At 43.6% G+C, this 128,695-nt stretch overlaps 4 protein-coding genes across 13 annotated transcripts; 2 read left to right on the top strand and 2 right to left on the bottom strand.

Annotated features, from left to right (window-relative positions):
• Positions 1-235: 235 nt before the first annotated feature.
• TAF8 (TATA-box binding protein associated factor 8) lies at positions 236-9,156 on the bottom strand (the record flags this gene model as incomplete). 5 transcript variants are annotated; one of them, XM_083744899.1, is made up of 10 exons in its annotated part: positions 236-585; positions 682-760; positions 1,065-3,272; positions 3,926-4,059; positions 4,545-4,692; positions 4,972-5,096; positions 6,199-6,261; positions 6,842-6,940; positions 7,905-8,061; positions 9,087-9,156. In XM_083744899.1, the coding sequence occupies 8 exons, from the start codon at positions 9,153-9,155 to the stop codon at positions 3,129-3,131; spliced, it is 939 nt and encodes a 312-aa protein (XP_083601025.1). In that variant the 3' UTR covers positions 236-585; positions 682-760; positions 1,065-3,128. The 5 variants fall into 5 exon arrangements, with proteins under 5 accessions (XP_083601025.1, XP_083601024.1, XP_083601022.1 ...); XM_083744898.1 differs by having other exon boundaries at positions 3,917-4,059; positions 9,087-9,155; XM_083744896.1 differs by having other exon boundaries at positions 3,917-4,059; positions 7,905-8,064; positions 9,087-9,155.
• Positions 9,157-9,189: 33 nt separating this feature from the next.
• Positions 9,190-91,895, top strand: CCND3 (cyclin D3). 3 transcript variants are annotated; one of them, XM_083745098.1, is made up of 6 exons: positions 9,190-9,223; positions 12,675-12,990; positions 74,448-74,663; positions 80,993-81,152; positions 81,994-82,136; positions 89,940-91,895. In XM_083745098.1, exons 2-6 carry the CDS (start codon positions 12,925-12,927, stop codon positions 90,108-90,110), a joined length of 756 nt encoding a protein of 251 aa, XP_083601224.1. In that variant the 5' UTR covers positions 9,190-9,223; positions 12,675-12,924; the 3' UTR covers positions 90,111-91,895. The 3 variants fall into 3 exon arrangements, with proteins under 3 accessions (XP_083601224.1, XP_083601223.1, XP_083601222.1); XM_083745097.1 differs by lacking the exon at positions 9,190-9,223 and adding an exon at positions 9,264-9,457; XM_083745096.1 differs by lacking the exons at positions 9,190-9,223; positions 12,675-12,990 and adding an exon at positions 71,088-71,930.
• A 2,516-nt stretch (positions 91,896-94,411) lies between these two features.
• BYSL (bystin like) lies at positions 94,412-106,042 on the bottom strand. The gene is made up of 7 exons (XM_083745009.1): positions 105,690-106,042; positions 103,966-104,128; positions 100,876-101,014; positions 100,306-100,439; positions 97,589-97,749; positions 96,704-96,806; positions 94,412-96,246 (listed from the first exon to the last, which is right to left on the bottom strand). The coding sequence occupies exons 1-7, from the start codon at positions 106,036-106,038 to the stop codon at positions 95,898-95,900; spliced, it is 1,398 nt and encodes a 465-aa protein (XP_083601135.1). The 5' UTR covers positions 106,039-106,042; the 3' UTR covers positions 94,412-95,897.
• A 633-nt stretch (positions 106,043-106,675) lies between these two features.
• On the top strand, positions 106,676-120,586 carry MED20 (mediator complex subunit 20). Of its 4 annotated transcripts, none has more exons than XM_083745106.1 (5): positions 106,676-107,123; positions 107,219-107,673; positions 110,994-111,148; positions 116,025-116,278; positions 119,454-120,586. In XM_083745106.1, the coding sequence occupies exons 2-5, from the start codon at positions 107,660-107,662 to the stop codon at positions 119,667-119,669; spliced, it is 639 nt and encodes a 212-aa protein (XP_083601232.1). In that variant the 5' UTR covers positions 106,676-107,123; positions 107,219-107,659; the 3' UTR covers positions 119,670-120,586. The 4 variants fall into 4 exon arrangements, 3 of the variants coding, with proteins under 3 accessions (XP_083601232.1, XP_083601233.1, XP_083601231.1); XR_014565782.1 differs by lacking the exon at positions 106,676-107,123 and adding an exon at positions 116,916-118,871 and having other exon boundaries at positions 107,270-107,673; positions 116,025-116,661; positions 118,921-120,586; XM_083745107.1 differs by lacking the exon at positions 106,676-107,123 and having other exon boundaries at positions 107,270-107,673; positions 116,030-116,278.
• Positions 120,587-128,695: the final 8,109 nt, after the last annotated feature.

Raw genomic sequence — 128,695 nt, forward strand, 5'->3', positions numbered from 1 at the left:
GAGATGCTACTTTGAAATGCTACACTGATGCTTTGGGGGGGGGGGAGCAGGACAGAATGTGAAAAAGTACTGACATCAGTTGAGGGCTCAAATTTAGATGCTGCTACACAGGAAAAGTTTAAAAGCTAGTCGTGCGTTCCTCAATGCTATGGAGAGGTAGCAGATGTCTATGAGATTCAAGGAGAATGGACAATCAGTTCCCATGCAAGACCAGTCATATAAAACAAAGACTCAGTTTGACTTATGCAGGCACCATTTTATTATGAACTGAAAAAATAAACTATTTTCACTATTTGTGTATATTTGGCTAACATTTTAAATCGCCCAAAAACCTAACCAGTGACCAAAAATATATAAATGTATAAATATACAACTGTCTTTATTTACATTTGTACATACAAGTATATCAGCAGAATTGACAGTGAAAGAGTTTTTTGGCAAATGAAAATGGATAACAACAGGTTTTCCCCAAGATCGCCATGGACAGAATAATTTGATATGTGAAAGACTTTCCTTTCCTTTCCTTTTTTTTTAATGGCAGGGGAAAGCAATGCAGCTTATCTTGTAGAACCTGTGGTCCTCAATGTTTTTGGACTACAACACTCATCATTCCTCACCATAAGGCTGATGGAAGTTGGGGGTCCAATATCTGGAGCACCAGAGTTTGTTCATCCCATCAATAGAAAGATTCACAGCACCAACAGACAGCAAATGTTACACTCGCCAAAATCTGTGAATCTATTTAGGCTCACAGGCTACACTGAAGGAAAGGAAATGAGATATCAATAAAAGCTGCTTGGATATTATGGAATGAAGGCTATAGCAAAAATGACTGTTTAATAAGTGCAAGCTCTTGGGATATTTTGAAAAGAAACTCTGCTAAGTTTATTTCCCTTCCACACCAACCAGTTCTTTAATGCTGGAGCCTTCCTTTCACTGACTCTGCACCTACAGAGTCGTGGGGAGCCTTCCACATACTGCTGGGATTCCAACTCCCATCAGCCCCAGCCATCATGGCCAGTGGTCAGAGATGGTGAACACTCTAGTCCAACAACTAAAAGGACCTAGAGGAAAATATCTGATCATTTGGGGCAACTCTACACATTTAAAGGGCACCATGACTTTCTAATGTCTCTTAATGAGCTAGAAGAGCATTGAATTATCTGGCAAATCAGCAGAGGAATTTTGTTACAAGCTTACTTAACTGGGTAGATGAAGAGATAGTGCTATTAAACTAGTATTTTCCACAGGTATGAGCAATGCAGAGCAGATGTATACAGAGATTTAGAGAGCAGCTGCTGTAATTTGCACTTGCACTAGAGAGGTGCTGCAAACAAAGCATAACAGGGTATTAACTGAGCTCCGAGTATTTCCAAATGGGCCCATTGTGAAGCTACAGCACAATTCTGTTTTTACATGGCATAATTTGCAGTTCGTGTTCAACTTCACATTTTGGAAGCCCTTCTTATTAGTGTTGCTGTGGTTAAAGTGGATTGATGCTAATTTGAATTGTTACTCACCAAACAGAATAGTAAAGTTATCACCAGAGACCAACTAGCACAAACCAATTAAGACTATCTTCCAAACAACTGCTATAGCTAACCAGGAGTGCATCCAAACAACTGTTTCAAATCATGTTTTGGAGGTTAGTGCTAACCACAGTCTACCTGACTGAGACGTCATGTAAAACTATGGTTAGAGGAAACAAAGAAATAGAGGCACCTGAGGGGTTAAGACAGAGAGTAAGAGCTGCAGCATATTCTCAACTCTCCAAACCATAGCCTGGACAATCAGGATGTGACATCTGAACCAGGTTTCTTTAGGCAATCTCACTGTTCTTTATTTCCTTCCAGAAGCGGATGATGTAAAACTAAATTCCCAAAAGGTAATCAGAAACTTTGAAGAAGAAAAAGCAAGGTGTGGTCTTTTTCTTTTTTCCTTTTAAATCAAGTATTTTAGGAAAGTGTACTGATAGGCATATAATACAAATAGCATGGACACTTGAAGATGGGGTCAGGGAGTGATGCAGGGAATCTACTGCTACATTCCAGGCCTTGCTGGCACATGCTGGCCAGGGTGGAAGGTGTTGGGGGAAGAGAGTAGTTTCTCGCTTCTCTCTGCTGATGGGAGACTGAAGTACAGGCAACCATGCACATTCCTAACACACACACCCACACACCCAGCCATCAACATCAAGCAGGGTGGACAGCTTATAATTGCATTCTGGGTGGCATCTTTTTACCTGTCTCCTATCACAGACAGAAATACAGCCTTTGTCAACGTTACTTGGAGACCAGAGGAAGGTAGAAAAACTGCTGCTGTATTGCCAAGGAGAATATAAACCTAAGACTCTGAGCCAATGCGCAGGCAATATGATTCAAAACAAAGAGCTCTCTCATCCAGGTGAAAACAAGATCTGCAATCAATATGCACTTATAAAAAGTGAGTTGTCTTGTGCTGTCAAGCATTGCAAATCTCTTCTTGCTCTGTCACCATCAAATTTCTCTGCTCAGCTCTCCCGACAATTCAAACCAGAGATAAGATCAGACCAAACCCTCAGCTCCAAGCACACAGACTTTAGAAATTGTGTGGTTCTGAACAGCCTTGTCTTTTGCAAAGGCACAACAGTGAATATCCAGCTGAGGCCCTTGGCTACCCCTCATCCAAACATGCCATATTTAGCAAGGTGATGTGGCATGAATCCCAGGATGAGTAGCACATATGAAAGGCAAGCAGAGATGAGAGATGATTCTCCTTCTGAAGTTCCAGGAGACCTGGCAAAATGTGAGGAAGTATTTTGCATTTCCTGCTAATCTGTCTGCAGTCCTCAAAAAAAGAAGGTACACTTGAGAATGGCAAGAGATGCTGTAGGTACTGCAAGCTGCAGCATGCTGTTCCCTGGAAGAGACAGATAGATTTCCATGTTTCTAGGTGAGCATTTCAGACTTCACCTTAAGTTATATAACAAACTGTTGGGGAGAAAAGGACCTGAACCAGAAAGACTGCTTTTCCATTTGGCCCTCAACCAGCAGCATCTTTCTGCCTTTCCTATGCCACATCTCAGCAGTTGCAACGACCACAGGAGGTCCAAAAGCTTCCTCCTATCCCACCCATCATCTTGCCACAGATCACTTCTTCCTGCGGATTTTGGGCTTCTTCACTGGGCGAAGATAGGGATTGTCTATCAAGTTCTCATCTCCATTCCGGCTGCCAGAAAGCGAGGTGTTGTGCTGTAATACCGATGCATTCTCTTTCTCAGCTCCTGGGTCATCCTGGCAGGTAAGACAAGATGTGAACAATGTCAGGGTCTCAGCTGGCAAATCAGCACACCCAAGAACAAGCAAGGCAGAAAGCAACAAGGACATGCAGGAGACAAACCAGCGAGCGATCAACGCTGGCACACAGAAGTTGGGTGCCCTCTGCTGGCAGGCAACAAAAATGTGTTATGGAATTCAAAATGAATTTTCCTAAACTTTGAAGATTCAGGCATTATCCTGAACAAGGGATCACAGCGAGGGTTCGGGGCAAGGGGATACATGCACCACCCCACTATATTTATCCCATCCATGTTCTGTTCCTACCACCGATGATGAGCAACTGAATTGGGGTGAGGCATTGGCCTAATTGCTCCAGCAACAAGGACATGGCTCCTCTTCTCCCCATACCACCCCATGCAAAGCTTCATAGCCTTCTATGGATGCGAACATTTGCTGAGAAGGGAGTGCATTTCACAGAAGCCCACACTTGCCTTCTGCCCCAAGCATATTCTGCAGCCAGAACTATGTACATAAAATGTATTTGCCCAACAAATGCCACTTGCAACATCTCATTTGCACTTAAGTGACCGTTTAATACAGTGTTTCCAGGAATCTGGAGCTAACGTCACGCTGAATCGAACCGAGTCTCTAGGCTCTACCGTGCTCACGTGCAAGGGGAGGTTCTCTGTGTCTGTCTGATCATCTTGTTCGGATGAGTCCGTCTCCTCCATCTGCTGCATCTCCAATTCAGAAGGAAGCAGAGCTGTCAAGTAGGGTATTGAAAAAGGCCTGGCGGCTATCACTAGGGATAAAGAAGGAAGAAGACATGATCTCAGATACTGAGATCCATCTCTCAGGTGTCCGGCCTTAAAGGGTGGAAGTGAGAGAAAACTCAAAGAAAGCCATGGACCATTGAGATTTATTTCCTACTATGCAAGCTTTCAAGGTCAAGGAAAAAGTTATACCGTAAACATGTCACCACTAGCAGCCTACAAGTAAAGATGTCACCATCTGTGGTAGCTATGTAGAAGTTTTTGGCAAAGTTACAACAATGTCATACTTCATATTTGTAATTTGCCTTATTGCAAATGCAGCTCATTTGAGGAGGGTTCATTTACAATATAGGACAGCCCAAAGGCCAACCTGGTGCCCGTGAGATGTTTTGGACCACAATGTCCCTGCTGGCCCTCCAAAACATCTGGAGGGGGCTAGGTGGGTGAAGGCTGTGCTAGACACAGAGCATCTTACTTGAAACAATGTGCCCTGCCACTGGATTGATTGTCTTACAAGGGAAGGTGCTGACATCATCCTTGAAAAGACTTTGTGTCTCTCCTGTCTTTGCCATGAAGCGTGTCAGAGCTCTTTCAACATCCCGTCTCTGAGAAGCAGCCTTTTCCCGCAGGATCTGATAATCCGACACAGGCTCCCGGTACGTCTGTAAGGCAAAGAGAGGGAGGCGACAATGACTATACACAGACTTCGAATCTGTATTGCTTAGAGTCACTGGTGGCAATCCAGCCACTCCTGTGCAGTTACGTTGACATCTATCCAGTAGACAACCAAATCCTCTTATTTAGGACCATTTTCAGAAATAACGGAAAAGGAATAGCTCAGTGCACTTAAAACACTGGTCATCCCCAAAGGCTGAAAGTGTCTCACAAAAACTTGTCTACCATCTCTGGTTAGTTTTTTTAAGCAAGGCAGACCTACTTACTGGTGTCTTGATGTAAGTGTGAGGATCCGGAAACTCTGGGAAGTGACCAGGGATATGGGATGGGTGAGGCTTGTTCTGTCCTGCCGTCAGAGCTTTTGGAGTCACGGGCTGATTTGTTACAGGTGCTGCAATTGGAAAGAGAATTTCAGTCATGGCAGCCTCTGCCTCAGAGTTTAAGAGGAAGGCGATCTCTGTTCAACTTAGCACAACCAATATAACAAAGCTATTTAGGCCAGAGCTAGGCAAACTTTTTTCTGCCTATGCCTGCACTCCTCAGGCAGGAATGGGGAACTTCAGGCCTGGAGCCCTCCAAGTTTGTACAGGAGGCTCTTGGGACTCAGTCCAGGCTATGCACACTCTCCTCAAACCACACCCCTCATTGGCTCAGCTCTGCACTCTCCTCAAGTGCTTTTGCCTGGCTGGATTGTGTCCTTGAGATTCAAGAATGCCTCTTGCTTGCCTGGATGGAATATGGAGAGATGTGTGAAGTGTTTGTGTATGTAGAAACCTCTGGCATCTGTGTGCATGGAATGCAGCCTACTGAACAAAGGTAAGAGTGACATCAATTGCTTCCCTCACTTTTGGTCTCTGGCCCTTAAATCCTTAAACATTTCCCTGAAACCAAATGTGTGTGCTTATAGCACTGCAGCCAAAATTTCACCTCAGTCCCTGGAACTCTGTTTCAGCATATATTTACCTACAGATATGGCGTAACTAAAAAATATTAAGACTCTGCAAAAGTATGAAGAAGCCTTAAGTTATTTTGTTCTCATTCAAGGCCCAAGTCACACGCAACACATTTATTTAGAATCAAGTTCCGCATAATTCAACAGAGCCTACTCCCCAGCTAAGTGTGCTTAAAACTGCAGCCTTAGATGTGCTTCTTAAGAAATATTTAATGAAATAATGATCATGCAATAGCTTCAGCAGCCAACATACAATTGGCAGAATACTAAATAAAGCTGAGTTTCAGTCTGTGATAAAAGCCAACAAGAACATCTTAAAGGGATCCACAGAGCCTAAATTGAAAAATAGTGAACTGCTTCTCCAACTGAATGAGTCTGCTGTAGAAACCACTCCTTTCCCTCCTGAGAATATGACTTAGGAAAAAGATACTGGCCCAACGTAATTCCAAAGCAACAGAGCACATGTCCCAATTACTGGGCTAAAGTTCCTTTTATAAAGTTAAGTATGAATAAAATAAAATGCATGCAAGAGCTCACATACGGGCAGTGATCACCATCCGCTGGGACCGTTTGGCGTATGCAGGGAGTGTTTCCACATTAAAGCCTGAAACAGAAGAAAGCAAAGAAGCCTAAAACAAAAGAAAGGAAAAGTCATTCTAGCAAGCCAATCCACAATGCGATCTTAACTCATCCACCACTGAAGCCCTGGCACTATGGCTACACTATGTGGGGAGGGAAGTATTAATTAATTCACCAGCATTTGCTCACCCTTCTCTGATTCCAGAGGAATCCAAACAGAATAGCAGATAGGTTTACTTGAATATATATTCAAATGAATGAATGAGTGCCTAAAACACCGAATGGGCCGAATGGAGGTACGCCATCCACAGTAAGGAGGAAGATGAGGTGGTGGATGGATTGAACTTTCCTCTGCACCAAGAGGTGACATGGAGCTTCAATAGCAGGAAAAGGGGTTGGGCAGTAGGACTCTGGTATCCTTCCCAAAGATTCCCAAAGGATGGCAACCCATCTTTCATGCTCAATGGATCAAGCATCCAATCAATGGTACATCCATTACTGTACTGTAGGAGTAATAGCTGTATCTGCTCAATGACTACACTTACACAATCCCTTCTGACCTCTCCGCAACTGCCATGACTGTACCATGTAATCCTGACACTCACCCATTTCAACTAAGGTGACGACAATATCTGAAAGGGTCGGCTGAGTCCTCGCAGTATGTTCACAGAAAGATTTGGCACTCCTCCCAATTTCTGAAATGTCTGGCAAAGCAAAATTCACCACAGAACTGAGAGTCAAGATATATCATCACACGCTCACTTTAGCACTATTCTGAATTTAGGGGAAGCTGAATTTCTAGAGACCATCATCCATCCATAGAATTTAGATTGCAGAGGAAGTGGGGGGAATAGAAGCCTAGTATTCTACTGTGGAGTGTTCAGCATTTTTTAGAAAATGAATCCTTTCCCCCCCAAAGAAAATAGTAAGGAATATATAAAACAAGAATTGGTAATGGTGTGTGTGTCATATTCTAGGTCAGGTTTCCTCAAACTCGGCCCTCCAAATGTTTTGAGACTACAATTCCCATCATCCCTGGCTACTGGTCCTGCTAGCTAGGGATCATGGGAGTTGTAGGCCAAAAACATCTGGAGGGCCGAGGTTGAGGAAGCCTGTTCTAGGTTTTAAGAACAGAAGTAAGGGAGAAGGTAAAGATATTTGATGCCATTTGCTACTTGCCACCACCAAACAAACAGCAATGTGAAAAAAATACCGTACATGAAACTTGGACACCTACATGAAAGCAAAGCAACACCATGCATTCCTATTCCAAACAGCTTATGTTTCCCAGTGGTCTGTCAGGCAAATCAAGATCACAGTTCTCCTAATTTGTTACATAATGTCAAGCAATCGCCAAAGGGCTTCAGTTGCTCAAAACAGAGTTTTGGCAGTGAAACTGATATGCAGGGTCATGCTGTCTACTTGACGGCAAGCATGTCAAATGGCAGCTCCAAAACTGTTGCAGCACCACACAGAAGGTGAAAGTGCTGCCAAACATCTCCCTTTCAAGCCACTCCTGAAGAAGCAGAGCCCCCATTTTGGTCAGCTCCTCCTGCAGAAATTGCAAATGCCTGTGTCTGTTATTGTCACTGGTGGGGAGGGTTAAGACTAATGTGCCTAATACTAGCAGTGGAGGTTTCTCAGTATTACACAGTTGGGGATACTCACAGCTCTGGAGCATCTCTGTCATGGTCTCCACAGCAGCCTTCTCAGAGCTCTCAAACCCAGCCTCTGTCAGCAACGAACTAACCACCACTTGAAGGGTCCTCCTTCGAGCCAAATAGTAGTTATCTGCCGGGGTTGAAGAGTGTTTGCCACCTGATCGCTGCTGGAACCAAACCCAACCAAGGAGGATGTGATTAGTAAAGGGAGCACATAAATAAGGAGCATGCAGAAGTTGTCAACAACGCCACTTAGGGTGGAATTCAACACTGTGCTATTATAAATGTTCCATTTGCACAAGTGTATCAGCTTGCAAATGGAATGATCCTCCCTTCACTGTTCTGGGGGTTCTCCTGACTGCTTCCCAAGCCAATTTCAGGAGCATGGGGGGGTAGGGTAGGTGGGGGGGAGAAGGCCCTTGCAGTTCCACTAACAGAGTTCGTTATGTGAGTCCCACCCTCAGTTACTGCTAAACATGTCTCAAATGGGTCCTTCTCCCAAAGTCCAACATGTGCTCTCAAGTCCCACTTCTGACAGTGCTCTCTCTACTTCCCAAGTTTGCAAAATTAGCAAGGAATTAGCCTCATGCTTACTCATGGGAACAGGTGTGCAAAAGCAACATCCCTGATTTCTCCAGTTAAAGAGGATCTCAAGCAGCAGCTTTCAGAATTGCCTTTCCCTTCCGCCAGCGACCCCCGCCTTGGGTAGATGTGTTGCGTCAGGGGGACATAGTACTGGGCAGGCAAGGTGAAGAAATGGCATGGTTCAGTATTAGGCAGCTTCCGGAAAGGGGGAAGAAGTTAGGGGGGACGCGTGTGTTCAGACGTGACCTCAAGATTCGTGCACAGTTCTCGTGATCTTAGAAAGCGGTGTTTTTGCGCGCATGTTTTGGGTGGCCACCTGCTTGCAACGTTATCTGGCTTTCTGCAAGCGCAGAATCGCAGAAGAGGGAATGGAAAGGCGCTGCCCCCGAAACCCAGAGCAGTCTGAAAGTGATCGGCAGCAAGCAATGGCGCCCCGCAAATCAAGAGGCGCCCGCCTCTCACGCAGAGCCTCCCCCTTCCTCGGTGTCCTAACGCCGCCCCGCGCTGTCCTGAGAGCCTGAGGCGGGCACCTGGTGACCACAGAGCGGGCCCGCAATTGGGTCGTGCCCCCCCCAAAAAAAGAGCTCCGGAGCCCTAGCCTTACCGTGCCCGAGCTGCCAGAGCCGCCGGTCCCCGTGTCCGCCATCTTGGATCCATGGGAGAATGCGCGCATGCGCCTCTACGAACAGCATAGTGGGAGTTGTAGTTCGCGGTGAGGCGGCACGGTGGCGCTCCCCTCAGGTACTATACTACTATTGATCGAGAGGGTTAAGGGCTGGTCCAGCGAAACGTTTCTGAGACGGTGAAGCAAAAGTGATCCTGAATAGGGATGACAACGAAGAGGGTTTTGGTTTTTTTGCCTCCATAAAAAAAATTTGGGCTTTGCCTCAGATGCCTGCAATGTTTTCCTCCTCACGTGGCCGAGTGCACGCGCTTCAGAGGTGTCGTAAACAAAGATTTACTTAGGAGACCACTGTAAGCAGATGAAAACATTAGCAGGATTTTAATTTCACTTGTAACGTGACAAATATTATGGATAATATGGATGGATATAAAATATAGAGTACGGAATGATACGCAGTTGAAAATGTTGACAATAGGACCCATGGAGGGGATGGGGGGAAGTCTCGAGATTCAGAGAATTCTCTATACACGGGTATGTATTTGGTATCGTTATCAATTTACATCTGTAAAATCAAATAAAAATGATTTTTTTTAAAAAAAAAAGGGGGGTTGTGAACGCAGGTGGAAGGGGGCAGAGAAATCTAAAATGTGCAGCCTGGTTTTTTTGTGCAACTCAGGATAACATTAGACAGTAGTGAAGTAAACCTAGTGCTGAAGGAGGTTCAGAACGTCACTGTATTATTTGCTACAACAAACTCATGCAGCTACTCCTGTCAAAGTTATCACTCTTAATATTGTAGGCATGGTTGGGTTTAGGAGCCATGCACACAGCACAGCAGAAGAGGTAAAGTGCACAAAAACAGTTGTCTAAATAAATATTTCTCATGTTAGAAGTTCACATTTTATCACATCTATATGCATTCTCTGGGGAAATTGCCTTCCTTTCTCCTAATACTAGAATGACCTTTGGGGTCCCTTCCAACTCTACAATTCTGTGAACCCCCTGCGATGCAGGAATCGCAACTAAAGTATCCATGACAGATGACCACGCACCCACCTCCAATGAAACCTCCATATGATGGTCTTCACTAGCTTAAATGGCTTCAAGAGAGGATTTGACAAAATGGCTCGAAACCTGAATAGGGGAACTCTACACTGTAACATGTGGTTAGAACTGTAGGGTCTAAAAGGACCCCAACAGTCATCTAGTCCAACCCCTGTTATGCAGGTCCATACACATAGCAAACTCAGTGCCAATCCTAATGTAGCCAAAATTGCCCCTTCATGCACAAAAATGAGGTAGCAGCAGACTTCAGGAGACCCCACAGTTTGCACAAGTACAAAAAAAAGTACAGAGTTATGAGTTGGGGGAGGAGAATGGAACGGAGTATCCCATGAGGGGTCATGCCTGGCTTGCTGGAACTCTGATCAGGGCTGATATAGATTGCAACATTTTGTTGCAGGTCCTGCCTGCTAATGGCTATTAGGCAATATAGCTAAATGGAATGCCCAGGTTCAAAGGGTGTATATGATGAAGTATCTGTTGCAAGATGTGCTGTGAGGAGGCAAATGTCAGGAGAGGGCTACTGCTTTCATAGCATAGTTTTCCCCATGCCATTGTGAGATACAAATGCACTGCGTTTGTTTGCGTTTTTATAATTTTTTATTTACTAAGAGCCTGAGGCAAAAATTTCAGGAGATAATAAACATGCAATTAATCTCTTCTGTAGTGTCTAGACTAATTTAGTTAATGAGTGATAATTTCATTGTTGGTGCCCTTTCTACACATGTTGAGGGAACTTCTATAGACAATGCTGAGCTAGATTTACCAATACAGTGGTACCTCGCAAGACGAATGCCTTGGAAGACGAAAAACTCGCAAGACGAAAGAGTTTTTCATTTCTTTAGTTGCTTCACAAGACGATTTTCTCTATGGGCTTGCTTTGCAAGACGGAACATCTTGCGAGTTTGTTTCCTTTTTCTTAAAACCTTAATACCAGGGTTCATCCGTGCTTCGCAAGACGAAAAATCCGCAAGACGAAGAAACTCGCAGAATGAATTAATTTCGTCTTGCGAGGTACCACTGTACAGTGGTACCTCTGGTTATGTACCTAATTCATTCCAGAGGTCCGTTCTTAACCTGAAACCATTCTTAACCTGAGGTACCACTTTAGCTATTGGGGCCTCCTGCTGCCGCCGCGCCACTGCCACGCGATTTCTGTTCTCATCCTGAGTTCTTAACCTGAGGTACTACTTCTGGGTTAGCGGAGTTTGTAACCTGAAGAGATTGTAACCCGAGGTACCACTGTAGTCTAAGGCAGCATAAGGAATCTTTCTATGTTTAGGAACACCGAAATGTAGGTTCCCAAATGCAGGAAGAAGAGCAAGGTTACTGAATGTGTGGAAGAAAGCCCTCCACATGTATAGTTGTCTGAGCAGGGGTCTTTTCAGCACTGCAGTGAATGTGTGTATATCAGCCTGCCACTATACTGCTGCCTACCTCTCATGACTATTAAAACGTCTGACTGGGGTTGAGCACCTTTATAGGGTGATCCAAGGCAAAGGTGGACATGGTTCCTGTACTTTTAATAGTTGCACAGAACAGAGAATTTTGGTATGTGCGGCTTTTAACATTGGGATTAAATAGTAGCTGCACTTCCAGAAGTTTTCTTTTCTTCAAATCTTTATGCATGAAAACATTAGTTTAAAGAACTGAGCAGAAGGACTCACAGGTGACAGCAGAAAGAGAAGAATCATAACTTGGTGGAGAGAACATGCTTTGCATGCAAAAGGTCCCAGGCTCAAAACCTGGCATCTGTAGAAGGGCTGGGAAAGATTCCTGCCTGAAACCCATAATAGCTACTGCCAGTCAGTGTCAGTGATACCAAGCTGGATGGATCAGTAGCCTGACTCAGTGTAAGAAATTTCCTGTGTCTCTTTTAGCGCTATTCCCCGACATGTGTATTGGTGCAACAGTTAAAATGCTGCTGCACCAGAGCCACCTCAGCTCCCAGCTTCCAGCATGCCAGGCAAAAGGCTCACTCACATAATTTTGACTGGCTACTTATATATAAATCTAAGAGCCAAGAACAGTCAGTCTCTCCCATAGTCCCTTAGGCTAGTACAGTTGGACGTCTCTAAACCACTTGCCAGTAAGAGGATGCATATTCAGGAGCAATGACGCAAACAACTGTTTGAATTCTTGAGCTGATCAACCAGACTTATTCAACAAAAACAATGTTGTGGTGTCCGTCCATCCATTTACCTCTTTTGCTGCATTGTCTCTAATATCCATTGCTTCTAAGCTGTCAGACTGCATGGGTGGCTCTCAAACCACCATTTGTGAGTTTCTGCAGTGGGTGTGTATAATATTTAAAACATTAGTATATAAATAGCCTCCACCTCTTGGCTAGGTCTCCCAAATACTGGGAATGTTGTGGTGGTGTTTAGTTTTTCAGCATTAATTTTTCTACTTGGTCCCCCCTCCCCTTCAGCTTCACTTTCTCTTCAAAGGTGATGATGTTTTGATCAAAACTCCACTGAGCATCAAAACTTGTGTGCTTTACAGACTGTGCAACAGGAAACCCACCTCCTACAACCCCCCTGCTCTCCCCACTTCCTGTTCAAGTACAATGCATGTGGCAGAGAAAAGGCGTCACCGAAATGCAGAAATGTAAACAACTGTCAGAACTCAGAAAAATTAAAGGTCTTATACTGTGTTGATTTAAAGCGCAACACCTATTCCAGCCAACACTGATTTCCTGGTAGTGATGGAAGCCAAGAGGATGACCATGAAAATATAAATTGGAACTCAGGAAATGCTGGATTACTTTTTAAATATATATACATCTGTATCGAAAGAGTTCTTGGTTGCCAGCTATGAGGTAGGAAGTGATTCCATTTCTTTAAATGTAAAAAGCAAAAAAATAATAATTCATGTTCTAAGGGCTTGCTAACGTGTTGCCTTCCAGATGCTATAAACAAGTTGGGGTGGTTAAAATAAGATGTTTTATGCTGAAATCCAAAGGGATATATACAGTAATGTGGGTAATACTCAGGACCTGAAAGAGTAAATACAGATCTGACTACTGGTTGGTCTGAGATGATATGTTTTATTTTTTAAATCAACTGGCTTTTAAACATACAGCAAAATGTGACTTTTAGAATAGGCATTTCTCATGCATTTATTGGCTTTACTGTTTGTGGTGTTTTGCTTTTCCTTCCACTGGTGTTGCTTTTTTGGCTTTCGTTATTCTATTATTCCTCCAATATTGGTGTTGTTTTATATTTTGCATCTTGGGTTCCTGGAGCCACATCCTGAGTTCAAAGTGTCTGATTGCATGGGTGCATCTGTGTCAGTCACGGTGTTTACCTGCAAACTTCATAAGCAACCATTTTAGAAAAGTATGGTGTCCACACCCACATATATTTTGCATGCCAACTTAGACTGTGATTTATATTTACAGGCACCATCTCAAATGCACGGTGCATATATGTTTAAAGGGTTCTGCAATCAGTTCCTGAATGTTGCTGATATCAAACCTGGCCAGTTGGTTGGTGCCACACCAGATCAAACATAATTATGTACACATCTAACATTGTTTTTAAAGAGGGGTTACTGTTGCATTGCTTAGAGATGGATTTTGCTAAAGATTTGTGAGAAATGTTGCAATGAGGGGCAATAGTTCCATCTCTCGTCTGATGTTGTCATTCAGATTATTATTTTTAAATTCGTTTGACACTGTACCTCTCCTGCCCCAGGGAGATAGGTGTAATTTTCCTTTTTAATATTTGGACAGGGGTCTGGGAGAATCTTGAATCTCTAGTTCATCTGCCTATTTGCATCTTTATTTCTCCTTCCTGTTGGAATCAATTGCCTTCTCAAATAAATTATGGTGCTACACTCTCTTTCTTTTAGAAGCTTCTAAAAATTTACCCCTTAATTTTGGCCAGGCCCTCCTGTCAGTGGCCTCTGCATTCAGTAATTGGCAACAACGTCCTTGTATGTTATCATATAAAAACTGTTTGAACTATTCCTTCTGCCTCCTGTCATAGTTTTGAATTTTGATTGTTAGACTGTAAACCTTAGATCAGGCATCCCCAACCTTCGGCCCTCCAGATGTTTTCCCATCATCCCTGAACCCTGGTCCTGTTAGCTAGGGATCATGGGAGTTGTAGGCCAAAACATCTGGAGGGCTGCAGGTTGGGGATGCCTGCCTTAGATGATGAATTATTTGTTTTCAGTAAAGCCAGTGTGGGGTAGTAGTTAGAGTGTTGGACCCTGGGCCGATTAGCATTCCATCTGGGGCAGGAAGTGAGGTTGAAATCCTATCTTCACTTGTTTGGGAGTATGCTCCATTCAACTTAATAGAATTTATTTCTGGGTAGACACATATAAGGGACGCGAGTGGCGCTGTGGGTTAAACCACAGAGCCTAGGGCTTGCCGATCAGAAGAGCTCCCGTTGCTCGGTCCCTGCTCCTGCCAACCTAGCAGTTCAAAAGCACGTCAAAGTGCAAGTAGATAAATAGGTACCGCTCTGGTGGGAAGGTAAACGGCGTTTCTGTGCGCTGCTCTGGTTCGCCAGAAGCGGCTTAGTCATGTTGGCCATATGACCCGGAAGCTGTACGCCGGCTCCCTCGGCCAATAAAGCGAGATGAGCGCCACAACCCCAGAGTCGGTCACGACTGGACCTAATGGTCAGGGGTCCCTTTACCTTTAGACACATATAGGATTGCACTGTGTGACTCGTTCATTAGTAATGCCACAGCCAAGCTGAGTACTGATTAATGGAAGAAGCCACCTAAAGGAAGCTTCTAATTAAAGAACAGGACCCACAAAAAGTTTTGATAGCATGTTGCTTGTCTGTATTAGACAGCCTGGCACTGCCACTATTTTAAATGGGCTGGGGCTCTCTTGGATAGATCTCCTCAGAGCAGGCCTGAAAAAAGTTGGGAGGGCAACAGAAGAGAATGCTGGAATGCAGCAGGCTGGCAACAGTGTCATCTGGATAAAAGGGAGTGAACAAAGGATGGCAGTTCCAGAATAACGGCAAGTGTGGTAGCCACCCTGTTCGCTTATCTTCTTCTTCAGCAATCACTAGTAGCCAAGTAAGATTGTCTTCCATAAACACAGTTTTAACAGTGAGTCCGTGAGTGACTGTGGAGGCCAATTCTGGATCCACACATCCTTCCACAGTGGGGACATTGGTTTCCAGGCAGGAGTTGATCACGGTGTGGAAGTTTCTCCCTTCCATCCTGAGTTTGAGTGTCTTCAAAGCCCATGACACCTTTGGAAAGGCTGTTCTCCAACTGGAGTGCTTGTAGGCCAGTGTTTCCCAACTGTCAGTGTGTATACTACATTTTTTTTAGATTTGTATACTACATTTTTTTTAGATTTGCCTTGAGCCAATCTTTAAACCTCTTTTGCTGACCACCAGCATTACGCTTTCCATTTTTAAGTTCGGATTACTTATCTGCTCTCTGGGTGCCCCAAGACAGGTGTTTATATTGGGATGGGTACTGCTCATGAAAGGGACGCAGGTGGCGCTGTGGGTTAAAGCCTCAGCGCCTAGGACTTGCCGATCGAAAGGTCGGCGGTTCGAATCCCTACGGCGGGGTGCGCTCCCGCTGCTCGGTCCCAGCGCCTGCCAACCTAGCAGTTCGAAAGCACCTCTGGGTGCAAGTAGATAAATAGGGACCGCTTACCAGCGGGAAGGTAAACGGCGTTTCCGTGTGCGGCTCTGGCTCGCCAGATGCAGCTTTGTCACACTGGCCACATGACCCGGAAGTGTCTCCGGACAGCGCTGGCCCCTGGCCTCTTGAGTGAGATGGGCGCACAACCCCAGAGTCTGTCAAGACTGGCCCGTACGGGCAGGGGTACCTTTACCTTTACCTTTACTGCTCATGCATATTATATTTTTGCAGCATCCATCAAAATGTCAGCCTGTATTTTTTCATTTAATCTGTATCTATCTTTTCTGTGCAAAATCCATTGAATTAAAAGGAATATTGTGCCAGTAACCCATTTGCAATATCCAGATGCCCCTGTCCGGAAGCACTGTCTTTCCCACTCTTTGAATATTTCTTTGCCACAAGGGGGCAGACTTCGACCAGTTAACAGTTCATCTGTTCTTATTTCAACTCAGAAGGAAAGCTTACTGCCACTTGCAAGTAAAAATCTGATTTAATTTTATTATATTTCTATGCCACTTTTCATTGAAATGAATTCCAAAACATCTTACAAACAATAAATAATAATAACATGATTGAACAGGTAGCCGTGTTGGTATCTAAAGTGTGCATGCACACGAAAGCTCATACCAATAACAAAACTAAGTTGATCTCTAAGGTTCTACTGGAAGGAATTTTTTTATGATTTAACATAGTAGAACATCACACATAGAGCATAAATCCTATAGAATAATTAACAAATCATTGCAACCATTAATCTGTACAATCTATAAAACACTGTAAACAAAGCATAGCTCAGTCGGTAGAGCATGAGACTCTTAATCTCAGAGTCCTGGGTTCGACCCCCATGTTGAGCAAACGATTCATGCACTGCATGCGGTTGGACTAGATCAGGGGGCTGCAACCTTTAAGACAAAAAGAGCCACTTGGACCCGTTTCCAAAGGAAAAAAAAACTGGGAGCCGCAAAACTCGTCATTATAAAAATAACTTTTTTGTCACTTTTTATTATTTCTTTGTTTGACCCCTCAGAATTACTCCTCCTCATAGAAATAAATGTTAAATTAACAAGTTACCTTTTTGTGTGTGTGTGTGTTCTTCACTCCCCTTCAAAACAGTGACCAGCGTCCATGCCCCCTTTCAATGCAGTGACCAGCGTACTTACAATGTAGCGGGCGGGCGGGCGGGAAGGTGACGTCGGAATGGTGCGTGACTAACGCACGCACCGCCCCCATGCGACCTCACAGCCAGTACAGCGCCCGCCACAGTGGGGAGTGTCGGGGCGCACAATGCGCCTCCTCCCTTCGCTAGTATCTGCCCCGGAGCCGCGGGTTGCCGACCCCTGGACTGGATGATCCTTGTGGTTCCTTCCAACACTATGATTCTATGGTCACAATTAATGCAAAAGTTACATTACATGATTAACAAATCAATGCATCATTTATAATGTATAAAACAACATTAACAAAATAGCAACCAAAAGATAAACGAAGCACTGTTAAGTTCATATACATACTCTCCTCACCCCCATGATTCCTAACCTTTCACTCTATTCATTAAAATACACATTCTCATATGATGCCCATGGCAGCAACTCCCTTTTGATGGTTTCCTGGGCTGAAGATAGGGCAGCACAGGTGTACCAACCACCCCCTGACGGCAAGCAGTCTCTCTCTCCCCTCACAGTTGTTGTTAGACTGTGAGCGGGCAACTTATCCAAGACCACCATGCAGTCAAGCTGCATGAGAGAGCTGGTATTTGAATCTGCACTTCCCATATCCAAGCCCAACAATCCAGCAGCCTCTGCAACCTACACAGTGGCTCCCCTTTGACTTGTGCCATTTTTAATAGCCACCTGGTGCTGATGTGTCACTTACCAGCAGAGCAAAGCAAATTTAGAGTAAATCTGCATCTGTTCTCTGAGCAGCAGAACAAAATAGGGAACCTGTACAGTTGGCACTGAAAGTCCGTGGGGAACCTGTGGGCAGACATTGCTGGACTCCCACTAGGCCCATGCAGAATGGTCAGTGATTTGAGATGATGGGAGTTGTAATCCAAGCACATTTGTAGAGCCACAGATTAGTTGTCACCAGGCAACAGCATTAACATTCTACCTTTTTATGGTATTCAAACCTCATAAAGCTTCCTAGGTTGACTAATTTATTTTTTCTCAGTGACCAGACAGCACCCCACATACTGCTGTTCACACCATTCTGCATTTCTGCCTTGGGGGCGGGGGGTGAGGGTAAAGATGATGCAACCTTTTCCCCAGCCATGCTCTCTAGTGAATATGCTAGAGTCTCAGCATCTGCACACACCTGGTGTGTCGTTTTCTCAGGACAGATGCTTTTTTTCTCCTTGGACCATTTTCCTTATTCCTTCTTGACTCAGCACTTCTGTGAACTTGGCTAGGACCCTTCAGCTTATAGTCAGAGACAGACATTTGATCCTGCTCACCTAATGGCTTCTGAAGTCTGAGACATTTTATGTGTTTCGCCACCAAACTCTCTGAGATGTGTTGGGAGTAAAAGTACACAGTCATATTCCTGGTAAATTAGAAAAACGCAGCTCAGTTTCTGAGTCACAACCCCATGTCTAATCAAAGAAGCATGTGGACCCACAGCTTAGACAGAAAGCCCCAAGCCTGGACTGCCGAGAACCACTAGAGATTTTTAGTAATTGTATCACGTCTGATGGGTGACTCAGAAGATTTGGTTGCCCTGTCTTTTCCCTCTCTCTTCTTCTGCCAAGAACTTTGGGATTTGGAGGTTACAATGAATGAAATCATCTGGTTGGGAAGAGGTTCTGGTTCTTTTATCTTCTTTTACTTGATGAGGTGGCAACATAATGGCTGCAGTAATGTGTGAACTAGTGTTGCAGAATATATTTGGAAGGCAAAAGAGCTGAATGGGTGACCTCCGTGTATCAAGGGGAAATAATATCGTTGATGATTAAACAGTGTACACTTGTGTGCAATCCACACTAATGCAGACTGGACCTTGATGTCTAATTAAGGCTGATACAGCAAAAACAGCTTTGGTGAATTTACTGAGTCCACACCGGGTATTCCAGAAGGGCAGGGGTGCAAAACCATTGCACAACTCCAGATGTTGTTTAATCACAGCTCCTATCATCCCTGGCCATTAGCCATCCTGGTTGGGCCTGAAGGGAGATGGAGTCCAACAAGATCAGGAGAGCCACAGGTTCCTCATCCCTTCAGGAAAGTATGCAGTCAACAACCATAAATGTGGCAAGTATTAAGGCTCTTTACATTATCAGATTAAAATGCATCTAGATTGTGGTGTGTTTTTTTAAATTTAGATCAAAGCTGGTTGGGGGAAATGCATCAAAAATAGTATTTAATTTAAAAAAAATAATAGGATGGATACAGGCTAGATGTGGATTATAGCTAACACCATGTACACCGCTTCCCAAACCAGCAGTAGGAATGGACTGGATGTGCAATAACTGGGTGTATGTACAGAGCTGTAGATACTTGAGTCCATATCATCTGGTCCTCCTCAGACTTACAATGCCTATGATCTGAAGTATAAATATGATACTGTGGTACCTCGGTTTACGAACTTAATCTGCTCCAGAAGTCCGTTCTTAAACCGAGGTGCGCTTTCCCTAATTAGGCCTCCTGCTGCCGATGCCCTTCCACCGTTCGGCTTCTGTTTGTAAATCGAGGTAAAGTTCGTTAACCGGAACACTACTTCTGGTTTTTGCCGAGTTCATATACCGAATAGTTCATAAAGAGGGCTGTTCTTAAACCAAGGTACCACTGTACTGGAAACCTCAGCGTCATTAAAATACATAGCATCTTTAGCTGGCTACTAAAAACATAGGAGTTGAGCACAGGAGATCTGATTTACTGGCAACTAAAAGACTCAAGCTTGGAAAGGAAAATTAGCAACCCAGATTGGATAGAATAAAAATCTAATAAACCTTCATTGAAACTGTACATGGATACCCCAGACCAGAGAAGCCCCATGTCTCCACTGTGCCACCCTGTGGATCCCATCCTGGGCCCACAAGTAATGGCGTATTTGCAACTGATGAGCACTTACAAAGACAAGCGAATACAATCCTTCTGTATGGTGTATCCCATTATAGCAAACTGTGCATGCACAAACTCAAAGAATACATTAGGCATTGTTTTCTAAATGCAAAGAAGCAGCTACATTAAGCTAGAGTTCTGAAAGGCGGGAAGGATGGTAACCTCTGCATAATCATGGTTTAGGTGAGAGCCTAGCTGGCTACACTGCAATCCTCTGTTGTATGCATTTCTGAAAGCTTTGCAAAGAGAAAGGTGTTGCAAGGTTACACCAATGACAGCTTTGCTCCCTGCGACCTGCATTGACATCTATCTCTTTTCCCCAAAAGGGGCCGCTTATCTTCGCACTTTACCACATTAGGGTTTCTCACAATAATCTTCGACAAAGCAACTACAAAGCCTTCAGGAAACCACAGGAAGGGTGGTGAATTGCAGGGTGTGTGTTCTGAGTTGTGTAGGGGGAGGGTGTTCTTCCCAGTTGGCACATCATGAGGTTCTTCTACTTATACACTAAAAGAGTGGAGATTTTGTGAAGTTTAATTCCTTCCACACTAGTTGTTTAGTCTGAAATGGGTGTCCTTTGTTCACTTGGTTTTTACACATAACCCAGATGATGTCATTGTTGAAAACAAGTTAAATTTCAGTACAGTTGAGGGTTTAGGGGACTAGTACCCCTTTAATTAGTAGCTTCTACTTTTTCCCTTTATTATAAAGTGGTTAATTAGTTGTTTCCTGTTCACTCACCTGTGGTCACTCCATTCATAAATTGCCTTTAATTAGTTCAGTTCTTGAAGGTTATATGTGTTTAGAAGAGGGGGGTCCTTGCAGCCAAACCATCCCTCCTTTTTTCAATTAGAGCAATTTTTGCAATGGCAATATAAAATATAACATAAGTTAATGAGTTAAGTATTTTGGTTCCAAAAAGGAAACCTGTAATCAACCCCCCCACTCCCACAGGGTACTTGGGGGACCCTCTAGATGTATGTCTCCTGAGGGAGACTGCTGGCCCAGTTTATAGCAGATCTGCTCATTGTTCATCTACAATATTTAGTTAGATTACAGATGAACAATGAGCAGATCTGCTATAAACTGGGCCAGACCAGAACCAGTGCAAAAGAGGTTGTTGTGGGACATCTGTCTGGTGATATTGGGCCAGAAAAATTATGTATAAGAGAAATTTTGCATCCTTGGCCAGGACCAGACTTCCTGGGGTCCTTGAAACAATGCTGCCAGTGCCACACTCCTCCCCTCTTTCCGGCCAACAGATTTATGAAATGCAGACTTGGATTCTCATTTCAAAGTGGCACCACAGCCCATGCACCGCTAAAACACCACCCCTTGGCCAGGTGAAAGAGTGCTGAGTGGCAGCACATCTGTAGCGGCCAGTGAGGGGCCCATCTGATCTCCTAGGGACCTTGGCCAATGCCTGACTTGGTCTCCCACTGGAACTGGACCTGTTGTTGGCTGTGCTGCTGTGCTGCTGCAACGTTTTGAGGGGTTCTGCAATATGTGCGCTGTTGGCTTCTTTGAAGTAAGGAGACAGAGGCAGAGCATCAAATGTGCTATTTTAAAACGTGGCTTTAGAAATGGGTTTGATGTTTAAACACCCACATCTTAAGGTGAATGGTTTAAAATGTACGTTTCTTGCTTCTCTTCATGTTTGCTGCATATGGGGCAAGGAGCCTTCTGCTGAGTCGGAACAATTGCCCGCCTACTCTGCTTGGCAACATGTCTTCTTTTCCAGCCTTGCTTCCTGTGACCCTTCCACAGGAGATGGTGGAGCTTTTGTCATGAAATGCATGTGTTTTTCTACTGATAAATACCCTCTTCTTGGTAACAAAGCCCTGAAGCAGGGTGAGAAAGTCTCAACAAGCAAGGGTTATTAGATGGCCCACAACAGGCTACAGGAGGCATCCCAGTCCAAAGGACAGAGCTTCTTGGGAGTTAAAAATTGTGGTTCTCTTGAGCCTTCTGTGACTTGGCTGCAAAACCCTCTGTGCCGAGGGCCTTCTGGTGGTTCTCTCATTGCGAGAAGTAAGGTTACAGGGAACCAGGCAGAGGGCCTTCTCGGTAGTGGCACCTGCCCTGTGGAACGCCCTCCCAGCAGATGTCAAGGCAATAAACAACTATTTTACTTTTAAAAGACAACTGAAGGCAGCCCCCTTTAGGGAAGTTTTTAATGTCTAATGCTGTATTGTTTTTAATATTCAGTTGGAAGCCGCCCAGAGTGGCTGGGGAAACCCAGCCAGATGGGCGGGGTATAGATAAATTATTATTATTATTATTATTATTATTATTATTATTATTATTATTATTATTATACCCTTAAAGCACATTTGAAGTGCATGACTCCCCCCTCAAAGAATCCTGGGGAATGTAGTTTGTTAGGGGGTTGAATTGTAGCTCTATAAGAGCTATATATAAGAGCTATAAACTACAGTTCCCAGCATTCTCTGGTGTAAGCTATGTCCTTTAAATGTATGGCATATACAGAGCCAGATGCTCTGAATAAACATGGGCAAGGGGCCTGGCAGTGCTTTGTCTCACTTCCCCAAAATGCAGAATGAGGTCAGAAGCATTTGCAAATGGAGGGAAAGTATTCAGTATAGTTAAGTACAACAAAGATACATGTGGAGGTGGACTGGAAGGGAGAGCCAAGAATAAATGCAACCCAAAGATATCTGCTTATTTGCTGGGTGGGAAAGGTTGTCATTCACAGACAGCAGGGAAAGGATGCAGGGAGACAACTAATGGGCAAAGATAGGGGACCATCAGCCACATCTGTTGGGGACACACCACTGGTTCTGTGCAGCTGATCTTCCACCCTTTTCGGAGCTGTACAGTTAGCTGAAAGAGACCGAAAAATAGTTGCCGATAAAGCCTCACAAAGCCTTGCTGTCAAGACAGCACCCTTCGGGACATCCCTGGGGATCTGCACCAGCTGGGAGACACTGATAGGCTTCACTGCCTGCCGTCTGTTCACCCTCACTACTCTGGGGACAGCCGACATATATAATCTCCCTTCCTTCCCCCTTCCCTCCTTCGCATTGCCTGCTCTTCCTCTCTGGGTCTATATTTGTCTCCTTAGACCCTTGTCAGCTGGTCCCTGTAGACTTGTCTGCAGACTTGTCTCTGCTCTGCTGAATTTGCCTGGCTACCCCCAGCTCCGCTGCCTATTGTTGTTTTTTAACTGACCCCTTTCGGTAGGTGCTCCAAAAAGCCAGTAGCTTGTGCAGAAAAATATTCTCAGAAGCGTCATACCGCTGTTTCTTAAATAAAAAGCAATGTTGCCATTAAAGCTAGGCAAAAACATTTCCTTATGACAACTGGAGGAGTAAGAAGGAAGCATGGGAGTAGGTGATTAAAACATATTCTCTCTGAGTGTCATAAACATTCTGGAGTAACTTCAAGCATGGAGGGTTTACTGCAGAATACCAAAAAGGGGGCCCTCCTTCTTGGTTTAAATTCTGTGTGTGAGTTCTCCAACAAGCCTGGCACTTCTGCATATATGTGAGCTCCTCAGTGCTATTTTTCTAGAAAAAGAGGTGCCGGAATTCACCATGTACGCCTCCCTCATTCTCTTAGAATGGCAATGGCGCCCACCTGAGAGGTGCCAGAACTGTGTTCCAGCGAGTTCTGGCTGGGGGAAAAAGCCCTGGGGGCTCCTCCGGATGGTTTGTTTATTTGGCATTCATTCTTATTTGCATGCCCAAAGTTTACAAGGTGGTTAGACCAACTCCCCTCTTTATTGAGCTGGCGTTCTGATTGGTTTACAGGGCAATTACACAGCAACAAGCATCCATCCTGATTTGCCTGCAGGGTGTCTTCCCGTTCATCATTCATTCAATCCATCACTTTTCAGTGCATTTCCCTGTCACTTGCCTAACTGCAAAAAGACCTGGTTTTTAAAAAGTGGATTTGTTGTGCTACAGTGACATCGTGTTTTAATATGCTCTAGGTAAAGGGACCCCTGACCATTAGGTCCAGTCGTGACCGACTCTGGGGTTGTGACGTTCATCTCGCTTTATTGGCCAAGGGAGCCAGTGTACAGCTTCCAGATCATGTGGCCAGCATGACTAAGCTGCTTTTGGCGAACCGGAGCAGCACACGGAAACGCCGTTTACCTTCCTGCAGGAGCGGTACCTATTTATCTACTTGCACTTTGATGTGCTTTCGAACTGCTAGGTTGGCAGGAGCAGAGACCAAGCAACAGGAGCTCACCCCGTCGCGGGGATTCGAACCACCAACCTTCTGATCGGCAAGCCCTAGGCTCTGTGGTTTAAGCCACAGTGCCACCCGCATCCCAGTGCCACCCACGTCCTAAAGTTCTGGCATGCACTTGAACCCTTCCTTCCAAAACTCACACCACAGAACAGAACTTCAAATCTCCTCATTTCACCAGGCTATTTAAAGGGCCACCTGCACCTATACGGATCTGTCCCTGAGCATAGGCATGCCATCGTGACCTGTCAGATTGGTGAGCATTAGATACAGGGGTTTTCAGTGGAGGCTACGTATTTGTGGAATTCCCTCTCCAAGTACACATGACCCCTATTTTACTGGCTTTTAAATGGACATGGAAGGTGTTTATATTTCAAATTTTTTAAATTAATATGTGTGGGGCTCTGAATTGTTTTTAACTGCTGCTTTTTTAACACTAGAAGGTGAAGGTGATGGTGGTAATTATTGTTAATAGTACTATTTTTATTATTAGTCTGACTTAATTAACCATATGGTACATTTTGTAGTATTTGTTTTATGTTTTATATTGGTGTGAACTTCTTTGGGTGGGTGGGGGCCTTGCCTGTATAAATCTTGAAATAAATAGCGAAATACTGCTTCATCATGGAGCCAGATACATCATCAAATTCAGAGAAAGCAAGTGAATGCGTGTGCGAACAAGCCCTCTGGTACTGCCCCTCTGTAAGCGTTTTTTCTCCAGTACTGCTGTTAGGATCACACAATTGCATGGGTATAGGTGGAAGTTGAGGTGTATGACATCAACAATGTCACAGGTGCTGTCCAATAAGAGCCTGCAGTGCTTATGCAATGCATTCCAGAGAGCACTTCAAATCCTAGTGACCAGTGCTAGATGGAGAAGGAATCACATTTTCCCACTAACAATATACTGTATTTGCAGCTTTCTCGGAAAATGTGATATCCCTCACATAGAACTCCTTCCTTGAGAGAAAACATCTTGACTATCTTGAGTAACTCATGAGCCACACATTTTTTAATCTATAAACCTATCCTCTGGAAAGGTTATAAAAATAAGAAATTATCAAGCTAAACAAGAGCTTCAAACAGTAAAATTACATTCAATGGGAACAAATATAAAACATTATCTGGGGAATGAGGTCTGGGGTGGATAAATAATGCATCCCTGCCAAAACAGATTAAGATTATAGTGGATAACATATTGAATGCTAATACACCTTGAGATGCTGTGGTTAGGGAGTCCTATGAGACTTTTATTTCTTTACGTACATTTATGTGGTACTCTTTAAAAGGGTTTGCAGAGCAGGTAACAACTAAACATCAGTTTAAAACAGCAAATTATCACATTATCACATTAAAACCTATAACATTAGCAGCAGTAGCAGTTGTTAAAACAGCTTGAAATCCACACTAGTAAGTTAAAAATGTACATCAGAACACCTTAAATGGCCAGAGCAATAAAAAGGTCTTTACCTGGCACTGAAAAGATGACAAACTTGAATCCAGGTGAGTCTTTGGGGGGGGAGGGCATTCCAAAGACAGGAAAGACTATGCAAAAGAGGTAATTGCAATCAAAAATGCCAGTTAAGAAGATTTATTACAGCTCAACATATTTTGGAACACAAAAGAAGCAATATGCAAATAATTAAAAATATAGAAGTATTCTAAATACAATTGTATATAATTTTGTTTGTATTACTATTATCATTCTTCATTAATTCATGAATTGTTTTTTACGTGTGTCTCAAGGTGATTTACAAACATGCCATAAAAACAGCTAAAAATAGTTTTTAAGTGAATACAAAAAACAACCAAAGATAGGTTGAAAAACAATTCAAATTACTGCCCAAGGCCGGCGTGAATAAGGGAATAGTTGACTTATATAGATTGCTTCTGAAGAAACAACTTGCATTCCAAAACATGTTGATCTGTAAGATAAATCTTCTTAGTTGGCACTTTCCAGAACAGTTGTCTTATATTTTGCATTCTGTCTGGTTTCTGTGCCGCCTTCCTAGCTTTTTGCATTCAGAAGACCAGGCAACACCATGTATCTTGGATCATGACTTGTCTTACTTCAGAAGGCTGGTGGATACAAAGAGCTCTTAGGGTCTTGGCTATTTAGATTGTAATAACATGGGCATTGTTTTGAGTTCCCCATTGTTTTGGCAGAACGGCCATAGCTCTATCACAGAGCACCTCTTTTCATGCAGAATGTCCCAGGCCCAATCACCAGTGGCTCATCTTGTCCAGCATTCTATTCTCACAGTGGCCGACCAGATGCTAATGGGAAGGTTGAAAGCAGGATCTGAGCACAACAGTGCTCTCCTCCCTTGAAGACCCTCCAAGTGTCTCTATTTTCGGTGGCCTGTACAGATTTATAGAAGCTGTCCCAGTTTCTGATTTGATACCAGAATGACCCGATTTTCCCTAGGACATCCCTATTTTAATCAGAGAAATGTTGGGGGGTATGCACTTGTAATTCCCAGTAACTAGCATTCAGAGGCATACTACCTCTGACATGGTCAGCAGAACACTGCCATTACGACTAGCAGCCATTGAAAGCCTTATCCTCCATGAATTTGTCTGATCCTCTCTTTGAAGCCATCCAAAACATTAGGAAGAACTTCCTGACAGTAAGAGCTGTTCGACAGTGGAATTTGCTGCCAAGGAGTGTGGTGGAGTCTCCTTCTTTGGAGGTCTTTAAGCAGAGGCTTGACAACCATATGTCAGGAGTGCTCTGATGGTGTTTCCTGCTTGGCAGGGGGTTGGACTCGATGGCCCTTGTGGTCTCTTCCAACTCTATGATTCTATGATTCTAAGTTGGTGACCATCACTACTACTTGTTAAAATGAATTGTTTGGCTATACAATATTAAATATTTGTCCAGATTTGGGGAAAGCACCTGTTCCACAGCCCATATTTAAATAGGATTGGCTATTTTGTCCACCCGCCATTTTCTCTGCTCTGGCAACACATATCCTCCAACATTTCTTCAATGAAAATAGGGACGTCCCATTCCAAAACGATAATTTTACTCTTTATTCAACACACAACTTGTCTGGGGCAACCCAGTAAGATATTCCAACATATATGAAAAACATAATAAAACATTAAACATTAAAAAACCTTCCTTATACAGGATTGCCGACGGACGGCTTTGGGGTTGGATAATTCCATACCCTACAACATTTCTCCAATGAAAATAGATACATCCTAAGGGAAAACGGGACATTCTGGGATCAAATCAGAAACCGGGATGGCTTCTCTAAATCAGGGATGTCCCTGGAAAATGGGGTCATCTGGCAACAGATGTCTAAGATAGATTCCACCTGCAAAAGACCAGGCAAGGGGCCATCTTTTTTGCAGGGGGTGAACAGGTTGCAAGAGGCTGCAGTTCATGCTTCACCTGTGAACAACTGTCACTGCTCACAGGCCTGCTTTCTTTTCCTCTTTGATAGGAGCAGGGTCTTCTCATCTGGCACTGACAGTTGATTGGGTTTGATGATATAATCATAAACAAAAATTCACATTGGGGGAAAGAACCAAACACCTGTTCCACTTGAGACAATGGGCTTACTTCTGATGAAGCGAATGCCGGTGAATACCCAAGAAAAACCACAGCTGACACAGGGGATGGAAATTAGCCACCCATAGTCTTTCAGAGGTGGGAAGTCAGAAGGCGGGAACCCCTGCAGATAAATTGGTGTTGCAGGTGGAGCCATGGCACAGGGGGTTTATACTAAGGACGGTAAAAGCACCTGCCAGAAGGAAGACAAAGGGCCAAACTACAGTTTCATGCAAAATGATTCCTAACAGTATTACTGGTCGGGTGGTACAGGTGGGCAGTTGTAACATGATGGCAGTTGTAACATGATGGCACATATCTCCAGTGATGCTGTCACAAACATGGGGAAGGGCAGTACTGTGGCAGAGCTGTCCCAGGTTCAGACTTCAGAAAGGACTGCGAAAAACTCCTACCCAAAACTCCCTATCAAATGCTGAACTAGGTGGGCCTATGGTCTGACTCAAAATTAAGGCCTATGTTCCCATCAGGCAAAGAAACTCGTAGCCAGGTTTCTTCATCATCCTAACTCTTCCAGGTTCATTGCCACCATTTTCTAGCATCTCTCTTTCACCTCTTTCAACTCCTAGCCTGACTGTGCATGAAACCAGACTGGAAATGCAGTTGGCTTAAAAGAGCCTTTCGTAACCTGATGCCCACCTGGACTACAATTTCCATCAGTTGTGTTCACTGGGGCTGAGACTGGATAGCAGTCCAAAAAGGGCATCAGATTTGGAAAAGCTGACCTCAGAGCGATGATACAAGACGACAGAAGCAGATGTCCTGAAAAGTCTTGTTTGGGAACATAGTGACTATGTTCAAAGTTTGGGATATAAATTTTAAAAATAAGTACGGTGATATGCTTGTTTGAAATGGCCTTGAAATATCCCAAACTTTCAGCACAGTCACAATGTTCCCAAGGTATCTAACAGTATGGATATAAGTCAAAATTTAATATAAAAAGACAAAATATACAAAACTAAAGTTACAGCTAAACAGTAACAGTCCATTCAGATTTTTTTTAAAAATCACAACTATCCCCAGTGTGTGTGTGTGTGTGTGTGTGTGTGTGTGTGTGTGTATAATTATTAGCAGTCTTTAAAACTTTGGGCTGACCTCTAAACTATAGTACTATAGGTACCAAATAGTGCTCCCTTACAAAGGTATCCAAATACAAGGGGTCACCACTGAAAAGGCTCTTCCTCTCTTTATTCTTTCTCCCTCTGTCTCTCTCTCTATGGTCACCACATGTCATACGTACTTCAGATGGCTGAGGTACCTGAAGAAAGGCCTCAGACCACAATTTCAGAGACAGGTGCAGTTGTATGGGAGAAGGCAGTCCAACAAGCATCTGGGCTCTAAAAGCAGCACTTTGAATTAAGCTCAGCAACATGCTGGGAGCCAATATACTTGTTTCAATACAGGCCACATATTATTTCACTACATCTTGCCTGTATCAAGCAACTGTGCTGATCCTGTTTCTCCTTCCGCTGCTGCTCCCATTGTAGCAATGAATACTATATGGACTGAGTCCGCAGGAGTTAGATGCCCATTGGCAGTTACATGACATCAGCGGTATCCTGGGACATCTATTGCTACACCTCATACTATTTTAAAAGCTTGCTATTTTTCAGCACCAATCCATCTAGAGAACTCAGCTTGTAAAACAGATATTGTTGGACTCCAACTCCCATCAGCTCTGGCCAGCTGTAGTCCAGTAACATCTGGAGGACCACAAGCTCCTCATTCTGGTTTTCATGTGAAGTAAACAAACAAACAAAGCATAAAGCAGCTAGATCTACCATCATCCATCTGGAGTAGCCTTTTCTGTTTTTATTTGAATTTCCTTTTGAACACTTTCCCCCCTAGGCTGTGTACTCTTTAAACCTTTTAAAGTGCCCTTCTCAAGGTTGCTAAGCAGAGCCACACCATACATTAAAATATATATTTTTAAAATGTCCAGTAGCACCTTAGAGACCAACTAAGTTTGTTCTTGGTATAAGCTTTCGTGTGCATGCACACTTCTTCAGATACACCGAAACAGAGGTCACCAGACCCTTATATATAGTGGGAGGGTGGGCTGGGTTTTTTTCCAGGAGGGTAGTGGGAGAAGAGTGATAGACTCAATGGGTATGGTAAACCTGTTGATGACTGTTAAGGACTGCAATTAGTCCTACAGGAAAAAGTCCTACAAGGGATAGCATGCAGATCATTAGCATTATGTAATGAGACCGGAATCCAATATCTCTATTAGACCAAGTCTCTCCATAGTTTTCAGTTTAGTGATAAGTTGTAATTCAGCAGTTAAAAGAACACCCAATGCAAAGAATCCTGGGAACTATAGTTTGTTAAAGATGCTCTGAATTATAACTCTTTGAGGGGGAACTACAGTTCCCAGGATTTGTTGGGAGGAATCCTATGCTTTAAATGTGAGTTGAACATGCTTTATATGCAAATAAAGCAGCTATCCCCACCCAAAAGCAAAGCCCTCTGTATCTACTTATGGGGACATTTAGTGCTATATTGTAGGAGTCTCAGATGCAGAGCGGAGCAGTCTCTTCTAAAGAGTTAACAGAGCTCGGAGAACATTTGCCAAGGTTTTGAAATCTGATTTTCTTTCTGCAATAGAAATTAATCAACTTCCTATCTGAGAGCAGAAGTAGAAGTTGTTGCAGGAGGGCAATGGGTAAGGTTCTTTGCATGCTGCATGTAACATAGATAAGCAAAATCAGCTTTCATCAAAACCACTACCTTTAAGCTAAATGGGGAAAGGATCAGGGCCATGCCCATTACTGTTCTGCACAGATGGAGCACAACATTTTCTGGATTTGCTTTCCCAGTCCTTTGTCCACCCAGTCAGGACAGAGCTGTGCATAGTCTATTCCTTAGTCATTGCAGTGTTGTCATTCATTAAAAGAGCAAGAGTTACTTCAGCCTTCCTGCTCCAAAGTAGATTTGCTTACATATCCACAGCTAATGTCATAACAATGTGGTGTTCAGTATACATTTGAGACATATTTCAAATCTTTTGTGCTGTGGTGGAGACTCCTATCTTGGTTTCACTTGCTCTTGCTTTTTAGTGTGGAACAGTGGGCATTTTCACATCAGCCTCTATCAGCCACATGGCTATGAAGATAATATTATAGTAAAGTGCTGCACAAACCGTAGCTTCATGCATCTTGTGGCACTAAGGTGGCATCAGGGTTTAGGACTGAAGCTGTGGTTTCATATGAATAAAGGCAAATGGAAAACTGAATGCCAAACCTTGCTTCTGCGCTGTTCTTTTGCTTTGCCACAGTACTTTCCCTGCTTATATCTTCAGTGAAGTGTCATCTTCCATGAAGAAATCCTATGCAGTGGTGATATATATATGTAAAACACTGAATGGGCAAAAGTTACCCTGACATCCACAGGGGTCCTTCGCCTGCTGAAAGTAGACTTGAAAGAAGCATTTTGTTGTAACCATTGTAATGGGTCGTGGTGTGTGCATGGCTGCAATGTGTGTGTGGCCCCCACAATAGCTAATCTGGTTTGCAAATTTGCCCACAGGCCCTAGAAAGTTGGCAACTCCTGCTTATCATCATATCAACCTTAAGAGTATCATAGTGATAATGCATGATGACCCCTCCCAACAGCTGTCTCCTAAAGAGGAAGTACCATATTCTCTGTGATAGGTAGAGGCATTTGGAAATGGGGCCTTTCTCTAGGAAACACTTGCATAAACAAATAGTTCAAGGTGGAGACAATCCCTTATCTTAAAAAAAGAGCCTGTGGAATCCTGTCTCAGTATGATTCCACAGGGGGAAAGCCACATTAAAGGGTCTCCCACTACCCTCCAGCATTAAAGAAACTATTTGTGTGCACATGGAATCACTGTTAATACTGATTAGCCTTTAAGAATAAAACTGATGAAGCCTTAAACAATCCTAACTATTTTCTTTTATTTAAGGCATTTATGTACAGTACGTACCACCCTTCAAAATAGTTATTCCAAGGCATCCCCTGACTTGGGGGAAATTCCTTCTGTCTTCAGGATTTGTAAACTCCTGTCATTAACACCCTGATGCAAAGGGTGCTCTGCAGTATGTCCATGAATTTTGGGCTTCATGCTGCACAGTTCCAGTAGTATATGGCCCAAAATGATGATTAGCAACACCCATAAAAATCACAATCAGGGGAAAAAATGAAAGTGATTTAAAGTATTTGTTTTTAGGTTGCTGAGTCTTTCAAGTGTGCTTTACATTTTTATTTCTCTAGTGTGAAGGCCAAAGAGAATTGCTGTCATGCCTAAAAAACTGTCATACCTAGAATTATAAGTGTCAGGCAGGGACACACTATTACCTACTACAGTAGATGCAGCAGCAGAAAATACCAGGTGCCCGTCTACATCTGCTGTAGTTTCTTTATGAAAGCCTACAGAATTTCCACTAGTCTGTTTGGGAACTGTTCTGGAGATTTTGATGGGGGCAGGAGGAAAGTTTCTTCAGAGTGTACATGCTGAACTCTCTCCTCTTCTTTTCATCAGAGATTTAACAGTGAAAGTCTGTGACAGCCTACTAAAAAGTAAGTCAAGAGTCAAAGCATGCCCTCCAACATTTCTCTGATGAAAATAGGGACGTCCCATTCCATAATGATATTTTTACTATTTATACCCCACACATTTTATTGGGTTGCCCCAGCACTCTGGGCACCTTCCAACATATATTAAACATTAAAAAACCTTCCCTATACAGGATTGCCTTCTGACGGCTCAGGGGTTGGATAACTCCATACCCTCCAACATTTTTCTAATGAAAATAGCAACATCCTAAGGAAAAGCGGGACATTCTGGATTCAATTCAGAAACCGGGATGGCTTCTCTAAATCAGGGTTGTCCCTTGAAAATTGGGACACTTGGAGGGTCTGTTAGGGACACCCTTGCAGGTAAATAAGTATAGGATTACAGCCTTAATGTAACTAAAACTAAGTAAGCCTAATCCTAAGAATATTTAATTTTAAGCAAGGGAGTTTTTAACCCTTTATCCCATGCTATTTTCTGAATCCATAACACACCCCAGCTGCAGTTGGGGGGGGGGGGTAGAGTCTCAGTAGGTGTACCTCTGTCTGCCCTGGGCTAATAGTAGTGTCATGAGAGGATTCAGATCAAGGAAAGGACAACCCCATTCTTTGCCGCTTCGTCCCTGTCAAATAGCAGCTCCCACAGCTGCTTTGAAGTGAAGAAATATTGCACAAGATTCAATCACCTATTTGGCTCTTAGATTAAGGGAACGACATGGAATGTTGAACACATGAATATTTATCTGAATATAATTTATACATTAAATGAAAAACCTTTAAAAAGACTGACTGCATGCCCTGGAAATTCCTGAGCATGCTTTACTTTTAATCACTTCTGATCTTAGAATTATCAGGTAGACTATCAAAGTGTTGTGCTGATGCAGGATGCTTTGAAAGAATGATTTATTTATAAGACATGTGTTGTTTTATGATAAGTATTTTACCATACACAGATGAATAATGTTTTCACTCAAAATACATTGGGCACATGGAACAGTTATTATTAAAGGATCCTATTTTTATTATATTTCATAATAAATTAGACTTCTGCATATTTGGGTGCACCAAATATTAGAAAGGTGGCCTGTATGATTATTAGCAGCCTGCTAGTACTAATAATCATGGAAGCCTAAGTGGCAGAGCAAAATGTGCTATTCGAGGGAGTGAGAGCTCTTCCCTGAGGAGATGAACCATCAACACCAATTTTATACAAAGGAGCAAAAGACTAAGCCAAAACTGACCATCATACAAACACTTTAACATGATAGTTGAGGCAATGAAAAGCAGAACTATGTTCAGTTCACTGGGCTTGCCATTACTGTCAGCTTACTTCCTCCAGGGGTGCAAATGAAGAGGCAGAAAATAGATGTTCAACCTGCTTGGAAGCAATGGTGTGTTTCAAAAAAAACCAGCACAACTATATACAAATAGTTTTTTGTCTATTTAGATTTTACCTGCTAGTTTCTGCACAAGTTATTCCTCAAGTAAACAGGTGCTTGAGGGTGATATTTTTGGCTGCAAAAGAAATTTGTAAACCACTGATTTGGAGGCACAGAAAAATGTCTGCATTTTTACGATTCAACTTGCACTGGACTTTAAGCTGTGTTTATTAAAGATCTGTTGTTGCTTAACAATGACAGAATTTCCTTTACGTAAGGAGATTTGACCTGATCCCTAGCCAAGCACAATGAGTTTGGTAATGAAGGTAAACCAAGCAGGTTCCTTTTAATTTAAGTTTTGGCTTATTTTTTTCTATTCTGTTTTTTAACATGCTGTTGCAACCCTAAGGCTCTGGGACAGACAAGACACTGCTTCACACAGGACACATTTTAAATAAAATGAAATAAATTAAATGGAACAAGACACAGAGCAGAACATCTTGTATTTGTCTGTTTCAAATAGCTTTTAGAATGATAAACATCCCTGGTATCAAAAGTACTTCCCATAATTTTTCTATTTCCATGCACCCACCTGTCCTATCCCAGACAGAAGGTTTTGTTCTCTATTATACACTCCCTGATCTCTGAGCAGTGAGAGATTTCAGGAGTCCCAGCACATTCCTTGGAATGAAGGCCAGGGGAGACTATGGCACTGTTTGATATGATAATCATTTACCCAAATATATATGCTAAGCATAAGGTGGAAGGTTTATAGCATTAGCACTCTCGTAGATCTTGCTCTCTCATTTAGTTTCTAGGGGGACTCCTCAATGCCATAACACTGGACCAGCAGAGCAAGCAAGTCACACTTTTGGGGCCTCATCCACACCTACCTTTTGCCCCACGCTTCCTAGGCACAGGTGTAAAGCGCCATGTCCGAGCACTTTTTTTAAAAAATGCTCAGTGCTGTCCCCACAAAACCCCACTCTTTAAAAGCAATTCAGGTTTTCCCCAGATTGCCATTTGCTCCAATTCAGCGGTAAAGCATGATTTTTTGCAGGGAGAGTGCTAGGGCAAAACCTAAAACACTCAGACCCAGTGCTTTAAAGCACAGACCAGTGGCTAGCTTCAGCTCCAGCTCCAGGGTTGACTGTTGTGCTCCCTAAAGCATGGAGGCACCTTGCTGACACCATATCCAGGCCAAAGGGGTGGTGGTGGAGGAGACAGAGATGTCCCCTTTGGCTTAGCTTGGCTTTCAGAAATGTCTCCAGCTGTTTAATTTCTATGGCAACACTTTTGCACAAGAAGAGCCTGTTAGATCAAGTCTATCCAGTCCAGCATCCTGTTCTCACAGTGGCCAACCAGATGCCTGTGGGAAGCTGGCAATCAGGACCCAAGCTCAACAGCACTTCTCCTCCAGTGGTTTCCAGCAACTGGTATTCAGAAGCATGCGGTCTTTGACAATGAAGTCAGAGCAAAGCTACTGTGGCTGGAAGTCATTGATAGCCTTTATCTCCATGAATTTGTCTAATCCTCTTTTAAAGCCTTCCAAGCTGTTGACCATCACTGCCTCCTGTGTGAAGAAGTACTTTCTTTTGTCTGTCCTGAATCTTCTAACATCCAACTCCATTGGAAAGTCCATGAGTTCTAGTTATGAGAAAGAGAGAAAACACTTTTCTCTATTCATTTTCTCTGTACAGTGGTACCTCGGGTTACAGATGCTTCGGGTTACATGTTTTCAGGTTGTGATCCGCGGGAAACCTGGAAGTACTGGAAAAGGTTACTTCCAGGTTTCGCCACCTGCACATGCACAGGAGTGCCAAATTGCGTCACGCGCGTGCGGAGACGTGGCATTGCAGGCTATGAACGTTGCGGGTTACGGACGTGCCTCCATCACAGATTACGTCCACAACCTGAGGTTCCACTGTACCATGCCTAATTTTATACTGTTCTGTCATGGGCAGCTTCAAGACTCCTCCCTTCTTTTATCTTTAAACCAGGCTTGAATATAGACTGGCCTTCAAATAAAGGACTGTACTCTATGGCCACCCCTACTATCCCCAAGATTGTCCTGGGGGGACCTAGGCTAGGCCTTGTTCACAATATACACTTATAAAAAGTTTGCCTGGAGAATGAACATAAAATGAGAAACCCACATTAGCTACAGCAATCATATGGTCCACAAAATGGCTGTTCTGCGCTGATTAAACAGCATTTAGTAACAATGCATTCAGGATGCTTGTATGAACCTGCACCTTGATCAATTGTGAGCAGCTGGGTTCAGTTCACACTGAGCTGAGATGGCATAGGATGTTTAGAGCAAACCACAAGTGTGATCAAGCTCTACGCTTCTTCTCTGCTGCATGGGTTTCCTTTAATTAAAAGAAGAAGGCAATCCAAACTACCACAGAGAAACTGTGACTTGAATAAAGTTAGCTGAAATGTATGTTCTGTGTGATCATGTTTAGCTTTAATTCTGTTGGCAGGACTGTGTTTGCCATGGGATCTTTGGCTCCACATAGTCTATAAATAGGCACTTGCATACACACACACACTACAGTGTTGGGTATTGTGGGTCTCAGACTCTGGGGAGCAGTTCCCTACTTCCTGCATCACCACAGCAGCTGGTAGAAGAAGGAACTGCAAGTACTTCTATCTAACCTAAAGCTGAGTTTGGGATGCTGGAAGATGACTCAGCAGAACAGGGAAGCCATGTGACATATTTCTAGATCTTCTCACCTCTTCAGTGTGAGGGCAATTCTTGTGGCTTGGTTCAGCGGATTGTTGAAATGTTCAGAAGCAGACCTTTAGAAGCAAGGATGATAGCACAAGTGGGTTACACAGTTCTCAAAGCAGTCCCAGTTCAACAAAATACTCAGCACATCTTGGAATTTCAAGTATTTAGACAAGAGGGTAAAAAAAAAACAATCAGTTTAGGAATCATGGCTTGACAATCTGGTCAGTTGGACTTGGCCAGGATCTTTCCATAGGGTTAAATAATGCCCGAAATTAATTTTAGCTATGTCATTATATTCACACACGTCCCTTTTTGGCCACAGTTATGCAATGTGGGTGGACAGAATTTACAAATAAAAAAACATAACTCTGAAGAGGTATCTGTAAAGTGAGGGCAAAAATATGTGTGGTCCTCTTGAAAATAAAAAAGTTGTGATGAATTGGATTCTGAAAAGTTGGATTCAGAATAGAATAGCAAACATTAAAAACACTGATAAAGTTGATGGAGAATGTGAGGGGGGTGGAGTAGCAACAATGACAGAGTAAAAAAGATGCAAGGCAATTGACCAAATTATTTACATGACATTGTGACAAGATTATTGATTATTGAATTAGATGTTTGGGACATGGAATGAGGTGACAAATGTATGAGTGGGTTTATACCTGGAACAGATAATCATACATATATCAATTGCAACCAGCATCCCTTAAATCATTTGGTCAGACTTTGCATACCTTCACATATACTGTACAACATATTTTGTCCCTGAACACATAATTAACCTGTTGCAGTTCATGGCCATAGGTTGCACACAACACAAGCTTCTGTATTTCTTCAGATTTATATTCTGCCTTTCTACATAGCACCCAAGGAGGCTAAGGACACTAATAAAAACTATCACTTTAAAATAAGGAGCAACAGAAAATGAAGTCAGGTAAAATAATAGCTAAAAACAACAGCCTGTGAAAGCAAAAATATATTTCATATTGGGAAACAGCAGAAAATATGGTGGCGGGTGTGGGTGGGTGGACTGTCCAGCTCGTAATAAATGGCTCATCTACAGCACAGCATACTGCAGCTGAACAATTCGGTGTTGACTTGCTTTGCAACATGGTGTGAATTGCTGTTTCGTCTGTTTATCTGTTCCTGTAACTGCTGCCAAACGAGAAGCAACCCCTGAGTTGGCACCTCCAAATTCCACAGAAAGGACTAGGGGCCCCTCTGCATGACTCTAAAGGATTTCAGTTTTCCTGTTCTCATCTGTGCACTCAGACAAAGGCATTCAGCTCATCCAGATCACCCACTGTCTGCCAAACATAACCTGGCATCAGTTTGCTGGCCACAGCAAGTGGCGAAGAAGGCTATCTCAGAGTGGGGAAGGAATCTGCCCCTTCCCAGTATGGCTCCTACACTTCCAGTTGTACATGCGCTACATTGCCTAAGTAAGAGTGTGGGAACTGTTATCAGGACATGCTGTTGCACACATTGTCTGTGCAACTCCATAGGATAGCACAGTGGCGACATTCCATGTTAATAGGATTTCTACATGATGCCCTCCAGAAGGACTACAACTCCCAGCACCCCAGTCAGCATGGCCAAAGGTCAGGGAGTTGTAGTTCAGCAAGCTATGGAGGACAACAGGTTAGCCTCCTGTGCCCTGTAGTCATCAGTATGAAGATCCTGGTGTATAGCAGCGACGTTACCCTTACTGCTATTTTGTGACCCTTTAATTGTATTTGATTATTAATATTTCAAAATGTTTCCAGTTCTGTTCTCCTGTGCTACGAGTACCCATCCAGTTACATTTTTTTTAGATGTAGAGCCAACAACTGTTCTCCGCCCGCACAACAAACCCATTCTTCTCCTCCTATCCCTTATGTGTGCAAGGTAATATATCACACTGTTGTAGCTGGATTGGGCCTTGCAGGAGTATCATGTGCGACAGATAAAATGTATTTGGTATGCAAAAAATGATACTTTGATACACAAATGTAGTGCAAGGAATGTGTTTGCAGGTGGTGGTACTGATAACAGCATTTATATGGCTCTTGATTACTGAGTTGTATGTGAAATATTTTGACAACATAAGCTGGCATTATATTGTCTGAATAGTGTAGTTTGGGGTGAGATGTTTGAATTGTGTAAACTGAACTGAAACATCTGAATTGTAATGCAACTAGCTAATTCCATGAGGTTTTACTATGCCTGTGTGCATTAGATGGCCATGTGTATTACACTACTTCAGCTGTGAGGCACACAGTTAACCTTTCAGTTACTTTCAGTATTACAGTATTAACATTGAAGTGAGACCCTGTCAGCATATAACACTTCTGCAGTTTGCAGGTTGGCAGTTTGCTGCTGGGCCAAGTTCAAGGTGTTAATACAGTGGATGCTCAGGTTGCGAACGTGATCCGTGCGAGAGGCACGCTCACAACCCACAGCGTCCGCAACCCGAAGCACCGCGTCGGCGCATGCGCGGGTTGCGATTTGGTCTTCTGCGCATGCGCAAGAACCGGAAGTAACCCGTTCTGGTATTTCCGGGTTTCGCCACATCCGTAACCCAAATACGCACAACCTGAAGTGTCTGTAACCTGAGGTATGATGGTATATAAAGCCCTTAACAGCTTGGAACCTTTGACTTATGAGATTGCCTTACCCCATGTACGACTACTCGACCACCTTGATCTGCAGAACCGGCCCTGTTACAGGTGCCACGTAACACTTGTTCCGCATTTGTAAGAAATCAATATTTTAGTGTGGCATCACCCAAACTTTGGAACTCCCTGCTTATTGACACTGCATTCTTTCCAGTGCCTGCTAAAACCATTTACAGTATGTATAGGCAACCCTATCCAGAAATGTAGAATCTTGACGTGTTTTAATCTGGTTTTTAGTTTCTCATTGATTTTATTTATTTATTTGTTGAATGTTTTAAATAGTTGTTTTTGACTGTTTTTACTGATAATTTTTTTGTTTTCTTCTGGAAACTACTTTGATGTTTTGTTACAATCAAGAAGTATATAAATCTTGGGAAATCAACATAGAAAGTTATTAAGTTCCAAAAGCACAAACTGAACATTTCCCTTCTCACCCCACCACTATTCTGTATTCCTGATAGATTAAATCAAACAAATAAATGACATTTTGCCACCCTGGTTTTAAAAAGTAATGCCAATACTCTGAGCATGTGCAGTTTCAATACTTTAAACTCATTTGATCAAAGCATCATCATGGCTACTGGAAGAAAATGATGTTTACTTTTGGTGCTCTAATGCTAAACATATTTACAGTGGTACCTTGGTTTAAGAACAAATTAGTTTATCAACAACTTGGATTAAGAATGCTGCAAACCTGGAAGTAGGTGTTTTGGTTTGTGAACTTTGCCTTGGAAGCAGAACACGTTTCGTCTCCTGTTGAGTGTGTTCCATTTGTAAATTGAGTCCCCCGCTGCTATGGGAAAGCATTCCTTGGTTTAAGAACGCTTTGGTTTAAGAACAGACTTCCAGAACGGATTAAGTTTGTAACCCAAGGTACCACCGTACTTGGGAATAGGTACCATTTTGTTGTAGAAAAGCCCAATATATATTTTAATATAAAATAAAAGCACAATGAGCATTTCTAATCATATACATGGTACACTGGCCTGTCCCTTACCCTGGCTGTGTACATACACTACATTTAAAGCACATGAATAAAAAAATCCTGGGAGGTGGCAAATTCATCTCCAATGAGTATACTTTAGCCATCACTCCCGCTGCAGCAGCAGCGGCAGCTGATGATGCATTCCTTGGAGGCCACATCTACTGCCCCCGTGCCTAAGGCGGTTGCCTCACCTTGCCTCATGGGTAGGTTGGTGCTGCTTCTAGGTAATAACTTGGGAGGGCCCAGCCCTATATGCACCAGTGCTATGCCTAGAGCTGCTTAAGAAATCCGCAGCTGAGATGTTTGACTCTCGTCTCAAGAACTTGCAGTTAATAATGCAAATTCTTAACCATCTAGTGAGTCTCAGATTCTCCTAGCTTGGTTTTTACCAGAAGAATACAGTCTACTTTCAGTATGTGTGAATCTTTTCACAGAGAACTGCCACTATTAACTTGGTCAGATGCCATGACTTGGTTTGCAGAAGCTGGTCATAAAGGTGTGTGCGGATAGGTTAAAACCTTTTTTGCAAGCTGGGCCCTACTCAGGAGGCGTTATAAATTAGAAAACCAGCTGTTGATGAAGCATTATCAGTCCCTGTCAACAGCCTCCTGGGTTTTTTCCCCCCTGTCTTCTTTTGAAACCAGATGGATTCTAAGAAACTGAGACAGTAAATGGTAGGCTGGGGAAGCAGTAGGACAAAAAAGCCCTTTTGCTTATCTTGAACTATTCTCTGGCTGAAGGGTATCATGTCCAAGGGCTGCCTCAGATAATGCAGGAGCTGGGATGCCTTGATTAGTATGAGCAGAAGATAGCTTCTGAAAAGACCTTGTGCTTAAAATTCAGAAAAGAAGTCCAGAGAAAGGAAAAGAAGACAGTGATCTAATTAAAATATCTGCTTAAGGCAATACCTGGCTTGCCAGTCAGGTTAAACAAGGGATGGAGAACTTGTGGCCTTCCAGAATGCTGTTGACTACAGCTCCTATCATCCTGTTCATCCTCCCATCAACTGCTTTGGCCACAGTTGATACCTTCTGGAGGGCCACATATTGCTCATCCCTGGGGCAAACCATCATTCATGTTTAACCCAGGCGTCACGATCTCATGCAATTTTGCACTGTGATCTAGGCCCTAAAAGCACTTTTGGGGGAACCATGAACTCGCATGGTCACGTGACACGCATCAGAGTGCAGCCCCGGAAGATGGTGCCTTATTTTTTGTTTGTTTGCTTTTGTTTTGTGATGTGATGGAGGGTATGATATACTGTAGCTAGTGCCTCATTCCATGCTTTCAGAGGCAAGGCAGAGCTTTATAAAGAACCAGCTGTACACAATTGTTGAGGCTGCAATCCTGCACATGCTTACTGCACACAGCAGAACTTACTGCCAAGTAAGGACAGATAGGCCTGCACCACCCATATTCTTTTGGAGGAGTGGGAGGGAACTGTCCCCTGTAGAAAACAACAAATTTTCTGAAGTCCCCCTCCCCCTGTGTGTGCCATTTCCAGTTGTTATTCTCAGGCAGAAGAATTCACATTAGAAACGGAGGCTTGTGCCCAGCCACACCCTGTCAGTTTGCCGTTGCAGTTTCAGTAGCCATGTGGTGGAGGTCAACAGAGGTGACTACCACTGATTGCTATCTTTGGAGGCAGTCAGGATTCCTTTCTGATGGCCTTGCTGGCTTGTGTGGTTCCTCTTAGGCTATGAAAGCGTGAACTAAACTCTTCCTTTAAAAAAAGAATTAAAAGAAGTCAACACATAATCATATTAATGATGACTAGGACTGAAACCAGTAGGGATTTTTTTTTTAAGGTTCTGTCCTCACCAATATACTTCTACCACAATAACATTTTGTTTTGTAAAACATTTTAACTGAGTGACACTCTGCAGCTATGTTTCACCAGATCACCAACATTTTACAACCTTAAGCCATCCTGTGCTGTCCTTCGCACATGCATGAACAAACTGGCAATGTGGAGCCACAGTTCCACTGCTGGGTTTGACTGCCTTCGACTGCTGGGCTGTACATGTGACAAATTTTGAGTGTCTCACTTGCAGTACTCCAACAGGTGACTGGTGCTGACAACAGTGACAGTCAAATTAATTTTAAACATTCTTCACATTTCAGCCTCAACTTGTGAGTTAGTCCTAAGCATGCTGTAGGTGATGGACCTGAAAAGAAAAGGCAAGAGTGTAATGTAGCTAGCTGTGCAACTCTAAATATGTACACTGATTTCAGGCTCTGACAAAGACTAGTGGTGTGTGGGAGCATTGGTGCAATGTCAAAGCAAGTGGAAAAATGAGGCAGGCTTGCATTTGCTTTTTGGAAGAACTCTGCAAAGCTTCGGGTGTTTTTGTAGAGCAGGACAGGTTCTGATGTTCCCAAACTTTGTTTGATTAAAGTTGTGGCCATTTGAATTCAGTTTAAGGTACATTCAGACTCTTGTTTTGTTTAGAGCCTTTCCAGAAGATTGTCTAGAGCATGATTATGGTGGAATCATTATGTAAAATATATGCTTTTTGAGCTTTGGGATTCCTCTTGATCAAAGTATAGCTTGCTGGTGCCAAAGCTTAAGAATCCAGGTCATGGGTGGTGGGCCATTTGTGTCTAGCAGTTTGATTGATGATACTGCCCCATAACTTATCATAAATTGCACTGCTGCAAGATGAAGTAATGGTCACCGACTTGGATGGGCCTGTGGTCTTATCTGGCAGGGCTCTTCTTATGTTCTTATATTCTGACATGAACATGAACTTTGTTTTTTTTTTTTTTATAAATATTTTTTATTAAGTTTTCCATAGTAATACATATTTAACAAATGATACCTTTGTTAACATCTTTTCATTCTATCATAGACTCCCTCACGCCTCCCGCTTCCACTTGCACATTTAAAAATAAAATTTTTCAAAACAAATTATTAAATGTTCACAAACTCAATAATTTTGTTTAAACTCCAAATATAACTTATAAAATATGATTTAGTGATAGACAATTATCTTTGATCTGGCAACCTTGTTAGCATTCAACCAAATTACAATGCTTTTGTAAGTAAATCTTAAATTTCTTCCAGTCTTCTTCACTCCTTTCTTCTCCCTGGTCGCGGATTCTGCCTGTCATCTCGGCTAGTTGCATATAGTCCATCAGCTGCATCTGCCATTCTTCCAGCGTGGGTAGATCTTGGGTTTTCCAATTCTTAGCGATGAGTATCCTTGCCGCCGTTGTAGCATACATGAAAAATGTTCTATCTTTCTTTAACACATACTGGCCGACCATACCCAGAAGGAAGGCCTCTGGTTTCTTGATAAAGGTATACTTAAACACCTTTTTTAACTCATTGTATATCATTTCCCAAAAGGCCTTCACTTTAGGGCAAGTCCACCAGAGGTGAAAGAATGTTCCTTCATTTTCCTTACATTTCCAACATTTATTCTCAGACGAATGGTATATTTTGGCCAGTTTCACTGGGGTCATGTACCACCTATATATCATTTTCATTACATTTTCCTTCAGTGCATTACATGCAGTGAAGTTCAGCCCGGTGGTCCACAACCTTTCCCAGTCCTCAAACATAATATTATGCCCAACATCCTGTGCCCACTTTATCATAGCCGATTTCACCGTTTCGTCTTGTGTATTCCATTTCAGCAGCAAGTTATACATTTTTGACAATACCTTCGTCTTAGGTTCTAACAGTTCTGTTTCCAATTTCGATTTCTCCACCTGGAATCCTAACTTTTTATCATTCTTGAAAATTTCTTGAATCTGAGCATAATGTAGCCAGTCTCGCACTTTACCTTTCATTTTTTCCAAACTCTGCAGTTTCCAATTATTTCCATCTTTTTCTATTATTTCCCAATATTTCGGCCATCTGGCCTCCATATTGGGTCTTTTTAAGGCCTTAGCCTCCAGAGGGGACAGCCACCTCGGTGTTTTGTTCTCTAGTAAGTCTTTGTATTTAGTCCAAACATTAAATATTGCTTTTCTGACAATATGGTTCTTGAAAACCTTATAAATCTTAGCCTTGTCGTACCATAGGTATGCATGCCACCCAAATGCGTTGTTAAAACCCTCCAAATCTAACACGTCCGTGTCCTCAAGAAGTAGCCAATCTTTTAGCCAGCAGAAAGCTGCGGCTTCATAGTACAGTTTTAAGTCTGGCAGGGCAAAGCCCCCTCTTTCTTTTGCGTCTGTTAATATCTTATACTTAATTCTGGGCTTTTTGCCCTGCCAGACAAATTTGGAGATATCTTTTTGCCACTTCCGGAAGCACTCCGTTTTGTCAACAATCTGCAGTGTCTGAAATAAAAACAACATTTTTGGCAATACATTCATCTTGATGGCAGCTATTCGTCCTAACAAGGAAAGTTTTAGTTTTGACCAGCTATCCAAGTCCCTCTTAATTTCAGACCAGCATTTTTCATAATTGTCTTTAAACAGACTCAAATTTTTAGCTGTAATGTTTACCCCTAGGTATTTCACTTTCTTAACCACAGTCAACTCTGTCTCTCTCTGAAACCGTTCCGACTCAGTGTCCGTCAGGTTTTTCCCCAACACCTTAGTTTTTTGCTTGTTTAGTTTAAATCCAGCCACTCGACCAAAGTCATGAATCAGTTGTAAAACTCTTTTCGTACTAGATTCTGGCTCCTGTAGTGTTAAAACTAGATCATCTGCAAAGGCTTTAAGCTTGTATTGTTTCATTCCGACCTGAATCCCTTCCACCCGCTGGTCCCCTCTAATCATGTTCAGGAGCACTTCCAGGACTGAAATAAACAGTAACGGGGAGATCGGGCAGCCTTGTCGTGTCCCTTTCTCAATTTTAAACTCTTCTGTAACCACATTGTTAACTATCAATTTTGCTTTCTGTTCTGAATATATTGCATCAATCCCATTTTCAAACCCCCGCCCCACTCCCATTTCTTTTAAATTCCCCTTCATAAACTTCCAGGAAATGTTGTCAAAGGCCTTCTCCGCATCTATGAAGATTAAAACTGCTCTTGTATTTATGTTTGTTTGTAAGAGTTCCAATATGTCTATAATATTCCTAGTGTTGGCATACATATGTCTACCTGGGAGAAAGCCTGCCTGGTCCTTATGAATTACTTTGTTTAAAACCCTCTTGAATCTACTTGCCAAAACATCTGCAAATATTTTGTAATCCACATTCAAAAGGGAGATGGGGCGGTAGTTCTTGAGTTGGTTCTTTTCAGTTTCCGATTTTGGTATCAATGTGATAAAAGCCTCCTTCCACGATTCCGGCGCCTTCTTTCCCTCCATGATTTCATTGCTGACCTCCATTAGTGGTTGTATCAAATAGTCTTTCAATGTCTTATAATACTTGGAGGTCAGCCCGTCAGGTCCTGGCGATTTGCCCTGTTTCATATTCTGGATGGCCTGCTCAATCTCCTGTCGTGTTATCTTGCCGTTTAAAATTGTTCTATTTTCTTCTGAGAGTTTTGCTAGTCCATTTGATGCCAAGAATCGTTTAATCTCGGTTTCGTCTTGTGGCCCTTGGGTATATAATTTTTTAAAGTATCTCTGGAAGCACTTTCTAATCTCTCCGGGGTTCTGGATATTCCTTCCTTCTATCTCTAAATTTGTCACTGTATTTAACTTTTGTCGCCTCTTCAACTGCCAGGCTAGCAGTTTTCCACATTTATCTGCCGATTCAAAAGTTTTTTGTCTCATTAACTTAATTTTCCATTCTATTTCCTGGTTTATCAATGTTGAATATTGTGCTTGATGAAGTTTGATTTCTCTTAGAATCGGCTGGGATTTTGGATTAGATCTTAACTTCTTCTCTAATTCCTTAATTCTTTCCAAAATTTTATCTTTCTTTTCGTTTTGCTTTCTTTTCTTTATCGTATTCTGTTGTATCAGCAACCCCCTCATTACAGCCTTGCTCGCGTCCCAGATAGTTCTTTTTTCAATTGTAGTATTCATATTAATCTCAAAATAGTCCTTTAGTGCTTTTTGGGCCTTCTTGATAATCTCTTGGTCTCTAAACAGGCCATCATTCATCTTCCATCTGAAGGAACCTGTTGAAGTCAATATCATATCCATTCTCAGGGCATTGTGGTCAGAGCATGTCCTTGGGCATATTTCCACCTTTCTGATCTTTGGAGCCAGGCCTCTAGTTATCCATATTTGGTCGATTCTTGTCCATGTCATCTGGGCCTCAGAGAAAAATGTTCCTTCCCTTCCCAAGGGGTTTCTCACTCTCCAAATGTCAATCCAGTCCATATTGTCTGTCATTTCAAAGAAAGTCTTTGGTAATCTTCCGTTTTTAGTAACATTTTGATTCTGTGACTTATCCATGTTTGTTGAAGCAACTCCATTCATATCTCCCATCATGATGATGTTGTCATAGTCCAGATAGTCCAGCATAGTCTCATGCAATTTCTTGTAAAATTCCGATTTTCCTTCGTTTGGGGCATAAATTCCTAATATCAAAATTTTTTCGCCTTGGAACTGTATTTCTATTGCTAGGATTCTGCCATGTTCATCTTTAAACAGAAATTTAGGTGACAGGCTCTCTTTTGCATAAATCACCATACCTCTTTTTTTGACATTGTCCGAAGATATAAATTCCTGACCAAGTCTCTTGTTTATTAGCACTTTTCTGTGGAGCCTAGTCACATGTGTTTCTTGTAGGCAAATAATGTCCAATTGTTCCTTTCTTAATATGTGAAAAATTTTTTTCCTTTTTTCTGGGATGTTACAGCCATTTATATTCCAACTCAAAAGTTGCAGAGACATCCTGAAAAAATCTGGTTATTCTTGCTGTGGGAGTGCTTTATTTTCCGAGTTTTCAGGATCTGAGGGTGCTGTTCCCCCTGAAGGTTCAGGCCCTGAAGGCAGTCCAAGTCCTTTGTGAAGATCCTCTCCGTGTGCCGCCAAAAATTTGTCTCTGTCCTCTAATGTTCTGATTTTAATCTTTCTCCCTCTAAAAGTAAACGATATTCCTTGAGGGAACTCCCACCTGAAGATAATCGAATTGCTCCTTAACAGTTTTGCTAGTTCCTGGTATTCTGCTCTGAGATCTAATAGCTGTTTAGGAATATCTTTGTAAATTTCAATTCTTCTGTCCAAAATGTCCAGTGACTTCCCGTAGTGCAGGCCCAAAATCTTGTCCCTTTCCTCCTTTGATCTCAATATTATCAGGCAATCTCTGGGTTTCTCTTTTCTTATAAGCCTTCCAAGTCTAAAAGCAGATACAATTTTGAAATCTTCTTCTTGTAAATTCCAAAACTTGGAAAATTCTTTAGTTAAAAATTCGACTAGGTTGCCTTCTTCCACTTCTGGTAATGAACGTATCCTCAAGTTGGCCTCCCTGTTCCGAAGTTCTGTCATAGAAAAGTAGATCTGATGTTCCCCTACTTGTTTGCTGAGTGGTCTCACTTCTTTTTCAAGCTGGCCCACTCTTTGGCTGGTCTCCTCAGCCAATTTCCGATTTTCACCTACAGCCTCTTTTAGTTCTCCAATAGATTGAGCATTCTGTGCAACTTGTCCAGTTAGTCTGTTCAGGCTTTCTGTGTTTTGGTCAATTTTTGCTGTTTGCTGATCAACTTTTTTGTCCAGAGCCTCCAATTTTTCAAAGATCTTTTCCAAAATAGAGCCACTTCCTCCTGTGGCCATTTCTTCCAATTGCGGTTCCTCAGTCTCCCCCTCCCCTGACTGAAGAAGGGAGGCCGCTTCTGCCTCAGGAGGTAAAGTAGAAGGTAAAGTAGGCACAGATGATCTACGCTGCGAGACTGCAGATAACGTTAGAGTAGCTTGTTTTGTTCTTCCCCCTTTTTTTCTTGTTCCACTCATTCCAGAGCTATCTATAAGCCAAGGTCAACTTTGAATGTTCCCATGAGAAAGCAACAACCCAGATGTTCACATTCAAACAGGAGGCCGGGAAAGAGAAAGTAAATTAAAGTCACTGCTTTAATTCCCAATGCCTCTAGGGGGAGCTTATAATGTCTTTAGGGAGAGAGATATCCAAATCAAATCAAATCAAATCAATAAGTACAGTTCAATGTCCAAAGATCTCCACAATATAAATTTTGGCAGAGTTAGGGCTTAAAAACCCATCAATATTTCCATCAGTGCTTAGACAGCCAAAGTTTCAAAGTTACCAGTTCAAGCTCAGAATGTTTCAAAGTTCTGAATCTAAGTATCCAGCTTTGCAGGCTGACAGCCACTTACCCAGGCAAAACCCGCGCCTGGGTTCTTTCTTTTAATTGTATCCAAAAGCCAGACAGAAGAGAGGTATCTTTGTTTCCATATAGGTCCAATAAAAAGTAGCAAATTTTAGTCCTTAATCCACCCAATGCGATAGTTAAATAGGTGCCAGATCTGTCAGTTTGAAAATTGGCTCTTTGTCTCCACTCCTCCTGCTCTTTGCTTTCAAGTTCAGTGTTAGCGGAAGACGGACTTCCTGTTTATCGTCAATCCGCTTTCAGCCAATTTCAGGGTTTTCGGGGTGTTAAAAGTATAAGTCCCATTTACTCACGAATTTCTTCCTTTCCAGTTTTAGCAGTCACAAGAAGAAAGGTCAGCGCTCACCGGCAACGGCTCCGCGGCTTCACTCCGCCGATTGCGGAACGACCCTCAGCGCCGCAGCCTCCTCCGCGATCCGGAGCCCCTTACGGGGTTCCTTCAACGTTTTGGGGGCTGCGCCTGGCGCCCGCCGGGTCCCAAGACTGCAGGCTTCTGCTGCCTGCAGTTTTCCGATGTGGGTCTCCGCTTCGCCGTAGCGGACGACCCGTTCTCGGACGGAGCTCCCTTCCCAGTTAGGAAAGGGCAGCCATTACCCTTCGCGCCGCCTCCGGAAGTGATCATGAACATGAACTTTGTGGTGGTCAGTCTGATGTTGCACCATCTTTTGGCTGAATAGCAGGATAAAAATGTTGAGCAACAAAAATGGTGAGCAACACAAGCCCTCAGCAACACTTTCCTTATCACCACTCTCATCATTATTTCTGTAGAGCCACAGTAGTGTTATATTTGCCCCCCTCTCGTGCCTAGGTATGGTACTAATATGCTCATAATGAAACTCATTCTTTTCCCCTTATTTTGTGTTGAAGGCCTCCCAAAAGCAAGGCTACCTAGAGGCAGCTTAGGATATTGGGTTCAGGAGTCAGAAAATTCAATGGTGCCCCCCTCCAGATGGTAAAAAACTAACAGAACTACCTAACCAGCAATCTGCTGCTATACGGTCAAAACTTGCCTCTTGTCATGAGCTTCCTCACTCTGCTTAGTAATAGGGCTATTCCTGTAGCCACTGTCCTGTGCTGCTCTATTGTTTCATCAATTTGTATTTGAAATGAAGAAAAAAAGCTAGCTCCTAATTTGGAGCCCTCAGCCAGCTTAATATTTTACTAGGAGGAAAAATGCAAAGAGCAGCATGATTATTCCTCTCCCTGCCCATCCCCTTGCCCCTCCATTTCATGGTGACTTCATACATGCAACTGTGTGATTTTTCAAACATGGCGTACTGTATAACTATCCGTAATGGACTGTGTCCAGAGCAGAAAGTGAATCATTGTGGGCTACAAATAAAGCTGCATGAACCAACACATTTCATGGGAAAGGAACAGAGCAGCCTGGAGGACAAATGCTTTCTAGAACTGGTTTGGTCCATAGGAATTTGACCCTGTGATTTTCCCCAAGGATACAATTGGGATTTCAGAGCATGAAGCTACATCTCAGAAAATAAAGTTTTGTCTTCTGCTTCCATCTCCTTGCTTTTCATTGTAATCCGCACACCCTGTGCAATCTCCAGCTGCTCAGTATTTAGCCACTCCGGCTGAAAACCAATGGGAACCCCAGAAATCCAAAACCTCAGTGTTCACCTGCCTCCAGTTCTCTTAGACCTCTACTTTAGGTTTGCACCCTAATTCTGTGTTAAAGAGCTGCAAAGACTGGGGAACTGAAAACTTCTGGACAATGCCACCACCTTGGGGGGGGGGTGGATTTTGAGTTTTTTCAGTTTTGCTAATTCTATAGTACTGTTGCTACCCATTTTCGTTGTTAATTATCTTGTTCCTATACCATGAATAGCTACTCTTCTCCCCAGCCTTCCCACTTATCTATGTAGCACCAGTAGTGTCTACGTTTCCTAGGATAATCTGCCTACCCACCCATCTACTCTTCCTTTTCCTCACGAAGAGCACCTGCTGCTATCTTTGCTAATATTGCTCTCCAGAGGGGCGTATGTATTTTTCTGTGTTGTTGGTTTTTTGTGTGTTTTTTTTGCAAAAGAGCATGTGTGTCTTTACTAACACCAATGCACATAGTTCATATTTTATTTTATTTTGATGAAAAGGTTCCTTGCCCTTTACATAGAGTCCCTGGGAGTCATTACCCTTTCCCTGTAAAAATTCTTATTATACCTGCCACCTAGAACTAATGCACAAACTTCCTCTATCCAATCATTTTCCCATAAAAAGCTTGCATCACCATCATTGCTGCAGAGAACAGTACATTTTAAGGAGAACAATGTAAGACAAATACTAAATAAATTTATTGTAGAATGGGCAATAAGGTAGTAGAGGAACAGACAATTAATGAAGAGGGCCAGGATTATACATAGTCACAAAACTCCAGTAGTAGTCTCATCAACCACATTACATATTGGATGTCCAAACTAGGTGTTACAAAATTATTTGTCTGTTCAAAGTCAAATGGAGATGGAAGGTCAAAAGATTGCTACAACGTAAGCAATTTTTAAAAGCTGGGATGATATGTAAGGTTTAAAACCGGAATACATTGGTGTCTATTCTCAGGAGCAGCTAAATGGTGTCAATAGGTTGGGGAAATCTTGCATTGAAGCACCTTATCATTGCTACTTTTATTGGAAATAAATTCCATGGAAGTCTGTGGGGTACCCTTCAGAATAAACATGTATAAGATTCAGCTGAAAAGGTCTATATGTAGAGAGGTAGCTGAAGCTACACTGGATTTGTATGCTCACACAAAATGTGTTCATCATATACAGTATATATAAGAAAATGGCATCATTAACTTCACATGTCCATTGGACTGTGTACACACCATACATTTAAAGCACATGACTTCCCCCAAATAATCCTGGGACGGGTTGTTTATCAGCAGCCATAACAAACTACAGGTCCCAGGATTCTTTGGGAAAGTCATGTGCTTTAAATGTATACTGTACTGTGTATGGAGTTCCCCCCACCCCCAAGAGTGCTCTTTTTGCGTTCTAAGTTCATTGTAGGCTTGAAAAGTTTTCTTGAAATCAGTATGACAGCAGACATTTCTAATCAATAGCATAGGAAATAGGTTAGCCTTTTGTGCAAGGGTTTTTTAAAAGTTCATCTGCTTATTTAAATGAAAACAGAAAGTACTACGAACAAATGTGTAACAAATTAGTAAAAAATGGGAAACTGCATATGGAAAGTAGGTCAAGAACAAGTTCAGCTCAATTAGAATTAGTAATTATAAAAGATATATAGAATCTTATAAATTAGGGAAATGGTGTATACAAAAATCAAAAGCATTATGAGTGTGTAACTAAGACCACTGACTTATTATATTAATCCTTTGTGATGAGGGAAAAAAAGAATTTGGGAAATGGATATTGGAGGAAGAAGGTAAGATATTAAAATTAAGTATGATCATTTTAAAAATACAAACATTTGTTACAAATACTAAGCTTAAAATGGCATGAGTATGTGCAGATTTTTCTTGATGAAGCATCACAATTTCTATTTAGAAAAGGCCCCTGCTTTCTGTAGCAATTAATTAGAGAGAAAACTGATATAAGATGGCTAAACGGAGGCATTTGACAACATGGAAAATTTATAAAATATATAAGGTTGAAAATAAATATTAAATATGTCAGGAGGCAAAGGGCAATTATATATGTATATATATGTTTGTGTGTGTGGTGCAAATGTATGAAAGAAACAAAGCTGGCGATAACTATAATTGAGTTTTTCCAGTTAAAAGTAGAATCCAAACTGTTGTTATGCTTACAGAATTATGTGAAAACTGTTATTTCATTGGAGATATAAGAACCAGCTGTATATATAAGCACAAATGCAATAATTTTGGAAGTGTAATCAAAAACATAGTAGAACAAAAGTAGGAAATGTTTGGATCAGTTTGAAATTGTTAAGCTTACAGTACACAAAAGAAATAGACAGTGGTGTTAGCTAGGCATTAACCTGTGATGCAGCATATAAGAAATGAACTTGGTATAAATGATACGGATGTAGCTTTTATGAAATTATATCATGAAAAGCTTGAATCTATTGGGCCAGTCCAAAAGTGTTGGTCGGAATTTATTTTGTAAGCAGTGAACTATGTAATTTGTATGTTTTAATGTTTGTTTTATAATGACTGAATGCTGCATTGTGGAAATGGAATTCCGTTCATGCAACAGGACTCCACAGTCATCTCCACCAGGATGCCTTCAGAATCTGTTCTGGGGAATCCCCAACACTCTGAAGCAGATTTTGAGGGAACACAGGCAGCTGTAGAAGGGAGGCGAGGATGGTGAAGTCCTATTATATGAGCAGAGGTTCACTCTGCTTTCGCATGGACAGCATGGTCTAGATGACCCTTGTGGTCCCTTCCAATTATACAATTCTATCATTATATTATTCTAACCCTATATAATCTATTATCATGCTCTGTTGTGTATTTACAGAATTAAAATAATGTATTTCTTTAAATAAAATAAAGGCTATAACCCACAGACTCCACAATCACTCAAAATCTTAGCTCAACACAAAAGAAAGTTGATTCACCCCCGTATCAAAGTCGCTCGTTTGCATCCATCCCTTTCAGAATCCGAAACTGCACTCTCTGTATAAGCATACATTTTCTGCTTCAGTTACAGCAACTGGGTCTGCATCCGTTGCTTCCAGAAATCAGCCTCTTCAAGCGAGCTATCAAGGAGCTATCAAGGGTCTTATGGCTACCCATGTGACAGTGCTGGGGCTGCAGGGTCCTTTGAGATGTAGAATTACAAAATGAGACTGTTGACCCAAGACCATTAAACAATGAGATGGAGAAGAGAAAGGAAATAATGTTTTATCACATGATACTGTGGAGAATTTGGGGGTATCCAATAGCTTTTGAAGAGCCATTCTGATGCTTCAGGTTCTCTACTTAAAAGATAGGCACCCACTCCCTCCAATATTCCACTATGTGAAAGTGTCTCAGCCATGTCATTTGATCCGACTATATTGCCTAATCCCAATGTCTCCCTGGCAAATATTCCCACAGCCAGACCCTGATTCTCCTCTGTTTGAGATGAAGTAGGAAGCCCCACCATGAATATTTGTATATCGTGAAGACCACTCTCTAGAGACATTGTTCTAGCATGAACCATAGATAATTTTAAAATACTTAGTTCGTAAGCTTAGCCTCAACACAAAGGAAAGGGAGCTGTGTCAGCAGTGCCTCCCCCACCTGAAAAATCACTTTACTACAATAGCCACATTAGAAATTCCTACATTTTACACGACCCAAATACTTGACGTGTCCAGAGGGAGGGTGAGGTGAGGAGGAAGTGCAAAAAATTGCACGTCTTTGTATGGCAGTGTGAGAAGGATGGAATGCTTCTCCCACATTTGACAACAGTGGCGGCACGTCACCACACACATATACACCATACACTCCATAGTCTGCAAGTGATTTTTGTGCACCCACCCAAGCCTATGCCCTCAGCCAAGGTCAGTTTCACCAATCCCTAGGTATGCTTCTGTATATCTGCTATGTTGAACCCACTCCTTTTCAACCATCCCTTTCAAGATCCAAAGCTCTCCTCTCTTTGTAACCATGTTTCTTTGTCCCAGTTCCAAAATCCAGTCCACATCCCTTGATTCCAGAAATCAGCCTCTTCCAATAAGCAATCTCAATATGAACAGAGGAGTTTCGGGGACCCTGGAAACAGATACAGTTATCAAAGATGCTTCAGGATACAGTTGATCTGAAATTGTTGAGCTCCTCTCAGATGAAGGAGAAAAGTGGGAATGTTTTACTGAATGATACTGTGGATAGTTTGGGTCATCCAATGGATTTCGAAGACCCAAGTTAATGTTATAGGTTCTCTACCTAGAAGATAGGCAAGCACACTCAAAATATTTCTATATGTGAAAGTGTATCTTTCTCTGATTCAACCATTATGCCCAGCAGACAACAGTTCTCCAGCAATTGTTCCTACACAAAACCGCCCTCCCACCTTTGTATGGGATGAAGCAGGAAGCCCACCAGGAAAATTTATATTCTGTGACTATCTGTGGCTGCAGCCAGTCTTCCAGCATGAATCATGGAGAATTGAGAAGAATAAGAATATCTCCAAGAGTGAAAATGAACAAAAGGAGGACACGGGGCTGCAGAACCCCATTACCATCTTCAAAACAGGACGACTTCTGCAAGAACCATTTCTTGCTGGTGTGGAACAACCTTGTAGAGAACAAAGAAAGAAAGGATGCAAATCAAAAGCTGGGCACATCCCCAGAATCAGAAAAATGAAGTCTGCTGTGCTATTTTGAGCTGAAGCCTGGGAAATGAAAACTCAGCCTGTCATGTGGGTTTTTCCCCCTCCGTTCACCTCTCTGGCTGAGATTCACACACTACTTTAAAAATGAGTGGGGCCACAGATGCCATGTTGCTGATTGCAGGGTTGGGTTTCATCTTTCACTTGATCATAGGCTGCACCCAGTCACCCACAGTATCTACAGCAGGATGTCACCAATCTAAAAAGCTGAAGCATGCAAAGAACAATGTACAGGGCGAGCTGATTGCATGAGGTTTTAACAGCTTTGGCACAAGCCATTACTTGTGCTGCTAGGCTTAGTATAGAGACCCGACTCTGGCAAGCGGTGAATGGTGGCGAAGCCTGTTCCACCCCTATTCCAATCTGTACTATTACAAAGTATGCTTGGCATGTTATGGGTGCTGCATAGGGAGGAAGAGAACTGTCCTTTCCCAACCATTATACTATATCTAAGCAAGGTCGAGGGAAATTACTGTCTGGTGAGACCCGTTGACATCAGTGGTCCCCAAGCAGACTTTGTGAGTGGCAAGGATGGCAGTGCTGTGATCTGTAGTGGGCAGCTGCTTTTGAGGGCCCAGAATGGCGTAGCATTCTGGGAAAGAAAAGACTTTAGCAAAGAAGCAGTAAGGAGATGGTGAGCTTTGTGTGCTCGCTCTCAAAACAGGTGCCCGGGCCTCGCCACCTGCAAAAAGGGATGCGAGCCAAAATGGCCCTCCACTTTCGCGGTTTGCAAATTGGGCTGCAAAACTGGCCGGAAGGGAGAGCAATTTTTCTAAGTTCTACTACTTGCCAGTCACAGGGGCTGATCTGGCACACCCCTTCTGTGCCTGAAAGCTCAGAGGCTGCAACACCTATAGTTTCAGGTAGGCTACAGTTTCAGGTCATGAGATTCTCAGTGGATGCTGCCCTGTTGTTAATAGCTAATGGCCAGCAAAGGCATATTTGGGACCCAAACACTATTGCACAATGCCATGTACAGGGTTGCCAAGTTAAAAATACCAGTTCAGTGAGTGGAACTTAACATGAGCAGGTGGGTGGAGCAGAGGCTGGGTTCTGGCAAGTTAGAAATGAAGGCCGCCCCTGCTGCTTGCTTCTTTTTTAAAGGCAAGGAGGGGCCTGGTGGGTCAAGGGGCAATCTGAAAAATCAGGCAAGGTACTGTATGTGGTGAATGTGGAGGCGGGGAATTTAATTCCCCTCAGTTTATTTAATAAAATACCTAGGTTATTCATCAGAATGCCAGATACAAAGCCAGAGGCAAAAATAATAAACAGAAGATTGGTTGTCAAGCCTTAATAGTGAATTAAAGTAAGAGCCAAGGGATGAAGCTGAAACAACTGTGCTTCTCTAGTTTTTTGACACCTACTTACAAAATGGCTGGATGTTCTCCACTTTAGAGAAAGGGATGGGGGTGGAGGAAGAAAACTGGACAACATCTGAAGAATTTTTAAAATAGAAAACACATTTTTAAAAGACTAAAAGATGAAATAATAAAATAGTGGAAAATAAAAATGTAAAGCTTCACAAAATTACAGAATTGTTATCTCTTATCACTAAGTACATCACAAAAAATGTCAGTAGCGATTGTGACACCTGCACAGTCACATGCCACAAAGGAATCATAGTAAGAATGGTTGCAGAATCTAGGGGAGAATCATATTCTCCCAGGCATAAAATACTGCAATTTGTTGTGGGGAAATACGATATCTCTGCAGAAGAAATGAAACCTTTAGGACTACTGGAAAGAATAATTCTGCTCCCTAAGCGGAACCATACGGCAGATGGCAGTGCCTTCGACTGGCCTTAGGGGAGAGCCTGTTGCATTCCTGACGGTGTAGAAGTAATATCTGAAGCTTTATTTTGACCCTGTGGTTAATGTTGGATTAGGGGATCAGCTGAACCTGCACTTGATTTTAGGTCAGCAGGGTGAAGAAACTAAACAGATAAGTGGGCACAAGAACAATCACCACAGCTGTTGTTGCCATGTTGCTCTACTGTCACCCACTCTGACTGCCTCCAAAACCTGTGGGGAATGGCTAAAGAGGAAGGACATACAGTATATGTGCATTGCAGTCTCTAAAGCCGCTTCCAGACTTCCACTATTTTGCAGGTGGGATTCAATTGCATAGTAGCAAAGCCAGGTGGATTTAATTTGCAATTAAAGTGGATTTCAGGCTCTTGTACAACCCCTGCATTAGACTTTTTGCAATAAGGAAAGTGATGGGGAAATGGACTGGAAAGTGTGGGATAGCAATTGCTTGGTGCAACATCAAACAAACTAGAACGAACACTCCATAACCAAGGCATCTGGTAGTGTCCACAGCAGCATGTGGGTGGCCATCTGTCACAAATGCTTTAGCTAAGATTCCTGCATTGCAGGGGGTTGGACTAGATGACCCTTGGGGTACCTTCCAACCAATTCTATGATTCTATGGTGTGAAATGATATGCTGAAACAGATCAACACCCTCAATTCTTACTGCATTAGTGCTACACAAAGAAGATCAAACATGCACACTAAGTGAAAATTAGGATGCTTTTACCAAAAACAAAGAAGCAAACAAGCCAGCATTTTTTTTTAAAAAAAATACAAGCTCCAACATTTTTTGTACAAAAGAACTTGGCAATTGGCCCACCAGGAAAATAAAGCAACCAGGCATTTCCTTCCAGGCTATTTGGCAAACTTGAAGAAGATGTAAGCATTGTGCACAATGCATGAGAAATGCAAACATGTTGTGCTAAAAAACTGTATGTAGGGAAAGGTAACCAAAACATCAGCGCAAAACATATTGACTTGAATATGAATGCTGAATTGAAACCAGTAGCATTTACTACTGAATCAGAGAGCTGAGCTGTAGTACTACAAATGCAATTAAATTACTAAATTCATGTCAATTCCTCCTTTTTTCTTTTTTAATAGACAGAATCTAGACAGTGTGATGCCTTGGAGAATACCAAGGTGGATTTACAGGAATATACTTAAAAATACACATTTGAAAGCTCTTTCCCTATTTGCATAAAACTTGCCACAGAGAACTCCCTAGAATTCACTATAAATAAGCTAAAGGGGCTTTCCACACCTCATTCAGCTTTTACAGTTTCTAGCTTAATTTGTCTACTTGCAACTGCTGTAGGTGTAGAATATGAATGGGCAGATCATGGACAACTAGTTGATTTCTGGTGGATAACTTAGGGTTCACTGGTTGCTGGGATACTTGCAAAGAATGCTGAATCAGATAGATTTTGATCTGATCCTTCACCACACTTCTTATGTTATTTAAGTGTTTTCTAAGTGTGCAATTAGGAACATATAAACAAAGATTGGTGTTATGTCTCAATTGAGAAGAGATGCTTTACAACAAATACAGCTATGCACAAATGGCCTCTTTAAATTCTCCAGAGTAGTGGGTAGTTGATGGGGGGTGCGGGGAGGAAACAACATTTCACTGAATTTCCAGGGAAAGGAGAAATTATCCAACAGCAGTAAGTAGCACCTTGTCAGCAACTATATTGGCTTGACAACTATATTGGTTTGACCATTTTGCATTCCCCACAATATTCTGGGCATAATGTCATGAACTGTGAGAGAAAGATGGTGGCCAGCACACACACACGCACACAAAAATGGTGGAGAATATGGGGGGGGGGGAGAATATGGGGTGGGTCCTGCCAAACATCTTCCTTTGTCTGGGGGTGGGGTAAGAAAAACAAACATCAGAAATTTTCTCAGAAAAATGTATTCTGAGAAATGTTGACACAGCTACTGGGATTCTAGTTTTTAAAAGGTAGACCCAGCAATACTGAAGTCTGCCCGCTCCTGCTGCAGAGAAAACAAATAATAACCTATAGTTATGCTTTTCAAAAAGAGAGTCAGTTACATTTCTCAAGTTGTCTTTCTCACTCCAACAAATTGCTCTCACTGCAAATAAATATTGAGGATGGGGCATATTGATTGCTTCATCCGTACAACACCCCAAGCAAGATGTCACAATAGTGATGCAAGGATATTACATCACACCTCTGAAAGATCAGATGTACAATCTAAAGAAAGGAGTACACAGCCTTTTTTTTAAAAAAAGGGAAGCAATATGTTCATAAAATAATACAGCATTGCTAGGGTGGTTGAGGGAAACTTACTGGTATTTGCTTCTTTTAAAAAGAAGGTTAAATGTGCATTCTCACTTTTGAGGGATGCACTGAAGGAGCACTCACCCTCCAATAACAATGTAAAGCATTTTAAAATGCATTTTTAAAATGATAGTTGCTGTTTTATTAATGTACATTGCTTTGTGCAATCCCCTACATCCCTTGGGAAAGCAATATCAGTGGTACCTCGGGTTAAGAACGTAATTCGTTCTGGAGGTCTGTTCTTAACCTGAAACTGTTCTTAACCTGAATCACTACTTTAGCTAATGGGGCTTCCTGCTGCCACCGCACCGCTGCTACGCGATTTCTGTTCTCATCCTGAAGCAAAGATCTTCACCCGAGGTACTATTTCAGGGTTAGCAGAGTCTGTAACTTGAAGCGTCTGTAACCCAAGGTACCACAGTAAATGTGTTTTGTTGTTTTTTAAAAAATCATTTTATGTGTTCATTGGAGCCCTGTGTGCATGACTGCGTGTGCATTTCCTTTTTGCAGCGGAAAGCCAGCCACCTTTCTGAGTACTTTTGTGAGTGAAGCTCACAAAATGATTGTGCCCCATCATTTTTTTACTTTTTACTATTTTTATGCCTTTCTGCTTTGGCAAAAATGTGAATAAATAAATAAATATACTTACTTTTGAAAGCCACAACATGGCTGTGGGTGTTCATAGGGCAGACAGAACTGTGTCAGTGTAATGGGCAAAGTTTGGCTATTGTCTAAGAATCACTTGCCACTGATGACGTCTCAGGCATGGGCTCAGACAAAGTAGGGGGACCCGCTGGATCAAGTTAAACAATAGAAATACTTAACTAGCTGACCAATCATGTTGGTTCTGCCCCCCCCCCCCCGTAAAAAGTCCTGCCCCCTCTAACAAAAATTCTGGCTACACCCACTATCTCAGGTGCAATACAATCAGTGTCCATCATGATAATGCATGGAGCTGCATTCCATGTTGCAATTGCATTACAGCAGCTAAGCTTAGGGATGGATCTCATGTTCCAAGGTACCAAATATCCTGCTTTAAATGCTGAGAATATGCAATCTCCCTTGACGCAAAATGACTGCAGCCTGCCAGGCAAATCAGTCACCTCTCTATCTGCAGACTTAGGCGTGGCTTAAAATGTTCTGCATGCTATGGCGTAACATATCAAAGCAGCCATTCAGACGAAAAGTGAAAATCAGGCACCAGAAGTGACCAAACCCTGCCCCCCAAGGCCATTTGCTCATATTTTTACATAGATAACATCCTGTGGCCGTAGTGGTTGGTGTGATAGTGAGATGGCACTCACCTGACCCTCCTGAACCAGCTGAGCTGCTGCTGCCAGGCAGCAGGGAAATTAGTGTGCTACAAATGTACAACCAGAGCTAATCCAGTGGATTGCAGCTAATTCCAAACACCAGCACTGGGAGTGCACTGGAGACAGAGTAAATGGTTTTGTGTACACAGCCAAAGGCTTCAATAACTAAATATAACAGGGGAAACATGATTTAAGACAAAACACTGGGGGGGGGGTGAGGTAGCAGCAAATGTAGGTTTAGCAAAAATGGGTTGTAGAGGTTTTCTAGATGCACTGCAGTGGAAAAATATGTGGCAATGATGCCCTCTGCTCCATCTTTATTTGGATCGAGATCAATTTATGGGAAAGGAACTTGGTCTCCGCTGAAGGCTGTCCTTCAGGTCAGTTCATCACCTTGCAGTCCTTTAAGCTTCTTGGAAGCCAGCCTGTTTGCAGCTCAAAGCAAGACCCCCTCCCCACAAGGGGATGAAGCCGCCTCACCACTTAAAGGAGCTCATCCATACAGCTGTTTAATATGGCTAGGAAGCTTCCTTTACCTCCATTAATTCTCTAAGATGTTCTTCTCCAAATGACTGCCTTTCCACATTTCCCACTCCCTCAACCTGGATTTTATTTTACTCCATTTCAGAGTATCCCTGGTATGGGAATATCTGGATTGAGGGAAGAGAACATGTGGGAAGGTAGAGGAGAACGTCATATGGACAACAGATAATTAATGGAGGTAAGGAAAGCTTACTAGCTACATTAAATAAGAATACAGTTGCGCACATGAATTCTTTGAGGGTGAGAACTAGCACATGTTCTTTGATTCATTCCCACCACGCTAAATCCTAACCTTTTTTTTCCATGTAAGCTGCTTGGGGAGCCTTAAACAACTGAGTTGCAACTGTTCTCTGCTGTCCGCACCATTTTGGAGGATGTGGAGGGAAGCTGGGGTTGTTTCATTCCTCCAATATTTTACTGCATCCATCAGGATTTTTTGCCATTGGTAGAAACAGAGTTCCATGCAGTTATTTGCTGTAATCTGTGGTGGAGGCACAGTTGTACTCTGCCATCACCCCTGCATGTTGGCCAATTTCTTTAAGATGAGCATCGCAAACACCAGGGTCAGCCAAATACGTTTTGCTGCCTGAGGCAGAGCAGCAAATGGTATCCATTGTCCCCAAGATGAGGTCAAATTATGTTGGCAGCTGAGGCAGAAAACCATGCAAGCACTTTCCCCCACCCTTGGCATAAATAATAGTGGTAATAAATGTACTAACAAGATGCTGCCCTTCTAAGATACACTAAATCAGTTGCCTGAATAACTCTGCTTAGCCAGAACCACGGCTGGGGGCAGGGAAGGAAGGTGTGAGAGGCAAATTAGCAGAGGAAAGTAGTAGATGGGGGCACTGCTGCCAGCTGCAATTTGTCCCCCTGTTGCTGTTTTGCAAAGAAGAATCAATTGACAGAGTTTCAAGACACCAGGTGGCGACAGAATGTGTAGCTACACCCTTAAGGTGCAACCCTGAATGTACTTGCTAGGACCTGAGTCACCTGTCTAAGCAAATATATTTTAGGATCCATCTGTCATTAAGTTGAAAGCAACAGGAAAAAGTATGAGGAATTACTTTTTTTATATAACTAGGGTAGAAGACTTATGGTTTTAATCATCAGCTGGGAGTAAAACTTCCTGACCTCAGTTTTCAATAAAACAAGCATAGGCATAGATATGTTAGCTTTCCCCTTCTGAGACAGCTAGGAAGTTCAGATCAGACTTTTGTAGAGACAGCTACTTTTAGATTAGTGATCACCTGTGTGATCTCTTTGTGAAAATTTGTGGATTTACACAAATACAGACTGATGAGGAACGGTGATAAAGAAGACAGTAGATGGAGGATTCAGAGTCTTGACAAGCTCCAGGCACACTAGCCTGCCTCAGTCAATAGAAATATTCATGGCATCAGCGCTGTCCCTAAACATTTTGCTGTCTGAAGCAGAGCCCAAATTGGCACCCCTCCCCCTGCCGCCCCAAATCAAGGGCAAAGGATCCAAGACTGGGCAAGATATTTTGGCACCGGGGGTGGGGATCCCACAAGCATACCCCCTTCCTTGGCGGTAAAAATACAATAAACTAAATACAATTTGCCATCTTTTGATAATACTCAGAATCTGACTGTTCCACTCTCTCTAATGGAAGGGGGAGCCAGGAAGGGAGCCATGTGATACAGTTCTTGCTAGTATGTACTACCTGCAGACTTCAGGGGAAGGGGTTGCAAATTTAATAAACAAGTAAATAACAAGCAGCCCACAGAAAATTGGAATGCCAAGCAGAGAATTCCAACATAACCATCCTTAATAGCAGTTTATACAAGCCATATACAACTTATCCCCCATCCCTCCACCCTGCACTTGGATGCAGTTCCAGGAATTACTTGAGAAAAAACTGCATGCAACTTCCACATCACCAGATAGCTCAAATTACAGACCGTAGAATTTATTAATGAAGTGGAGGGTCCCACTCTGCATTAGTTATAGCTTGGGGAAATGTCATTTTATTTTCCTCCCCATCAAAATATTTATTTAACTGGAATGGGGTGTTGAGATGAATTGATCTCTGTAAACATTTTGTGATCCTGTGCCCAAAGTGGAAAATTATAAATAATATTACAAAACTACCTTTCTTTTTAAGAGTCATCTGGGGTATTTCCGACCCTAGTCTTCATAATATGATGATGATATGTGTGGGCTAGGTTTTCATGTTGATATATTAAGAAGTTTCATTATGATATTGTTAATGATGTTTTAGTCATGCTTATAACAGGGAAGGATGAACAGAATGTGGACTTTGAGAACTTCATGAAGAGATGTCATGAGGCAGATTTCCTAATGGACATGGCTGTCATTTAAAGCCAGTGTCATTTAAACACAGAGAGCCAGGTGTGGTGTCAGAGAGCCAGTGTGGTGTAATGGCTAAGAGCGGTAGTCTTGTAATCTGGGGGACCAGGTTCGCGTCTCCGCTCTTCCACATGCAGCTGCTGGGTGACCTTGGGCCAGTCACACTTCTCTGAAGTCTCTCAGCCTCACACACCTCACAGAGTGTTTGTTGTGGGGGAAAGGAGATTGTTAGCCACTTTGAGATTCCTTAGGGTAGCGATAAAGCGGGATAGCAAATCCAAACTCCTCCTCCTCCTCCTCCTCCTCCTCCTCCTCCTCCTCTTCTTCTTCTTCTTCTTCTTCTTCTAAATTCCGAGATAGGGTTCAGAGTAGTCAACAGTCAAGAAAGCATTATTATTTCTTCTTGTTGATGTAATAGATGGAGTTTTACACCTATACTACAGAGCAAAAGGTTTTATTGCTTTGGTCCAGTGACAACTGGTTGAACTGCCTAGCTTGGGGGAGTTTTATTATAACCATCTGGCAGTGGGGGGGGGGGACTGTTCCTTCTCAGTCATGGATGCACCTAGCTCTCTCCCCAGACCCTGACTTGATCTTAGCCAAAGGACAAAAAGTTGTGTTTATATACCGGTATGTCTGTACACAAAATGCTATGGCTGGAGGCAGATGCTGAAATGTCTGTCTATTTTTTTCCTTTTCGGTACAGACCGACTTTGCCACCAACGACTCATAGCCAATGCAGTATGTGTGGGACCACACAGCAGCATACCCTTAACGAGGGAGCAGGGATCCTTGTTCATTGCCAGGCTCTGTGTGTGTTGCTTAGTGCAGGCACACAGGAATGGAATGGAATCTGAAACTTCTTTTTTGCAGCACAAATAGCTGGAATTTATCCTGTAGACAAAAAAAAACCAAAGCAAAGCAAAGAAAAAGTAGAGATCATTTTTCTAATCCAGATCATCAGTGAGGACTATGCTTGCAGAATAGGCCACTGTATTTGATACCTGAATGTTGAGAAGAAAGACCATTTTAACACTCGGGCTGTGTGCACATTACCATCTTAAAATGCAGCTATAGATCAGTATAGATCTTAGCATAGATCAAAGCTGGTCCGGGGCAAAGAGCATCAAAATGCAGTATTTCATAAGAAATGACAGGATAGTTGTGAATTGTGCCTAGTGTCATATGTTCACTGCTTCCCAAACCAGCAGTGGGGGTACACTGGACATAAATGGGAATGTGCGTAAACAGCCTTGTGCTAATTCAAACCATGTTAGATAGTTAGGAGTTGGTTTGCTCACTGTTTGATTAGTTGCTGATATGAATGATACATCTGTGATTACCTTCCTCCACAAAGTGGGATTTGATTGTGAAATTTCTTGCAACTTGTAGGCGTAGGGGCCTCTGGCAATAATGAATCATAGTTCTTTCTGCTATATTCTTCAGATACTCCATACATTCTTCAGATACTCCATACATTGTTTTTATTGTAGGGTGAATAACTTGGTTCTTTCTACAATTGGGATTACATTTATTAGGATCTCCATCTAATTGCTCAATTTTACAAAACCAAAAAGCCCACAGGACTGAACACTCCTCAGCATTTTGGGGTTCATCTCTGTGCAGCATTTAGACTCTGACAGAAGGGAAAAGATAATCCCATTTGGGGGGGAAATCTCTAGTTTTGCCAGATCCCTAATTATTGTAAATCATCATAATTATACACATAAACAGGTTGATTTACATTAATTGTGCATTCTACTTAAGAGGCAGTCAGCATCCTCCTGACATATTGCTAAAGCCGGCCACTTCAATTGCTTGAGATCTGTCACCCTTAGTTAAGCTGGCTATTATTCTTCCAACATCCACATACCAAAAAAATTTGATAATTCTCTGTGATTCATCAAAGAAAAACATAGCTGTTATATTGGAAGCCCAGAAACCCCCAGTGCCATTTAAAAAAATCTACAAGAATTTCCTTTTCTGATTGCCAAGTTCTGCGCCAGGAAAGCCAGGAAGTTGTCCATCCTTAGTCAACAATGAACAAACTCTTGTTTCCCTAACCTCCTCTCCCTTCCTTCCAAATAGCCATTCAATGGGCTTTTCAGGGTTGCTGCAGTCTATAATTTGCCATCTTGGCCTGATACTGTGGCTTTGGGTGCCCTGGTTTTGCCAAGTCATCATCTGGAGGGAACACTTGGTCTATTTTGCAACAACCTTATTTTTATCTCCTTACTGTTCTCCTAAGTGTTGCTAGCTTTTGCTTCAGAATATTCCATGCTGAGTTGGAGCCAACCCTGGATAAAGCCAGGGATGACTGTGTTTAGTGTGTGGCCTGGCTCTTCAGTTTCAAAATACATGATCCAGAAAACCTAAGGAACGAGAATCCAGTGCTCTGGTTTCCCAATGTTTGGCAAAGAATACAGGCTCTGCCTTTTTTCACTGAATATGTAGAACTTGATGCCTTTGTGCAAACCAAGCAATGTCGGCCAAAAAAGTGGAATGGTAGGTAACCATCGTTTAAATTCAGCTGACTGGCCTGCACTGGTGAACACAGATATTTGGCTCATGGATTCTTCAAATATTTAATGGCCACAGAGACTGGAAGATTTTATGCAATCCAAGCATAAGCTATTAAAGATGGATTTATGAGTGTGATATCACCTTCTGAAATTCTTTTGACACAGCACTTTCTAATGGAGTATTTTTATTTGTTTGTATTTGTGTTCATATTACTTTGAGTTTTCTTTATTATTATTCCATGCTTTTGTTACTTGTTAATTACTAAGTTTTCCAGAGAAGCTTCATGAGTAAAGTTTTGTCATCATCACAGTAATCTCAATCTAGACCAGACTTTGACCAGCTACCATCCCCCATCTTGGTTTTTAGCTCTGAAGTTATCATTGAGAACTGCTATCAAATTTAAGACTTGAGTCCTAATTATTATTTATATCCTTCTCAACCTGACCTGGAATACATATTATTGTTGCACCAAGAAATATGCAGGGGGGTGAGGCTTCACATGACAAATTATTCCCATTCTGGCCATAATATAGAGAACTGCTTATTGCACAAATCTCTCCCCATAAGCATCTCCATGCTTTTGGTCATCAGCAGTCAATGAACTGGGGCAGGGGCAGAAAGACTAATAATGTGGTCCATGTGGTAAATATTTAAATGTGTTATGGCAGGATCCCTTGCCAAAGGGAGATGAGTTTAACAGTTTGGCAATTTTTATTTATGCTTCATCCCTGCATATCTCCTTAAGAACTGTGAGAGTGACTTGGGAGACAGTATCCCCAAGTATCTTAGGTTATGCACACACTCCTATTTGTTGTTGTTGTTTAGTCGCTTAGTCGTGTCTGACTCTTCGTGACCCCATGGACCAGAGCACACCAGGCACTCCTGTCTTCCACTGCCTCCCGCAGTTTGGTCAAACTCATGTTCATAGCTTCAAGAACACTGTCCAACCATCTGTCGTCCCCTTCTCCTTGTGCCCTCAATCTTTCCCAACATCAGGGTCTCTTCCAGGGAGTATTGGAGCCTCTGTCCTTCCAGTGAGCACTCAGGGCTCATTTCCTTAAGAATGGATAGGTAAAATCAGCCCTGAGTGCTCCCTGGAAGGACAGATCGTGAAGCTGAGCCTCCAATACTCCTATTTACTTGATATTGTTGTTGTTAGTACCACGTCCATCTGACTGGGTTGCCCCAGCCACTCTGGACAGCTTCCAACAAATGTACTCCCACTGCTGGCTTGGGAAATGGTGTACATAAAGGTAAAGGTAAAGGTACCCCTGCCCGTACGGGCCAGTCTTGACAGACTCTGGGGTTGTGCGCCCATCTCACTCAAGAGGACAGGGGCCAGCGCTGTCCGGAGACACTTCCGGGTCACGTGGCCAGCGTGACATCGCTGCTCTGGCGAGCCAGAGCCGCACACGGAAACGCCGGTTACCTTCCCGCTGGTAAGCGGTCCCTATTTATCTACTTGCACCCGGAGGTGCTTTCGAACTGCTAGGTTGGCAGGCGCTGGGACCGAGTAGCGGGAGCGCACCCCGCCGCAGGGATTCGAACCGCCGACCTTTCGATCGGCAAGTCCTAGGCGCTGAGGCTTTAACCCACAGCGCCACCTGCGTCCCCCAAATGGTGTCCATACACACTAGCTAATCCATTTCTATCCTGCATCTATCCTGTTGTTTCTAATGAAACACTGTGTTTTGATGTGTTTCCCCCACAAACCAGCCTTGATCTGAATTGAGAAAAAGAATGACCTAGGTGTGTTTTAAGCAGGTAATGAGTCAACAGGCTGAGTTTCCAATGAAATGCTTTCCTTTGTGACCATTAAATTATCTGGAATTGCCATGCTTAGCCAACATAGAAGGGCATTGTTGACAGTGGCAGGGTGTGTGTGTGTGTGTGTGTGTGTGTGTGTGTGTATCAAACTATCTGAATAAGTCTTTGATTGCATGTTGTTGTTTAGTCCAGTGTTTTTCGACCTTTTTTGGGCAAAGGCACACTTGTTTCATGAAAAACATCACGAGGCACACCACCATTAGAAAATGTTAAAAAAATTAACTCTGTGCCTATATTGACTATATATAAAGTAATTCTCTTGTATAGGAATCAAATAAACACAAAGAAAGTATTTTATAATTACTTTATTATGAAATAGTAAGTAAACAGAAATATGAAAAATTATAAAATACTTTTATTTTTAAATCTTTCGAATTTTTCAATTTTTCCCACGGCACACCAGGCAACATCTTGCGGCACACTAGTGTGCCGCAGAACAGTGGTTGAAAACCACTGGTTTAGTTGTTTAGTCGTGTCCGACTCTTCGTGACTCCATGGACCAGAGCACGCCAGGCACTCCTGTCTTCCACTGCCTTCTGCAGTTTGGTCAGACTCATGTTTGTAGCTTCAAGAACACCGTCCAACCATCTCGTCCTCTGTCGTCCCCTTCTCCTTGTGCCCTCCATCTTTCCCAACATCAGGGTCTTTGATTTTGATTTGATTTGATTTTGATTTGATTGCATAGCAAATGTTATTAGGTCCAGAAGATGCTGCCAGTTGGCTTTATTCAGTACAAAGGTGGTTAGTTCTGTCCTAGAAACCTCCTCTCTCTCTCTCCTACAGCTATTCATATGTTTAGTGCTCTAGTATTCAAGGTCTGTTCAGTCTTCTAAACCTGTCCTCTTCATTTTCAAGAAATACTTTGTCTAAGGAAGCAGGCTAATGCATGTGAAAGCTAGTGCCACAGTAAAGCAATTCATTACATTGCATATGAAAGGTAGTGCCACAGGACAACTATTTGTTTCTTAGAAGTGATTGTCCTCTAAGGCAGGCAAATCCTTTTGCTGCTACAATGGTTACTGTTCTGGAATTTGCCCCATAATCAGTGGACCCCTCCTTAGTGGTAGAAATGAACAATGGGAGAGAAATAAAGAGCAATGTGTCAAGGATCTGTGCTGAGGACTGGTGCTATTTAATATTTATAAATGATCTGGAGCTGGGGAAGCAGTCAAGTTTGCAGATGGTGAAAATCCAAGTAGACTGTGATCTACTTCAAAAGGATCTCTCCAATTTGGATAATGAGCAACAAAATGGCAAATAATGGCAGGTTTCATTATAATGTAGTGTATGCACATGGGGGAGCAACTTAAAATACAGTATAGGCTGATGGGATCAGAACAGGATGTGACTTCTCAGGAAAAAGACCTTGGGACATAGTCAATGAAAGCATCAACTCATTGGGCAGCAATTGTTAAACAGGCAAATTTTGTGTTAGAGATGCTTAGGGAAAGGGTTGAGAATAAAATGCTTAGTATCATAATGCCATTACAGAAAACTATAATATAATACCATAAGATTCTTTTCTGCTTTTGTTTCAAGAGATAGGTAACATGACTATATCTCTGGAAATTTAGAATCTTGTGTGCAGTACTGCACTATGCAGAGATGGTTACCCTAACTAAAAAACAATTGTATTAGTGCTGAAAAGGTGCTTCATAAATCTGCTGTAAGCAGCCATGTATAAGCAATGGAAAGCAGTGTCCCAAACATAAATGCAAATAAGTCATGTTTATTTCATCACACTTGTTTCTGAATGAACTAGCTTCGAATGAACTATGCCATGCTTCTTAGACTGTGTATTACTCTGTATCCAGTGGAATCCCACTACTGGTTTGCAAGCAATGCACACATGACATTAGCCACACTCCATGTCTATCCTGTGTTCATCTTGTTTCTTATGAAATACTGACTATGTGCACACTAGCAGCTTCAAGCACAGCAAGGTAATTTCCATCTGCTATGTTGCAAGTTACACATTTGCACATTGCTGTACACACCACAGAGCAGTGGCGTAGCGTGGAGGGTGCAGGGGGGGCCGGCCACACCGGGCGCAACATCTGGGGGGTTAGGGTTAGGGGGCGCAAATCCACGGGTTAGGGGGTGCAAATTACTTGCCTTGCCCCGGGTGCTGACAACCCATGCTACGCCACTGCCACAGAGGAGCAGAGGTGTCGCTGCCTGGTATGCCTTACCTGTTTAGTTTCCCTGCACCTGCAAGCAAAAAAACACTACCACCCACCCTACAAACTCCTGTTCATCTGTGCATGCACAATGACTGTCTCACACTTCAGCTTAACTGCAGTGATTATGGATTATGTTTTCAAATTGGATGGAATCTGGTTTGAAGGGAAACACATCAAACAGCATTTGTCAATGAACAACAGGATATGGGCTATGGGTAGCATCACATATACATGACTTCAACACTAGCAGCAGGGGCTAGTGCAATGTGTATACATCCACTGTATTTTGATGCATTCCCCCCGAAACCAGCTTCAATCTGAATTGAGAAAATGAAAGACTTGTGCTTTAAGCTAGTAATGAGTACATAGCCATAGTAAGGTTACCTGTTTTTTCCAATGAATCTGGGGACACTCTAAATAAATACATAAATACTACACATTCAGGATGTTGATGCTGCAGTGATGGCAGTGGCAGAGGGGCGGCTGCCACCTTGACCTCAACCGCCACATTTCCCCTTCCTCCGAGGTTTCTATCTCCTTTCTCCATGAGCCTGGGCAGCCCCTGAGTTGTTGGTTCTTTGGTGGTGCACGGTGGATCAGGCATGGAAGGCTTGAGGAGGGCCAAGAGCAGCAGCGGTGAGGCTCGGGCAGCGCAATGCCTCCCTTCCCATCGGAGCAGCCCCAATCCCATTCCTACTTGCGTGCAAGCAGGAGGGGGTGGGGATTCCTCAGCTGGGAAGGGAGGCTTCCCATTGCCTGAGAGATCCCTGCCCCGCTCCTGCTTGCATGCAAGTAGGAGTTGGGAGGCTGCTCCGATAGGCAGCATGAAGCCTCCCTTCACAGCTGAGTTGCTGGGGTCAGGGAAGGTGGAGGTAGCCCGGAAGCTGCATCTTAGAGCCCCCGCACCACCATCATATGGGGACTTCTGAGCAGCTCCTGAAGCCAGCCAGAGCCAACTGCTCTGAGCTGCTGAGACTGCCCTGCTGTGTTTCCCAGGGACATTAGATGAAATCCGGGGACATTCCGCGGATGGAATTTGTCTGTAGACTTATTCACAAATCCGGGGACTGTCCCCGGGAACATCTGGTAACCCACTTATTTGGACACCACATATAACCAGTGCTGGATTACCCAATAGGCAGACCCAGTTTGTGCATAGGGAACCAGCAAAGCAGGGGTGCAAAATTGTGTGTGTGTTGGTGCACCTGTACAAGGAAATCAGATCCTGTCATATGCTGCAATAAATTTATGGGATTTTTAAACTTTCATTTCATTTCATTTTAGTTTAGATTTTATTTTGCATTACATATGGGGGGCACCGTAATATTTTCAGTGCTTAGGGCCCCTAAAGGTCATAATCTGGCCCTACATATCTCTGAGAACAAGATCCCCTTCCCTGCATAGATTCTGCTTTTTGTTTCCCTAAACCAGCAAATTGGCTACATTGCTGATAAAGATGCCAGAGGCTATCACAGTATTTTCTGTTGTTTTTGCTTTTTGTAGCTGCAAACATTTAGCCATTGCACCACTACCAATTTACAGCCTCTTTTTTTCTCACAGCCTTGAAAAGAGGCAAAACAGCAGCTGCAGAATGCAATGGGAGTATTGCAAGATAGCATGGCAATGCGGAGCCATTGAGAGATCTGGGATTCCACAGGGACGTAATCCTATTCGTGGGAACCCCGTCTTTGGAACCAACAGCAGGCGGCGGGGCTATTGCAGACAGAGCCGTCCTCAAGGCCCTTCCTTGGAAACGGATGTTGCGCCTTGCCATTCTGCAGGACGGCGCTTCCTCCATTCATATGGCAAAGCGATGCGCAACAATGCCTGGCGGCATTCCTCTCCCTGCCAAGCGCGCACTGCGTGAGCCCTAGGAATAGAATATGCCCCTGGCTTGTCAGGAGGAAGCCGGAGCGTAAGGAGCAAGAGGTCATGAAATGACAATGGAGAAAGGGGGGGGGGGGGTTTGCAGATCTGAAAGCCTCTGCTGCAAAGAACATTCTGGTAGGGGGGAAAGAAAGTTTGCAGGGGTGGAGTGGCAAGGAGGTCTCTCCTCCCCTATGATGGCAGCTGCCTCGCGTGGCCTGGAGGGAGGCATCAGTCAGCCTAGCAGACCAGACCTCCTCCTTCCACCTTCCCGAGGAGGAGGAGGATCCGGGCCCCGACTCCGCCTCTCCGCAGCTCTCGCCGCCGCACATTCATTCGCCTCTCTGCAGCCGGGAGCCTGGAGGAGCCTAGCCAGGGGGAGGGGAGGCTGCTTTGCTGGGCTCGGTGCTGCCGCTGGGTGATCCAGCCTGCTCCCGGGCTGCGAGCGCGAGAGAGCCCTCCCCTCCCTCCCTCCGAGCTCCCCGCCTTGCAGCAGCCGGATTCCCCCACCGGCACTTCGGATCCTCTCCGCTCCTCCGTTCCTCCCATCCCCGGATCCGGACACATGGAACTGCTGTGCGTGGAGGGGGTGATCCGGGCCAAGCGGGATCCGCAGCTGCTAAGGGACCGCCGGGTCCTGCAGAACCTCCTGAGTCAGGAAGAGCGCTACAGCCCCCGGGTCTCCTATTTCCAGTGCGTGCAGAAGGAGATCCAGCCCTACATGCGGAAGATGTTGGCTTTTTGGATGTTGGAGGTCTGTGCCGGGATCCCGTCGCCCCCCCTCCCCCTCATGCCCTGCGGCGTCCCTTCCGCTCGCGGGATCAGATCCCGGCTCGCACGACACCCTTTCCCTTACTTCCCATTAAGGCCGGGTTTACTCTGGAGTAAGGCTCTCTGGATTGCCCTGGGCGAGGACGTCTAGGATCACAGCCCGATCCTGGGCGTGCTTACTCTGGAGTAAATCTCGTGCAGTTCAATGGAACTGGCGCCCCTAGGTGAAGTGCGCGTTGGATTGAGGCCTTGCGATCGGCTGGATCCGGCGGGAGAGCCAGGGTGGGGGATTCAACCTCTTCTGAAAACCGGGTGGGGGGACGTTTTGGAGCAGTAGGTGAGGGGGATCGAAGACGTATTATAACCGGAACCGATGCGTCTTAAAACAGGCGGGTGCGTGGGCCAGCTTGCCTGGGTTGGAGAGAGACCGGTGGGTCGTGATGAGCGTGGATGGGAATGACTGAAGCAGAGCTCCAAGAGGCCTGCGTGTCCCCCTCCGGTTCTGTCTTTCGGTGCAGGGGCAGTTCAAAAGCACCCTGGCATGCACCTTTCCTCCACAGTGTGCAACGTGACCTCTAGGGGTCGCCAGTCGCTCGCCCGGTTCGTGCGCAAGATCATGGGGTTGATTAATCTCCCCGCAGTTAAAATCTACAAATTGACAAAACGAGGGCCAGGATGAAGAGGCAGCGGCAAGGGAGGCAGCGAGTACAGGGTGACACAAATACTAAGATCATCTCCACCTTGGGGGGGGGGGGCTATTTTAAACGTATTGCATCAAAAGTAAAAGTCGGGTAAAGGTTTGCTCCGCATGTCAGGCAAATAAATGTTGTGGGTTAGTATCAGAAATGGAACTGGGGTAGGTTCGCTGCCTTTATTCAGGTTGCACTGCTTTGCAGCAGGTAGAAGTTCAACAGGCAAAGCTTTCCCCGACTTGGAAATGGAGAGAGCAGCACTTGTTGAAGAGCCTGTGGGAAACAGGGCTGTTATGCTTGCCTTGCAATTGGTTTCTTTAAGAGACAAAAGTGCTGGAGGATGCATATTTCCCCTCCCCTCCTCCCTGCAAACGATTGCTTTTGAAAAGTATTCAGAATAAATACATTTGTCCTGTGTGTCAGGAAGTTAATAAATTCAGGCTTGTAAAAAGTAGCTTTGCCAATTGCCTGTGGCAGGTAAGAGTGGCCTCTATAGAAAGTAATTGATTCCCCACAGCACACTTTTTAGGCTGTCCTTGTAGGCAAGTAGACTAATAGTTTTTGGTTTTTGAAGTGTGAAATTTTGTTGGTTTATTTGTAGGGCTGGGCTATTTTTTTTTTTTTAATTTCATAGGTATTTAAAACGGATGACTGAAGTTAATATCAAAATCTTAGAAAGTTCCTCCTTTATTGCACCCATTTTACAGAAGTGTAAATTGCTTCAGTGTCACTTAAAGAAAAATGATGAAGCAAAAATGGCAGCAAATCCATACAAAAAGTGCCTCATACGATATAGGAAAACTGCCAGCAAAGAAAAATGGGCTTCTGCAAAAGGAGAAACCTCAGTGTTTCATTTACTAAGCTGACTTAATTCAGTGTGGGCAGCGCCTTGGTAACAGTCTAGCCAGTGGTCTGAATAAGGGACTGGAAGTCAGAAGTTTTTTTTGGTTTGCATTTGAGGAGAAAGGTCTTAGTTAATACAGTACTGTCTTCATCTGATGGCTTCCTTTGGGCAAGCACCAGTCAAATCAATGGCACAAGTCTTAAGAGGTTGAAGGTTGGGCTCATATTGTTTTGCAGCCAGAGAAATTTGGGATAAGATGGGTCTGAATGATTGGGCTCTTACTCATTGTGTGTGAGCTGCTACCATCATTTTCAAACCCCAATTCCTCACTATATTCAAAATCTGAAACATTTGGACTTCTGTACTCCGTACATGAAACTTGAATATATTGAATCTGAGGGTGCTCAATGCCTCTGCTAAGTAAATGCTCCAGGAATTGTTCTGTTGTTGTTTTTATTAATGTTGTTAGTTCCCTTGACTTTGTTTGGTGGAAAGGTGAGGTTATGATTAATAAAAAGAGAGGCTTACTAAGTTGGTTTGTTAATATGCCTATTTTGCAGAGCAGTAAATTGCCTCACTGTCTCTTCGAGAAAAATAAAGAGGTAAAATATAAATCAATAAATCTGAGTGCTACAACAGCATGGTTTAAGTAGTTAATATAATAAAATCACCATATGACATGGATATTTTCTGTTAGAAAATGCTACGAATCCTTCTCTAAAGAACTGAAAATTACAGTACCTGAGTGTCTTGATTGTGTCAACTTTTATGTGTTTTTACAGGTTCTTATGGAGAAGGGAACTATTCCCATTTTACAGAAAAGATAGTATAGCTCAGTGAAGTCACTAAGTTTGTCTTGCATTATCTTTGCACTTGGATAGCAACTATTTTTGAAACCTTCATACAGAGGCCACAGTGGATGACTGTTTTATTTATAAACCCTCTCTTTTGTTGTTTTTGTCAGGTTTGTGAGGAACAGAAGTGCGAAGAAGAGGTTTTCCCCTTGGCCATGAATTACGTGGACCGTTACCTGTCCTGTGTCCCCACCCGCAAAAACCACTTGCAGCTTCTTGGGGCTGTGTGTATGCTCCTGGCCTCCAAGCTGCGAGAAACCATGCCTTTAACAGTGGAGAAACTCTGCATTTACACAGACAATTCCATTACCCCGCGTGAAGTTTTGGTAAGCTGTTTCTTCCTCTTCATTTACAAGATTCCTTCTCCCTGTTTCCACAGGCCTACTTTCGCTGTCACTGAATCATGGATTGGTACTCTAGTTGCTGTTTTCCATGCATCCTATATGTTTCCTTTCTCCTGCTACACCCAAGTAGACGTGATGCTTTTCCATGCCTGTGGGAACCACCATTTTTCTATTCTTGATTATGTCCCCATCGTAATAACTCAGCTGTTGATTATTTTGTATGCACAGTTCACCTGAGATTTCACTCATCCCATTTAACTAGGTTTGTTTCCAATGCACAATTTATATTTGAAAGAAGCCTGTGCCCCTCTCATATTCTCTTGCAATGAGCAAGGAATCGTGCAGGATGCAGTGTTTGAGGAGGACACACTAGCTAACCAATTCTGTTTGGGACAGAACACTCTACTCTGAATCCAGTAACTGTTTGCACTGTCCCTTTGATGTTGGCTGCCCTGGAATGTTTGGGACAAACACTGAATTTTGCAGAGGTAGCAAAATCTGATTTACCGAACTGAACGGTCATTGTTGAAGTGCAGACATTATAGCAGTATTGCCATTCCCAGTAGCAGGTCTAGTTGTGAATCAATAGCATGATGAACAGGCATAAATGTATCCTATGGATAATGGTACTTCTTCAGTAGAGCTTCCATAAGTATGGGCAGGATGCTCTGTTCTCAAGGTATGGCCATATTCTCTTAAGCAAGGGCTGGAAATTATGCTTGAAAGTCTGGGGGTAAATATTCACAATTTGCATAATAATAAATGTAATGCATGGCCCATTGGGTCATGTTTAAACTTTTGATTTCCAAAGTACAGTGTTTTGTTCTTGGGTCATTCTTAATAGAGACGTAGGTTAATAATATTCTTGATAAAGTGTGGTGGATTTACTTTTAAAAGATGATGAGTGTAGCCTTTTAATGTGTTTGTTTGTATTACATTCAGATACCATTTTATATTGTGTGTGTGTGTTTTAGATGATACTTAATGTAACTGAAATCCAGGCAGAACGATCCTAAGCCTAAATTGGAAATGTGGGGGGCCACCACATCCAAAGCTCTGCTGCTTCTGCTGACCAGGGCAAAAGGAGGCAGGCTGTCTTTCATTTTTTGCTGCACCATCTCTAGACTCGCACAATTGAGGGCCCCATGCCAGGCCCCTTTCATGAGAATGGAATTGCTTGGGATCCAGCCTTATCCCACCCCTGTAACGCTCAGTTTCAGGACCCTACCCTGGCTCCCGCTAGCAGAGTAGCATTCAGTCTGCCATGTTTTGTGCAACAGTGGCAGCTACATCTCAACCCACAGGTTGTGGGGCTAGGCTTATGCAGTTAATTTTTTGCAATCTGATTTAAATATCTTAAAATCTGGCTTTATATATACAGCCACTTTTTGACTGCAGTGCATGTCACTCAGTGTGCCAGATGTTCTTTCAGAAAGGTTGCCTATAGAGGCGAACATTGGTAATCACCACCTGGTTGGAATTTTCTGAAAGGAGGCTGAGATGATCTGTGAATGACCCTGTCTGACAAATTAGAATGTGTGGGTAGAGAAGAACAGAGATATGATGTCAGAGCAGTTAGGATTTTTCTTAATGCAGATGCAAGCAGGGGAATCCCCATGGCTTCCATGGGCCTTCCTTTTTGGTACAGGCTAGGTGGTTGCGGGTTTGCTTGTACAGAAAGCATTACTGGGTTTTAATAGGCCGGGGCTAGTCAATGTAGTGCCCTCCAGATGTTTTGCCCCAGCCAGAAGGCTGATGAACAGGGATGATGGGTGTTGTAGTACAGAACATCTGGAGGGCACCATGTTGGCTACCGCTGTACTACCTGTTCATGGGGGTGGGGAGGTTCTGCCCCGTTAGTGTTCAAAAGTTTCTCTAGCAAGGTATCTAGGTCTGCTGTGAATTTAAATTTCATACTTGTCTGTACCTTTGCTCCTAATCTTGTAGGATGGGCCATTAAAGCAGTTCCTGTTCACTCACGAATGCCTCTAATTCATCTTGATATCTGACTGGTTAATAATAACAATAACAACAGCAATAATAACAATATGCCACCCATCTGGCTGGGTTGCCCCAGCTACTCCGGGCTGTTAATACTCCTTTGAACCTGTAAAGATGGGGGATGTTGTGGAAGCAACAGATAGCCAAGTACAACCATTGTTGCTAAGACGAAGATTCTGCTCATTGGGTACTATAGAGCAAGAAAATAGTTGTAAGAAGAATGAGAAGGTTCCTCTTGACTCAGCTTCCTCCCACTTCAGTTAGGAGTCCAGACTAGGCAATGTTCTTAGGCCAAGCTTTCAATGTTTTGAGACTGGCCACCTTTGCCCATTGGAAAAGTATGTATTGTGGCCATATTTCTGGTTGTGAGCTACAGCTGCCTGTCTCCAGGAGTAAGAAGAAAAGGTGGGTTTCTCTATTTAAAGGCATCACACATGCTAGGAAGTGGATCTTTAACACAAGATGAACCCAGAGTCGCTGTGCATTGCCTAGTGCAGAAACAAAATAGAAGATTTCTGTTATTAGAAGCCAGTGGGTGAACAACCAGGAGACCAGGTTGCGATGGGAATTTGTCCCTTGATCCCAGACCTGGTCTTCAGGAAGGGACTCTCAGGTGACTGAGGGTCAGTGGCTCCCTTGGGTAACGCTTGGGTGGCATCTGCCCCTGGGACTGAGAGTGTTAATGCTTCACTTACACAACCGCAGAGATCTGCTACTTCCCTCCTGTGTGCTAATAATGTCCCGTGCTTCTCTACTTTCACAACGGGGCAGTGAGAGTGATCCAGGGATAGGAAGGAGAAAGCGTCTTCCATCAACGTTTGGACAATGGCTACATCCTGGTGCCTTATCAGGATGTAGCATCAAGCCTGCTCCTCAGCCGCTCCTGGAAGGAAAGCCGCCTCACTTTCCCAGTAGGTCAATTTCCTCTTGCAGAAGAGGAGGATGCCGGCTTGACAGCAGCTCAGCATTCAAGATCATGATGAAGTTATTCTTAGCAGAAGGAAATGATGCAACAAGGAATTTATCCACTTGAAGGAAGCTGGGTTTCCGTCCACGGGTATTATCTAAGTTGCCTTGCACTTCATTCATTCAGCCAATTTGCTGCGTGCACATTTAGCTGCAGAGATGGCCAGAGGAGCATTTCATGTCAACAGGTCACAAGGTCTTTGGCTTGATGGGATCAGCTTTCAAAGTTCATTCAATAACCATCTGGTCCACCTAGCACTGCTCCATAGATATCAGAGACTGTTTCTTCCCAAAGATCATCACCATGGGGAGCAACAAAACTTGCCCAGTGTTTTAGAAATCTGTTGGGCATTGATTGGCTCTTTATGAACTTCCCTGGACATGAAGTGCTAGAATGAACTGTTCCACTTCAGGTTACAAAGACTGTGTGCATGTCACATTTTTAACGCTCCCCGATATAAAACATTCCCTACTAATAGGGAACAAAGCCTAACAATAAGAGAGGGATAACTTAGGATCTTTCTGATACACTAGTATTTTTATCTATAAAGGCACCACATATATTCGAGCAGAATATTTGTGGTGAATATTTACATTGGAGAGCATTTAAAAAATGGCATCCCTCCGCCTGCAGCCTGATGGTCCATCTGCTACTTCAGGATTCTATTGCTTCTTTCATCTGCCTGCAAAAACCAGGCAGCTTCTGTTTCTTAAGGCTACCCAGTACACACACTTCTTTTTCAACTTGGTAATGTGGTTGTGGGTGCTGACTGTACCCTAAGCTATGAAGTGTCCTGCTTGAAGTTGTTTCAGTTTTCACCAAGGATTATAGCACCTTTAGCTTTCCTTTCTTGCAGAAGAGGCAACAGTGCACATTCAACTGAAGTTTCCTATTTGCACAGTGGACTCCTTTCCTCCCTGTTTCACTATCTCTTGCTGAGTGGGTTGGGTGGCAAACTGCATGTGGGATAGTTGTCCCTTTCTGCAGTTTTTTCTGCTAGTTTGATGTGTGGATATGCTGTTTTTGATGTGAAGAGGGAATCTGTTCCATAAAGTAATGCATTGTGTAAAATTGCACTGTCAGAGTGCCTTTGGGACATCTTCAGAATCAGGATTTTAAACAAAGAATTTAAGAGGCGTCTCTGTGACGTAGCACTGTCCATATATCTGTGGCTCACGGTAGCTTCTGCTATCCCAGTCCTGGTCACCATGTCTTCCAAGTGGCTGATCATGCAGCTGTAGCATCGTAAGAAAACATGGTGGCTGGAGCTGGCCTAGTGGCTGCCACTGCAAGCTTTTGGAGAAAGGTGGGAGAGAGCAGTGGGTGGTGAAGGCAGGCAAGAACCAGAGAGCCAGTTGGAGATGCTTTAGAGGCCTGATGCACCTCATCAGCTGCCTATTGAGAAATGTCTATAGAGGAAGTTGTGGTATTGAAAGTAAACTAAGGGTTCCATGGAAAAAATGTAGAAAAAAAATCTTGATGAGAAAGCAAGGGCAGGCATGCGCAAAGTATATTCCAGAACGTTGTGTGTTTAGCCCTGTCCAAGATTCAGAAAGGGTCACGTGCAAATTCCACAAAAGTTGTCCAGGTCTGTATTTTTCCCCTCTCCAGGGATTTTGATACAGAAGAAATGCAAAACTGCTCTTGAATCGCTCTGGGATTGATCCAGAGTAAATTAGTTGCCCTTGGGTCGCAGTAAAATCAACACGACTTGTTAGTCATGGCTTAAAACTTTGTTCCCATTGAAGCAAATGGGATCTAACTCCAATGTACTCTGTTTGGATCCAGCTTCCTTGAGTTTGGAATGCAGTTTGGGCTTCAGGCACAAAATCTGCTGATTGGGCAAATTGGGAGGGGAGACACGTGCATGCAGAATGCCACAATTTCTCCCTTAAATAGTTTTTGTGTCAGATCTCTGCGTAGCTTTTAAACTTAAGGAATTTAGCAGTTTGCGGTGTTGGAGCGGGGGCACCTCCTCAGGGAGAAACTGGGGTAAAGTGGGTGTTTGGGGTGGGGGCTTTCTGTTCACAGCTATGCAAGCATTCAGGTCCCCTGTCGCTTTCTGAAGAACTGCAGTGGTAGTTATGTAACATCACTGCTGTCCGGCATGCTCAGTTTTCTGTTCTGTGTTGGTGGTTGTTTTCTTTTAAGTGACCCAAACTGAGCCTGTGAAGTGTCAGGGGAAAGTTCAGGAAAAGGATGTTTGCTGTTTCGAGCAAAGCGCTGCAGCTCCTCTGTTCCCTTTCCATTTGCCAGGCTTGCTTCTTCCTACAACTAAAGCAGTTTGGAAACTGCCATGAACTGGCATTGCTACAAGTGGAAGGAGGCGATAAAAATGGGATACCATTTTAAGCAAAAGAGGAAGGCAGCTTCCTTGCTGCTGACCCCAAAAGCACCTGAACATCTATAACATAATAATTATAATAATAATAATTTTAAAATACATATGCACACCTTGCATCATGGAGTTTCTGTGGGCATCATTGACTGGTGAATGTTAGCCTAGAATGCAGTTTGCTCTTCACAGGGCTAGTGCACCAGTCCATTTTGATGTGTCTGATGGCAAATCATTGGTGGGTTTGGATGTTGTATAGCTCTGCTTTCCACTTAAACCTGTAAATTCATTCCTTAGGAGAGTAGAGGGGAAGAGTGGTCAACATATACCACAAGCAATAACAGAAGGCATACTTGCCTGCAGTTCCAACTAAAGGACGGAAGAGGGCAGAGAGCAATTGGCCACATTCTCATGTCACACTCACTATAGTTCTGTATGACATGTTTGGGACAGAGTGAGCCTCATGTTTGGCCATTCTCCTGTCCTGCCAAGTGGCCAGGGGGAGTTCAGAAATGTTTGCCTCCACTCTTACTTAACTCCTGTTTGTTGTGTCATCCAGGCAAGCAAACTGAGGTTTATACTAACTGCAGTTACTTTCAAACAAGCCAGTTACAAACCACGGTGGCTGAAGCTGGCTTGTTTAAACTAACCATAGTTCTGGGTCAGGACAACATGGCATTCTGTGGTTAATCAAGAGCAGAAGTTATGAAAGGAGTAGTGTACAAGCTGCAGTTCTTGACTAATACATCAAGCCACTGTGTGATCTCTGTCTTGCAGCAGGTTTCAATATCTTCCTAGCTTTATGAATGCTAGCAGATTCCATATTATCTCTACAGGACTATCCCAACAAAGCAGGTCCCTTGCATCCCCGACCATTGGCTGTTGTAACCTTTTGTTGATATGTCTTACGAAATACATCATGTTTCTTTTGAACCACCGTTGTTTTGTAGTTTGAAGTTGGTCAAAAAGGCTCGTTCTGTTTTAACACTCTCTTGTGTTTTCATTCAGGACTGGGAGTTTTTAGTCCTTGAGAAGTTAAAGTGGGACCTAGTGTCAGTGATAGCCAATGACTTCTTGGATCATATTCTCCAGCGGCTCTCACTTCCCCAGCAGAAGGTGGACTTGGTGAAGAAGCATGCACAGACGTTCATTGCATTGTGTGCTACAGGTATGTCCTGCAAAAGGTGACCTTCCCTGGAATGGTGGAGCATAGTTAAATTACAGGCTAAAATGAAACAGAACTTGATTTTTATCCCTAGCTATACTAAACAAATTATCAGTGGCCTCTTAGGATCTCATTTTTTAGAGAGACCCAGCTTTTTCCCATTGATACTAGAACCCTTGACCTCTTTGGTTTCTCATGACTGAAAGGCAAGGATGATGAATATTAGGCAAACTATTGTTTATAAGGTTTCCTTGTTGAAATTTGCCACATTGCATATTAAAGACACATCCACCCCAGCACTTTGCTCTCAGAAGCATCTAGCATTTGGCTACTAAAGTAATTGGCTCTCCCTTGATAGTTTTTTGGGCTGGGACAGTTTGTACAACAACATTGCAGAGTGCTGTATTTGTTTGATTTAAATGAGAATGCAATGTGTAAGCCCACCAAATAGAATGGTAAAATCCATTTGTCCATCTGAAGTTAACACCTCAACACGGTGGGGGTGGGAGCTCCTCTCAACTCACTTTCTTCCTTCACATGAGAAATGCCTGAAGAGGACTTCAGTGTTCCCCCTGTCCATTGGCCAGGCCACTCCTGGAAAACCTGCTTATAATATTCTATTGGCAAACTATTTATGTAAGCTAATGGATTGCTTGCTTTTAAGATACTGTAGCTGGATGGTGGGAAGACCTAGGACCTCTCAGGGACAATAGGAAAGGCCTTCATGGTAATGTGTTTGTTTGTGGGGTGCTGTTATCACACCTTTGCTGGAAGCTGTAGTGAGCAAAAAATTTGTGTCATCCTTTCTCCTGACACCCTCTCTTCTTCCTCCTTGAATTTGCAGATTACACATTTGCTATGTATCCCCCATCCATGATTGCTACTGGAAGCATTGGAGCGGCAGTCCATGGCCTCTCTACCTCATCCGATGATTTTTCTGGCGAGGAGCTTACGGAACTGCTTGCTAGCATTACTGGCACAGAGGTGGTGAGTATGTGCTCAGTGGGGAACAGGGCTCTGGTTCTGGGGAGTTGGGATCCTGCTTGCATTTTGCTGTTTGACTCAAGACAAGCTTACTCTAGCTTCATCTGCCCAAGTCCAGAGATCTTGCTTTCACTTATGAAGTGGCATTTGGCATGTCTCTGCAGAAACTATTGCATGGACTTAATGTGCCTCACCTGCCGACCTCTTTGTTTTAGAGGCACACGACAGCCATGCAGTATTATGATGACAATTATTTCAATCCAACCTTTATGTTAATTAGATGTCCAAGGCAGCTAATAAGGCCAGGAAAACCTGCAGGAATAAAGCATATCACATCAATGAATACATTGTAAAAGTAGTAGCATTAAGTCCAGGAAGTGCCTGAGCTGCAGCCACCTTTTTAAGTGTACAAAGCACATGAGGAGACGTATGTTTAGAGAGAACCTCTGCTTCATTCATCTTGGTGGAGTAGCTGCTCTTTTGGGAAGAAAGGCTTCAGGACTGAAAGTTACTGTCTTATTTTATAACCTAAGTTCACACCTGTGAGGCAGGAAGGGCGCATTCTAACAGAGAGAAATAAATGGGGAATGGGACAGACATACTGTACGCAAGGTCAAGCAAGAGGGTCTGTGTCAAGGTAAGGCAATTTGGGGGCATATTTCCTTAATATATTCCGTGCCAGTGACTTGGTGTAATCCTATGCAGAAGCTGGCCCTTCTGAATTTATTGGCCTTGCTCTGCAGTAAGTGTGTCTTCGAACTGTACCTTTAACCAGCCCCCAGGGCCCCTTGCCATATAAAAATCATTTAATCTGAGAAGGGTGTTTTATTAGCAAAATTTATAATCCATTTGATTGTAAATAGAACCCCCTTGCAGTTTACCAAAAACAAAAATGTGGAAATTGTCGCTAAAATACAATGTTAAAACAGGTATTTAAGTATTTCGAACCGTAATTAAAGTTACACTAAAACAAATTAAAATATATGTCAACAAAATTGCTTTTAGCAAATAGGCTATTTCTTTTCCACAGAAATTCACAGCTGTACATGTGGAGGACTCTCATTATTACATGCAGGCCCCAGAAGGGCATGGTCAGTGGGAAGAGGGCTAGCAGATGCAGTCCTCCTTTCACTCATTCACTCACTTAGTGCATGGAAGGGGGGGGTGAGAGATGTCTGACAAGCCCCTGTTGTACCATGTATTGTGACATTTCCAGCCTGGGCCCCTTTGTTTCTCTTACCCTGTGGGTCTGCTGATAGCGCCATCATATTGTAGGTTCAGAGAGGGTAGAGTCATAAGTATCTGCAGTACACTACCATCCTTTAAAATGATCCTTTGGACATGGACAGTTCTTGTGGTTTGGTTTATTGTCCTGTTCATGCTACCCAAAAATATTGTGCAAGGTGTCCTTCTGGAGTTCTGCAGCCTCTCCTTTCTGTGTTGGTCCCCCTTGGATGGATAGAGCGTGAAAAGCTGCAGTGGAAGAAGAAATCTGGGCAGCCCAGGTGTGGCATGAGGGCAGTTCCATAACCTGTGTTATCCCATTAGACAGAGTGGGGAAACTTTTTCAGCCAGAGGGCTGTGTTCCCTTTATGGGCATCCTTTCAGGGGCCACATACAAGCTCTGGCCCTGGCCAGAGGCAAAATGGGTGGGGAACCAAATGTAAATTTCACTTTTGTACTGCTATATTCTACAAACATTTGTAGCCCTCTTTATCCTCCATGAGGACACGGGTGGCGCTGTGGGTTAAACCACAGAGCCTAGGACTTGCCGATCAGAAGGTTGGCGGTTCGAATCCCCACGACGGGGTGAGCTCCCGTTGCTCGGTCCCTGCTCCTGCCAACCTAGCAGTTCGAAAGCACATCAAAGTGCAAGTAGATAAATAGGTACCGCTCGGGCGGGAAGATAAACGGTGTTTCCGTGTGCTGCTCTGGTTTGCCAGAAGTGGCTTAGTCATGCTGGCCACATGACCTGGAAGCTGTACACCGGCTCCCTCGGCGAATAAAGCGAGATGAGCGCCGCAACCCCAGAGTCGGTCACAACTGGACCTAAAGGTCAGGGGTCCCTTTACCTTTATCCTCCATACAGACAAGCAGGAGGCATTATTAGAGGATGCATTCCTGCAAATGCTCAAGATACAAAGCAGGGCCAGCTAGGGGTGTGGCCTGAGGAGACTCCTAAGGACCTGGCAGAGAGGTCTGGAGGGCTGCATTTCTTCCCCACCCCACCCCTGCTGTAAGAGCAGCCATCCCAGCTTGTGACGTCAAGGACAATGGACCTTTTTTCAGCAGCTTGGAGACTAATTACTTAATTTGGCACAAGATTCTGCACGGAACAGCTTATTTCATCATGTCCGGGTATCCATTGAGAAGAGCCCATTCTTTCTTAAACTCCCGTCTGATGCGGAAGGGCTTGCATCCTCCAGAAACGGAAGACACCGTTGGCTTTCTTCGCCTACTCAATGCAAAGACTGCATGGTTGGCAGGCTTTCCTCTCTATCCTTTGCTTCCATCCCGATTCCCAAGCTAGTGTTCGCTTCTTGGTCCACAGCCAGCGCAGCAAGTGGCTGTGTCTCTTCCCTGGCCGGTGGGGGTTGACATGAATTTGGCTGTTTCTCTAAAGCCCAACCACGTTTCCCAAATGTGCCGTGCCAGCTCCTGGCCCGCTGCTGAATGGGTGATGGCTGCATGATGCAGGTGGCTCTCCCACCGATGGCTTGCATGAGGTCCCAGATCAGTTGCTCCTCTTTGTCCCGGGTACACAGGAGGCCTTTGAAAAGCAGCCATTCACCTCAGCGGACAGGTGTTAGGGATTGGGCTGGCCGATGGGGCAGGGATAGAACCAGCTTAGCATCTGTTCATGTGGCGCGGTGTCAGAATCCTGTCAGGGGCAAGCATGGAGGCCAAAGAAGTTCATTTCAAGCAGAATTCCAGGGCGCTCCCTGGGTGCCAGAGGGGCATCAGAGAGGAGGGGGAAGCTGGGCTTTTCTTGTCTCCCACTACCTGGCAAAAGCTGAAAGGCAGAGCGAAGGCTCTGGGATTGGACCTCTCCTGCAGATCCAGCCATCGCTGCTTGACAGTCATGGAGCAGAAACCTATCTCTTGCTGGGTTTTCTTTGGCCTCTTGCCCTAGTCTCTGAATTGCCCGCAGCCAGCTGCTTGCAAGCTGCTGCTGCTATGAAGGAGGCGGAGTTTGAATGCTGGTCCTGTGAGCACAGTTGATCGAAGACAGCAGAGAACAGGTGGGAGGTGGGGAGAGGATTACCAAAGTGACCCATAAAGAGCAGATTAGAAGCACTAAAAGTAGTCAAGGCTTGGTGCCACAAAGAAGCTCGGGTCTAGCCTACGTTGGAATGCTGAGCTTATCTTGCTGGCTGGGAGGGTCTTTCCCTTGCCCCGTTCCTTTTGGCTGCTCTTCAGCTCTTTGTGTCTTTTTGAAGTTAATTAGAAGACAAGCTCGGGGTGAAGATGCCTCTTTGTGGTGTCCCCTGCCATCTCATCTGCCACGCCTAACAGGCTTTTGCTGAAGGTTCAGTGGGTAGGGGCTTCAAACTGTGGCTCTGTTCTCACTTGGCTGGCCCTCTTGAGGTGAAAATGCTACTTCATATTAAAGGAGCATACATCACTAAATTATATATCTGCGTAGGCTTTCTGGTATTTATATTAGGCCTGCCTCATTTTGATAGATGCTTCCATGATGTTTTGCCTACAAAGGTACCAGTCCAATTAAGATGATGTGCTTGAAGCCTACCAAGAAGTTTGGTTAATATCAGTCAAAGGGTTCATGGTTTGGTTTTCTTGGTTACCTCTTGAGCTGTTGGTTACTATGCAGGTTCCAGTGACCCAGATAGTACCTATTTTTTTCTCTGCCAGTTCATCTTCTGTAGTAAACATGCATCCTCAAGGCTAGATAACATCTTCAGTCGTAATCAACCTTTGATTTCTGCTGCATTCCAGTTTTGCTTGATTTTGACTTGGAGTCAGGAGAACATGCTCTGTATCTACCTCAGAACATGAGTTTAGGCTGCTAGTCTGGGACTTTGTACATACTGCAATATGCTGTCCATAGTTATTCAATCTTCCTGTTTTGGGTATCTGTCTGTTGCAAGCCACATCAGCTGGCACAACTTTTAAAATCCCGAGACTTGAGTTTTTGTTCTCATGTTTCTAGTCCTCACTGTCGAAGAAAGTTAAGTGTGAGACTGAGGGTAGTGGAGACGGGCTCACAAACAAAAAGGATGTAGAATAGTATTTGTGTGATCTGAACTTACCTTATACCTCCTATTTCTTCCCCACACCTGCATTCTTTCCTTTCCTATCAATATTGTCAGTTTCATCCATTTAATTAATTGCTTCTCAGGGTTAGCTGAGGATAAACACATTTAGATGCAAATTGCTTTGTCACTGGTGTTACATCACATTAGCCAGCATGTTACTGCCCACCCTCCATCCCTGAGCTGCCCCATGTCTTGTGCTGGCATCTCTCTTGCCTACCACTCACTGGACACTTCCAGAAGCTCAGAAACATGCATTGAAGGGTCAGTTTGAATCTTTATGGCTGGCAATAGGCCATGCTGTTCCTGTAGACATACAGCACTGGTTCATCATAGCCACATTGCAAGATCACAAGTTCTTTAGAAGGGTGCCTTCCATTGGTTCATCAGTGCTAACCCAATGGCACTCCAGATGTTTCTGACCTTCAGCTCTTTCACATGGCCAGTGGTTAGGGATTATGGGGGTTGTATTTCAGCATTATCTGGAGCACCAAAGATATTAGCTGCCTTATTCTCCACTGAGCAGTAGCACCTCTCCAGGGTACAAGACCGCCCTGAAGAAACTGGAAATTCAACTTGGGGTTTTCTTCATGCAGCACATGCATTCTACCACTCTTAATAGTCCCTCGGTTTCTGAACAGTGCTGGAATCCTCTCTGCAAAACAGACTTGCAAGGTTCAATTCACAAAAAAGCAGCTTTTGGTTCCCATGCATAAACCCATACAAGTGCTTCTGAATTCCTTTAATCAGTCCTCCTCCTTTCATAGCATTGCTTCCCGTTCCTTCCCTTGCACCCACAAACTGGCCAATAAATTTAGAATGGCCTTTGCTGAGCCCTGGCTTCTGTTGGGTGGAGGTTTTAGAGGCCACAGTTACTGGAACTGTCTTGGGGAAGGAGTGTTGGGTGTTGCTATTTTTACTTGCCACATCCTCTGTCAATTTCTAAGAACTAAACGTGGATTCTTTGTAAGATTATGTATGTGGCAGGATCCTGCAAATGGACCCAGCCTCGGGGAGCCGGCTGGGGATCCAATCAGAACCCCGACGCTCTGCAGTGCAAAATGTCAGTTTTCTTGTAAGCTGGGCCTTTAGAGGAGGAGGTGCTGCAGCAGCGATGGGGTTCATTGGGGCTCACCACCATGACTCATTGCAAAACGAGAGGGGTTTCCTCATCTCAAATCGTTGCTGTATGCGGCTCCTCCCAAGCGTAAGGTCAAGATTTCCCCTTGCATTAATGCAGTTGCCTTGGCAGTAGCATTCTCAGTCACATGCAGGCTAGTGCATTCAAAGTGGGGTGGGGTTCAGGGTACTGCTGAACACTTTCTAGTGCTATGACATAAAAGCAATTAGCCGTCAAAGAAAGTTCTAGAACAGTGCAGACCCCCTACATGGACAGTGCCATGGACACCCTACATTTGAAAATTTTGATATCTCTGTGGTAGTTTTTGTTCATGGGGGGGGGGGGCAGGACACGTCTTCTGACCTACTTAAGAGCACTGCCCCCCCCCCCACGGGATATCCTAGACAATTGACAAGTACGTTCCACAAACCAACCAATTGAGAAGCACTGTTCATGGTCTTATATTCTAAGACGGGCTTATATTCTAAGACAGGCTTATAGATTATAATGGAAGCTTTGCAGGGTTGGGGAGTGGGTGAATGGGGGGGGGGGCTGAATATATTGCATGTGTGGAGTAGCTAGGGTTGAAACCCTACATCTTTCAGGTACTTAATATAGCAATCTGTGGTTTGGGGAGGGAAAATTTTTGCAATGCCTTACTTGTCCGTGGAAATGTTTCCATTTTCTAAATTCCTTAGTAACAAGGATGGGTGCCAGTTGCAAATAAGTAAGAGGCAAGCTTGGCAGTTTTGAAGTTATTAGCTCTGCATAATAAATACAAGTAAAATAAACACACTTAAATTAGATCACTCTCTAGGATAGGGTTGGGGAATTGGATCTGGCTGGTGGGCCAGATCTTTATCTCCATGCCAAGGGCCCCCCCCCGCATGAGTGAAGTTTGACAGGTGGGTGGGGTCACCCACTTGTCAATCAACTGATGTCACAGTGACACCTGGTGATTCCCTTTTTGCCTGCGCAGTTTGAAACCAAACCACAAAGGTAAAAAAGTGGACAGCATTTTCCTGTCACTGACTATCAGCTGATTATTGTTTCTTGGCAAGCACTGAATGCAGAGCTTGCAAATCCCCTTGCACAGGACTTCCCAAGTGCCAGCAATCAGCTGATTAACACAGCTTTGCAAGCCCTGAGCAGAAAAAGCAATGATAAGGACTAGGGCAAATTCTGACTTCACATAGAAGTTTGTAAGGTGTGAAGTGTTAGTGACTGACCAGGAATGAGATTTTGGTCTGTTAGGTTGAATAAAATGTTAACCCAGTGTACAGCAGTTCTAAAAAGGGCAAAATCTGTATTAGGGAGCACTAGAAAAACGGACTAACAATCAAACTGCTAAGATCATAAAAGTGTTACACAAACACATGTTGTCACCGCACTTGGACTGCAGTTTTCAGTTCTGGTGGCCACATCTCAATGTGGAGAATGTTCAGAAAAGGGCAACTCGCTAGTGAGGAAAAATTACAACATTTGAGGTCTTTTATGTTTAAGAACAAAGGCAAGTAAGGAGGAGCAGGGTAGAGGCACATTAAATTTTGCAGAGTGTAGAGAAACGAAACAGAGAAGTCTTCCCCCTTCCTTTCATAATACCAGAACTAGAGGTCATTCAATGAAGCTGAACACGGGAAGGTTCAGGGCAGACAAAGGAAAGTATTTCTTCACGCATAAACTGTGAAATTCGCCCCTACAGGATATAGAAATGGCTAGCAGCTTGGGTGACTTTGCACCGCCTCCATGCTCAGAGGTGGCATGTCTCTGAGTACCAGCTATGGTGTTGCTCTCCTGTCCTGCTTGCAGGTTTCCCAAAAGCACCATGTTGGCTACTGTGAGATCTAGATGAGCCTTTGGTCTGATCTAACGGGCATCGTAGTCCTGAGAACTGCAGCCTGTGAGACTATTGCCATTGAATTTTTTAATGAGTATTTTCAAAAGGCTCCAAGGGAAAGACTCACAGAAGCCGCATTCAGACTCAATATTTGCTAGATGTGTGGAGGCACAACTGTAGGGTAATTTAGCCTGCTGGAATTCATATTTGAAACACTTAATTTTTTTCAAGTAGACGTCAGGTACTGGTCACCTATATAGAATGCTTGAGCCTGGTCTCAGGCTTAGGATACAGAACAAGGATAAGGTATTTCTAACCCTACTTCATAAGACCTTCCTGTTCATACATATCTAAGAATAATAGAATAATCAGAACTCTACTAGGATGCTAGTTGCCCCGCAAACCCCTTTGCGTGATATTGAAGAAGAAATTCACTGTGAATGTGCTCCACTGGAGCAGAAAAGCCTATCCTCTGAACCAACCAAAGCATAGATGTTTGAAGGAGCTCTGTTATTGCTGCAGTGAAAATTTAAGTGGAAATGAACAGCATCCCCTTCTTCTCTCTTCTTTCCCAGGACTGCCTGAAAGCTTGTCAGGAGCAGATTGAGGTGGCCTTAGCAGAGAACCTGAAACAGACCTCACAGCCTCGGCAAGAGTACAGCCCCTCCAAGGATGCCGTTTACCCTGACAGCCAGGATGTCAGCCTGACCAGCACACCTACGGATGTCACAGACATCAACCTGTGACCAGCCCCTCCCTCCAATCACCCAGCTCCCAGCAAGCAGAAAAGAAGCAGGAAAAGAAGCCCCCCGGAACATTCTGCCTGTGCCATGTGATCACTGAAGAATAAGGGGAGTGGGAGAAAATGACCCCATGAGCATAACCTTTGTAATGAGACCATGTGGGATTTGGGTCTTGGAGGAATGGCGTGGGAGGGACTCGAAAAGGGAATAGGCCCCTTGCAGTTGGACTGTTTCTGCCTTGCTAGCCTGGTTTTTCCTAGGATGAGGAGACCTTCCTGTGGTGTTTTGAGCCACGCTTGAACTCGGGAAAGATAGGTGAGCTTAGCGTCAGTTCAAAAGTTCTTCAGTTTGGGTTTGCTTCGTTGGAGGACGCGCTGCTGATCACTGCTGTTTTGTCCCAATCTTTGCTGCATGCCTGTTGCATGTGTGTCAAGAGAGAAAACGCACTTTTGTTATATAGACCGCCTTCACCTTAACATGAAGAAGTTGAAACATGCACCTGAGACATCCTTGGCTGAAGCCGCTCTGCTCACCCAGCCATGTGTGGGCACCTGGTAGAGAGAGACCAGGCTATATTTAAAGTCCAGCACTGGAATCTCTTTACCAGTCCCAAGGAAGTCTTAGTTCTCCTTTGATTATTAATAGTATCACAATCCATTAACCCTTCAGAGTCTTTTAGCCTGTACAGGAGAAATAAGTGGGTTTTGGCTCGCTTTTTGTAGGTGCTTGTAAAGTGCTGCTTTCCATATAAAATATTGGGGGTTGGGGAGAATCCCCTCTTCACTAGAAACCCAAGGGGGAAATTTCTACTTGATGCACCAGTTGCCTTCTCTTACTCCTGTGAGACCCGAGTTACTTTATTTATTGTGAGGATCAAACCTTACAAAGCCACAAAGCGCGATCAGAAGCTCAGTAGGGTATGTTGTCCTGATTCATCCCTTTTGCCATATAACAGAGTGCCTTAATGTCCTTCCTCGTCCTCCTTCATACCTCTCTGGGCTGCTTACTTTGATAGTCAAGGTCATTCCCGATCAGAGTACACCCAACAAGTGCTGCTATACTTGTATGTACAAATCCCTCCTGTCTTCACTGCCAAAAAAGAAACAAAAAAGGGCAGGAGAGCTACATGCAAGGGATGGGTGATGGAGGAGAAGGAAGTCCAGCTATACAAATCTATTCTGAGCAAATAAAAAGGGGGTTAAGAGTGATCTCTTTCCCCTAAAGAGTTTACAATATAATGAGCTGCGACTGCACTGGACTAGAGAGTTGTATTGTTCTTGTGTGTTTTGTTCAGGAAAAAGGTGTGTATGTGTTTTTCCTAAATGCTGCTTTTATGAGAGACTTTAGAAACCTTTGGTGTGGGGGAACTGTAGCAATGGGAGCAAACTTTGTCTTTTGAATTCTAGTGGCATTTCATTATTCAACCCTCCAGCTGGAAAAAGAAACATGAACTGATGCTACCTAAAACACCACTGGAGACCTGTCACCTTGGCCAACAGGAAAAAGCCTCTCTCTTACTATGTTTTTGCCTTTCCTTTTCCCTCATTGTGCTTACGCCGATTAGTCAAAATTAATGTGCTATCAGCATTTCTGATAAGTAAGTCTATTGGAACAAGTTTGAAGACGAGAGGAATGTATTTTATAGATACATCCATCCAACTATATATTAGAGCTTTGAATAAAGTTTGTCAATATGATAGTCACTGTCACTCGAAACCCTCCTGTTAAGGAAATTATACCTTACTGATATTTTACCATATTGCAATAAAGCATTTTTTAAAATTGGCACTCTCTTGTCGTCTTTCCTGGGTGATGGAAATAAGACTGAAAAGAACCAAATGCATCTAAAATACAGCTTGCTTGACTTGTTCCTCTAAGAAATCGGCCTGTTGAGAATAAAAGACAAGAACGCTTTCTTGATTTCTGCCTTGCTAACGTAATCCACTTTTAACAATTCGATTCTGACAAGCTGATTTCAAAACACGGGAGGCCTCTTGGCTGTAGCAACTTTGGCTAGCTGTTCTAGATAGCTGGCTAGCTGTTCTATATAGGTTTATAGCAACCGGTATTCTTGTAAGACTTTTGTGTTATGCCTGTCTCTCTTCATGAGTCTTTCCCCCTCCTACCCTATTTACTTCATGATTTTTGCAAGGACAACCACACAGCTGCTGCTTCCTACAAGCAATACAAAGGAAGTGACCCAAGACACTGATGCAGTCAGCTTGCTGGCCAACCTTCTGCTCTATCCCAAGCCACTCGCTGCCCTGGCATACAGAAGAGCATTCTCCTTAGCTTGACATCTTTCTCCAGTCCGAGACCCATCCTTGCAGGTTTGTCTTGGGCACTAGGCATGGGAGATCTCCAGCCGTACCAGCACTAGGCGGCTTCAGCAGGCTCATTTACCAGCTCTGCATGGAGTTAACAGCTTTCGCCTGTGACCGCTTCGGCTAAGTGATGCCAAGTAGGTAGATGGGAGACGTGCAAATTGTTCTGTAATCTGCGCTCGGGCAAGAGGCTGTCCTAGGGGACATCTTCCCAGCGCAAACAAACTTACTGCACAGAGGAGCCACTCAACCAAATCTCCCCTGGAGCTAAAAGCTGTTCAAAACCAATTACTCTTCTCTACCCAGCTGCTGCTGGAACAGCACTGAGCGCGTCTGCTTTGTGAACATGGGCATCAATGCTCAGACATTTAATGCGGCCCGAGGGCTGCAAAGCACAGGAGGCCAGCAATAGGAGAGGGTTGCCCTCTGATATCCTCTCCTTGTTAACCAAGGTTAGAAACGTGGCTGCAAGACCCCGAGCATCTAGATAGAGCAAGGATGGGCAACCAGAGGGCAGCACAGAGCCTTCCTGCACTCCCCCAGTGGCCTGGCAAGTCCCCAGAGAGCTGTGCCCACTTTCCCCCACTGCCTAGCTATCAAGCTGGGAAAAGATTGCCGTTCCCATGCTGCTAATAGAGGGAAGCCAGGGAAAATATACCGTGGAAAGAAGCCACTGTGGGAACAGGCTTGTTAAAGCACCACAAGTGATTGTTCACAGCTGTTTCTAGTTCTCAGGGGACGCCTCAAATTCAGCACAAAAACCTAAATATTGCTGCAACTTGAATTATGGTCCAATTTACCAGACCATTTTGGTAACGAGGGAGGAGGGAAGTGGTGGGTTGGGTGGGCACACACAAGTTGTAAAAGACTAGAGCCACTCTCTTTTAGTCACCAAATGTGGGTGGTGTATTTAAGAAGCCTTTGATCACTTAACAAGGTGCCCTTGATTAACTGGGAAGCAATTGCATTCAATAGTGCAGGAAGAAAACACCTTCTTTTGAAGAGGCACTTCTCTCCTCTCACAGAGGAAGGAATAGGCAAGAGCTTGGAGCCCCAAGCCTCCAGTGGGGATCCTTCACCTTGAACAGTTGTGTGACAGGCAAAAATGCAACATGGAAAACTCCTTGCACCTGGAGATGTGGTTGAAGAGCCATGTATGCTCTATATGTATTCTATACTGGAACATCCAGGGCTCTTTACACATATGTTCTGTCACAGCAATATGTGTATTGAGCATATTACACCGATCCTGGCCAGACCGCTGGCTGCCAATTAATTTCTGGGCCCAATTCAAAGTGCTGGTTTTGACATATAGTGCCTTAAAACAGCTCAGGATTGCAATACCTCAAGGACTGCCTCTCCCCACATGAACCAACCTGGGACTCTTGTGATCATCATCGGGGCCCTTCATAAAAAAATTCCTTCCAGTAGCACCTTAAAGACCAACTAAGTTAGTTCTTGGTATGAGCTTTCGTGTGCATGCACACTTCTTCTTCTTGGTATCTGAAGAAGTGTGCATGCACACGAAAGCTCATACCAAGAACTAACTTGGTTGGTCTTTAAGGTGCTACTGGAAGGAATTTTTTTGTTTTGACTATGGCAGACCAACACGGCTACCTATCTGTAACTGGGGCCCTTCATGTTTCCCCTCCATGAAAGATCCAGAAGGTGGCAGTACAAAAACAGGCCTTTTCTGTGATGGCTCCCCATTTGTGGAATGCTGTCTCCATGGAGGTTCATCTGGTGTCTTCATTACATATTTTTAGGTGCCAGATCAAAACCTTCCTCTATAAACAGGCCTTTGTCTGATTAGCATTCCATGACCTTTTAAATGTGTTTGTGAGAGCAGGATTATTGGCCTGCTTTTGTTTTCTTATGTATTTTATGTTCTCATTGTGTACTTTTCTGTTGTGAACTGCCCTGTGCTGTTCGGATTAAGGACAATATACGAATTTAATTAATAACTTTTCTGAAAAAAGGTTGCTGGTTACTCAGATATTTATTCTTGGCATTACGTGTAATTTCAAACTTATGCACCTCATTTGGGTTTATATACCAGCAGTATGGGCATTAACCAAGCTCTAGCATGTCTTTATTTTTAGAGCTGTACTATGAATAGCCTTGGAAACCCAGGAAGCCAAAAATCTAACCTTCAAATGTATAAATACCCAGCTGACAGATTTAGCTATGAACATCTACCTAGAGAGGACAGGGAAAGAGACAAGAATATGGGGTGCTCAGCTGCAGTAACCGGATGACATACATGATGGCTGCTGCTTATATGGGAAAACAATAGGAAGAGCATCAAATTAACCGAGGATGGGGCAGCAGGGACTTGGTGCATCTCAATTGGCAATGGCTAACTTGTTCCAGGGGTCCAAAGTCTTCTTCAGCCAGTCTAGCTATGTGGTGGTTAAACAGCCCAACCCCAATGCCCGAGGTGACTTCATATCATCACATCCCTGGAGCATCTCTCTATTCCAGTGCTGGAGACCGCCCAGCTCAGAGGCCGCATACAAGCCTCAGGCAAGTTGTGCTGAGCTGGGTGTAAGATGGTTTTCCAAAGACTTGTTCAGAGAAACAGCTTAGGCCTAGCTCAAGGTTGGGGAGCCTATGGCCCTCTAGATGTAGCTGGACTACAACTCCCACCATACACGGCAATTTGCAACGCTGGCTGGAGCAAGTGGGATGTGGGGATTCCAACAACATCTGGAGGGCCAAAGACTTCCCACCCCAATGCAGTTTTCCCCAACTGACAACTAGGAAAGGCAAGTGGACGGCCAGTTCGGGAGTTTATGGCTCTCAAGCACAATGCGTGGTGCTTGGGCTGTGTCACCCTCAAAAGCAAAGCAGGCCACATTCATCACAGAAGTGCAACGGTCAACCCAACAGCCCTTGCGAGACCAGCAGCAACATGCCAGACGCCACCTGTGAGCCAAACAGGCCAGAAAGGCTGGATACAGCTCACGGGCCACCAAGACTGGTTCCCCCTGCTGTAAAAGGGTAAGATTCTTGACTACCAATATTTCCATTGGAGGCCAGATCCTACAGAGCAATTACAACCCCCTGCAGTTGGTAGATGCTCTTTCCTCCCTACTAATCTGCAGCTCAACGGTTTATCTCCCTGCTGTTGATCAGCAACTTGCATCCACCAGGACCTCAAAAGGGGCAAGTAGTCACTGCAGCCCTTTAACAGCAGCTCTGTCGCAAAAAGGGGGACCCATTTCTCATGAGAGGGATGCTGGTTTCTAATCACCATGAATGCATGTCAAGTCAAAAGGGGGCAGAGGGCTTACAAATACTTTCAACCCTGCATAAATAAGGCTACTGTGGATCAAAGCAGTGAGGGTACAAACCCTATTTGTTCGACAGCGTGCTGTAGCTTCAAGTTCAAACCAGCAGCTGCCTTTGACTCAGAAGTTCTGCTGTGATCACAATCTGTGGAGTCCCCCTTCCCATCCTCCATTCACTCCATTGCCACTGGCTGCATCCCCTCCACATCCCGGCACTTGGAGTTCACTAGCTCCCTGCGGATCTCTGGAGAGATCTGGGGGTGGCTGTGAAACTTGAGCAGCTCTAAGAGGGCTTCTTTCTGCTCTGAGGACAGGTCCTCTTTGTATCGCTGGGCAAAGGTCAGGAGGCACTGGTGCCAGAGGACAGGCAGGGTGCGTCGGTCCGTCCGGAAGGCGAGGAAGTGAAAGACCAGGGCATCCACCACGCGGAAAGGCAAGGCGTACTTCTTGTCAATGAGCAGGCGGAGAAAGATGCTATTGGCGCCACTGTACTCCATCTCAGCAATCTTTAGCATAGCAGCCCTGTGGGGGTGGAGGAGGGGAAGAAAAGGAGGAGGAGCAAATGAGGCTTTGTTGCAGGTCCACATCAATGGATGACCCTCCATTCATGAAAGCCAAGGGAAGAGAAAAAGTGACACAAGGAAATTGCCAGAGTTTAGTTAAGGTTCCTTTGATAGTCACACTGCAGACCCTCAGCCCAGCTACAAGCGTGGCTTCAGAATACAATCTGTAATGGGGAAGCCCATGCAGGTTTAGGAAGACTTTCCCCAAGACAGCAAAGGTGTTTCTGACCCCCCCCCCCGAGGGGGGAGAGAGAGATGCATGGGAGAAAAGGCAGGAAAGTCTATCCAGTCCTACCATTCCAGAGTGGCTGGGGAAACACAGCCAGATGGGCGGGGTATAAATAATAAAAGTATTTATTATTGTTATCATTAGTGCAATTTCCCTTCCACCTCGAAATTAGCCTAACTCTTCTTACCCGGAGTGAAGGACAGGGATGGAACACTTGGTGAGGATACTGCCGACAATGATGGCTTCTCGCAGTGTGCATGTTCCTGACTCACATATGGGGAGGAGGATCCCTAGGGAGATGATGGGGGGGGGGGGGAAGGAGCATCATATAGTCATCTCTTATACAGACACAGAAAGTATTTCATCAAAGGCTAAAACTATTTTTTAAGGGGGGGGGGGAATCATTCAGTTCTTTCGCATCTAGAAGGCTGATGCAAGAATATGCAACACACACATACCACAGTAACAACACCTCTGCACAGTTCAGTACTATTTATCAATAAAATCAAGTTTAAGAATAATTCACCAAACCCAGAAGCAGCTTCCCCTTGAGGCTTTCCTCCTAGCCTGTCTTACTTCTGGGACTGGAGCCTGTCAGAGAGAAAACTGCCAACTTTTTTTGGGGAGGGGGACAGGACTGAGCAGCAGGAATGAGCAATTTTCTTTGTGTCAGGTTGGTAATGATTTCACTCATAATTCCATTCTGTATTTGGGGTTTTGTTGTTGAAAAACAAACCCTCACAAAACAAACCATCACAAAACATGTGATAAATGCATATTTATCAAGTGCATATTTTGATAATTTTCAACTACCGTGAATTGGGTTCCAGAGGCAGCAAAGCTTCCAAATGCCAGTTGCTGGAAGCCACAGGAGGGGAGAGGGCTCTGTGTTCAGATTCTGCTTGAGAGTTTCTCTCAGACCTCTGGGTAGCCACTGTGAGAACAGGATGCTGGACCAGATGGGTCGTCGGCCTGATCCAGGAGGCTCTTGTGTTATTATAGTGCAATATATGAACCCCTGGAAAAACCTCATTTCCATGTATTTGTCCTCCAAGGTCAACTTTCCACTCACCTTTGAACCAGGCTCCAGGTTTGAACAAGGCCTTCTTCAACGCCATGTAAAGATGGAAGTTGAGGCGCTTATATTCAGCAATGTCATCTCTGACTCGCGGGAGAAGCACCAGATTGTAGAACCTCTGGGCCATCCTCTCTTTGAGGTTAGAGGAAAAGATCCTAGGGAAAGGAACAAAGGCATTTGGGGAGAGAGGGTGGAAATGGAGAAAAAGAGAAGCAACCTGAGTTAGGATAGTTGGAGAACTGGTCACCTTCCCTCCTTGTGCTTGCACTATGCAATACATGTATAACTGCAGCATTCCACATTGCCACTGCCCCCCCATCTTGACTTTATACTTCAAGCTTTTGAGGCTGCGGAATCATTTTTTATTTATCTACACATTTCTATGCTGCCTTTTCAACCTAACCCTTCACAGTTTTGGTTCCTCTTTACCAAATAAAGCGGCAAATTACAACGGTATAAAATAAAAATACAATCCAAAACAAGGACAGCAGCACACACAAAAAGCCAGATCCTCGAATTATTTTGTTCTCATAAAAAAGAAAAGAGATGGCCATGCAAGATATATCAGAGTCAGGCAACTAGCCATGCACCACCAACACCAATTCCTAATGGCTTATGTGTAAGAGGAGATTCGTTTTAGGAATGGCCTGTGTCTTTCGCCAGAGCTGCACACTGCACTGTGTATCACCAAAGAGGAAGAGGAACCAAGGTTCTCTCTCCGAGAGAACACGGAACAAGCATCAGATGCATTTACACTTGTGGCTTCCTCCCAGGGCCCACGGTGCTGTATCTCAAGAGCTCTGGGTCCTAATGCTCTGTTTCAGGTCCTCCTGGCTGAAAGACATGGTGCTAGAAAGGTCTCTCCCCCCTACCATTTTAAATACTTTATTGAAATTCATAGGTAACATACACAATATACCAAGATGAAAACAATCGTGTACTAATAATCTTATATATGTTTACAAAAATCAAATTTAAATTAAATTTATGCAATCTCTTTTTTCCTATCTTTTTGCTAACATAGAATAGACATCCTATCATTGCCCGATGCATATAACCTTTCTGGTGATGAATGTACTTATCATTATTACCTTACTCTTTCTGTACTTTCTAATACTTTCTTATAACAATTCGTACCTTTTTGCTAATGTCTTAACAGTTCGTTTAAACAAGGATCATTGAAACGCTGCCATAGATAGAAAGTTCATTTTTTAATCAGACGTTGCATATTCTCTTTGTTCCTGCTTGGATACGCTTTGTCAAATAACAGGTTTCTTTTTACAAGAGGAGCCTCATGAACTGCAATACTGGGCAGGAGTAGTTGAGTAGATGGGAGGAGGAGTGCTGGTGGTGAGATCAAAGCAACCTGACTGCCCACACACTGGGGAGTGGGTCAGGGGGCAGAATCTGATCTCGTGCCCAGGAATATGATGGGGGGTGGGTTCCACTTCTGAAAAGCAGCAAACCTAAGATGACACCAAACTGGGAGGGGTGGCTAACACCCCAGAGGACAGGATCACACTTCAAAACGACCTTGACAGATTAGAGAACTGGGCCAAAACAAACAGGATGAATTTTAACAGGGAGAAATGTAAAGTATTGCACTTGGGCAAAAAAAATGAGAGGCAAATATACAAGATGGGTGACACCTGGCTTGAGAGCAGTACATGTGAAAAGGATCTAGGAGTCTTGGTTGAACACAAACTTGACATGAGCCAACAGTGTGATGCAGCAGCTAAAAAAGCCAATGCAATTCTGGGCTGCATCAATAGGAGTATAGCATCTAGATCAAGGGAAGTAATAGTGCCACTGTATTCTGCTCTGGTCAGACCTCACCTGGAGTACTGTGTCCAGTTCTGGGCACCACAGTTCAAGAAGGACACTGACAAACTGGAACGTGTCCAGAGGAGGGCAACCAAAATGGTCAAAGGCCTGGAAATGATGCCTTATGAAGAACGGCTAAGCCTGTTTAGCCTGGAGAAGAGGAGGTTAAGGGGTGATATGATAGCCGTGTTCAAATATATAAAAGGATGTCACATAGAGGAGGGAGAAAGGTTGTTTTCTGCTGCTCCAGAGAAGCGGGCACGGAGCAATGGATCCAAACTACAAGAAAGAAGATTCCACCTAAACATTAGGAAGAACTTCCTGACAGTAAGAGCTGTTCGACAGTGGAATTTGCTGCCAAGGAGTGTGGTGGAGTCTCCTTCTTTGGAGGTCTTTAAGCAGAGGCTTGACAACCATATGTCAGGAGCGCTCTGATGGTGTTTCCTGCTTGGTAGGGGGTTGGACTCGATGACCCTTGTGCTCTCTTCCAACTCTATGATTCTATGATTCTAGGGTGATGTGTATGTGCATGCATTAAAAAGTACAGTGTAGTGCTACGATCCCCAAATGAAAGAAAAGGAGCTATTGGAAATATAAACACGAACTGCTCTGTAATCAATCCACACATTTACTTTCCCCATGTGTAGGACAGTGATATTGCAGAAATAAGTATCAGTATCATTGAAACAAGGACTTTCATTTCTGTATGTCATTGAACATAAGGACTCATCTGCTGCATAGTGCTGTATTTTGGCTATTCGACCTACTGAAGGGTGATCAGAGCAAAAAGCAAGAATCAAAGGAATTGTGGCAGCTCATGGGATGGGGCAAGATGAAACCTTCAAGACAACACATTATTCCCTGCAGTGTCACAGATGGAGTCCTACCTTGTTGCCTGGTACATGGCAGCTGCTGTCCACGTTTCAGGCTCTGTGATATACAGGATCTGCTCCCAGTTGGACAAGGCTGGGATGATCTTGAATGCCTTAGGCAGTTTCCCACTCCTATATTTTGACAGCACCTGAAAAAGAAATGGAGGGGGGGAGAGAGAGAGAGAGAGATGAATTTAACACGGACAAGCAGACAAGGCTACTTTATTCCAGGGTTTATACCCATTGTTTAAGAGATCTTCAGTGAATGTATTTTAAGAAGCATTCAGATAGGATATTCTTAATTTTCCACATACTAGCAAAATATGTACCAGTCTATCAGCATGGAAACAAATTCTAGTTAATATTCATATGTATAATGCATCATCTTAACCTATAGTGCCAGTATGGAAACACAGCCATTAGCTGTTCCCCACCCACACCACTCATGCTATGGGTGGTGAATCAGAGCAAGCAAAGAGTTGCCCAAAACTAAGATTTCTAAACGCTGCAGCAGCTGGACTAAGTCCAACCTGATGTGTGCAGAAGCACACACACCTATTTGCACAGAAGTAGCATTATTCTTACTTCTTTGACACCCTTGTAGACTTCCAGGACACGGGGATTAAGCTGTGGCATGGGCCGACCAGATATTTCGGACAGCACAGTTTCCACCTCTGTCTGCTTCTCAGTGATCTTCTCCATGATAATGTCTGCCAAGGTGCGCCTAATGGGTATCCAGAGGAAACAATATGGATCAGGTAACTTAGAAAGCTCATTGGCAAATCAAAGCAGCAGAGGCAACAATAAGATTGATTCCCAGCCTAGCGCTTAACAGGGGAGATTAAGTTTCCACATGTGATATCCCTTGCTCACATGGCTACCCACCTTTGCTAAGTGAAATGTCTGCCATACTGGTACTGTTCAGTGAAAATGGCTGCTGTGCAATACAAATAAGACTGAAGGTGGCAACAGGCATCTGCTGAGGAACAAGATCTTGGGGTTCTAGCTCAATGAAGATATTGACAACAAGAACGGGCAGCTCTCAAAAGTTTTAAAGGTTAAATTAAAATTTCAGTTCACAAAAATAACGTGATGCCAAAAGAGAGGTGTCAGTCCAAATCTATTTTGCGTGAAGAAATTCTAACGTGGGTAAGTCATATGAGGGCCAGAGGTTCCTGCTCTGCATTCCAATCTTGGAGAACGGAAACTTGGTCATTACTGGGCATGCCAAACAGAATGGGCTGAAAATTGGGCTTCCTGCTACCCCTGCAGTATCAAAGACGGCATGCCTAAAATAATAACTAAAGCACCATCTGCTGGTTAAAACAAAAACAAGAACAGGACTGAAAAGTATACTTGGGTGCTAGCTTGCTTTACTTATTTGCTGAGAATCTGATGAAATCATGCCAGTTCCATAAGCAAAGCAGTGCCAGAATTCTTAGATGAGATATTCTCTTAAGGGTCAGTTCACACATAAAAGTATCACTGTAATACTAAATGGCTTCTACTCAATTGTTCCCTTCTCCACATACATTAGCAAAAATGTGCAGATAGTCCGATATAGAAAAACACAAGGTACCTAGTCACCTGGGGGCCTTAAAAAAACGAATATTTTTCCTGTACACAGCTTGAGAACAAGTTTTAATTCCCCTACATAAGACTGCAGTTGTTGCTGGGATGTCAGTGGCTTCAGAAAACAGCACCAAGATCTGCTGCGTGTACAGAGACTACCAGCTTATGTGGAACTCTATCAGAGGTGGGCAACCTTCGCCCCTCCAGATATTGCTGAACTACAACTCCCATCATCCCTGGCCATTGACCATGCTTTCTGGGGCTGATGGAAACTGCAGTACAGCAACTTCTGGAGAGTCAAAGTTTATCCACTCATGGACTATCTGCATGTACCACAGGCACATAAAACACCACAAATGATCATAAGGAAGGAAAACAGCCACTGTGAAACTCTCTCATATTCTCTTTCTTCACTCTGAACCCTCTCAAGTATAACCAATACAAAATAGGCACTTGCACCCAGGGCTCACTGAAGTGATGAAACTCAGGGTGGGGGTGGAGGTAAAACCATACAGCAGAGATAACTTAGTCACCTAGAAGCCTAACAATTTCAAATAGTTTTACAGTGCTGTACACAGTTCAACAAGCCTTAATCCCCTTCCAGAAAGGAAATGGCTCACAATTAATTTTACATTGGATAACTGTCATAGAAGAAGTAGAACATTACACATTCTTAAAAACTGCATAAATGAGAATGGACAAGGGGGTAAGGGAAAGAGTATACATACATCTTCCCTACGAGATGGCTGTCCACCAAAATAGCCTAATTCAAGCTCAATTCACTCACAGAGACAAAAACATTAACAGCTTTAGTTCACATATGCTCACCCAGGCACTTTTACAAGTCCCACACAATGTCCATTCTGTGCTCGTAGGTACTTCCATACTGAAAATTTGGTTCCTTACACTATGGAACTCCCTACCCATTGACATTAAGCAAGTACTTTCTCTGTATAGTGTTGTAGGTAAAGGTAAAGGGACCCCTGACCATTAGGTCCAGTCGTGACCTAATGAGCGGCGCTCATCTTGGTTTATTGGCCGAGAGAGCCGACTTACAGCTTCCGGGTCATGTGGCCAGCATGACTAAGCCACTTCTGGTGAACCAGAGCAGCACACGGAGATGCCATTTACCTTCTCGCCAGAGCGGTACCTATTTATCTACTTGCACTTTGATGTGCTTTCAAACTGCTAGGTTGGCAGGAGCAGGGACCGAGCAACGGGAGCTCACCCCGTCGCGGGGCTTTGAACCGCCGACCTTCTGATCGGCAAGACCTAGACTCTGTGGTTTAACCCACAGTGCCACCCGCGTCCCTCATATAGTGTTTTAGCACCTGCTAAAAACATTTGTGTTTAGGGAAGCCTATCCAGTCATGTAAAATCATAGCTGTCAACCGTCCCTTATTCGGCGGTAAAGTCCCTTATCCCAGCGCCGTGTCCCGCTGCTGTCCCTTATTGATGATGTCCCTTAAATTTCCCGGGTTTCAAAGGAAGCAGCTCCTCTCCCTCCCTCCCTGTCGGCCAGGGTGGAGGGAGGCTCCAACTGTGTTGCTTGGCTACGTTGCTCACCCAATAAGGAGTCTAAGAATGACTGGGGGATGGAGCTTGCATGCCTTGTGCCGATCAAATCAGCCATGTTGCCTGGGGACTCGCCTTTGCTCAGCGCTTCCCAGCGGAGAGGTGGTGGTGGTTTTCCTTGCTGCATCCCCTTTGCCGGGTTGCTGCGCTGTAGGAACCACCGCTTGAGGCTTTGTTTGGCTGCTGGCTGGGCTTTCTGCCTTTGGCTTGGAGGGGCTCAGAAGTTGAACATACCTGTGCTCTGAAAATCCCTTATTTTGGCTGCTGATCCCTTATTTTCGAGGCTGCCGGTCCCTTATTTTCAAATCTGTAAGCTGACAGCTATGTCTAAAATTGACATGTATAGTGTGTGTGTGTGTGTGTGTGTGTGTGTGTGTGTGTATATATAAAACTGCTGATTTGATTTATATTTTTGTTTGTCAACTTGCTTTTCATGTCTAACTTTTTACCACTAAGCAATCTATAAATACTGCAACATAAAAAATAAAGTCTAAGCAACTGCCAGGATTTGAGCACTCCAGTGTTTACCTCAGTGGTGGATTCTTGTTCATGAACATCTCAATGGCTTTTTCATCCTCTGGATTCACGGTTACCTCATCACAATACTCTCCCTTCCCCATGGCTGCAGCTTGCTCCAGTGTTGGCCACTCATCATCATCTGTATCTGAATCTCTGTCCTTTGAGGCAGGTCCTGGAATGAGTAGAACAAATACAGGTTTGGATATTTAATCAGAATAAACAAATCCTGGCTCAGTGGTAGAGTGTCTGCTCTGGTTTGATATTTGGCATCACTAGATAAGGCTGGGAATGTCCCCTGTCAGAAACCCCAGACAGCCACTGCCAGTTGCTGTCGAAAACACTGAACAAGATGAAACAATGGTCTGACTTAGCATAATGCAGCTTCCTATGCAGCTATTTCTTTCAGGTCTCGGAAACGTAACAAAAAAGAGTTATAACTATAACACGTGGAACCTGCAACAAAGCACTGAAGTGTGAAATGCTCCTTCTTCAAATATCTAAAGGGCTGTCACACAGAAAACGGAGCAAGTTCGTTTTCTCCTGCTCTGGAGGGAAAACCTCAAACCAATGGATTCAAGAAAGGAGATTCCAACTAAACATCAGGAAGATTTTTCCATTGGTAAGACCTCTGATAGCGGAATGGACTCCCTTGGAAAATGGTAGACTCTCTTTTTAAAGCAGAGGCTGGATGGCCATCTGTCAGGTATGCTTTAGTTGAAATTCCTGCAATGCAGGGGGTTGAACTAGATGACCCTTAGGGCCCCTTCCAACACTACTCCAAAAATTCTGTTTCCCATTCTCTGGTCACTTTTTTCTGTTCCTCCCCCAACCAAGTGGGTTAGCATTCTCTGACCATTAAGCACTGCCTATTGGGTTTGTCCACAGGCCTCCCAGAGCTTTATAAGCTACAACTCCCACCAGCCCCACTTATGATAAATTATTAATAATAATAATTAATTAATTGTATCCTGCCCATCTGGCTAGCTTTCCCCAGCCACTCTGGGCGGCTTCCAACAAAATATTAAAAATACAATTAAACACCAGATATTAAAAACTTCCCTAAACAGGGCTGCCTTCAGATGTCTTCTAAAAGTCAGATACAGTGGACGCTCGGGTTGCAAATGTGATCCGTGCGGGATTCACGTTTGCAACCCGCAGCAGTGCATGTGCGCACATATGGGTTGCGATTCGGTGCTTTTGCGCATGCGCAAAGCGCAATTTAGCGCTTCTGTGCATGTGACTGCCAAAACCCAGAAGTAACCCATTCCGGCACTTCCGGGTTTCGGCAGTCCGTAACCCGAAAAAACGCAATCTGAAGTGTCTGTAATCTGAGGTATGACTGTAGTTGTTTATTTCCTTGACATCTGCTGGGAGGGAGTTCCACGGGGCGGGCGCCACTACTGAGAAGACCCTTTGCCTGGTTCCCTGCAACCTCGCTTCTCGCAGTGAGGGAACCAGCAGAGGACCCTCGGAGCTGGACATCAGTGTCCCGGTTGAACGATGGGGGTGGAGACGCTCCTTCAGGGATAGCATTAGCAAGAGCAGATGTTGCAGCCCAGCGACACCTGGAGGGAACCAAGCGGGGCTGGCGCTCAGAGAGGGGTCCTTCCCAGCCCCACCTGACGGTGCATTGGGTTGGAGTCAAGCAAAGCAAGTGACCCCCCCACCCTGAGCTGCGGCCGAGCCTCCTCGCTGGCGAAGAGGAGACCCCGGCGAGCCCACGGGACACTCACCCAGGACGGTGGTCTTCGGTTTCTCGGGCTCGCCTCCGCCCGCGGCGCCGTGCTCGGCCTCCAGCTCCTCTTGCTGGATCCGAGCCTGTTCCAGGATCCTCCGGGAGAGCCTCTCGTCCACGTACTCGTCTTCGCCCTCGCCGCCGCCGCCATGCTTCCCCGCTTTGCCCCGGCGCTTCACCCTCGTCACGGGCTTCACGGAGTCGCCCTGGAGGATCTGCTCGGCCAGCGGAACGGACGCCGCCTTCGCCGCCCCGCCGGAGCCCCTCGAGCGCTTCACTTTCGGCATGGTGCCCCCCGCAGCTGAAGAGCCGGCACACGTGTGAGGAGGGGCAGTTGCAAAGCGCATGCGCGCTCGCGGAGAACCCTTCCGACTACAGAGCTACGAAGGCAGAGAGACGCGTTGTTGCCTGCATAGACGATTTCCGGGCTCCTGTTGAAATCTACAGCAGAGATTATTGTGGCATCCCCGGCTATTGAGGCATAGTAAGCCTCACTGTTTATGGCGAAAGCTGATGGTCAAACAAATTGTGTTAGTCTTCTTTGGTGGTGAGAGAGGTTGGGGTTGGAACACAAGCGAATAGTAAAGAGAACTCGCACAAGCGACGCTGACACAAAAACCCACAAATACATTAAGTAGAATACGTAGAAGCCTTGCCACCCGACCCCTACCTCACTCACCATGCCCCCACCTCTTCCCCCCTTTTCTTCCTAAGGTAACACTAATGTCTCAACAAATGAAACTGATCTGTAGAAAATGTAACTTGAAAAAAGAGACATTGCACATACTTTTGCAAACCAAGAAATCTTTAATATAAAAATGTGTTTTTTTAAAAAAATACAAATAAATAAATTGTGTTAGTCTTTAAGTAAATCTTTGTGAGTTTGCCTGAGTGTGGGCCACCCTCTTGGTTTCTGCTCAGAGAAGCCATTTTAAAATGCCCCTCGGGGCCGGAAGTGACAGCTGCCCATAGCAATCAATGGAGGAATCCCAAGATGTCACGCTGGCGGCGCTGCGGTGTCTGCTATGGGGCAAATGGCCGCGGCAAAGTCGGGCGTGCTTTCCCTTGCCGAGGGAGTGCTTATTTCGTGTGAAGAAGCATCCCCCCACCCTCAAAGGAAAACCCCCCTATGAATAGCTCTGCCTGTTCAGACTTCCGTGGCGATGCAGCCCCCTGTCTTCACACTGCAGATCCGTGTTTCAAGCCGAGGCGGAGAAAAAACATGCCCCACAACAGCTCTGTGGTGTTGACGTTGGGGGCTTGACAACAACTCTGCGGTGTAGGAATACTCTCAGTGTAGGTGGGGTGTGAAGCTGGAGCGCATGGCAGCAACACAACCCTGCAGTATCATCGCAGGTGATAGAGCTGGCGCTGACACTGGTTTGGCTCTGCAGACCAAAATCCCGCTCAATTCATACTACGGCTTATAGCCGTATCTGCAGAAGTGTGCATGCACACGAAAGCTCCTACCAAGAACTGACTTAGTTGGTCCTTAAGGTGCTACTGGAAGGAATTTTTTTGTTTTAGCTGTAGCGCTTATTTATTATATTTTTTAATTTAAAAAAATCCCGCCTTTCTTCCACCGTGGGGGGTTTCCTTCTGCTCCCATTTCATCCAGGTACTGATCCAGACCCGGATCTCGGGCAGGATGGCTTCATAGATGCCCATTGCTCCTCTCTGGACGATGCTTCTGCATTACTTGCTTGGAGCACCAGGTGGCTGGTTCTGGATGGGGCTTTTTTCAGCTCGGTTGCATCACTTCCTTTTGGCTTTCTTCTGTGAGAGCGTGGAAGGCGAGGCTGTTTCTTCGTCCCTGTTCCGGCAAGGAGGCTCCTGGGCAGACGCCGCGAAGATCATTCTTTGCACGCGTTTAAAAGGGCAGGAGGGAAGCGCCTTGGAGCCGCAATCGATCTTTTTTCTTGTCTTTTGCAAGGACTACCCCAGTCTCTCGCGGAGGCCGTCGGAAGCATGGGAGTCACCTGGTACGGCATTTTGACTCGGGTATTGATTCATTTGCAAAATGCTGCCGCAGAGTTTGTAGCAGGTTGGTGGTGCTTGGGAGACGATCAGTAGCCGAAAAGACTTCGAAAAAGGAGTTGGGGAAGGATAGGTTTTAGAACTGTAACGTGTGAACACGCGAACGGCGGGTTTTGTAGTAGAATTGGGTTACCGGCGCTTTAAAAACAAGGCGAGTCAAGAGGCTCGTGAAGCAGCAGCAGCAGCAGCAGCTGGAGGCAGGGTTGTTCAAATAGATGCAACTGCCGTTGAGACCCCTTCAGCAGCGGGGAGGGTGTAAGTAGGTGACCTGGCTGTGTGAACGAATTGCGTTTCCCCGCAAACGGGGGTTGTTGCAATGGCTGAGGCAGTTGCCTGATTATGAGAAAGGAGGAGATCGGTTTGTGTCATTCAGGCTGAGAAGATGAAGGACGCAAAGTGTCAGGATCCTTGGGTGGATGCATTTGACATTAGAGGCTGGATGTAGGCAAGTATGCGCTTGCTGGTCCCACCACATCTTCACCGCACCCCTGCCCTGGATTCAATAATAATAATTAATACCCTGCCCATCTGACTAGGTTGCCCCATTAGTAACACATCCTCTAAACCTAGGTGGAAACTCAAGGCAGGAGATAAAAAGGGAGAAGACAATGGACAATGAAGTCTAACAAAGGGTCATCAGGGATCTGGTCAATTATTGCTGTTGACTTACCTTTAGATATATAAATTATAGATTTTTAGTATTTTATTTCAAGTCCACCTTTCTTCCAAGGTGGCAAGTGCTGTTTGTTAAAGTGGTAAACACAGTTCTCTTTCCCCATTTTATCCCCATGGGAATCCAGAGAGTCCACTATTACAGGCATAGCAGTCCAAGCCTCCTTGAAGTTCTGGGGAAGGGCTGAGCTGGATCCCGAAACAACCCCACTGCCATCACATGACAGAATTGAGCCTGACTGCTGTGCTAGCTCCAGGCTGCCACAGCAAGTTGCCCCCTTCTTTCCCCCACCAGCTTGAGGGGGACAGGCACTGGTTGTGGTTTGGATTGCACCCTAATTAATATAAAATAGTTAGCCTTTCCACACTAGTTTACAGGAGAATGATGTAAAAATATACACAACAATAAAAAATATTTTTATACTACAATTAAAATATGCATATTGAAGTAGCTAGTGCCACAACTGGGGGCTGCTGGGTTGTTGTTGATTCATTGCAGGGCCTTCTCAGTCGCAGCTCCTCACCTGTGAAATGCCCTCCCTCATTATTGACTTTTAGGAGGAATTTGAAAAGATTCCTCTTTACTGAGCCAATGGATGGCTGAAAGATACTGTTACTGGAAATCCTGAAATCGTTAGCTGAGATAATGCTATTGTTTTTAAACTACCGGTATTTTTAGAATGCTTATAAACTAGAACATTTTTGACTTTTTAAAAATAATTTTCATGACAGTGTTTTCATAATACTGTTGCTGCACTGGGCTTCTTTTCATGTAAGGGCAGGACCACTGGAGAGTTACAGTGCCAGATGTGGCTTTAGAGACCGATAAGGGAGAGACATGTTTTATCGCAAGTGGGGCAGATGCAGGCATCTGGATTTGCTGCTAAAGGGGCATCATGGTGTTTCTTCTCTCTGCGTTCCTCCCAGTGGTACATAAAGAAAAAACAAACCAAATGCAACACATCAGTCTCAAGAACTAGTAAATATAAACAACAAGAGCATCCTTATGCTATCTATGATGAAAGGCTCTTTCAAATAAAACAGTTTTACCTTTTGATCAACATTAGCAAAAAGAGAGGTGTCAAGAAAATATTTCTTCCTCAGCCTGGGCATATGCCCATGAGAAGGTCTTGTCTACGCTTCAAAGTTAGGGCTCTCAGATAGGACCTTAGGTGATAATCTTAATAAATGGGCAGGTTCAAAACAAAGAAAAAACACTGTGTACCTTTTTTCTCTTCTAACAACCTGGACCAGCCATACAACATTTTTAAAATGGTAAAAATCGTGTCTATGCTAAATGTATGTTTCTTCACTAGTACACCATTGTGTGTGTGTGTGTGTGTGTGTGTGTGTGTGTGTGTGTGTCTACCAGCCTTGACAACCAACTGAATAAATTATTGTCAATGTGTTTAGTTTTGCGCCTCATTGCCAGTGATACCCAGTGCATGGCACATTCAAGGTGTGTAGGAAAACATCTGAAACAAGCAGATTGTCTGGTCTACCTCACTCTCAGTCTCATTCAAATGCTTTATACAGCCTTGCAAATAACATCATAAAAGTTATCAGGCTATAAATGTTTACTCACACACTTGTAGTACCTCAGTTACTTGGGCATATCAACACAGCCAGTGGGAGAACAGCAACTCTCTTCTAGTTTCCAGTCTGTCTTCTTAGTTGTAACTATTGCAAGTAACTGTTAATAAGTCTATATTTGTAGTTACAGAATGCTTTTGGTTATAAAACAGATTCCACACAGTATGAGAATTTTTGTGGCTTGAGTTAACACTCAACATTCTTTCATGTCAGTTTAGCCTATATACATAAGTCCCCATTTATTAATTATTTGAGTTTTTGAAAGTGGCTTTAAATAAATTATGTGATATTCTACAAAAACCAGGTATGTCTCCCATGCTATTGAAACTTAGATGGTAAGCCTCTCGGGGCAGACGATTTTTTGTGTTTATTTACTTGTTGATCACTGCCCATGAAACATCCCAAATAATAATAATAATTTATTATTTGTACCCCGCCCATCTGGCTGGGTTTCCCCAGCCACTCTGGGCAGCTTCCATAGAAACCAAAAATACACTAAAATATCACACATTAAAAACTTCCTGAAGTAGTTAGCAATTAAAAATAGATATACAGTGGTACCTCGGGTTAAGAACTTAATTCGTTCTTGAAGTCTGTTCTTATCCTGAAACTGTTTTTAACCTGAAGCACCACTTTAACTAATGGGGCCTCCTGCTGCCGCCGCGCCGCCGCTGCACGATTTCTGTTCCCATCCTGAAGCAAAGTTCTTAACCTGAAGCACTATTTCTGGGTTAGCAGAGTCTGTAACCTGAAGCGTTTGTAGCCTTAAGCATATGTAACCTGAGGTACCACTGTAATAACAACTTAAGTTTGTTTTTACTACAATCTACTTTGCAAAGGGGTCATATGCACTGGTAGTGCTATGTTAATATTGACAATAAAGCCCAAACATGGGCTTCCTTGGGTAGCATATAAAGAACTAAAGTACATAGTGGCTGTGATTTTGATGAATGAGTTTTTTTTTTTGTTGTTGTTGTTGAAATCCTTTCTCCTGTATTAGTGTTTCCCAGATGCCAGTGACGGAGGGGAAGAGTGTCCAGCAAACAGTTGAAATTTTAACAAGAAAGCTTGAGCTGCTTGGAGCAGAGAAACAGGGAACCTTTTGTGTAGACTGCGAAACGTACCACACTGCACCCTCCACAATGGGCAATCAAGGTAAGCATTTAATTTCCTACAATTTAAATCTATTTTTTTTAAAGTTATTTATTAAAATTTCAAAAATTATATCAAAACAAAACAACAATACAAACAAACAAGAACAAGTATAATTTCAATCCCTTATTTTCTTGTAACTTACTTCCCCGACTTCCTCATACCTCCCCTTTCTGTATTCCAATTTCTAATTATTAATTCAGCAAATCCTCTCCCTTATTTTTCATTTAGTTTTTAACCTTTCTTCTCTTTTTACTTAACCATTACAGCTGGAAACTACATAATTTTCTAAACCAACGTCATTCTAACATTCATTAATTTTGCAATGTTTCCTAAGATAGTCCTTAAATTTCTTCCAATCTTCTTCCGCTGTCTCTCTTCCCTGGTCTCGGATTCTGCCGGTCATTTCTGCCAGTCCCCCAACAATTTAAATCTACAGCAGGTCAAACTGCTCCTGTTCATTCTCTTTATTTACCAAAAAGGATTTGAGCCCTTAAGACGTGTGTACCCATTTTAGTGTTTATGCAAGCAGCAACAACCCACCCTCAAGAATCTCCATATTTCTCTTTTTTTTTTTTTTATAATAATTTTTATTAAGGTTTTCCAAATTAGAACAAATCAAAACAAATTAAATCCAATCTATTGCCAATAACTAGGACTTCCCCTCCCTACCCCCTCTTGTGTTCCAAATCTTCCAAATAAGCAATTAAATTCAACAAATTCTTATCCCCAAATTACACTCTTCGTCAATAACCCAATTTATCCAAATTCTCGTCCCCTAAGATCGATCTATACCCTTCCACGGGTTTCCCCCTTTCAAACATAGTACAGATGAAAATAAGATAAATATAAATAATAATTTTACAGCCTTTGGATTCCAATTTTCCCTCCCCTCTTTCCCCTTTGCGTTTCACCTATCCCTCCACTTCTAATATCTTCCTGGAGTTCCCACATTACACTATATCCCTCCGGTTCTTTGCCAGTCTTTAATTACGGATGTCCAATCGTAGAAGGAGTCTATCAAATAAGGGCCCATTTCTTCTATCCAGGTTTTTATATCCAGGAGTAAAAACTCCAATTTTGTATCCATAAGCTTGTCAAACCTGAATATCCCAAATGTTCCCCCAGTTCTGTCCAGTTCTTGTTGTTTCCTTGTTCTTATCAATCATTCTCCTCCTTTTTATTTCTCTGTTCTCCCACAGAAATGTTCTTTTTCCAAAAGTTTCTAGTGTCTCTGCAGAGGTTTGTTATTCTTGAAGCAAAGCATTACATCATGTTCCTTTCATTTTCCAACAAATAGTTCCATTGTTTCCTGTAGTGTGTAGACCTCTGTAGACAAAATAGTGTTCCATTCCTGCAGTTTCCCAGGAGATTGAAAGTTCCATTCAACTGTTCACATTTCCTGTGAAAAACACATGCAATGTCCCTCGGCTCCTCTAGGTGGATTGCAGTAACAAAGTTCCCTTCCAGAATCACATCCACCAGACCAAGTAGCTTGTTGACCGATATTTAAAACAGTTTGTATTCAATTTGTAACAAATATAACCGGCAAAGTCCTCATAACAAAGTCTCTATTTTAATCTTCCTTTTTGACAGCTCTTTGACAGCTGTCAAAACCTCCATCACTTTTCTCCAGGCAGTTTCACGAATCGCTCCAGGGATTCCGGGGGGGTTGCTTTTTTTAAAACAATTCCACTTTTCTCCTCCAGCTCAATCTTATAATTTTCCCTCGCGAAGTTGCTGATTCGGCAAGATAAGGTTACACTCGATCTTAGTTGTCCAGTCCTTTGTTTTGGCTCTTCTACAATTTAGGGGTAGGCTGACTTCCTTTTTTCCACCTCCCCCGTTCGCTCCGAATTTTAAAAATTTATCCCCTTTTTTTTTTTAGTCCATATTCCAATTACTCACGGGTTCTTCTTTAGAGCCGAATTTTCAATAGAAGAAGTCAGCGCTCTCCGCCGGATGGCATGCGGCTGCGCTCGGCAGGGATAGCAGAGAACTCAAAGCACCACGCTTCTCCCCGGCACCCGATCCGTAGCCTTTAAAAAGGCTCCTTCACGAGTCGGGAGGGCGCTAACGGTGCCAGCCGAGTCTCCATGTCCACGGCCTCAATCTGGCCGTGGTTTTTAAGGGTCCCCGCATCGCCGGTGCGGTAGGACCCAGCCCCTGCCAAGCCGGCTCCCTCCGGAGCTCGGAGGGAGCCCGCCATTCGGCGATGGCGCCGACCCGGAAGTCTCAATCTCCATATTTCTCCCCACCCCCAAGGATGGAAAAGCTTAATTAATTCTCCTCTCACATACCGTGTAGCTGGTACAGTGGCCTTAACTGCATTTTCCTAAATAAATACATAAATCCAACACATCCAGAGGCTGGCTAACAGTCCTGGACTACACTGCAGGGGTGTCATACATTACTCTTCCCTCCCTCCCCCCGCCCCGCAAAAAGAAAAAAAAGTATGGCAGCACAGGAGTACTTTGCAGAGCTGTAACTCATGCTTTCTCAAACACAGTATCTAGCCCCTGTAACATCGATATACTAATGATTGATTTTATTTGTATTTGTATTAGCAGGGTATTTAAAAAATATATATACACATACTCATAAAAATATCAGTTTTGGCATTAAACTGAACCTGAGTCAGAAAGAACATGAACTCCTGTCTTTGCTGCTAACTTTTGCAACCATCTCTTCTCTACTAAGGAATATCGAGAACATCACTTCCATATGAACCGCTTTCTTCTCCATTGTAGGAATTTAGAGAGAAAAATTTAAAGTGGCCAAGGAAGTCCTAAAAAGGGCTTCAGAATGAACCAGGAAGTTCCTTCACTGGACAATGAAGGAAGGACTTCCTGGGTCATTTTGAAATCGTTTGGGGGTGTTCTCTTCAAGTTGTATAAATCTAAATTTCTCTCTAGCACTCAGTGATCACAGTGGGTTCATATCTCACAAAGCAATGGTTTTGAATGACACCCATACATTTTGCTTTATAATATTTGTTCTAAAAGGGATCAAGACTTACATAAAAAACTAAAACCTCAGAGTGTACCCACCCTCCACTGGCTTTGGCTAGTATAGATGTACCTCTTTGCACACACACACCCTTTTCAGCATCCTTGCTTGTTCCATTGACTGCAGTGGAAACAAAGTTCAGTGGACCTTTGCATCATTAGTCAGGATCCAACCCGCTAGCATCAAGCACTTTTAGCATCATCAGATAAACCCTGCAAATAAGTCTTTGAAAGAAACTTTTACACAAAAACTTGTTGACAAATGAACATTTCAGCAATGTTTGTGTCTTCCAAATGACATTTGATTGATTCAAGGTCCCATTAATCTAAGCAAAACATATTTTACAAGCTATGTGATGCTTGTTAGACCTGAATTAAATTCATCTGGAAGATAATTAGCAGAGCTGAGGTTTTACAGAGCCAGATTTCCTGAAGGAACTTGGAAACGTTCAGTGTATTCCTCATCACCCTGGAATATGGCTCAGGGAGTTTGCCGTTCTGGATTGCCAGCAAATGTTCTATGCCACTTTCTCATAAGTTAATTATTTTTCCCTCTAGATGTCAACAGTGTGCTTGGGTGCCCATCCTTTTGCCTCAGGTTCATAAACATGGCTGGATCCATGGTTGCTAGCATGGAGATACATATATTTCTGCAGTTCCTCAGTAGGGCTTGAATCAATGCCCTATTCCTGGCTTTCACTAAGAACATTAAAACCGTGGAGGAAAAACAGCAAAACACCACTAGAGCTGTACTGTAAGCATATCTGGGAGTAAGCCCTATTAAACCCAGTGACAGTGAGCACCTGAATTAAAAATAGATCGGATTAGGCTGTCTGTATAACTACTAGTTTAATCTGGAGAGAAACCCTGCAGTGATTTTTTTAAAGAGGTATTTCTAAAGCCTCATTTAGATTAGTTATAAAGATGCATCATATTTTGAATCCTACAACAGTTGCAGCACAGGGGACTGTTGCATCAATTGCTAACACATCATTGCCTTAAAAAAAACAGTAACAACCCAGACCAACTTACATTACAGACATTAAAATCAGATATAAAAACAGAACAGAATGAAGTCTAAAATCACATCCATTCCAAACATATATAAAAGGCAGGTCTAATACAACCCACACCACTCAAAACTGGAAAGAAATAGGCCACAAATATACCCCAAATCCTGCAAATTAGGGTCCAAAAGCATCGTTTTTGCCTGGTACAATTCCCACTGGTACAGTAGGACCAACGTTTGCTATTACTGAATTGATCCATTGATCAAATCAGCTTAATCCCTTCATTTTAAGGGGGATTGGCAAACTTTCTCTGGAGTGTAACAGAGATGCAGATCTTAGTGCTAATGTCTACTTGGGCATGGCTACAATGCAGGGCTGGCTAGCCTGTGGGCTGGATCCAGCCTAGCAAGACGCAGGAAGTGGCTTGCCAGCCCCTACAACTTTGCCTCTGCATAGTACTGTGCCACAATAGATTCATTAGGCTTCTGAAGATTTTTGCAATGACTGTTGTAGTTCAAATTATAGTCGAACCCCTCTTTTCTCTATCATGCAAAATAATGTTGTTGAGTGTACTTTTGTAAGGAGGTTAAGCGGATGTGTATCTGAAGTATATACTCTAGAAAGAACAAATGCTCATTTATCTCAAGGTCGTGGTTCTTTAAGTAAAATAACATTGATTGTGTTTTGCTAGCCTGGAAAAGCCATTCAGCAACCCGCGCGACGTAGAGATTCTGTAACAGCCCCAGTGGTTGTCAAGCAGCAAAGAGACAAAGGAAAATGTAACAGATGTTTCATTTTAAAGCATCTTAAGAGGGAAGGAATAACAACATTGAAGTGAAAGTAATGCTGCTCTTGTTTCAGGGCAGGCTGCCAAGCTGATGTATGTGATGCACAATTCCGAATATTCCCTCAGCTGCTTCGCTCTCTTTGAAAATGGCCCTTGCCTCATAGCGGATGCCAACTTTGACGTGCTTATGGTGAAGCTGAAAGGCTTCTTTCAGAATGCCAAAGGGAACAAGATAGAGAGCCGGGGAACCCGGTACCAGTACTGCGATTTCTTGGTGAAGATTGGCACGGTTACCATGGGGCCCAGCGCCCGCGGTATATCTGTGGAGGTAAGGATGCTCCTCAAACGGGGAAGTCAGCATATGAGGTAATATATTACATGGCTCCAGCTCAGGACAGGTATAGCAAACACTTTACTGAATCAGGAAACATATCTAATAAGTATATAGGAGGTAAGACGGTCTTCGTGGACCTTTGAGGTGGTGTGGACTGCATGCTAACTGGGGCTCTTGGGAGCTGGAGTCAAACAACATCTGGAGTGCCACAGGTTCCCCAGGCCTTCCATAGGACATAACAGTACCTGGTTTCTCCCCTCAGAGCCTAAAGCTGGGTGTTCACACAGGCAGGGCACCAGGGTGGTCCAAGGTTCATGAAACCTACACAAACCCTTGCAATATCCCTGTCCAGACCCCCACCCCACTGTGGTTAATGGGTAGTACAGTGGTACCTCGGGTTACCTACGCATCAGGTTACATACGCTTCAGGTTACATACGCTTCAGGTTACATACGCTTCAGGTTACAGACTCCACTAACCCAGCAATAGTGCTTCAGGTTAAGAATTTTGCTTCAGGATGAGCACAGAAATCGTAATCCGGAGGCGCAGCGGCAGCAGAAGGCCCCATTAGCTAAAGTGGTGCTTCAGGTTAAGTTCAGTTTCAGGTTAAGAATTAAGTACTTAACCCAAGGTACCACTGTATCTCAAAAAGGGAGTTGCTGTGTTGTACTCATTTTTTCTCCACACATGCTGAGAAGCCTGTCTTTCCCTTCATGATCTTTTATCTCTGTGCAAAACCGTGACTATTTCTACTTGAAGGTCCACAAGTTGGTTGATTTGCTTGACACACAGGCTTTAAAAGAAGTGATCCCGTTACAACGAGCTTACTAAGCACCATTTGTAGCACATTAGCTGTGTAACTGTTCTCCATAGAGTGTTTTGTAGGCATTGTATAACATGAGCATTTTAGGGGGCGAATATATGCCTAGTTCATGAAAAATGAAAACTGGATGGATGGATGGGCAATTCTTGGCAGAGCAGATTCAGACAGCTGACAGCTCGAGGTCACTGAGCTGTTTCAGTTGAGGGAAAGCCTGGTGTCAGTGGGGTGACATCCTTGGACAGTTGTCAGTGCCCCAGCAGAGTCCACTTCTGCTTTTCCTCAAGACGTTTTAAAAAGCTAATGCATACCAGTGCTATCTTGGAGTTTATGGCAGTGCCCCAGAAGTTGAGTAGCCTTGGAGCAGTGTAATGGTGTGTGTGTGTGTGTGTTGGTGGCTGTTTTTACACTGCTAGATTCAGAATTTGCCATTTCTATCTCTGATGCCATTAGGGGCTATCACTGGGGCAAATGGAGCAAGGTGCCATCAATATGCTGGTGACACTCAGCTCTCGTTGTCCATAGCCTAGTTGTCCATTAAAAGCAAGAGGCAGTGAAGATCCTGGGCCAGTGTCTGGATGCAATGGTGGGCTGAATGAGAGGGCATAAGATGAGACTGAATCCTGGCAAGAAAGAGGTTCTGTGGGCGAGTGGTTTTTGTGTCTGAGAAGCTGGTCCATTGCCTGCTATAGATGGGGTTGCGCTCCCTCTGAAGGAGCAGGTATGTAACCTTGTCCTTGGTGGCAAAGAGGGCAGACAGCTGCAACCATTCCTGCACTGAGTCATCTTGGTAACTTCAAGGCTACACTACTTGAATACACTCTACATGGGGCTTCCCTTGTGCTTGGTCCAGAAACTGCCATTAACGCAGAATGCTACAACAGAATTGTTGACAGGAGGGTCTCTTGGCATATTACACCTGTGCTCAAAGTGTAAACCATTTGTTAGAATGGAGGTTATGTTACTAATTGAACTTTGGCTCGGCAATCCAGACAGTTAGGTCTTTTAATTTCAACAATTTAAAAAAAGTATTATCAAAGACCTAATCCTGTTTACAGATGAAACGTTTTCCTGTGAACAGGATGTTTTATCTTTGGTTCTGAACTAACCAAAATGCATTTGAGAGGGTGTGATTCACAAATTAAATTTGAGTTGTTTATGCCGCTTTATGGGCATGGTTTTGATTTTTAAACAAGGCTAATCCAATGCCTTTGGAGAACTGACTGGGTAGTGGTTAGCAAGCTCTGAACATAGACATACATACACAAACCTACACAAAGCTTTTCTTTTGGATTTGTAGCGTTAAACCTTTGTTGTGCAATGAATGCCAATTAAAACAAATGACAAGGTGGCCTTGTTGATCTCAGCCAAAGACATGATCCAATGATCAGAACCAAAGGCATACGCTTGAAAAGCTGAGACTTTCATATTGCTACGGTACCTAGTACTTAATTGCTGTGTCACTTTGTCAATTACCTAGGCATTGTAGCTATGCTGTATAAATACTACTTCCACCTCTGGGTTCAGTAATTGTCTCTAATCAGCTGAGAGCTGTGTCTCCATCTGCTGAGGATGAACAGTAAAATCCTAGAGGGATTTGACTGGCAATTCCTCAGCTTTGGAACCATTTCTCCCCACCCCCGAGAGGTTTGCCAAAGCCTGGATTTGATCAGAACCCAGAATTAATACAACATTTGTGACATGAGCAAATGTTTTGTGACTTTGGCTAATTTTAGTCTTATGCTTATTTTTAATAAAAAATTTTTTGCTATGAGTCAGAAAGAAGGGGGTTGCTTTATAATATTCATACTTCCAGTATTCTGGACTCCACCCCAAAAAGGCACTGAATTTGCCCTTGCTTTTGGCATTTGTTCTAATCTTGCAGTGATAAGCCCATGCAAGCTTAAGGGGTGTAGCCAGTGCTGCATGACCAGAGTTCTGTTTGCACAGTGGGAGTTCCCCTTCCTCACACTATGTGATTCCAAAATCTATTCTGGAGCGCCCTGCTACCATATGGAGCAGATTTTGAGGGTACACGGGTGGGGGCTGGAACTGAGAGGAAATTTCCATAGTACAAATGGAAATCTGCTGCTTGAACGAAACAGCAGTGTTTTGATACAACCCTAAATAGAGCTAGAACCTGAGAGTGTCTGCTTGAAAGTTCCCAAGCGCCTCAGGATTTTCACGATCTCCATTAACCCCTAGCAATATTTCTTGCAAAGAACGGGTGAGCCTCTCCACTGCTACTAAACATTATGCTTTTTAAGAGGTTGGGATGGAATCGTAACTGCCCGCTGGAGAGTTCTTGTTGGCTGCTGGCTGCTTCAGAGCTTTTGTTTCTGTTGCCAGGTGGAATACTGTCCGTGTGTGGTAGCCAACGACTGCTGGAACCTGTTAATGGAGTTCATGCAAAGCTTCATGGGAAGTCACGCTCCCGGAATCCCTTCTGTGTTTGGCAATAAGCACGACAGCATCTACAGCTCGGCTGACACAATGGTCCAGTACATGGAACTCTTCAACAAGATTCGCAAGCAGCAGCAGGGGCCTGTCGCAGGAATCAGATGAGGAAAGCTTCGTAAGGCCTTATTTCACGGAAGCAATCATTTTGCTGAATAGTCGGTTGAAATTGCAGTTCCATCCCAGTAGTCCAGATCGCAATTGTTTCCCATTAAATCAATGCAGTCTGTCTCCCTAAGAGAGGTAGAATTAATTCTGTCTCATCTCAAACCTCCAGGGGTATGCCTCTCTTATAATAATGGCATACTTTGCCTTAGACTGCTATCTCAGAGATCTGCCTCCCGCTCTTGAAGCAAAATTCCTGCCCCTGAGTGGAAACTGGAGGAAAACAATCATCTTGAAGGAGCACAGGTTGAAATTGCATAGAAATAGGAGAATGGGCTTTGGGGGTCCTTAATTTCCTTGACTGGCTACGAGTGAACATGAAATTTCTATGAGAGTGAAAATATGTTAATATGGCTTTTATTAAAGGAACTTTAATTTTGCATATTAATTTTGTAGATGTTATCTATTTTATAGATTTTATCCTATAATTTGTGGGAGATTTATATTTTGGGTTGAAACGTAATATCTCGTTGAAGCAAGCAAGATAAATTATCTGTTGGCCTATCTGTGTTTAAGTTATTGGTATCTTACTATCTTCAAAAAGCATATGAGAGGAATAAAATGTTTGGGCTTTAGGTTCATTTCACTGAAGTCTTAGGGCTTAATTCCTCTGCCTTCTTGACTAATGTTTTCTGCTGGAACAGATAAAAGCCCTGACAGTGCAAAACTTGTACAGAGCAAGATTTCAGTCAAAATCACTAAGGCATCATTATCTTTTGAAGACGATATCAAAAAAATGCACAACATTTTCACCTTATTGTATTTGTGTTTTAAAACTTGTTATGTTTTGTTACTTCTACAGTTTGTTGTGTTTACTGCATTTAAAGCTTCCCAAATTAAAAAAACAAACACAAAACTAATCTAGGACCCTCTCTTCTTTATTAACGGAGTCCAAATCTTGATAAAGAATTTGGACTGGCTGTGTAAACCTCCCCCCCCCCCCAGCCTTACAATTGCCTCCCCCTTCACCCTGACCTATTTGTGTATGAGCCTGGTATTGTGCTATTCTGTGCAGTAGCAACAGGCTGTAGGCTTCAGCCCCAGGATCCTTGTAACAGTGTGCAGGTAAGGAAACTCTGTACCTGTGCTCCAGTAATGAAAATTTGTGCCACCATTGTGCTGAGATAGCAATACATTTGGTACTGTTGGGCTGGTGCTGTTGAAACCACTACACAGCGTATGACGATTGTGCATGGCACTTGAGGAGGGAGCAGAAGGCAGAGGTAGGAATTATTTGTGGCAAATAAGTGGTTATCATAAGGACTATGGGAGCATTTCTGCCCATTAACATTGACATGCTTGCCCTGAAATGTGTTGAAGGGGAAGTGGAGTATTTTTTTGGGGGGGAGGATAGTTTGCTTTAATTTTTGTAGGGTGCATAGAGCCAGTCAGAGTACCAACCACTCTTGGTGATCCAAAACACATTTTGATGAAAAAGGGATGTGCCTTGTGTGAGTGCAGGCAGTTTTGGTTCACAGATCACACTAAGCCCAAACATGGCTTGGTGCAAATATGTAGGCTCCCAGGGAGGAGGCTACAGCCACTTTGCCTTAGTTTAGTGTGGCATGGAAGTAAAAAATACTTGAGAAGAAGCAAAGTCTGGCTTAGTGTGTTTTCTGTACCTGGGGCCATGGTTTAGCTCTCTGCCCAACTAGCTACAATCTGTAAACCTAGAACAAACCTTGGATAGAGCTCTTGATTAGTGAGGAGAATGCTTTACTACAAGCTTGAGTTCAGATGATGCAGTAAGTCAAACCTTGGTCTAACTCGGTGCAGCTTGAGAGTAAAAGAGACTGGGGAGGAGAAAAGCAGCTATGAGGTAATAATAATAATAATAATAATAATAATAATAATAATAATAATAATAATTTATTATTTATACCCCTCCCATCTGGCTGGGTTTCCCCAGCCACTCTGGGAGGCTTCCAACAAAATATTAAAAACACGATAAAGCATCAAACATTAAAAACTTCCCTAAATAAGTGATACATTCCCTGATAAGCCATATTTTGGCTTACTCTGACATGCAAATCAGGCTGCTGTGTGCATAATGTGGCATATGGCACAGCGGGGGGCAGAGAGAGAGAGAGAGAGAAGTCCAGAATGTGGTTTGCCATAGTGATTCCTTGTTTTTCAATATAGCACTGGAAAAATCAAACACTTCTCTTTCCTTCGCCCCAACTTAACTGAGTGAAGAGTGCATGGTAGCAACTGCTTTTCATTTCTGCCCATATATGGATTCTGCTGCAAGTTCAAAATGTAAACTCTGAAAATGTAGTGCCTTTACTGCATGTGAGGCAGAATGTTTAATTTACAGGATTGGAAGGGGACTTTTTTGGAGAGTCAGAGGGGGAAATTCTGTATTCCTGCTCTGAACAAAATGCAAATAGTACTTTTTGGATCCAGGTGCATTGAAATGTATGTTAACCTTTCTCCCAACTTACGTGCAGATTGATCATTTAAAAGAAAGCTATTGGTAATCAGAATTTGCATTTGGGCAAAGTTGTAAAAACTATATAAAACATCTATTCTGAAAAAAGAAAGTTATAACTTTGACTGGAGAATATTTACTTTGACTTGCAGCACTAATTATATTTGATCCATTGACTTCCGGCTGCTAGGAAACATTAGAACTATACAAATAATAAGGAAATACAATGATCACTGTTATTCACTGCCTACAAAGAAATTTTGCCAAAGCTATTAATTACATATGATTTTTATTGGTAGGCAATCATTTCTTAAGCTGCATATCTAAACATTAAGGCACTTAGAAAAGCTTCTTGGTATTTTCAATCCTATCCATTGGCTATGAGCCCAGAAAGATCTGACAAGTTGATTCATAACATGTGCGGAAAATGGTTTGTACTGCAAGTAAATTTAACATATTAATAACCAAATTGAACCTGATCTATGAACTATACTTCATTTGACTTTAATAAGTTTTGATTCCCGTGCTTACTGATTAACTGCAGTGGGTAAGTGCTCAAGGCTCAGACCTTTGGCTTGTTGATGTTGTGCCTTTTAAAGGAGTTAACATAAGCCTCTGTTCTAAAATGTGTTTACGTGGGAAGGAGAAACATTAGCTTCTGTGAGATGGGCTTGGGCGATGTATAGATATATTGCCCAGGACCAGTATGAGGAGCAGACTGCGATGTTGGTTTCACTCAGTGGTATATCTCTGCTAGAGCGCAACTTCATCCAGGGGGTGCCGCTAGCAGAGGGACTCAGAAGAGCGGTGGTTTCACCAGTGATATACCACTGAGTGAAAAAGACATTGCAGTCTGCCCTCATATGGGGCAGAGGGAGAGACAAGCTGCATTTAACGAAGCCCCCAGTCCGGCGCTGGCTTGCCAAAGCCAGCAGTGGGGTGAGGGCTCTGTGAAACCATCCCCCCCCATCAGATCAACCACGACGCTTCAACAGCATCATATTGCTCAGCTGGGGGGGGGGCTTTTTCTACACAACAGCTGTGCGAAGCCTGATGCTACTGTGGCGTCGCATCGCTCAGATGGGTGGAAGAAGCCTCCCCCCACCCCATCTGAGCAATCTGATGCTGTTGAGGCATCAGGGCTCGCTCAGCGGGGGGGAGGGAGAGCCCCCCCCCAGCTGAGTAGCGGGCTGGGCCAGCTGCATTGGCCCTAGCCTGCGAGGCACTGGGGTGAAAGGGGCCCAGCTCTGGTGGCGAAAGTTGCAGCACTTTCACCCTGCGTCTAGCGGGCTGGGGCCAACGCAGCTTGTTTCAACATTGTGGTATATCGCCAAACCGCAATGCGGCTGGTGCTGCATCGCGATGTTCAACATCTAACACCGCCCAGCAGTACTATAAGAGTTATGAATAAGACGGAATGTGTAGGGTTGGGACCTTACTTGGCAAAAATCAAACTTTCTCACCAAGCTGGTTTTTGTAAATAAACACCAAGGGACACATTCAACTACATCAGAGTTTGGAAGTGTCTGAAGAAAGCAGATTTATATACCCACATGTATTTATTTAAAAGCATTTCTAAACCACTTCATGTTTTAAAAATCTCGTTAAGTGTACACTGTGAGGGGACCTGATAGCAAATCTTCAAATACCTGAAGGGCTGTCACATAGGAAAGGGTGAAGGTGTGGTCTCTGCTATGCTAGAACACAGCACAATATCTAATGGGGCTTCAGCTAGAGGAGGATGGCTTACCTAAGTGCTTTTCTACTCTTAAGATTCTGCTTGTACCCAGACTTCCAACCATATTTAAATGAATGCTTAAATAAAGAAATAAGCAAGCAAGCAAGCTTTTTATAAGAAATATAACAAAACTCACAGACCATCCAAGTGTCCCTATCTTCCAGGGACAGTCTTGGATTTGATCCTGGAATGTTCTGTTTTTCCTTAGGATGTCCCTGTTCTGAGAAATGTTGGAAGGTATGGTAGGAGGTCCCTATTTTCACTGGAAAAATGTTGGAGGATATGGAGTTATCCGATACCTGAGCCATTTGAAGGCAGTCCTGCATAGGGAAGGTTTTTTTTTTAATGTTTAATGTTTTATTATGTTTTTATATATATTGGAAGCCACCCAGAGTGGCAGGGTATAAATAAAATTGTTGTTGTTGTTGTTGTTGTTGTTGTTATAGAATAGGCCATTGCTATTTTCATTGGAGAAACGTTGGAGGGTATGAAATTGCCAGATGATCTTTGTGAGGCTGTATAATCAACACAGGGAGAGTGAAACTGTATTTTATTCAAGCCCTTGACCTGAGTTGGTAACCAAGTTTACAGCTAGCATTATTTTGGTAGATTTCAGGCAAGGGTTACTAATTAATGTGCATATCTAAGCAGCTAATGTCCCAATACTTTCCCCTTGAGAAGTATAATGAGATGTGTGGAACTGGCCTCCATTTTTCAGATATAGCACCGACTAGCCTTGCTCAGTTGAAAAATCTGTTACTGTCAGGTACACTGAAGGAAGCACTCAGTATAGAGATATTCTGGTAAAACTTCTCACATACTTCAAGGCCCTAGGAAAAGCCATTTAACTGCCACTAAAACTGTCACAACTCATAAATTACACCCTCTCAGCCCTTCCCCTTGGATAAAACATTATGCAAATAAGTCTGGGGGTTTCTTAAGTTCGTTTGTTTTGCCTGTGACCACATACAGTAGTAAAATTTGCTTTATTTAAAATATTGATAACATTCTCCCAAATGGTATAAATGCAAAATTATGTCACTAAATTGTATTTTAAAAATACAAAAGTAAGCAGCGTTACTTTAAAATCAGCCGTTACAGTTTTTCAGCAGCATGTCTAATGAAAACACGCAAATAAAGACACTTGAGAGGGTTTTTTAAAGCCTTTTTGAATGTTCTGCATATAACTGGATTTTCTTGCCTTCATCCTTTGATGGCACTGCATCAAACTAAGCGCTGGTGGGTTCTGCAAGCATTCCTTTACCACAAGGGAAGATGCTACTATTGAATAAGTCTGACGTCCAAGGCAGAAGAGGGGGATATTTGAAAGCAATTGGCACATATAGCATTCTAGAAATGGAAGAAAACATGGGACAGCTACTCTCAACTGTTCACTGCAAAAGCAGGCTGCAGGTCTCTCCCCCCCCCATTCAGTCCTCAGTTGGGGGGGGGTTTCTAATTTAGAGATCTACACTTAAGTCTTGCCACGTTTTTATTTCAAAAATACCAGACCCTGGGCTAGAACTTTGATATATGGGAGGAAGAGAGCCGGACTGTTCCCAAAGTGGAGCTACCACAAAGCATGCCATGGCATGATGGAAGCTGGCAGGTCAGTGGTAGAAACTGACCAATTGTGGATAAAGCTTAGTGGAATCTAAGCTGGTCTGGTGAGGGTCTAAATCAAAACCCTTTGTTGGGCCAGAACAGCAAAGCAATTCTGTTTGTGTGTGTATGAGAGAGTGTTTAATGTAACAAGTGAAATAACCTACTGCAGGCACCTATAATTAGCCAGATCATAGTAGGGGAAAACTACCCCAGATCAGATCACTTCTGTGCATCCTTTTGCATATTGTGTATTGCACACTATATGAATCTTTGTGTGAACAAACCCTTAGATGAGCTATCGGCTTTGGGTGCGAGGAGAGAGTTCGGCTGCCTTACAGAAATAGAGGCAGATGTTAGAATCAGCTTTTGTAATGTAATTAAAATTAATACACACACAACCCCCCCCCCAAAAAAAACCTTCCCCGATACTTTAAAAAAAAATGAACGGGCTAGAAAGGCTGTCTGCTTTTCATCTCCTGTTATAGAAACAGAAACTAAATCATGCCGCCTCGTGTACAATGGTGACTGAATTAAAAAAAAAATCCCTTAAATTTCCACAAAGGACAAATCTCCGGCAGTCGGTTCTCCCCCCCCCCCTTTCCCCGCCTTCCTGCCCATAATTTTGGTCGTTGCCGTGGCAGCCGAGAATAAGGGGCGGAGCCAGGCCTGAAGAAGGCGACGAAACTCCGCCCTTCGCCTCCAGTCTACAAGTACCCATTGAGAAGGGGGACGAGGCCCCAGGAATGCGTCCACCTTGCCGGGCCAGTCATTCTTAGATCTTTGGGAGTGAGGGCGGAATCCCCTGCCCTAGAAATGATGATCGCCGTCCTTCTTGCCATTGCCGATTAAGGACTGAGCTAACTTTCCCACTCTTAACGGCCAATACAAATCGTTAGGTTTTTCACAAAACCGCAGAGGTTCTTCTTCCACCTCCTTTCGCTCCATTCTCCCTTTTAGAACCAGGCGACTTCTTTGCTCTCTCTCAGCCTTTGGAGTTTAGTCAGAGTGACATGCTTTCTTCCCTCAAGTGTTTTTTTTTGGGAACCAGCTTATTTGCTTGTTGTTATGTTACATTAAACATTTCCACTACTGCTCCAGAGCAAAAAGGGTTTGTATCCGGCATTTAAAAAAAAAAGTTTTAAAAATGCATAGAGTGTTTAAAAAGCAAAACATGTAAACAGCAGGCCAAGCGAATGCCCAGTAAACACAAGTCAGAGAGTGCACCCTAAAACTTTGCAGGTTACAGGGTGCATTTCTTGCTGGGCAACTTGAAAACAACAGCAACTGCCTGGAAATTGGAACATGTGTGCGCACACACACCCCTTTGGGGCAGGGGCGGGCCTTTAAAAGTTACGTTTCTTATGGCTCCTAATAAACTGCTACCAAGGATCTGAAAAATGCTCAGTAAAATCCACAGTGTGCTTACAAACATGCTCAAAATCAAAAAGGTACTTATCAATCCTACCATTCCTGGTTATGGAACATTTATCTGATTCTTATTAGTTTGTGATTCCATGCACGTATTATATGTCTTCCGTTAATATTTTTATAACACTATATCAAAATTCATTGTCAGTATATTATTAGCCGTGTTGCTTGTCGTTCAAAATCAAAGAGGTGACTGACAATGCCCTGACTTGGTCAGCCTAAAGAAGCTTATCTTCATGGATGGCCACTTCACATCTTTTGGCACCCCTGAAGTGGCATTGTTAGGGAATGGCCAATGAAGGTCATGCTGTAGTCTTTTGCTGCAGGCCCTGTCTGAAAACAAGCTTGCATCCAATGTAGCGCTAAGTAACTGTCCTGCCTGGAAAAGAATTTATGCTTGTGTGATAAGACTTCTCGCTTGAGTACTCTGCATGCTCCCCAGATCTGCTCCAAAGAACCTAAAGAACCCCCAGAACTGTTTTAGGGGGACCAGTCAGGGTAGGGAAGAAAGTCCTGTTGCACAACTGTAGGTCCTTGCACTGACAGAAGAGTTGTTTAGCGCTGTACTGGATACATTACATTTTAATACTCTGCTAATATGGCAGAAGAATGCCATGTGGGTGGAATTCCAACCACCTGTTACCTTAATTTTCCATAGGCACCAATGCATATGCAAAATGTACACCATTTTGGGTCATGAATCTGTGACTCGAGTCCCCGCATCCTTGTTACTTCACATGGTTCTTGTGAGTTTTGGGTTCACTGGAGCTACCACCACTTTATCATGAGGGACTTTGGCCCTGTGCATGCAGAGTAAAGTTTATCCATTTGATGACTGGCAATCGTGCCTATCTTTTCTTGCTTTGAGGCTTTGCTTAGGGCATATTGACACATCCCATGTGTCATATCTCGATCCTGAGCTGTTTGTTTTAAATGGCAGAATAATGCTTTGGTGTTATGAAGTGTCTCCTCCAAATGAAAACCAGTTCCTTTAATTTCTGATCTATTCTGTCAAATTATTCACCTCTGTGTAAAACTGTGGCACTTTGATAGCATGAGAAGCAGTTGTGTTCCCCTCAGAGTGAGCTGTATCACCTCACTCTGAGTTTTCTGCTTAAGGTGACCCCCCCATCTTTTGTCTTTTGTATCTGCTAAGGGAATTCATGCCGCGCGCGCACACACACACACACACCACACAAAAGTTTATGTAAAACAGCTGCTTTCTGCTGTTTCCTGGTTAGCTTATTTTTAGAAACCAGCATTCTTAAGACTAAATAAACATGCTGTTTAATAAGCATAATTTTTAATAAGAAACCAAGCACTTTTATCTTGATGAAAAAGCAATCCCCGGGGGCTGATCCTGAACATGCCCATAATTTGCGGTGGGGTGGATTTGATCTCTGTTTCCTGTTGACACCCCTCTCCCACTTTGCCAGCAAAGGTTCAGTTTACTGCCAGTGTTTGCCATTGAAGTGCTTTATTAAACTAATCACTTTTTAACAAATCTTCCATTCCTACTTCAGTACTTCTCCAAGAGGATTCTTTCGGCCTCCTGGGAGCAGGATCACAGATTTCATCACTACCTGCCATTGTGTTAAAAAGCTGAAACTGCTCTAAAACTGTGATATTTTAAAAATGTTCTCTGCATATCTGAGAAAACATTTTTAAAGAAGAGCAAAGACTTAAATGGGACACGGGTGGTGCTGTGGTCTAAGCCACAGAGCCTATGGCATGCCGATCAGAAGGTTGGCGGTTCGAATCCCTAGC

This window comes from Podarcis gaigeae (assembly GCF_964106915.1).
Source record: "Podarcis gaigeae genome assembly, chromosome: 6".
NCBI lineage: Eukaryota > Metazoa > Chordata > Lepidosauria > Squamata > Lacertidae > Podarcis > Podarcis gaigeae.

Excerpts from the sequence above, each read along its gene's own strand:
- CCND3 (XM_083745096.1), top strand. The coding sequence starts at position 71,742 with ATGGAACTGCTGTGCGTGGAGGGGGTGATCCGGGCCAAGCGGGATCCG. Across the intron at positions 71,931-74,447 it reads TGGCTTTTTGGATGTTGGAG|GTTTGTGAGGAACAGAAGTG; the intron begins GTCTGTGCCGGG and ends TGTTTTTGTCAG. Across the intron at positions 81,153-81,993 it reads CATTGCATTGTGTGCTACAG|ATTACACATTTGCTATGTAT; the intron begins GTATGTCCTGCA and ends TTGAATTTGCAG.
- BYSL (XM_083745009.1), bottom strand. The coding sequence starts at position 106,038 with ATGCGCTTTGCAACTGCCCCTCCTCACACGTGTGCCGGCTCTTCAGCT. Across the intron at positions 104,129-105,689 it reads ACCGAAGACCACCGTCCTGG|GACCTGCCTCAAAGGACAGA; the intron begins GTGAGTGTCCCG and ends TACTCATTCCAG. Across the intron at positions 96,247-96,703 it reads ATCCCTGTCCTTCACTCCGG|GGCTGCTATGCTAAAGATTG; the intron begins GTAAGAAGAGTT and ends CCACCCCCACAG.
- MED20 (XM_083745105.1), top strand. The coding sequence starts at position 108,145 with ATGCATTTGACATTAGAGGCTGGATGTAG. Across the intron at positions 108,174-110,993 it reads ACATTAGAGGCTGGATGTAG|TGTTTCCCAGATGCCAGTGA; the intron begins GCAAGTATGCGC and ends CTCCTGTATTAG. Across the intron at positions 116,279-119,453 it reads CCCGCGGTATATCTGTGGAG|GTGGAATACTGTCCGTGTGT; the intron begins GTAAGGATGCTC and ends TTCTGTTGCCAG.